General features: G+C 40.2%; 1 protein-coding gene across 1 annotated transcript; it reads left to right on the top strand.

Annotated features, from left to right (window-relative positions):
- Positions 1-63,333: 63,333 nt before the first annotated feature.
- On the top strand, positions 63,334-133,089 carry LOC132628621 (uncharacterized). Its single transcript, XM_060344388.1, has 4 exons — positions 63,334-63,669; positions 64,062-64,342; positions 132,663-132,757; positions 132,812-133,089. The coding sequence occupies exons 1-4, from the start codon at positions 63,334-63,336 to the stop codon at positions 133,087-133,089; spliced, it is 990 nt and encodes a 329-aa protein (XP_060200371.1).
- Positions 133,090-144,179: the final 11,090 nt, after the last annotated feature.

Below are 144,179 nucleotides of genomic sequence, written 5' to 3'. Positions count from 1 at the left end.
CCTCATAAGAGACTCCATAAAGTTTATTACACATAATTTGTGCCCGCCACCTCGGTTGACCCGAGGCGGGCCCACTATTTCCGAATCCACTTCTATTGTGCTATTGAATTGTTTCCGAACGATATCTAAAGCAAATGCTTGGCTGCTCTTCTAATTCCTAAACGACAACTGTTTGAAATATTCCATTAAGTCCTATGAAATGTTTTGATATGTACCACGAATCCGGAAGTTCTGTTCTGACATAATCCACCGTGACATCCGAAAGGTATGCACTACGATTATCATCTGACGTCTTTCTAATGATCTGTTGTTTGGGTTCTTCGATTGAGTCTGTGTAAATGTTTTTATACTTTACCCTGCATTTGGTTCCTCACTACTCTGCTCGTGGATGTCTCAATGCTTCTTTCACTGAGCCCGGGCCAGGATTTGTCATCAAGCGTATTCCACTGCATTGTTCGCCGTGCCTCGATGTGAGGGGGCCGGTATGACATGTACATGGGTCCGGAGTATGATGTGCCATGTACATCTATGTTCTGATGTTGGTGATATGATATGATATGATATGATATGATATGATATGATATGATATGGCCATCTGGTATGTTATGATATGTTACGGAGTTATTCCCTACTCTGAAGTATGATGTGTTGTGGCGCCAGTGATGGGGTGGCGCCACGTTCTGTTCACCGAGTCCCGTATTGGGGCCGGATTTGATATATGTTTCTGCATACACTATTTATGTTTTGTAAGTATGAATTTTGATATTCTGGACTTTGCACTCATTTTCTGTACTTTCTGTTCCGGTTATGATTTTGTTTACTGTACTTCATGCTTTACATACTCAGTACATATTCCGTACTGACCCCCTTTCTTCGGGGCTGCGTTTTCATGCCGCGCAGGTACAGATACCCACTTCAGAGATCCGCCCACTTAGGATATCTTCTCTGCTATTTTGGAGTGCTCCTTTGTCCGGAGCCATATTTTGGTATAGACTTTTCTATCACATATGTATATGTTTATTCAGGGGTATGACGGGGCCCTGTCCCGTCTTATGTTTCTGTTAGTAATGTTTGTAGAGGTCTGTAGACTCATACGTGGGTTGTGTATATATGTTCTGAGAATATGTATTTTGTGACGGCCTTATCGGCTTTCGTGCGCTACATATGCTTATGTACCATAGCTTGCGACTCCGTTTGGCTTTTATATATGAGTATCTAATTTATATGTTGGTTTGGGGTTATTGGGTACGTAAGGTGTCCTGCTCGGACATGAGTCGCGGCCTACGGGGTTGGGTCGTGACAGTGTCACACCCCGACCTTACTAGGGTGTGATGGGCACCCGACCCTTACTTAGGGCCGAGCGAACCCTCCGACTCCTATTAAATACATAATATTTTGCACCTCTAAATCAATTAAACATGAAATACATAATAAAGATTTCCGAAATATTCTTTTTGTTGCTTTCAAATCAAATAAAATCTGTAACCATGTAGAACTGATATCATTATACAACAGACGTATCGGCTGATGGAGCCGCTGGCAGACTGACTCCCAATACCCACGACTCTGTCTGCAAAGTCTCTAGCATCAATCCGGAAATCCTAGCATACATGCTCTGACTCGGCGATACTCCAGGGAAAATGGAGCTTGCCAACTCCGCTGCAACATCTTCAAAAATAACTTCAACTCATTTGGGTGTACCTGCGCGGCATGAAACGCAGCCCCCGAAGAAAGAGGGGTCAGTACGAGTAATGTACTGACTATGTAAGGCATAAATAATAACATGTTAATATGAAGAGAACATGAACAACAATATAATAAGGAAATCTGAAAGATAAAAGAAAAGATATAACTGTGACTGCTTGCCACTTAAGGCGGAATCATGCATGCTCACTTTTACTCTCGTGTATACATAACCTGTCTGAATCACATAACATTATTAGCCCGCGTCCAGGCCTCCCGCGTCCGGGGTAATCATCTCGTGCCGCCCACTAGTGGTGATCATGCCCGGCCCTCTCGGCTCGGTGTAAACATAGCAGCCCGCATTAGCGGTGACATGCCCGGCCATATAGGCACGGTGGAAACACAGCAGCCCGCATTAGCGGTGACATGCCCGGCCTTATAGGCGCGGTGTAATCATCACAACTCAAGCATGCATAAGAGCCCAATCAAAAGCTATAACTTCACCGGCGTGACGTAAGGTCGGTAACCTCCGATTATATTATGAAATAATCTAGATCGTCATGTCTCACCTTGAAGGAACTAATATTATAAGGCGAGACTATCAATGAAGGATATCATTAAGAGAAAACATGGAACAAGATCGTAAACCTCGTAAAACATTACCTCATGTACTTTGAAGTCTTTAGAAAATAGAGTCATGACAAAGGAATAGAACTGGACTCAAGAACTAGTTCATTATTCTTATATTCATATTGAATCCTTAACTTAAGACTTTTAGACATACAATCATTCTTGTCATAATCATTCTAGACAATTCTTTTCTTTAACTTCATCGTTATCATTACAAAAGCATATTCATCATCGTAGTCATAGAAGCTTACAAATTCATACACCTTTTCTTTGGAAAGATATAGACATTTTGGAAACCATTATAGGCTATTAGGAAGGACATCATTTTTTGGAACCCTAGACTTTTAGCTTTGGATGACAAGGAAGGTTTAGAAGTAACTACGAAATTATAGCATTGGAATAATAACACCTAACTTTCGAGATCAAAGAGATGTAAAAATAAATGTGAAATCTTAACGTCGGGATCATGCCTTGAAGGAAAAGGACGAGCCTCTCATACCTTGTTCGATTCCTTAGTCAATCCGACTTAACTCTTGGCCTTCCCAAAATCTATAACAATGTTAATGAATACAACATTAGCTTTGGACATCCAAGAATCTCATCCCAAACTAACATTTTGTCTACCAAAATTTCGGCAGCACTTCCCCTGTAAATACACCATCCCTAAGAATATAACTTGGCCAATTTTAATCAACAACAATCCGGGAAATCAACCCGGCCAACCTATCAACAACAATGTCAAGAATCATGCTAACAACTTCAACAATCAACCAAAGATACACTATAACATTAGCAACCTTCGTCACACAATTCAACAACACTTCATTCATATTTAATTCGATTCGCATAACATTCAAATGACTCCATTAATACACTACTCCACCCGACACATTAGCAATATCATTACTACAATAATAAGAAACCCTACTAATGTCATTCTAACTTTTTCCATAATCCCCAAACAACCACAACTTCATTAGAATCATCCAATTTTCATTATCAACATAACACCCACAACAACAACAACAACCAAATACTAGATAAAATAATTAAATCATCACTCCTACATACACACATAGGTGCACGGCCACAACATGTTTTCACTCTTCCATGAATTTCATCCACTTTTACATACTACAACATACAAAATCAGCCTTAACATAAAAAAGAAGAATGAATTCTTACTTGAATTCTCACTTAGCTAAGACTTGTAACTTGCAAGAATATGGGTTTTTCTTTCTCCAAGGACCACTCCACCTTGCTAGGAACCCTTCAATTGGTAGAAAATAATTTTTGAGGAAATGTTTTGCCAAGGTTCTTGTTGGTTTATGGGTGGCCGAATGGTCCTTTTAGTTTTTCTCCTTCTTTTCTTGTTCTTTAACTTCTTGAAATTTCTAGAGAATTATATGAATATTTTGAAGACTTGGTCTTCTTTTAAATTGTTCATTAAACTTTTATGTGGGCTTAAGCCCACACCAATTTGGACGGCCAACTTGGCCCAAAACTCAAGTCCACTCTTCTTCTTTTTTTTTTGTTCTACAATTCATGAAAAATTATTTTTCCAAATTCCAAATTTTCCCTTCGTCTTCCCCCACATTTCCATGGGTCATATTACGAATTTCCCTTTTTGCCCCTAGCCTTCCTTAATATTTTCACTTCAAGATTTTCATAAGCAACTTGTATGCCAAACAAAATAAAAATAAAAATATGGCCTTGCTTGTTAACTTCCCGCGATTATCGTGAATTATCCGAATGCACAAAATGTGGGATATAACATCCTCCCCCCCTTTAGAACATTCGTCCTCGAATGTTCAACTGATCTTGTGGGGTGTCATAATACTTCGGGAGGGTCCCTTTTATTGTCGTTCTTCTCTTCGTACTCGTTCCTTGTCCTTCACCCTACTTTTTTATGGTCGAAATCCTCGGTCTTTACATGAGTCCTCATTCCGTGTCATAGGTTTTCCAATCTACTGCTCCCTCTCGTTTCTACTTCTTTCATGTGTCCTCTTGGTGGGCTGATATCTTTGAACTCTGGCTCCAGGCTAATAAATTTCCTTTCTTTAGATTTGAAGCCTATAACATGTTCTCCCCCGCCCCCTTTAAGGGGTTCCTTATATGCCAACAGTCCTTTTTTTGAAGTCTTCGTCTATACCTTATTCCCCACATGCATTCCAACTCTATGCCTAACATATAGAGAACTTCTTATCCTAAGTTCTTCTTTTACTTTCTGTTTATGTTATCCCTTTGTCCACGTTTCCATACCTTCCATCCACTATTCATCCTCTCACTTGCTTAGCTCACTTGCTCATAATTCTTCTTTAACTACGTGTTCGTGTTGTAGCTGTGCGTCCATTTTCCTTAAGCATTTCTCTACTTTGCTCTTAACACAGAATCCTTACAAATTTTCACTCTCCCTATCCTTGTTCATCGAACCTCTAACTATATTAATATAGCTACGCATCTATTTCTATGTACTCCTTCCAAGGACCTAAGTCTCTTAATACCGTCGCAAAGCCTAAACATTCCTTCTCTTACCTCATATTCCCCTAACCTAGTCACTATTCCTTTAACCCCACTTATCGAAATCGGTTCTCGAACCTCATACACTCCCCTTCTGTTTCCTTTTACCACACTCTATCCCTTTTCAAATGCCTACCTTGAGTTCTTACCCAAATAGTCTCGTGCTTAGCCGGTAGTTCCTCTCGGGAGCTTCCTTTACTGAGGTTGCCTTACTTTTCACCTCCTTCTGACACTTTGATCTCTTCGTTTTCCATCTACTCACCCCTTTTCTTTTCCAAATATCGTTATACTAGAACTTCCAAGCTTAACCTATAGTAAAAATAATAGCAGTTTACCTGGCAACGCTTGTACCATTTATTCTTGCTGTCACCCGATCTTCGGTACCCTTACTTGTTTAATACCTTCTATATCATAGCTTCGGTTACTGGGATTCATATGTCCACCGATACAATCATATGTGGGATATCCTATGCCTCCATATATATATATATATATATATATATATATTTACTATCAACTAGCCCACAAAATATCTCCAACCACTGTTCAAGCCTATCCTAATTCCAAAGCTGTGATGCACTTTCTGTCTCTTCACCAATCTAGTCTGCCTCGTCCTACGCGTCTTCTTATGGTCTCCAACCATCCCATGTGCTCTAGTTTCCCTTAGGGTACCCTAACTTCTCATTTGTCTCATATGTCCAAATATGTAGAATTTCTTGTAAACTTCCCATGGGATCACCCATCCTAGAATTGCTCCCACCTGAGCACGCTTAACCTCGAAACTTTACTGGAATCCGATGCCTTAATGCTGATTTTTCGCGTCCGCTTCCCTACATGACCTTTATTACATGCTCTGGAGCAAATCGAAGTCTTACAGCTTCCGAGGCATTTTCGTAACGCGTTCTTCTTTGTACAATTACTGTTTTGCCCTTTTCAATTCCCAGGGTTTATTTTTTTCACTCACGTGCATAACTATCCTTCGTCCTGGATTCTCAGATTCCCGACGGTAGCGATCACACCTTCATCGTCACGCCAAATTCATAACCTTTCTGAAACAACACATCTCACTTATTACCTTATTCAGAGTATTTCCTTCCCACGCTTCTTCCTATTAGACGTATCTATTCTGGCAGAATCTCCTTTACCATCTTTACTTTTCAAAGTCTGTACGCGGAAAATATCGACAGTACCTTACAAAACATATGGCTATATGACATATTCCAGCCGTCCAGAACTTCCAGTTCCAAGTAACAAAACAAATACCCAGGCTTACCTCCGTGACTTGCCATAGCGTCACTCGCCTTCTTCTGTCGCTACTAGACGTCTGCGGAAATCAACGATTAGCATAAGGAATCTTATTTCCTATGACTTGGCTCTATCACACGATCTAGGACAGAAAGAAGGTCAACAATTCCTAAATGCCCCGCAGCCTCCTGTTTATAAATGTGGCCGGCTTCACACCCATAAACAGGACTCTACTGGACACGACTTTGCAGACAACCCTTAGACCGACCTGCTCAGATACCACTTTGTCACACCCCGACCTTACTAGGGTGTGATGGGCACCCGACCCTTACTTAGGGCCGAGCGAACCCTCCGACTCCTATTAAATACATAATCTTTTGAACCTCTAAATCAAATAAACATGAAATACATAATAAAGATTTCCAAAATATTCTTTTTGTTGCTTTCAAATCAAATAAAATCTGTAACCATGTAGAACTGATATCATAATACAACTGACGTATCGGCTGATGGAGTCGCTGGCAGACTGACTCCCAATACCCACGACTCTGTCTGCAAAGTCTCTAGCATCAATCCGGAAATCCTAGCATACATGCTCTGACTCGGCGACACTCCAGGGCAAATGGAGCTTGCCAACTCCGCTGGAACATCTTCAAAAATAACTTCAACTCATCTGGGTGTACCTGCGCGGCATGAAACGCAGCCCCCGAAGAATGAGGGGTCAGTACGAGTGATGTACTGAGTATGTAAGGCATAAATAATAACATGTTAATATGAACAGAACATGAACAACAATATAATAAGGAAATCTGAAAGATAAAAGAAAACATATAACTGTGACTGCTTGCCTCTTAAGGCGGAATCATGCATGCTCACTTTTACTCTCATGTATACATAACCTGTCTGAATCACATAACATCATTAGCCCGCGTCCGGGCCTCCCGCGACCGGGGTAATCATCTCGTGCTGCCCACTAGTGGTGATCATGCCCGGCCCTCTCGGCTCGGTGTAAACATAGCAGCCCGCATTAGCGGTGACATGCCCGACCATATAGGCACGGTGGAAACATAGCAGCCCGCATTAGCGGTGACATGCCCCCGGCCTTATAGGCGCGGTGTAATCATCACAACTCAAGCATGTATAAGAGCCCAATCAAAAGCTATAGCTTCACCGGAGTGACGTAAGGTCGGTAACCTCCGATTATATTATGAAATAATCTAGATCGTCATGTCTCACCTTGAAGGAACTAATATTATAAGGCGAGACTATCAATGAAGGATAGCATTAAGAGAAAACATGGAACAAGATCGTAAACCTCGTAAAATATTACCTCATGTACTTTGGAGTCTTTAGAAAATAGGGTCATGACAAAGGAATAGAACTGGACTCAAGAACTAGTTCATTATTCTTATATTCATATTGAATCCTTAACTTAAGACTTTTAGACATACAATCATTCTTGTCATAATCATTCTAGACAATTCTTTTCTTTATCTTCATCGTTATCATTACAAAAGCATATTTATCATCGTAGTCATAGAAGCTGACAAATTGATACACCTTTGCTTTGGAAAGATATAGACATTTTGGAAACCATTATAGGTTATTAGGAAGGACATCATATTTTGGAACCCTAGACTTTTAGCTTTGGATGACAAGGAAGGTTTAGAAGTAACTACGAAATTATAGCATTGGAATCATAACACCTAACTTTCGAGCTCAAAGAGATGTAAAAATAAATGTGAAATCTTAACGTCGGGATCATGCCTTGAAGGAAAAGGACGAGCCTTACATACCTTGTTCGCTTCCTTAGTCAATCCGACTTAACTCTTGGCCTTCCCAAAATCTATAACAATGTTAATGAATTCAACATTAGCTTTGGACATCCAAGAATCTCATCCCAAACTAACATATTGTCTACCGAAATTTCGGCAGCACTTCCCCTGTAAATACACCATCCCTAAGAATATAACTTGGCCAATTTTAATCAACAACAATCCGGGAAATCAACCCGGCCAAGCTATCAACAACAATGTCAACAATCATGCTAACAACTTCAACAATCAACCCAAGATACACTATAACATTAGCAACCTTCGTCACACAATTCAACAACACTTCATTCATATTTAATTCGATTCGCTTAACATTCAAATGACTCCATTAATACACTACTCCACCCGACACATTAGCAATATCATTACTACAATGATAAGAAACCCTACAAATGTCATTCTAACTTTTTCCATAATCCACAAACAATCACAACTTCATTAGAATCATCCAATTTTCATTATCAACATAACACCCACAACAACAACAACCAAATACTAGATAAAATAATTAAATCATCACTCCTACACACACACATAGGTGCACCGCCACAACATGTTTTCACTCTTCCATGAATTTCATCCACTTTTACATACTACAACATACAAAATCATCCTTAACATAAAAAACAAGAATGAATTCTTACCTTATTCCTTGATTTCTCACTTAGGTAAGACTTGTAACTTGCAAGAATATGGGTTTTTCTTGCTCCAAGGACCACTCCACCTTGCTAGGAACCCTTCAATTGGTAGAAAATAATTTTTGAGGAAATTTTTTGCCAAGGTTCTTGTTGGTTTAGGGATGGCCGAATGTCCCTTTTAGTTTTTCTCCTTCTTTTCTTGTTCTTTAACTTCTTGAAATTTCTAGAGAATTATATGAATATTTTGAAGACTTGGTCTTCTTTTAAATTGTTCATTAAACTTTTATGTGGGCTTAAGCCCACACCAATTTGGATTGCCAACTTGGCCCAAAACTCAAGTCCACTCTTTTTTTTTTTGTTCTACAATTCATGAAAAATTATTTTTCCAAATTCCAAATTTTCCCTTCGTCTTCCCCCACATTTCCATGGGTCATATTACGAATTTCCCTTTTTGCCCCTAGCCTTCCTTAATATTTTCACTTCAAGATTTTCATAAGCAACTTGTATGCCAAAAAAAAATCAAAATAAAAACATGGCCTTGCTTGTTAACTTCCCGCGATTATCGTGAATTTTCCGAACACACAAAATGCGGGATATAACAGGCCGGGTACGGTATATATATATATGATGATATGATGACATGTTATGGTGGCCAGGAGGGCATATGATGACTTTATTCACCGAGTCCCTCACTAGAGGGTCGGGTACGGTATATATGTATATGATATATGATATCGACATGCATGATTTATGTTTCAAAGGCAAGTGTTTTGGTATTCTGAACATTGTACTTGTTCCTGTACTCCTTATTTTAGTTATGATCCATTTACTGCATTTCATGCTTTACATGATCAGTACATATTCCGTACTGACCCCCTTTCTTCGGGGGGCTGCGTTTCATGCCCGCAGGTGCAGATACTCGCTTTGGTGATCCGTCAGCTTAGGATTCCCTTTCTGCTGTCTTGGAGAGCTCCGTCGTTCCGGAGCCTAGATTTTAGTACAGACTTCCTGATATGTATATATATGTATATATGTTTTGTCCAGGGGTACGACCGGGCCCTGTCCCGTCATATGTTACTGTTGGTACTCTTAGAGGTTTGTAGACATATGTGTGGGTTGTGTATGGGTTCTGTTTTGCTGTTTCTATATGAGGTGCTGTGGTATGATGTTCGTCTATAGTGGCAGCCTTGTCGGCTTGCATAAGATATTGATATGTGATGGCAGCCTTGTCGGCTTGCGTATTATTTCATGATATAATAAGTTGTGACTCCTCAGGAGACAGTGTATCTGAATATACATATATGATGACGCTATGAACCTTTAGAGTTCTTTTGTAAAGTTCCCTGTTGTTCGTAGTTTCAGTTTGACTATATCTGATGGGTGTGTATACGGGTGTCCAGGTCAGGCACCAGTCACGGCCTACGGGGTTAGGTCATGGCATCACCTTGCTCAAAAGGTGACAAAAACCACGACCTACAAACCTATAGGATTTCCCCAATAACATCACTACAACAATAAGCCAACATTAAATTAAGTTACAAACTCTGCAACCTAATTCCTACAATAGCCTTGCAACCCAAGCTCTGACTAGCAAGCTATCTACAAGTAGTTAACTTCTAACATGGAGTTACAATTGTTTGTTCTACTTTAATGCTTCTTAATAAGCTGATAAACATACAACCCGATAACAAAATCTAATACACAAATATAAACTTAAGAACTGGGAAACATTATTAAGTAAAATAGCTCCTTCTCTGTGTAATAGGGACACAACCCTGGATTCTTGAATATGCTTGACATATCTTTTGACAGCACAATATTTGAACTCTCTTTTGTGGGTGCGCAAACTTCTTCACAGAATGACCTGGGTATTTATAACATGATGCTCCGCAGTTTGGACAACACAAAACCCTTTCCTAGTCGGTCAATGACACGCGCGTAGGGTTTGTGTAGTAGTTGGATTCTTGTCTGCAAACTCTTTAGCTAAAAAACTTCATCCTTTTGTACCTTGTCTTCGGAGTCTGAGTCACTTCACCTCTTCTCTTCTTCATTATCTCACAACTGCTGGTCATTCATCTACTGTACCTAATGACTCCTTTGTATATAACATGTTGTGATGATTGTTGTGCTTTTACATTGAATTGCACCTTTGACTAAGTGTCACGACCCAAACTCCGTGGGCCGCGACTTGTACCCTAACTGGGTACCCATCCGTACCTACCCGATCGAATACGAATCATACAGATTTGTTTTTTTTAAAAACAGAAGTTACAGAAGTAGGCCGATACAACTACGTCACGCGCGCAAACATATATATATCTGGACATACAGAAACATACAGATAAGGCTAACATACAGACGAAACCCGTAACCCACACATCTATCTACAGGCCTCTACAGACATACAGAATCATATGACGGGATAGGGCCCCGCCGTACCCAAAATATCCATACATACAGAGTATACAGAAGACAGAAGATATATGTACCAAAGGTATACGCTCCGGATCAAAGGAGCTCTTCAAACAGCAGAATTAGAACCCTACGCTGGCGGCGTATCACCTGGTGCGTCGGTACCTGCGGGCATGTGGCGCAGCCCCCGAAGAACGGGGGTCAGTACGAAAAATGTACCGAGTATGTAAAGCAGAACATAACAGATATAAGCATAGTCCGAACCGGAATCACAGAAATATAACGGACAGAACCATAAATCAGACTGACGGACAGAGTCATGATCCAGACAGACATACAGAATCGTGTTCCATACAAATAAACAGAATTATGGTTCGGACAGACAGACCGAATCATAATACGGACAGATGAGCAGAATCAGAATCCATACGGACATACAGAATCAGAAGCCATACGGACATACAGACATAGTCGTAATTCAGACGGACAGACAGAAGTATGTCGGACAGAATTATGCATGCAGAGTAGTACAGAGTCATACAGAATCATACAGAGGCATGTGCTTATATAAATACAGATGGCACACGCATACATTCATACAGATCCCGGCCCTGTCTGGGGGCGCGGTAACAGAACCCGACCCTCTTAGTACGGGACGCGGTGGACAGACAGAATCAGATCAGATCATATGCCATCCTGGCCGCCATCCCCATACACAAATCATAATGTCATACAGACATACAGATCCCGGCCCGTACGCCGAGGGACACGGTGAACAATGCAGAGAAATATGCACGATAACACAACCTGGCCCGGGACGCAGTGAAGGAATGCATTGAGACAGACACGAACCGATAAATGAGAAACTACTTACATACAGACTCAACATACAGACTCAATCAAACTGAAGGGTGCCAAACGGCGAGTCAAAATCAGAGTATCCAGATAGTATGCATAGTACGCGCCTATATCCTACTTGGGAAGGCACGACAGATTATTAGCAGAATCAGATTCTCAGATGTTCAGAAATCATTTTGTAAGAATTGCATAAAAGTAGTTGTATCATAATCAAAATAATAGTTCAATTGTTTTCTGAGAAAATCGGACAAAAGGGAAGTATTTAAAGTATTACAGAAGATATCGGGCCATGTGGGCCCGCCTCGGACCAACTCGAGGCAACATATGTAAATTATCGCTAATAGACCTTATGAGGTCATCCATAATCGTTTGGAAGTGTTCCGACTCCGTTTAGGGAGGTTTTGTACAAAAACTCACTTTAAAGGCAATTTGCAAGAAAATAGCTTCAAATGAATTGAAGGAATTGGAGCGGTTTTCCGTCTCGAATTCCGGGGAACGGAGTCGTACTTAAGGCTCGCGGCCGAGCCTATCACATCCATAACATTCCTAAGAACAAAGGGAAAGGCTCCACATACCTCGATAGCGCCTTACGCTCGCTTGGCGTCAATCCCAATTTCGTCAAAAATCTAGAAATGGTCAAGTTTACCATTTGTTAGTTTCAAACTTTTCAATAATCCAACTTAACACATACTTGCCTACCGAAATTTCGGCAGCATTTCCTCTGTATATTCGACATCCCCGAGACTTAGCTCGGCTCAATTCATCAACACAACAACCCAGAAATGACATCCAAACAACAGCAAACATCAAGACATACACTAAGGCATCATTAGCCATCTTTCGACATAACGAAACATTTTTCGTTTCAAACTTGCATTTCCAAACCAAACTTATTATTTTCATATCCACTATCCATCAAAATCATTACGACATACATCGGAGGCATCTATACCATTTTCACATAATACTCATAAGATACACAAACATTCAAACCTTCCATTAAGTCACTACTTTTCCAATCTTTTCCTAACTTTCAACATACAAGTACATAAACACATTTCCATATTCCAAGTTCATTATCATTAATCATAATTTCAAGAAATCACGCTAAAGCGACATACTTTCCGACAACAACCTAACCAACAAATTCTTCGTTTTAGCTTAACCATTATCCTTCCATCTACTTCACAAAGTCATAACAACACAAATATTGCATTAAATAAATTCAACCCATCCACTTTCATATAAGGCACCACACGGCCAACATGCAATATCCCCCAACTTCCATTAATTCATCCCACTTTCATTCCTAATACAATTTCTTCCATAACTACAACAAGATTTCAACAAAACTTCAACTCATCACAAGTATACAACACACACACACACACGGTCAAAACCTCCCACACGGCCAACACATATTCACACACATAACACACAAGTTTCATACTTCTTACTCAATTCCACACTCTACAACATGCATACATCTTCCATAACATAACAAAGGCATGAACTTCTTACCTTTTCTTCAAATTCTTCACTTGGAGGATGAAATTGTTTTCTTGCCACAATATTTATGTCAACTTGTAGAGGGCCTTGCACTTAGTCATAATCTCACAAGGGATGGATTTTTGAACCAAAGAATTGGCTCCAAATTTTTTTTCTTTCTTTTTCTTTTCTCTTCTTTCTCACCCGAATTGGTCTTTTTTTTTTTTTTTGCCTTGGCTTTTGCTTTGTGTTTCTTGAATGTTCTTAATACTTATCCATGTTATATAATTTCCCATGGAATTTAATTAATCCATGGGCTTGGACATATGGTGGCCGGTTGGGCCCCTTAAGTTGGGCCTCCATTCACTTAATTTTTTTTAGCCCAAAATGATTGGCTAATTATTTTGTAATTCATAAAGCAAGTTTCCAAAATTCTAATTTTGCCCTTGGCCTCCTTCCGTAATTCCACACTATTGAATTCGTAACCTACACATTCATACCAAGTAAGGTCCAATTGTGGCCTTATTCATGACAAGTCAATTTATCTTGAATTTTTCGAATAAGCGAAAAATGTCGGATGTAACACTAAGTCATCATCTCCCCTGCTCTGCATGTGTCTCTGTAATAGAACATGTCTATGGACCTGTTCTACAATCCTGTGACAGCTTGCTTTTTCATGGCTTTCTTATTGTCAATTATATCCTGTTCCTAGACATGGTTTCTTTACCTCGCATGTTCATTTTGTCAATCATCAAACCTTCACACATGGCTTTATACCAATAAATTCTCTCTTTTGGACGAAGAAAAATACCAACTTATCACCTTTTCTAACCATCTCACTTCCCAGTCATTTAGCATTTTCACTTATAACAAACCAGGTTAGCAGTTGAGTGAGAAAACATATATGCACACAGTTAACTCACTTAGCAGTTGAGCAAGAAAAAATATATGCCCACAATTAACTCATTGTTCCCCCTTTTGGCATCATTAAAAAGTTAATGCAGTATGTTTAAGCCTCAAATCGGTTTTGTAATACCTATCTCAAGTTCATAGTAAGACCAGAATCAGTCACTCCAGCAAGTTCATAGTAAGGGTATTGAAATCACGTAATTGAGGCACAATTTTTTTTCAGTAGATAAGCAATTTGTTGTAATTACACTTCATCGAGTACAAATCTAGTTCCTTGATTATAACTGTACAAATATATCACTTTCACAACTTAGATTTTAGACAACTAGAGTACACTGTATAAGGAACAACTTGAGTAACCTGGTCACTTTGCTAGGGACTGTGACTAGGGTGGATTCTATATTCCATTTCAAGTGACTACAAACTCCTAAGGTGAGCTGATAGCAGAGTCTTCTAAAGAAGAGGGGAGGCATAATCTTTGTTGGCTAGCTCCTTCAAGAACCACCATGTTTGTCCGCCTTTTTCCTCAGGAAGACCCACCATCTTTGTGCACCGGTTTTATCCATGAGAGCTAAAATCTAGACTTCTTTTATTTCCCAGATAGTGGAGGGTTCTTCTCTATTTTCTCCATCCTTATTTGGTTACGAACCCTAATATTTCCTTTATTAAGTTTTTCGAATAACTCGCCACTATTAGGTTGGATTGAACTCATAATGACCAAGAACCATTTTCTTGAGAGGTTGTTGTGACATTGATGTTGTTCATATTTACCCCTGTTTTGGGAACGTCAATTTTTATCCCTTTCTATTAGCCCCAACCAATTTTTACGTCAATTTGGACATTGATGTTGTCCAACCAATTTTATATTAGCCCCAACCAATTTTGTTTCTCTTTTTCCTTTTAGATGAGTGGATTCGTCTGGAAGGGAATGATTGATTAATAACTGAGAGATGCGAAGTGAAATTTGGGCTGTTTATGTCATGATAGTGAGTAGGATAACTATGGTTATCGGAGAGGGGCAACGGAGAGAACATCTCTTTTTTGTATTAGATATTGTGATAGAGGAGAGAGAAATAGTGAGGTGGGTAAGATTTTTAAGATTTGTGCACGATTTATGTAGAGGAGAAGAGAACAGAATGGCGGTGTGAGCAGGGGACTTGAACAGTCAATTTTTGGGAAAAATGTGGATTTGATTTGCCAACATCCTTTAAGTGAGATCATCATGACTCTTTTTATCTCTTCTCTTGGCTCTTTTAATGGCATCTAGTTCCTTGTAAGGTTATGTAGAACATATTTTCCAAGTTGCTTCATGATCAGAATATACAATTTTGTTGCATGGGAGAGAATACATACTTGGAGTACTAATGTCTGACCTTGTGCACTCCTGAATTTTCATAATCAAGTTATTGTGACAAAATAATCCATCTAACTATTTTGAGATATGAAATAGTTAATGGTATAGGACATAAAATCAATATGAGATACTCAGTTTATCTAAACCACACTTCTAGCTATATAATTTGAGGAAGATTAGCATCATCATTCCTCTAGCTTAATCTTCAAAATAATTTATCAACTTCTGTCTCAAATTGTAGGCACTTAGTTTTGTGAGATTGAATAAGTTCAATCCCGAGATCATTTTAGAGTTTCTAGCTTCCTTGCACCTGTTCTGACTACATTACTTTGAAGGATCCTTATTCACATGTTCAAACAGGTCCCTCAACCTTTTACTTCTGCAACACTCCTGAACCTCTTTCTTGGCGTTCCTCTCTTTCCGTTGCTGAGCCTTGTTTGCCTCCTGTCTTTGTGCCATCCATGCATCTTTCATTCCCAAAATCCTTATTATTATTCTTACTTTATTTTTCATAGTTAGGCAGACCAATGTGCTCATGAACCGATTTCCTCAGCATGATTCCTCGAAGATTCCCCCTGTTTGGGTGCCAGTATGTTTCATTCCTGTTATCATACGTTTAGTTCATGTCTCCCTCCCTTTTTGAGTAATGTAAGCAAAATAAACTTTTAGTTGAATCGCCTCAGAATCCTAAACAGGCCTTGAATTTTAGTTGTGGGTGCTTGCTCCCTTTCACATCAAGTATTGGATGATCAGAGTTTAGTTTAGGAACCCATACTAATTTAGGTACTTTTCCTTCATCAAAGGGATGAATCAAATCTCTCTTTGTCCATTCAGGCATAACCCTAATGAACCTTTTTGCAAGCTTCCTTGATATTTTCTCTATTGGTCCCGGGGTTTCATAACGAAATGTTACACCTCGAAAAAATTATCGCGCATGTGCGTTGTGAGTAAACTAACGTAATCTCGAAGAGGTCATGGAACCCTTATAAGGTTAATGAATACTCTTACCAAGTGTTACGCAAGCGTCTAAAGTTTCCGGGATCAAGCAAATCGAAGAAAATAAGTTTGTCAAAAATTTGGGAAAAAGTTGACAGAATTCTGAGTCAACTTTGGAGGGGTATATCTCCAAGTATATTGGAGTTTTAAGTTGTTTCAAAAGCCTAAATGAAGTTCATCAAGTCTAGTTTCCAATGCAACAGGTCGCTCGTCGATACGACATCGGAGTAGAGAATTATGAACGTTACAAGTTAGGCTGACATAGCAGAAAATGCACGCTATAGTAGCCGCGCTGCTACAGTTACTGCTACGGTGCCACCGACTTTAACCCCCTATAAAAGGGTCAAGACCCCATTTTTCTGCACCAAAAACAGATCCTAAAGCCCAACATACATATAGGGGCAAATATGTCATAAAAAGTGAGGGTTTGAAGTATTTTTGGCTAATCAAGGCTTGGGTAACGCATAGTTACGGTTATAGAATTGTTTTGCGGTGGATTTTGGGTTTGGATTCAAGGTAGATATTGAAGATATTGCTGTTTTAACAAGAATAAGGTATGAATCTCTCCTTATTAATGTTACTTTTGGTTTATTCACGAAGATAGAGTTAGTAAAGGGTCGTATAATTAAGTTGTGGGTCGAGAAATTGGATAAACATCATGTGGGATGTTTTATGGCATATTTTGATGTTAATGATGATGTTGATGATGTTTGTGTTTGTCACGACACGACTAGGGGCCGTGACGAGCACCCGGCACTAGCCTACCCGGGCACCCCTTAGCGTACCTTTACACTTACGTCTAGGTGAGCCACGTATTTAAACATACATTCCTATTCATCAATCATACGAGTCCCATTGGACAACGATACCTTTATATAATTATTGGCATCTATGCCATACCAATGTACATAAGCCGACAAGGCTACAAAATGATATACAAAATATAGGTCGACAAGGCCAAACATATCTAACCATATACACATGTCTACGAGCTTCTAAGAAGTGTATATCATATCATATAGGCGGGACAGGACCCTGCTATGCCCATAAATATATACATAAAAGAATCAATACCAAAAGCTATTGGTCTGCATGAAATGGAGTTCCGCTACGTAGTCCCTGAAAATGTAGCTATGGATCAATTTTGTCTCCCTGGGCACCTGCGGGCATGACGCAGCGTCCACAAACAAAAGGACGTCAGTACGAAGAATGTACTGAGTATGTAAAGCATAATCAACATCAATATGGAAGCATAAGAAACAATATGAGAAATATCATAGGAGGGGAGATAGCAGTACCAACGTCATAAGCACTTACTTTCCTTTCATAGAGACTTTCCATTTCTAGTACGTAATCGTGTACATACATCTGTATCCGTATCCGTATCCGTACTCATTTACATTACGTCCATAATCGTATTCATATACATAGTCGTACTCATATTCATATCCTTATCATGATCGTATTCATACACATATCTATATCATATACATAACCATCTCATATACATAACATTTACATAGCATGCCCGACCATGAAAGTTCGGTGTTTCATACATACTTGGCCAACTAAGGCAAAAGGTTACACATACCTGGCCCTACCAAGGCTTCAGGGTTATCCGTACCATCTGCAGAGGTGTGCGCACGTTACATAATCATATACATATTCTACCCGGCCTTATAAGCTCGGGGTTCCATAATAGTCATACATAGTTACATATACATAATAGCTCATAAGCATCTATACTATTAACATCACTATCATCATCGCCATCGTTATCGTCATTCATTGCATCTATCTTTATAGGCTTACTCGTCATTTGAGAAACTTAGTACAACCGTAGCATATCAAGAATCGTGAGCTTAATAGCTCGGAAGATCGAGTCATTTGAAGGACAGCATAGACTTACAGAAGATTTAGATGTTTGGCCAAAGAACTATGCCTTATGAAAGAAGGGTTAGCCTTACATACCTTTCCGTTCAACTATTTTACCACTTGCGCGTTCTCTTCCCGCGCTCACGCTTCTACCTTCATTAAAGTCATACTATCATTAGAAATTGATAGCTAGCATACATGACTAAAACTAGAGAAAATCGGACAACATCTCCTTTATTTATACGATATTCCTCCATAGCGTATATCAGCTCCCAAACGTCAATAATACATTCACAATATCATAACAATAGTCTTCATTCATCCACATTATCTATATTTCTCACTTCGCTTCCATTCACCCATATCCATGGTTAAAACACACGACTACGTTCACTCACATACATTGCCTATCCCATGTTCTCAACGTCATTTATGACATATTCATATCACAACACATCAAGAATCATGACTCAATTCAAGCTATTACTTAAAATTGCACTATTCCACATTCATGACCCAGTTTTCTATGCCCTTCTACATCCAAGTATTTCAAATCTCAAATACCTTAACCAACATAGAAATACCATAAATCTTACTTTAGATGTTGTAGGAACAAGCCTTGGTTGGTAATACTTCGCTTGAGCAAAAACCCTAGTTCATCTCCAATGAGATTTCTTGACTTGAATGATCTTTAATGGGTTTTCTTACACTTGTTTCACTTAGGTTAGGTTGTTGATCACTAATACCTCTTGAATTCTTGTGGAATAAATGTAGAGAGATGTTTCAGAGAGAAGGGGTGTGATATGAAAATGAAATGAAATGAAACTTGGATCTTTTATTTAATGAACCAATCTATTCCCGACTAGGTATACGGACCAACATACGATCCGTACATTTTATACGGGCCGTATGTTTGGCCGTATTTTTGGTCTAGAGAAGTATGTCATTCTTGGCTGATTATACGGTCCTAACATACGGACCGTATAATTTATACGGCCAGTATGTTTGGCCGTATAATCCCCAGTGTTCCGAAACTCGTTTTCGTCGACTCGTTTGATCTTCAATCCTTATGGAACCTTCTTAGCACTTGCTTGACACCTCAATACCAACCTAAGGGACGTTATCACTCTTCTCCAAGACATCATTAACTCGTTACTCGTAATTCCTTTCCGATACCTATCGTATGCCTTGCCTTCTCTTGGCCAACTTTGTTCTCCTATCTCTAACATCTTTGAAATCTTAACTAGGGTCACCGAATGTCATTTCTTACCTGTTGAAATACCGTATGATCGTACTCTTCACTAGTCTATCCACTTGTTCATCAACAAAAAATTTTTCGCGGTGTAACATTCTTCCCCCCTTAAAAACATTCGTCCTCGAATGTTAAGTCCTCGGGGATTCTATAAAAAACATTCGCTAGAGTTTCCCCTATAATATGGCACTACCATCCTGTCACAACAACCCATAAAAACAATGCCTCACAGGGCCACAACATAATAGCAATAGAATTTGGCCACACACGACCCAAAAGTATAAAAAGGAAAACATACATACCTTAGGATCTTGATATCTCATCTTGGATTTCTTCTAAGGGCTGAAATAAATGCGGGTACTTGGATCGCATAATTTCTTCCGCTTCCCATGTCATTTCTTCTCGTTTACTGCTTCTCCATAAGACCTTAACTGAGGCAACCTCTTTGTTTCTAAGCCTCCGTACTTGCCTATCTAGTATGGCAATGGGTACCTTTTCATAAGTCAACTTCTCTGTTACTTGAACATCATTCATTGGCACCATCCGAGTACGATCTCCAACACATTTTCGAAGCATCGAGACATGGAAAACTGGATGAACTGACTCCAAATCAAGAGGTAGATCTAACTCATAGGCCACTTTGCCTACTTTGCGCATAATCTCATAAGGCTCAATATATCGGGGACTAGGCTTCCCCTTTTTGCCAAATCACATTGCACCCTTCATTGGTGACACCTTCAAGAATACCCAATCCTTCACTTGGAACTCTAAGTGTCTTCGACGATTATCCGCATAGGACTTTTGACGACATTGAGCTGCCAATAATCAATCTTCTATTAGCTTGACTTTTTCTATGGCTTGCTGGACCAAGTCTGGCCCTATCAACTTAGTCTCTCTTGCCTGAAACCACCCAATTGGAGATCTACACTTTTGCCCATATAAACCTCATACGGTGCCATTTGAATGATAGAATGATAACTATTGTTATAAGCAAATTCAATGAGTGGAAAGGGATCATCCCAATTTCCTCCAAAATCTATCATACATGCCCGCAACATATCTTCAAGAGTCTGAATGGTATGCTTAGCTTGTCCATCAGTTTGCGGGTGAAATGCCGTGCTAAGGCTCACTCGGGTTCCTAAACCCTCTTGGAAGGACTTCCAAAAATTGGCTGTAAACTGAGTCCCTCTATCAGAGATAATAGATGCTGGAACACCATGGAGTCGCACTATCTCCTTAACATAAAGCTTTGCGTAATATTCCGCCACATATGTCGTTTTGACTGGCAAGAAATGAGCTGACTTTGTGAGTCTATCCACAATCACCCATATAGAATCATACTTGTGTCGAGAATGGGGTAAGCCTGTAATGAAGTCCATGCTAATTACTTCCCATTTCCAAGTTGGAATTTCTATAGCATGCAACAATCCACCCGGCTTTTGGTGCTCGATTTTCACTTGTTGACTGTTGGGACATTGAGCTACGAATTCCGCTATATCTTTATTCATCCCATTCCACCAATATATAAACTTAAGATCATGATACATTTTCGTTGCTCCGGGGTGAACAGAATAACGGGAACAATGAGCTTCTCTCAATATCTGGTTGCGTAAACCTGCCACGTCGGGAACACATAATCTGCCTCTACATCGAAGAACTCTGTCATCTGAAATGTCAAATGATGACTCCTCTTTCTGAAGGAGTGTATCTCGGTAATGCATTAGCATGGAATCTTCGTATTGTCGCTCTTTCACTTCCGCTACTAGCGACGAGACTTCTGAATTCTGAATTGTAGTTCCCCTGCTACCTGAGTCCACTACTCGAACTCCTAGGCTATCTAACTGCTGGAGCTTATGAGCCATTTCTCTCTTCTCTGGTCGTACATCACACCAACTTCCCATAGATATGCAGTTAAGAGCATCAACCACAACGTTTGCCTTTCCGGGGTGATATAGGATATCAACATCATAATCTTTTAGCAATTCCAACCATCGTCGTTGCCGCAAATTCAACTCTTTCTGCTTGAAGATATACTGAAGACTCTTATGATCTGTATAAATATCCATATGGGCACCATATAGATAATGTCTCCATATCTTTAATGCATGAACCACTGCGGCCAATTCTAGATCATGGGTTGGATAATTCTTCTCATGTTTTCGCAATTGCCTTGAAGCATACGTAATCACCTTACCATGTTGCATCAACACACAACCTAGCCCAATGCATGAAGCATGGCAATAAACAACATATCCTTCCAATCCCTCTGGAAGTGTCAGGACTGGGGCAGAAGTCTATCTACCTTTTAACTCCTGGAAGCTACGTTTATAAGCATCTGTCTATTGAAACTTTGCTGATTTCTAGGTCAACTTAGAAGAAAACCCTTCAACAAATCTCCTGTAATAACTTGCTAAGCCCAGAAAACTACGAACCTCTGTAGGAGTTGTGGGCCTTAGCCAAGTCTTCACGGCCCCAATCTTTTGGCTCTCCACCCGAATACCATCGGCTGCAACAATGTGCCCCAGAAATGTCACTGAGTTCAACCAAAACTCACACTTAAAAAATTCTGCAAACAACTCTCGTGTTCGAAGAACTCTAAGAACAGTACGCAAATGATCCTCATGTTCTCCCTCGGATCTAGAATACACCAAGATATCGTCGATGAATACGATCACAAATAAATCTAGGAAGGGCCTGAACACATTATTCATCAAATCCATAAATACTGTCGGCGCATTAGTTAGCCCAAATGACATTACCTGGAACTCAAAATGACCATATCTTATTCTGAAGGCTGTCTTAGGGATATCTTTCTCCCTAACTCTCACTTGGTGATACCCGCACCTCAAATCAATTTTTGAAAACCATTTGGCACCTTGTAATTGATCAAATAAGTCATCAATCCTCGGAAGAGGATATTTGTTCTTAATCATCACCGTATTCAATTGCCGATAATCAATGCACATTCTCAAGGAGCCATCTCTCTTTTGGACAAACAATATGGGTGCTCCCCATGGGGATGAACTAGGCCTAATAAAGCCTTCTCAAGCAAGTCATTCAACTGCTCCTTCAACTCTTTCAATTCTGCGGGGGCCATTCTATAAGGAGGAATAGATATAGGATTAGTGTCCGGCAACACATCAATAGCAAAATCAATCTCCCGCTCAGGAGGGAGGACTGGAAGCTCTTCCGGGAACACATCCAGAAATTCATTTACCACAGGAACTGACTGAAGAGTTGGCGATTCAGCTTCTACATCTTGAACCCGAACTAGATGATAAATACATCCTTTCTTGATCATTTTCCTTGCCTTTAGATAGGAAATAAACCTACCTTTTGGTGACGCAGTGTTCCCTTTCCATTCTAAAACTGGTTTTCCCGGAAATTTGAAACGAACCACTTTCATTCTACAATCAACATTGGCATAGCAAGAAGCCAACCAATCCATGCCCATAATGACATCAAAATCTACCATTTTTAACTCATGCAAGTCAATCATAGTACGACGATCACAAATCACAACTATAAAGTTTTTATATACTCGGTTAGCTATCTCCGATTCACCAACGAGTGTAGACACCTCAAAAGGTTTGATCGACTCCGGTTCGACTCTAAATCGACCCGCAATATATGGAGTAACATATGACAATGTGGAGCCCGGATCAATCAAAGCATATACATCATAAGAGAATACCGATAATATACCTGTGACCACATCAGGAGAAAACTCAAGATCTTGGCATCCAGCCAAAGCATAAATACGGTGCTGAGGACCGCTAGAACTGGGAACTCTCCCTCTACCTCTACCATAGCCGACTGACGCATGTGAACCTGGCCCCATAGGGCGTACAAATGCTGAAGATCCAGCTACCGACCCTGATGGTTGGGTCCTACCTCTACCATGAACTGAGGGGCAATGATGCATAATATGGCCTGGTCGACCACATGAATAACAAGCCTCTGCACCCAATCGGCATGGAGCCAAATGTAACTTCCCACACTGGGAGCATCGTGGCACGTGTGACCTCGCCTAACCCTAATCACATCTAAACTGAGATCCCGAAAAGCTCTTACTCGGCCCAGAATAAATAGATCTATCAAATCTCTGGCCTGAAAAGAGTAGAGGCACACTAGTCATAGAAGGGCCTGAATGCCTAGAAAGCTGTTGTCTGTGCCCACCACTGAACTCGTTCATCGGACCCGAAGATCCGGCCTTCTTTCCATGTCCCCTATCATGCTCGTGTTCACTTCTTTGCTGTTGTAGACTTTCTTCCAAATTCTGAGCATGGGGTTGAATGCGTGAAATATCCATATTGTCCTGAAGGGATGCAGTCAAGCACCTATCCATCAAATGTGGCCCTAGGCCTTTCACAAATCGATGCACTCGGTCACCCATATCCGCTACCATGGCCGAAGCATACCTAGCCAAAGAATTTAAGTGGAGACTATACTCTAGAGCACTCATGATACCTTGCTTCAAGTTCAAGATTTTATCGGCTCTAGCTCGCCGAACTTCTGGAGGAATATAGTGTCGGAGGAAAGCATCAACAAAACTCTTGCCATACTGAGCGAGGTGCATTGGCTCCCCGTGAAGCTATCCAAACCGTGTACCAATGGATCGAGACATCTCTCAATCTATATGACGCTAGCTCCACCGATTCGATGTCCGAAACATGTATCAATCGAAGCGTCCTCAACATACCATCTATAAAATTTTGAGGGTCCTCATCCGGCTTTGATCCAAAGAATTCCGGAGGATTTAAGCTAATGAAGTCACGGGCCCTTGCACTAACAGCCCTATCACCTTGCCCTGCACTTTGCCGCTGAGTCTAAGCAGCAACCAATTGAGTAAGCAAATGAATGGCCTCTTTTACATCATGGCCTGAAGCATCCGGTGGAGGAGCCGGAGGTGCTGGAGCTGGGGCTGAGGCTCTCTCACGCTCCTAAGAAATAGGGACTGTCTGGGAGGACTGAGATTGAGCCGCATTATAGGACTCACTTTCCTCTACAGCTGTTGGCGGTACTTTTTAAGCCCGCTTTTCTGCCACTCTCTTGCCCTTTTGGGCTGCTGTAGCCTTTCTTTTTATAGGCATCTCTGAAATACACAATACACGGTTAAGGAAAAGAAAATCCTTATATCATAGCTCTATCGCACGATGTTATGAAGAAAAAAGGTAAATCATTCCTAAAATGCCCGCAGCCTCTTGTTTATAAGTGTGGCATGCAACACACCCATAACCAAGACTCTACTGGACACGGCTCGTAGACATACCCTAGGACAGAACTGCTCTGATACCACTTTTGTCACGACCCGACTAGGGGCCGCGACGAGCACCCGGCGCTAGCCCACTCGGGCACCCCTTAGCGTACCTTTACACTTATGTCTAGGTGAGCCATGTATTTAAACATACATTCCTATTCATCAATCATACGAGTCCCATTGAATAACGATACCTTTATATCATCATTGGCATATATGCCATACCAATGTACATAAGCCGACAAGGCCAAACATATCTAACCATATACACATGTCTACGAGCCTCTAAGAAGAGTATATCATATCATATAGGCGGGGAAGGACCCCACTATGCCCATAAATATATACACAAAAGAATCAATACCAAAATCTATAGCTCCGAATGAAATGGAGCTCCGCTATATAGTCCCTGAAAATGTAGCAATGGATCAAGTCTGTCTCCCTAGGCACCTGCGGGCATGACGCAGCATCCACAAACAAAAGGACGTCAGTACGAAGAATGTAATGAGTATGTAAAGCATGATATATTTCAATATAGAAGCATCATAAGCAATATGAGAAATAGCATAGGAGGGGAGATAGCAGTACCAACGTCATAAGCACTTACTTGCCTTTCATAGAGACTTTCCATTTCTAGTACGTAATCGTGTACATACATCCGTATCCGTATCCGTCCTCATATCCGTACTCATTTACATTACGTCCATAATCGTATTCATATACATAGTCTTACTCATATTCATATCCTTATCATGATCGTATTCATACTCATATCTATATCATATACATAACCATCTCATATACATAACATTTACATAGCATGCCCGACCATGAAGGTTCGGTGTTTCATACATACTTGGCCAACCAAGGCTCAAGGTTACACATACCTGGCCCTACCAAGGCTTCAGGGTTATCCGTACCATCTGCAGAGGTGTGCGCGCGTTACATAATCATATACATATTCTACCCGGCCTTATAAGCTCGGGGTTCCATAATAGTCATACATAGTTACATATACATAATAGCTCATAAGCATCTATACTATTAACATCACTATCATCATCGTCATCGTTATCGTCATTCATTACATCGATCTTTATAGGCTTACTCGTCATATAAGGAACTTAGTACAATCGTAGCATATCAAGAATCGTGAGCTTAATAGCTCGGAGAATCGAATCATTTGAAGGACGTGATAGACTTATAGAAGATTTAGATATTTTGCCAAAGAACTATGCCTTATGAAAGAAGGGTTAGCCTTATATAACTTTCCGTTCAACTATTTTACCACTTGCGCGTTCTCCTCCTGCGCTCACGTTTCTACCTTCATTAAAGTCATACTATCATTAGAAATCGATAGCTAGCATACATGACTAACACTAGAGAAAATAGGACAGCATCTCTTTTACTTATACGACATTCCTCCATAGAGTATATCAACTCCCAAACGTCAATAATACATTCACAATATCATAACAATAGTCTTCATTCATCCACATTATTTATATTTCTCACTTCGCTTCCATTCACCCATATCCATGGTTATAACACACGACTACGTTCATTCACATACATTTCCTATCCTATGTTCTCAACGTACTTTATAACATATTCATATCACAACACATCAAGAATCATGACTCAATTCAAGCTATTACTTAAAATGGCACTATTCCACATTCGTGACCTATTTTTCTATACCCTTCTACAATCCAAGTATTTCAACTCTCAAATACCTTAAAAAATATATAAATACCATAAATCTTACCTTTGATATTGTAGGAACAAGCCTTGGTTGGTAATTCTTCGGTTGAGCAAAAACCCTAGTTCATCTCCAATGAGATTTCTTGACTTGAATGATCTTTAATGGGTTTTCTTACACTTGATTCACTTAGTTTATGTTGTTGATCACTAATACCTCTTGAATTCTTGTGGAATAAATGTAGAGAGATGTTTTAGAGAGAAGGGGTGTTATATCTCGTATTTTGCACGATCGGATAAGTTGGGGTAATCAAGACAAGTAAAGGATAAGGCTACAATTTCATCTTGTTTAATATATGAGTTGTTCATGAAATTATTGACGCGGAAATATTGAGGAAGGCTAAGGGCAAAATTGGAAGTTTGGGGAATACGTTTCATAAATTGCAAATTGTCATGAAATAAAAGTGGGCTTGGAATAAAAGAAGAAGAAGAGATTTTTGGGCTTGGAATTGGCCAAAGGGGTGGCCAACCATATGGCAAAATGGCCTAAGGCCCATAAAATTTTAATTCAAGAAATAAATAAAGAGATGGTCCATGTATTAATTCATCTTATCCCTTAGAATGTTCAAGAAAATAGAAGAAGAAAAAGAAGACAACAATATTAAAGGCCATTCGGCCATGGAGGATTGGGCAAGAACCTTGAAAAAAAATTGTTCAAAAATTATTTCCTACTAATTGGAAGGTCCTTAGCAAGATGAAGTGGTTATTGGAGCAAGAAAAACATATATTCATGCAAGTTGTAGATTCTGGCCAAGTGGAGAAGCTAGGAAGAAAAGGTAAGATTCAATCTTTTTTTTATGTTATGAAGGGTTTGTTTATGTTGTAGTATGTAGAAATGGATAGAAATCATGAAAATATGGAAGTCTGTATGGTGGTTGTATGTATATACATGTGGTCGTGTGTGTGTGTGTGTGTGAAGGTGGGATGTTAGTTGATGTAGTTATGTATTTTGTGATGGAAATGAGAATTTGATAACTTAAATTGATGTTGGAATTGTTATGGGCTGACTTGGAAGCCAATATGATGTTAGTGTCGTTTCTTTAATTGTGAGAACAATGTTGTTAGAATGTGTGTTGTTGGGATAGTTCATGAATTTGGAAGCAAGAAATGCATTAAAATTGTTCCTAGGGAAGTTGGGGAGCTTTCGGGTGAAGTATGGTTTTGGTGGAAATGTTGGAATATTGTGTAGATTGTTTAAAATATTCTTGAATCATGTTTGAACGATCTTGAATTAGTAAATGAATATGTAAGCATTGATATTGATTTGAATGTACGTAGTCGTATTGAAAGTTGATGTACTATGTAGAAAAGAAGATTACTTATGTTAGAATGCATTTTGAATGGATGGTTGATGTTTTTAGTATGGTCCTTGGTATGGTTGTTGATATTTTTGCCGAGTTAAATTCTCGGGGACGTTGAATGTATAGGGGAGATGCTGCCTAAATTTCTGTAGACAAGTAATACTTAAGATTGAATACCTGAATGCATATGGTTAATGTTTGGTATTGGTGACCAATTGTAGATTTTAGGAAGTTCAGAACTTGAGTGTGGAGTAGCTTAAGAGGTGAATAAGGTATGTAAAGATTTACCTTTCCTTTTTTTTTTTGGTATGTCCTAGACATAATAGGTTATGATACGAGCCTCGGGGGAAACTCTATTCCTAGAAATCCGAGCCTAATTTTGACCCTTATTTATTCAATGCAATTGAATTAGATATTTTATGCTTTGATAGAAAAATAGTTTAAACATCCGTAACTTTCACAAACATGACCGGATTGCCCTAAAATTTTTGTAGATGACTTCATAAAGTCTAATGTTCGTAATTTATGTACACCACCTCGACTTGACCCGACGTGGGCCCACAATTTCCGAGACCCTTTTTGTATCATTCTATTTGACTTATTTCCGTACGGTAATTAAAGAAAACTTTTGGCTAATCTTCCGGCTACTAATCGATAGTTGTTTTAACTATTCCTTTGAGTCCCGTGATGAAGTTTGACAGGTACAAACGATCTCAGAAGTTTTGTTTAAACATAATCCATCATAACATCCGAAAGGTACGTACTACGACTATCGTCTGATTCTTTTTCTAAATGACCTATCGTTCGGATTACTTTGTCGAATCTTTTTAAATGATTTATGATGCATATAGTTTCTCACTACTGTACTCGTGGATGCCTCAATGCTTCCTTCACTGAGCCCGGGCCAGGATATGTTATCACGCGTATTCCATTGCATTCTTCGCAGACCCCTTTTCTTCGGGGGCTGCGTTTCATGCCGCGCAGGTACACCCAGGTGATGTGAAGTTATTATAGAGGATGTTCCAGCAGAGTTGGCAAGCTCCGTTTGCTCTTGGAGTGCTGCTGGGTCATAGTTTGTGTGTATGCTTTCTGTGGATCGATGTTAGAGACTTTGCAGACAGAGTCGTGGGTATAGTATGTCAGTTGTGTAAGCGGCTTCATCAGCCAATATGTCATTCTGTAGTATGTGTTAAATTCTATATAAACACAGATTCTGTTGATTTGGAAAGCATCGAAAAAGAATACTTTGAGAGCATATTATGTATTCTACCCTTATTTGATTTAAAAAGTCTAATAAGGTTATGTGTGTCCTAAAGGTCTGAGGGTTCGCTCGACTCTGGATGTGGGGTCGGGTGCCCATCACACCCTAGTGGAATTAGGGTGTGACAAAGTGGTATCAAAGCAGGTTTGTCCTAGGGGTTGTCTGCAAAGTCGTGTCCGGTAGAGTCCTGTTTATGGTGTGAAGCGCGCCACATCTATAAACAGGATGCTACGGGGCATCTAGGGATTGTTGACCTTCTTGATATCTTAGATCGTGCGATAGAGCTGAGTTATAGGAAAATAAAATTCCTTATATGAGCTTTACATACGACGGGAGAAGGTAAGGGATGGCATGGAAAGTCATAAAGGTAAGTTTGATGTACTTGTTTTGTTATCTGAAATGGGAAGTTCTGGATGGCTGGAATGTGTTATATGGATATATGATCTGTAAGGTATTGTTGATATTTGTGGCGTATGGATTTTGAATAGTAAGGGGTGGTAAAAGAGACTCGGTCAAATTTTCAAAATGTGGTCATTCAACTAGGTATACCCAACAGGAAGAAGCATGGAAAGGAAACATCGTAAATAGAGGATAAGTGGGATGTGACATTTTAGAGAAGCTACAGATTTGGGCACGACGTGAAGAACGATTGTAAGAGGATGATTAACAGTCTGAAGGGTTAAAGGGGATGACATTGAGATTAGTAAGAACAAGGTCTGTTAGATGATTCAGAGGGAGTTAATAATCGGTTTTGTTGTAGATTATTGGGTAAGGATGGCGAGTAGAAGTCCGGACCGGCTAATGATCGAGTATGCATAGGTAACTGCGACGAAGGTACGTTCGCTGCCATCGGGAATCCGAAAGTCCAGGACAGGAAATAATCATACATACAGGTGAAAGGTGGACATTGGGAATTGAAAAGGGTAAAATAGTAATTGTACCAAGAAGGGTGTATTACAAAAATGCCTCGGGACTTGTAAGACCTCGACTGGTCTCAAATCATGTAATAAAGGTCATATGAGAAAGCGGACACGATTATATCAGTAATAAGGCACCGAATTCCACCAAAGTTTCGAGGTTAAGCGTGCTAAGGTGAGAGCAATTTCAGGATGGGTGACCCCCTGGGAAGTATGTAAGGAAATCCAAAGATTTGGCCATAAGAGACAAATGAAAAGCTAGGATAGTCTGAGGGAAATTAGAGTATACGGGATGGTTGGAGACCATTAAAGGCCACACAGCACGCGACAGGCTAGACCAGATGAGAGACAGGAAGTACGCTACAGCTTGGAATTAGGATAGGCTTGAATGACGTTTGGAAGTATTTTGTGGGCTAGTTGATAATAATTATATGTATATATATGAATGCGTACGATATTTCATCTGTGATTGTATCAGTGGACACATGTGTCTAGCGACCGGTGCTACGATATGGAAGACCCCAAATTGAATAAGGATACCGAACTCCAAGTAACAACAAAGGTAAATGGTACGAGTTCTACGAGATGAGCTGCTATTATTTTTACCACAGGTTAAGATTGGAAATTTTAATGCAACAATATTGGGAAAGGAAAATGTGAGTAAGTGGAAGGCAAGAAGATCAGATGTCGGGAAAAGATGAGAGTTAAGAAAACCTTAGTGAGTGAAAACCTCGAGAGAAATTATCGGTATGGTACGAGACTATTTGGATAAGAAATTAAAGATAGGCACGTGAAAAGGGCGAAGTGTGATAATATGGAACAACAGAAAAGTGTGTGAGGTTCAAAACCAATTTCAATAAGTGGGACTAAAGAAATAGTGACTACGACAAGGAATGTGAAGTAAGAAAAAGAACGATAAAGCCTTGTGTCGACGACAAGAGATTTGGCATATAAAGGGACAATATGCAGTCGTGTTAATGTGATTACATCGGACGTAAAAGTGTTCTCCTGAAAGGATGGTCTAGAAATGAAACAAATTTGCGAGCTTAAAGTGGAAAGTTTGTAAACCTCAGAGTCGATGCCACAAATGGCAAAAGCAGAAAAGTGTTCGAGGAAGAATGGAACGTGTGAGAGCAAAATAATTAAAAACCTCTAGCGATAGAAGTAAGGGAGGTGCCTTAACAATTAGCAATAGAAACCCGATCACGCACCAAGGAAAGAATAAGGATAATGGGTCGACATCGTTGATTGGGAAATTAGTGGTATGGAATGAAAATTCATATGAGGTTTGAGAGATTCGGTCTTGAAGGAATTAGGATAAAAAGGTTTAAAGAATATGTATGAAAGGCCGCTCGGTTATAGTGTCATAAGTATGGTTAGAGGCTCAATGAGCAAGGATAGAGAGAGTACAAATCGTAAGGATTTTGTATTAAGAGCAAAAGTAGCAGGACACTCAAGACAACATGGATGCACAATTGTGGCACTAATGCATAGTTAAGAAGACTTACGAGTATGTGAATTAGATGGGTGAAAGGATTAATATTAGGTGAAAAAGGACGGAAATATGGACAGAATGACGATATAGACAGGAATTAAAAGGAAAATTTAAGATAAGGAGTTTTGATATGTTATGTACGAAATTAGAAACAAGGACGAGGAATGAGGTAATTATCGTAGCCGAAGGTACTCGAGGACTGTTGACACACAAGGAGCCCCTTAGAGGGGGGGGGGGGGGGGAGAACGTATTATATTAGACTTAGAACAGAATCACAATATCTTCAAGCGTTAAGAAAGGAAATCTATTAGCTCGAGGCCGGAGCTTAAATGTATCGGCGTACCAAGAGAATACATGAAAGGAGTAGAAATGAATTAATAATGAGTGTGCCGAGAGGCCAACATAAAGGGAAAGAATAAAAGATACCTTAAGGGAATGCTTCTTGCCAACATGAATTATGACATGTTTATGTCATGATTTGAATCCCTCCTATCAGGTAAACTGGCATCGTACCTAAGTACGCAGTAATATGTTTTAAAGAATAGTAAAGAAATCAAGAAAATGGCTACGAGCTAAGTTCCTAAAGAATAACGGAGAGAATTATAAGACTCAAAGGATATTTCGGATAATAACTATTATTGTAATAGGGATACCAGCGCTGGGTAGTTTGGAAATTTTTGAAAGAAAGAAATGACGTAATGCCTATGAATGAAATAAAAGGGTTCGTTAGATACTAGAAAATAGTTCGTGGACCATTAATTATATGAAACATGAGAAGATACGCCATGAAATTATATGGATCATCGGTGAGAAGTGGTGTTCGATCATATTTGTAAGGAATCCGCACTGGAGGGCCAACAAGGAATAACGATGGACGGAACGGGATGTGTAAAACAGAATAAACCAGGAGATGGAAAGAATATGTCTGAGATCGAATATCTTCTATACGAATATGCAAGAATGGTTATGCAACTTATGAATGTTTGTACGTTAAGCAAGCTAAGTGAGTGAGTACCTGATAAGGAGAAGTAAGGATTCAATAATAACAATATAGTTATGATATTTTGGATATGATATAGAAAAATGCGGAGACGGTTTAAACCAAGTTACCAAGATAGAGTCGGTACTAAGGGCAAGTAGAAATTAATCAGGGTTGAATCAAAGACCCCTCCCGATACCGATTGTAAGATAATTGAGAGAAGTCAAGGAAAAACGTAGAGATTGGTGAAGTGTCGCGAAGGTATTTCTTGAGCTAACGTGCGTATTTTCATATGTCCTCATGAAGATTGTGACCTAATGAGGGACGGAAAGTTAAGAGCAAACCGCGGATAAAGTGCAATAGAAGAATTTGAATTAAAGGCAAAAGAGTGACACGAGGTAATATGTCTAAGGTATGACAAGTCAAATTAAGGAAATTATGGAATGATTTAAGCAGGACGATCAGGACTAGGTAAAGTTATACCTCAAGGAATTAGTGAGATTTCACAAGGTTTTCACATCTATTATATCAGACAGAGGGCATAGTGTATAGTAATTTCTGGAAATCTTTTCGGAAGAAATTGAGGACACAAATAATTCTTACCACAGCATTAGCTTTTACTTGACGAACAGGCTAAGCGTGTTATCCAGACACTAGAAGATACGTTGTGCGCCCGTGTCATTGCTTTCAGAGGCAGCAAGAATGGACACCTGCCATTTGTTGAGTTTACTGGTAATAATAGCTGTCATTTTAACATTCAGAAGACACCGTATAAGGCTCTGTATGGCAAGAGGTGTGCGCCAACACTTGGCTGGTTTAATAGTGACAAGGCTAAGTTACTGGGCACGGATATAATTCAACGGACAGTTGGTAAGGTGAAACTCATTCGGGAACGGCTATTAGCAACTCGGAGTCGACAGAAACCATACGTAGACGATCGACATCGACATTTAGAGTCCAAGTCGGTGATTGGGTACTTCCAAAGGTGTCACATATGAAGGGCGTTATGAGATTCGGCGGAAAAAGAAGGCTCAGCCGAGATATATGGGACCTTATCAAATTGTTCGTAACGTAGGCAAGATTGCCTATGAATTAGACCTACCATCTAACTTAGAGGCGGTACATCCAGTGCTCCACGTATCTATTCTTTGCAAATGCATTAGTGACCCATCCAGAATATTTCCCGTGGAAGACATCCGGGTGACAAAGAAATTGTCCTACGAGGTACAGCCAATAACCATACCGGATCGTCAGGTGAGGAGATTGCATAACAAAGACGTGGCATCCGTTAAAGTATTATGACAGAATAATAATAGGAAGGAATTGAAGAAGAGACGAAGAAGAAATAACCCACCTATTTCCTATACCCACAGGTACTCAAAAATTTCTTATTTGGCTGCGTTAGTGAATGAATGAATTGTATGTGATAACCATAAAAAGAAGCTCCCCCAAAATGCTCATAAGTCCCGATAAGGCTAGTTTAACATTCGATGATGAATGTTTTAAAGGGGGGAGGATGTTATATCCCGTATTTTGCACGTTCGGATAAGTTGGGGTAATAAAGACAAGTAAAGGATAAGGCTACAATTTCATCTTGTTTAATATATGAGTTGTACATGAAAATATTGACGCGGAAATATTGAGGAAGGCTAAGGGCAAAATTGGAAGTTTGGGGAATAAGTTTCATAAATTGCAAATTGTCATGAAATAAAAGTGGGCTTGGAATAAAAGAAGAAGAAGAGATTTTTGGGCTTAGAATTGGCCAAGGGGGTAGCCGGCCATATGGAAAAATTTCCCAAGGCCCATAAAATTTTAATTCAAGAAATAAATAAAGAGATGGTCCATGTATTAATTGATCTTATCCCTTAGAATGTTCAAGAAAATAGAAGAAGAAAAAGAGGACAACAATATTAAAGGCCATTCGGCCATGGAGGATTGGGCAAGAACCTTGAAAAAAATTGTTCAAAAATTATTTCCTACTAATTGGAAGGTCCTTAGCAAGATGAAGTGGTTATTGGAGCAAGAAAAACATATATTCATGTAAGTTGTAGATTCTGGCCAAGTGGAGAAGCTAGGAAGAAAAGGTAAGATTCAATCTTTTTTTTATGTTATGAAGGGTTTGTTTATGTTGTAGTATGTAGAAATGGATAGAAATCATGAAAATATGGAAGTCTGTATGGTGGTTGTATGTATATACATGTGGTCGTGTGTGTGTGTGTGAAGGTGGAATGTTAGTTGATGTGGTTATGTATTTTGTGATGGAAATGAGAATTTGATAACTTAAATTGATGTTGGAATTGTTATGGGCTGACTTGGAAGAAAATATGATGTTAGTGTCGTTTCTTTAATTGTGAGAACAATGTTGTTAGAATGTGTGTTGTTGGGATAGTTCATGAATTTGGAAGCAAGAAATGCATTAAAATTGTTCCTAGGGAAGTTGGGGAGCTTTCAGGTGAAGTATGGTTTTGGTGGAAATGTTGGAATATTGTGTAGATTGTTTAAAATATTCTTGAATCATGTTTGAACGATCTTGAATTAGTAAATGAATATGTAAGCATTGATATTGATTTGAATGTACGTAGTCGTATTTAAAGTTGATGTACTATGTAGAAAAGAAGATTACTTATGTTAGAATGCATTTTGAATGGATGGTTGATGTTGTTAGTATGGTCCTTGGTATTGTTGTTGATGTTTTGGCCTAGTTAAATTCTCGGGGACGTTGAATGTATAGGGGAGATGCTGCCCAAATTTCTGTAGACAAGTTATACTTAAGATTGAATACCTGAATGCTTATGGTTAATGTTTGGTATTGGTGACCAATTGTAGATTTTGGGAAGTTCAGAACTTGAGTGTGGAGTAGCTTAAGAGGTGAATAAGGTATGTAAAGCTTTACCTTTCCTTTTTTTTTGGCATGTCCTAGACATAATAGGTTATGATACGAGCCTCGGGGGAAACTCTATTCCTAGAAATCCGAGACTAATTTTGACCCTTATTCATTCAATGCAATTAAATTGTCACGACCCAGCCCCGTGGGCCGCGACTGGCACCCTACCTGGGTACCCAGACCGAATCGCACACGCATTATCAAACCCAAACTCGTTTCCGAATTTTGCAAAATCATATCAAACATAGTTTATGTCAAAATACGTCTTAAGCGGTCGTACAAATCAGATTTTCATATGAGATCCAAACAAAGCGGCGGAATAGACCTCGCCGGTCAAAATGTAAACATAAGCATAAGGGCCATTTGGGGCCATCATAACAAGCGGACCGCTTTAAGACCAGAAAACAAAATCAGACAAACATACATAGGACCCTTATCCCACATACATGACTACAGGCCTCTACGAACTCAAAACAAAGGCATATGGCGAGACAGGGCCCCGCCGTACCCAATTAATCAAATGTACACAGTGTATGCATAACAGAGAATGTCTATACCAAAGTGGACTTCGGATCAGAAGGAGTACTCCAAAATAGTAGAATGAGTAGCCTAAACCGGAGGATCACCCCAAACGAGCTTCTGTACCTGCGGGCATAAAACGCAGCCCCCCGAAGAAAAGGGGGTCAGTACGAAATATGTACTGAGTATGTAAAGCACGGAGTACAGAAATATGGATCAAGCCGAAAGCAAATCAAAAGACAAGTGGAGTACAAACCAGAGTATCGGAGTCTGTATCAAATCATATACATATACATAATGCAGGCGAAAATCATGCAACGCTTAAGAACGTGGTCGTCACTCCGACGCTGACGCCACACACAGCATAACACCAGAAGGTTTCAAATCTCCGTACATCCCCAAACACAAACATAATCATAGGTGAGCGTATCGCATCACGAGCCATATCACAGCATAACTCCAAACGGAACCCGGCCCTATGGCGAAGCCTCGGGAACCGTAACACAGCATACGGCCGAATTTGTCATAAGGCGCACGAATCAAAACCGGCCCGGGAACCGGTGGAAGAAGTCATAATAAGGCACGAGCGGAGTCGTGAGCAAACAAATGCAAATTATACTTCAAAATAGTCTTTCAAAACAGAGTAATCCCAAAAAGTCATTTCATAATACAAAATAATCGATCACTTAGTCGATATAAGGTTTCATTTCGCAAAACGTTTCCAAAATGGTACCTATGGCTCAAAACGTAACTTAGAGTATCATAGAATTCAAAACGTATCCCGTAGGAGGAAGTTTCAAAATCGAAAGCGTCATATCAAACTTTATTCAGAAAGACAGCCCACTAAGACAAATAGGGCGTCTCGGGGTTAACGGGCCCACCTCGAGTCAAATTGAGGCGGCGAACATATTTTTGAACATTTATAGGCCAGAGGGTCATACATAATCATTTCTAGGTTACCCGACCACATTTCGATAGGTTTCGAACGAATGGTGGCATTCTAGCCAAAATGGAGCCCTTAGGCTTCAATTGAATTGAATGAATAGTAACTTTTCTGTGGATCGGGTTTCGAGGAGCATAAATGCTCCGAAAGTCCTCATATTCGCCTAGTATCCTAAGACATGCCAAATGAAGGAGTAGGAAGCTTTACATACCTCACAGATGTCGTAAGCTCTTCCGAAAGTCCAGTCCCGTTTCGTCAAAAATCTGCAAATGGTCAAAGTTACCCATTGAGATTCTTAGGCTTAAAATTGCCTTTAACTTCAATTTTTTTTTGCCTACCGAAATTTCGGCAGCATTTCCCCTAAAATTCTAACATCCCCGAGACTTGGCTCGGCTCAAAATACATTAATAACAACAGCCCACACACCATCAAACAACACAATTCAAAATCAAAGCACTCTAGCTTCAAAGTTCTACTTTATTACTTAAGTTGGCAACTTCTCATTCAAACTTCCAAGACTCAAATTCTACATCCACATCATTATATTCATTTACTCATTCAAGATTATTCAATCACATCCCAAACACATTCTAATCCATATACAAAAGTCCCCGAAGTTCATTATTTTCCATATTTCATTCAAAACATCGAAAGTCACGACGAACATTCTAACTTGCGTCGTTTCATTCCGAATTCATTAACATCAACCATAAGTCATATTTAGGGCCTTAAGCATCAAAGATATACAATGATATACGCAAATATACAAAAGGTATATACTTTCCGATAATGTTCCGAAATCCTTTTCCAACGCCACTTCAATTCACTAATCATTCATTTACGTTATAAAGGCCATCACGACACAACTAAACAAACCAAATAAGATCGAATTCATCTTCTTTCTTCCTCCTAGGCACACGGCCACAACACCAATTATACATACACCCACGGTTTCGCACACACATTAAAACTACGAAATTCTCGTTTATTCCCAATCCTTACCACATCCATACCAATTCTATAACATTAAAGGGGCAAAATTCTTACCTTTTCTTGAAAATCCGACTTGTCGCAAACGAGGTTCTTGTGCCAAACTAATTATACCCCGTTGAAGAGGGCCTTGAGTACTTCATAACTATGTAAAAATTAAGATTTTTGGATTGAACACCAAGCTAGGAAATTTTTTTCTTTCCCTTTCCTTTAGGTTCGGCCGAATGCCCCTTGTTGGTGGTGTTCTTGAACTTTCTTTGATGATCTTGATAATTGCTAAGCTAAGGTGATATATATCCACATAAGTCATGTGTACATCACATGGCTTTTAAAATAATGGGCTTGGACCCTTGCTAGGGCCGGCCACCCCACTCTTTGGGCCTCAATTTTTGTATTCAATTTTTCTTGGCCCAATTCAATAAAAGTCCCGTTTTGTAATTCCCGAAACAAATTTCCGAAATTCCAAATTTATCCTCGGCCTTCCCCGAGGTCTTAACTTAATAATTCCATAACCATCATGGTCATATTCACAAAAATTGAAATATTTCCTTATAGCATACAAGTCGTAATTATTTCTCGGTTTCCAATTATATGAAAAACACGGGACATAACATTCTCCCCCCCTTAAGAACATTCGTCCCCGAATGTTAAATAAATCTTATGAAGGCTCACAAACATAATGGGAAAACCATTTTTATATATAAATAGTACATATGGTCCATCCGTTCTTTGGTACAACCAATACAAAAGTCTAGATTACAAGAGGCGTAGGGGATAAATGGGGGAATCTCTTCTTCATCTCATCCTCCGCCTCCCAAGTCATCCCTTCCCGGTTCTTATTGCGCCACAGAACTTTGACAGAAGGCACTTTCTTAGTGCGCAATCTCCTTACCTGACGATCCAGAATAATCATGGATTGTTCCTCATCGGACAATTCTTCCGTCACTTGAACCTCTTCTGCTGGAAATATTTTGGGAGGGCCACCGATGCATTCGCGAAGCGTAGACACACGAAATGCCCGATGTACCACCTCCGGATCAAATGGTAAATCTAACCCATAAGCGACATTCTTAATTCTTTAAATCACCTGATAAAGTCCGATATATTGCGGACTGAGATTACCCTTTTCGCCGAATCACATCACACCTTTCATAGTTGATACTTTCAGAACACCCAATCTCTGAGCTGAAATTCTACGGGTCGACGTCGTATATCAGCACACGACTTCTGCCGACACTGAGCAGCTAACAGTCGCTCCCGAATAAGCTCTACCTTATCTACAGCCTCCTGGATCACGTCTGGCCCCATCAACTTAGTCTCGCCCACGTCAAACCAACCAATAGGGGATCTGCATCTCCTGTCATAAACAGCCTCGTACGGGGCCATCTGAATGCTGAAGTGATAACTGCTATTGTAGGCAAACTTTATAAGCGGCAAATGATCATCCCAGCTGCCGCGGAATTCAATAACGCAGGCCCGCAACATATCCTCGAGCGTCCGAATAGTGCGCTCGGCCTGCCCGTCGGTCTGAGGGTGGAAAGCTGTCCAGAGGCTCACCTGAGTCCCTAATCCCATCTGAATGACCTCTAGAAATTAGCTGTAAACTGGGCACCTCGGTTAGTAATAATAGATACAGGGACCCCGTGAAGTCTGACTATCTCTCTAATATATAATCTGGCATAATCCTCAGCCGAATAAGTAATCCAAACCGGAAGGAAATGGGCTGATTTCGTCAGCCTGTCCACGATAACCCAAATAGAGTCGTACCTGCGTAGAGTACGCGGCAACCCAACAATGAAGTCCATAGTAATCATCTCCTATTCCCAGGCTGGAATCTCCATCTCCTGCAACAATCCACAGGGCTTCTGGTGCTCGATTTTTGACTTGCTGGCATTTTGGGCACTGACTAACAAACTCGGCAACATCTTCCTTCATGCCGTCCCAACAATACAAACACCTGTGATCCCGATACATCTTAGTGGAACCAGGACGAATAGAATACCGTGCATGATGTGCGTTGCCCAAAATCTGCCGTCGTAAGCCCGCAATGCCCGGTACACGGAATCTGTCGTCGTATAATAATACTCCTTCAGGAGAGATCTCAAACTGAGCCCTTGTTCTATTAAGGGCCACACGCTATATTTTGTAACGGACAAACGCTTTCCAGACATCGTAGCCAATATCATTCCTTCTTACACTACTGAGTTCCCTACCACGTTATCGAAATCTCAATTCATACCAGACACTCACACCAACGGATTCAAAATCACGTCATACCGAACAGTTCACACCAACGAATTCAGAATCATACCAAACACTTCACTTCAACGGATTCAGAACTAAGACCGGACGCCTAACACATATCGACGAATTCGTAATCGGAGGCAGACATACTAGACAATGGCAGACGGGCTCATAGTCAAAATCAGAGGTACAGAAGTATGTCAGACAAATCTGAGGTCGGAGTCAGACGTACAAAGAGGTGTCAAATGGATTCGCAATCCGAGCTAATCATGCAGAGGTATTCCAACCAAAATCAGATTCAGAACCGGATGTACCAAGGTTTATCAATTGGGAACACAATCGAGGTCAGAAGCATAAAAGCGTAATAGACAGAGCCTTATCAACCTCGGGAGTGCAGAAGTATAGCCGATAGAATCCGAATTAGAATCAGATCACTCTTATTAAGGCTCCAATGATTCGTGAAAATTTTCCCCTTTATTTGGAAACTTATTCGCCAAGCTGTCACACAAATTGTCGTGCATGTCGCGTATCGACTCCTTCAAAAATTCAGCCTATTCACACTGCTCATCTTTCATCTTTCCTACCCTCCATGGTCATTCCCTCTTTCAGACACCGTCATTCCCAACTAAGTTATAGTATAATTGGGACTTTTCTATCCCTTTACGACATTCGGATCGTCGCCCCCCACTTCGTTTCATGAATTTGGTTTAATACAACCTTTCGTCTATCACAACTTTGTTTGTCGGAACTCGGCTCTTATCCCACATGGGCACCAAACGAAAATCATACACACATACACATACACCCATACGAATATATTTACCCATACCTTACTGACGAACGTCTCTGATTGTCATTCAAATTCTCTCAATTTCCCGAGCGGTGTTGTACCCTTTTCTTTTTGCCCATTTAGTCCGCCTCGTTTTTGCGCGACTCCCGCAAGGGGCACTAATTTCTCCACACATTCTCTTTTCCTTTAGATTACCCCAAATTTTCATTTAAACCAAGCACACCTACACTTGGGCAAAAAATCTTGCATTACTTCCCAGGGGGTCACCCATCCAGGATTGCTCTGGCTTGAGCACGCTTAACTCCGAAACTTTCGCACATTTTGACACGTTAGGGCTAATATAATTTCGTCGATCGTCACGCACGACCTTTGTCACGTAATTTAAGACAAATTGGGGTCTTAACAACTTTTCAAAACGTCCCCGTAGCGGGTCCCACCCCGGCCTACGAGAATTCTGTTACTTTTCTGACTTGGTAATTACCGTGTCGTCACTTGTAAATCCTCAACATTTACCTTCATGCATACATACGTACTTTCAGATAGCCCACAAGTCCAAATTCGTATTCTACAAATTTCATCTCCAAATAATCGAGGGGAAGCTGACAGAATATTACAGTAAGGTATCTTCCAACCATCAGCAAAAGGGGACTAGAGCCCGACGAACTTCGCGAAATCATCAAATGCCTAATTCACATAATTACCCCCACGGTTATACATATCTATATACTTAGGCCGAGAGCGAACCGCCAAATTCTCAACTGCTTATCATACGTTTTGTATTCTTTCGGTTAAGGGGGCCTTGACCGTCGGACATTCTTGCCCTTCACCTGGGTTGTACTAAAACAAATTGGGATTAAATCACCTTTCTGGTCCCTCCACATAAATTGCGAATCTACTACTCGTATGTATATTTTCTCGAGATAAGATTTTCCCCGCTAAGGGTAATGCTCCTTACAATTAACATGGAGGGTACCCTTTTAATCCGCCATAATGGGTTTATCATAATGGTATCGACCTTCAAGACAGGTTAAGGACTTATATCCCATTTCCCTTTTCGTATTTCTAGAAAAATTTGGGCAGAGGTTCCTCTATATTTCGTACTATCCCAAAACCTGTGCACAGAAAATACCAACCAGGCCTCACAGGGCCACCACATATGCGTACATACATATCACATCCTATCATCGCATAGCCACACGGCTAACAATTTCAAACAAAAATATAAACATACCGAGGCTTACCTCACATGCCCAACTCAACTGTACCTGCTACACTTTTCATATTTTAGTTTTCCTTCCAATGTCCGGCTTATATTCCAATCGTATTTCAAGCACCTTACCCAACATACATCTTCCATATCATCACTAACATGGGCACTGTGTAGCTTCCAATATCAACAATCACTGTCTCACGTCGATACCGTTCTCCAGCTGCAATCAAAGGTTAGGAAAAGGAATTCATTCCCTACAGCTGGCTCTATCGCACGATCTAAGATTCCAAAGAAAGTAACATCCTAAATGTCTTGTAGTTTCCTGTTTATAGATGTGGTGCACAACACATCGATAAACAAGACTCTACGAGACACGGCCTGTAGACATTCCGAGGACAAACTGCTCTGATACCACTTTTGTCACGACCCAGCCCCGTGGGCCGCGACTGGCACCCTACCTGGGTACCCAGACCGAATCGCACACGCATTATCAAACCCAAACTCGTTTCCGAATTTTGCAAAATCATATCAAACATAGTTTATGTCAAAATACGTCTTAAGCGGTCGTACAAATCAGATTTTCATATCAGATCCAAACAAAGCGGCGGAATAGACCTCGCCGGTCAAAATGTAAACATAAGCATAAGGGCCATTTGGGGCCATCATAACAAGCGGACCGCTTTAAGACCAGAAAACAAAATCAGACAAACATACATAGGACCCTTATCCCACATACATGACTACAGGCCTCTACGAACTCAAAACAAAGGCATATGGCGAGACAGGGCCCCTCCGTACCCAATTAATCAAATGTACACTGTGTATGCATAACAGAGAATGTCTATACCAAAGTGGACTTCGGATCAGAAGGAGTACTCCAAAATAGTAGAATGAGTAGCCTAAACCGGAGGATCACCCCAAACGAGCTTCTGTACCTGCGGGCATAAAACGCAGCCCCCCGAAGAAAAGGGGGTCAGTACGAAATATGTACTGAGTATGTAAAGCACGGAGTACAGAAATATGGATCAAGCCGAAAGCAAATCAAAAGACAAGTGGAGTACAAACCAGAGTATCGGAGTCTGTATCAAATCATATACATATACATAATGCAGGCGAAAATCATGCAACGCTTAAGAACGTGGTCGTCACTCCGACGCTGACGCCACACACAGCATAACACCAGAAGGTTTCAAATCTCCGTACATCCCCAAACACAAACATAATCATAGGTGAGCGTATCGCATCACGAGCCATATCACAGCATAACTCCAAACGGAACCCGGCCCTATGGCGAAGCCTCGGGAACCGTAACACAGCATACGGCCGAATTTGTCATAAGGCGCACGAATCAAAACCGGCCCGGGAACCGGTGGAAGAAGTCATAATAAGGCACGAGCGGAGTCGTGAGCAAACAAATGCAAATTATACTTCAAAATAGTCTTTCAAAACAGAGTAATCCCAAAAAGTCATTTCATAATACAAAATAATCGATCACTTAGTCGATATAAGGTTTCATTTCGCAAAACGTTTCCAAAATGGTACCTATGGCTCAAAACGTAACTTAGAGTATCATAGAATTCAAAACGTATCCCGTAGGAGGAAGTTTCAAAATCGAAAGCGTCATATCAAACTTTATTCAGAAAGACAGCCCACTAAGACAAATAGGGCGTCTCGGGGTTAACGGGCCCACCTCGAGTCAAATTGAGGCGGCGAACATATTTTTGAACATTTATAGGCCAGAGGGTCATACATAATCATTTCTAGGTTACCCGACCACATTTCGATAGGTTTCGAACGAATGGTGGCATTCTAGCCAAAATGGAGCCCTTAGGCTTCAATTGAATTGAATGAATAGTAACTTTTCTGTGGATCGGGTTTCGAGGAGCATAAATGCTCCGAAAGTCCTCATATTCGCCTAGTATCCTAAGACATGCCAAATGAAGGAGTAGGAAGCTTTACATACCTCACAGATGTCGTAAGCTCTTCCGAAAGTCCAGTCCCGTTTCGTCAAAAATCTGCAAATGGTCAAAGTTACCCATTGAGATTCTTAGGCTTAAAATTGCCTTTAACTTCAATTTTTTTTTGCCTACCGAAATTTCGGCAGCATTTCCCCTAAAATTCTAACATCCCCGAGACTTGGCTCGGCTCAAAATACATTAATAACAACAGCCCACACACCATCAAACAACACAATTCAAAATCAAAGCACTCTAGCTTCAAAGTTCTACTTTATTACTTAAGTTGGCAACTTCTCATTCAAACTTCCAAGACTCAAATTCTACATCCACATCATTATATTCATTTACTCATTCAAGATTATTCAATCACATCCCAAACACATTCTAATCCATATACAAAAGTCCCCGAAGTTCATTATTTTCCATATTTCATTCAAAACATCGAAAGTCACGACGAACATTCTAACTTGCGTCGTTTCATTCCGAATTCATTAACATCAACCATAAGTCATATTTAGGGCCTTAAGCATCAAAGATATACAATGATATACGCAAATATACAAAAGGTATATACTTTCCGATAATGTTCCGAAATCCTTTTCCAACGCCACTTCAATTCACTAATCATTCATTTACGTTATAAAGGCCATCACGACACAACTAAACAAACCAAATAAGATCGAATTCATCTTCTTTCTTCCTCCTAGGCACACGGCCACAACACCAATTATACATACACCCACGGTTTCGCACACACATTAAAACTACGAAATTCTCGTTTATTCCCAATCCTTACCACATCCATACCAATTCTATAACATTAAAGGGGCAAAATTCTTACCTTTTCTTGAAAATCCGACTTGTCGCAAACGAGGTTCTTGTGCCAAACTAATTATACCCCGTTGAAGAGGGCCTTGAGTACTTCATAACTATGTAAAAATTAAGATTTTTGGATTGAACACCAAGCTAGGAATTTTTTTTCTTTCCCTTTCCTTTAGGTTCGGCCGAATGCCCCTTGTTGGTGGTGTTCTTGAACTTTCTTTGATGATCTTGATAATTGCTAAGCTAAGGTGATATATATCCACATAAGTCATGTGTACATCACATGGCTTTTAAAATAATGGGCTTGGACCCTTGCTAGGGCCGGCCACCCCACTCTTTGGGCCTCAATTTTTGTATTCAATTTTTCTTGGCCCAATTCAATAAAAGTCCCGTTTTGTAATTCCCGAAACAAATTTCCGAAATTCCAAATTTATCCTCGGCCTTCCCCGAGGTCTTAACTTAATAATTCCATAACCATCATGGTCATATTCACAAAAATTGAAATATTTCCTTATAGCATACAAGTCGTAATTATTTCTCGGTTTCCAATTATATGAAAAACACGGGACATAACATAAATTAGACATTTTATGCTTCGATAAAAAAATAGTTTAAACATCCGTAACTTTCACAAACTTGACCGGATTGCCCTAAAAGTTTTGTAGATGACTCCATAAAGTCTAATGTTCGTAATTTATGTATACCACCTCGACTTGACCCGAGTCCCTTTTTGTATCAGTCTATTTGACTTATTTCCGTACGGTAATTAAAGAAAACTTTTGGCTAATCTTCCGGCTACTAATCGATAGTTTTTTTAACTATTCCTTTGTGTCCCGTGATGAAGTTTGACATGTACAAACGATCCCAGATGTTTTGTTTAAACATAATCCATCATAACATCCGAAAGGTACATACTACGACTATTGTCTGATTCTTTTTCTAAATGACCTATCGTTCGGATTACTTTGTCGAATCTTTTTAAATGTTTTATGATGCATATAGTTTCTCACTACTGTACTCGTGGATGCCTCAATGCTTCCTTCACTGAGCCCGGGCCAGGATATGTTATCACGCGTATTCCATTGCATTGTTCGTCGTGACTCGATGTGAGGGGGCAGGTATACATGTACATGGGTTGTGGAGTATGCTGTGCCATGTACACATATATTCTGATATTTGATGATATGATATGATATGGCCATCTGATATGTTATGATATGATATGATGTGTGTTATATCCTGCATTTTCGAACGTCGAATTATTTGTAAGCTGAGGTGGGGCCCACACGTCAAGATTTTTTTTGGGACATGTGACAAATTATATAACTCACATATGTGAAGTTAAACACAACTCAAGAAGGACACTTGGGCCAAATCAAAGTGGAAGCCCTCCAAAAGGACAATTTAAGGAAGCATTTTCGGATGATCTGACTTCTAGGGCACAAACGGTATTATAAGTTTGGAATTTGGGAAAACGCCCAGAAATAAAAGTTGTAGATAATTGAATTATCTTTCCATCCATAGGTCGTGGGCCCTCATACGATATCGGGATCAAGGGTTATGACCGTTTTACTGAACGAACATCCAGTCAGAAATTTTAACCCTGCGCGAACGCGCCCAGAGGGGGCGCGAACGCGCAGAAGGAAATCATTTACTCTACGCGATCGCGCCAGAAGGCAGCGCGATCGCGATGAGCACTTTTCTAGCTGCTTCTGGCAGCTTCCAAAACAATTATAAAGAGGGGGAGACCCCCTCATTTTCAGTCCAAAACCACGAACACCACCCCAAAAATCCCAGAAAATTTCCCAACTTTCCACCACCAAATTTTAGCCCAAACCAGGTATAATTTCCCAATTTCAGTCCGGATAGCGTATAATTTTCACTGCAGAATCGTATGGCGGTGTGTTGTGGCATAAAAATAAGGTGAAAAAGGGAAGATACAACAATATTAAAAGGAGAAAGGTATGAATCTCTTCCTATTTGTGTTAATACTAGTTTATTTACGAAGAAGACGCGATTAAATAATTGTATACTGAGTTAATTAGTTAGGAAAGTTGGAAAACAGCGTGTGGGCTGTTTTATGGAATATGTTGATATGAAAAAAGGATATTATTGATGTTGGTATTGTTGTTGTGTTGTTGACTGCTGAATTAAAAATTCGGGCTAGGCATATAAGCAGGGGAGATGCTACCCAAATTTCTGTAGACAAATAGTGAATTAAAGAATGCTAAAAGTCTTACTATTGACAATTGGTAAATGTGACCATTTGTAGATTTTGAGCGAAACGGGAATTGAATTTGGACAAGCGTAAGACGCAGCTAAGGTCTGTAAGGTCTTTCCCTTCATTCTTAGGCATGTTCTGAACATAATAGGCTCGGCCGCGAGCCTTAAATACGACTCTGTTCCTCGGAATTCGATATGGAAATCTGCTCCAATTCCTTCAGTAAGATTGAAACCATGTCCTTATAAAATATCTTTAAAGTATGCTTTTGTACGAAACCTTCCTAAACGGAGTCGGAATACTTCCGAATGATTATGGGTGACCTCATAAAGTCTTTTATCAGTAATTTATGTATCTTGCCTCGAGTTGGTCCGAGGTGGGCCCACGGAGCCCCGATACCCCGTGAATGATCTAAATTGCCTCATTTCCGTCCGTTTTTCACAGGCAACATCTGAACTATCATTTTGAACATAATATGACTTTTTTTTATATAAATCTCACAATATGGTTTTGATATCTGAAAATCTAGTTCGGTTTATGATCTGTCGTGCCTCCCCAAGTGACGTGTAGGTGCGTAGTTTGAAAACTATCTGAATACTTTGATTCGATCTGCCAGTTGGCCTATTTTTGTTCCGTTGAATCTGTACGACGATCTGTACGTATGTGGTTTTTCATTAATCAGTTCGTGCATGTGTTATGATTCCTTTCACCGGATCCCGGGCCGGTATGTATATCGTGAGGATGGGCCGCCGAGCCCCAAATGTGAATTCTGAAGTATGATGTGTCCGTTTCCGGGGTACTGTGTTATATGTCCGTCCCCGGTCACCGAGGATAAATTACGAAGTATGATGTGTCCGGGCTCGGGGTGTTGTGTTATCTGTCCGCCCCCGGGTACCGTGGTTATGTTATGATGTGTGACGGAGATCGGAGAAGAATTTCTGATATCTGACATATTGTTGTGCCAATGGCAGGAGTGGCGACCACGTTCCTGTACCCTATGTGTGATTCTGTCTGTCTGTATGATTTACGCTTCTGTCTGTCCGTCTGGATTATCTGACCGACGGGTTACGATTCTGTCTGTCCGTCCGGATCATCTGTCCGACTGGTTATGATTCTGTCTGTCCGTCCGGATCATCTGTCCGACTGGTTACGATTCTGTCTGTCCGTCCGGATCATCTGTCCGACTGGTTATGATTCTGTCTGTCCGTCCAGATCATCTGTCCAACTGGTTATGATTCTGTCTGTCCGTCCGGACCATCTGTCCGACTGGTTATGATTCTGTCTGTCCGTATGGATTCCGATTCTGTATGTCCGTAGGGATTCTGATTTTGTCTGTCTGGACCATGATTCTGTCCGTCTGTCGGGACTATGACTCTGTCTGTCCGGCTTATGAGCCTGTCTATTATATTTTTGTGCTTCCGGTCCAGATCATGATTTTGTTTGATATATTTCTGCTTTACATACTTGGTACATTTTTGTACTGACCCCCGGTTCTTCGGGGGCTTCGCTACATGCCCGCAGGTACAGACGCACCAGGTGATACGCCGCCAGCGTAGGTTTCTGACTCTGCTGTTTGAAGAGCTCCTTCGATCCGGAGCATATACTTTTGGTATATATCTTCTGTTCTTCCGTATGTTCTGTATGTATGGAAATTCTGGGTACGGCGGGGCCCTGTCCCGTCATATGATTCGGTATGTCTGTAGAGGCCTGTAGATAGATGTGTGGGTTACGGGTTTTGTCTGTATGTTAGCCTTATCGGCTTATCTGTAAATGTATGCATGTTCAGGTATATACATATATATATGTTGTGCGCCTGTCGTATCTGTATCGGCCTACTTCTGTAACATCTGTTTTAAAAAAACAAATATGTATGATATGAGATTCTGCCAGGTAGGTATGTACGGGTACCCAGTTAGGGTACCAGTCGCGGCCCACGGGGTTGGGTCGTGACAATGTGTTACGGAGCTATTCCCTACTCTGGAGTATGCTGTGTTGTGGCGCCAGTGACGGGGTGGCGACCACGTTCTGTTCACCGAGTCCCATAATGGGGCCGGATATGGCATATGTTTGACATGCATTATCTATGTTTTTATGAGTAAGCATTTTGATATTCTGGTTATTGCATTCATTTCTGCACTTCCTGTTTATTATACTTCATGCTTTACATACTCAGTACCTATTCCGTACTGACCCCCTTTCTTCGGGGGCTGCGTTTCATGCCGCGTAGGTACACCCAGGTGATGTGAAGTTATTATAGAGGATGTTCCAGCAGAGTTGGCAAGCTCCGTTTGCTCTTGGAGTGCTGCTGGGTCAGAGTTTGTGTGTATGCTTTCTCTGGATCGATGTTAGAGACTTTGCAGACAGAGTCGTAGGTATAGTATGTCAGTTGTGTAAGCGGCTTCATCAGCCAATATGTCATTCTGTAGTATGTGTTAAATTCTATATAAACACAGATTCTGTTGATTTGGAAAGCATCGAAAAAGAATATTTTGAGAGCATATTATGTATTCTACCCTTATTTGATTTAAAAAGTCTAAAAGGTTATGTGTGTCCTAAAGGTCTGAGGGTTCGCTCGACTCCGGATGTGGGGCCGGGTGCCCATCACACCCTAGTGGAATTAGGGTATGACAAGGGGTGTGATATGGAAATGAAATGAAATGAAACTTAAATCTCTTATTTAATGAACCAATCTGTTCCTGGCCAGGTATACGGACCAACATACGGTTCGTAAATTTAATACGGGCCGTATGTTTGGTCCAGAGAATTATGTCATTCTTGGCTGATTATACGGTCCAAACATATGGACCGTATAATTTATACGGCCAGTATGTTTGGCCGTATAATCCCCAGTGTTCCGAAACTCGTTTTCGTCGACTCGTTTGATCTCCAATCCTTATGGAACCTTCTTAGCACTTGCTTGACACCTCAATACCAACCTAAGGGACGTTATCACTCTTCTCCAAGACATCATTATATCCTCATTAACCCGTTACTCGTAATTCCTTTCTGCTACCTACCGTATGCCTTGCCTTCTCTTGGCCAACTTTCTTCCCCTATCTCTAACATCTTTGAAATCTTAACTAGGGTCACCGAATGTCATTTCTTACCTATTGAAATACCGTATGCTGGTACTCTTCACTAGTCTATCCACTTGTTCATAAATGGAAAATTTTTCGAGGTGTAACAGTATTGTTATTGTTGGTATTGTGATTTCGGGCTAGAGATATAAACAGGGGAGATGCTGCCCGAATTTCGACAAATTTTAAGGGATTTACTTTGAAGGCTTGAGGAAACACATGACGATAAGCCTAATAATAGTATTGATGATTTTATATGTAGATTACAAGACTACGAATGATCTTATATAGATTGCAAGACAAAAAGTAAGTTGGAAAGTCGAGAAGTAAGCTTCCAGGTATGTTAAGGCTTTCCCTTTCTTTCTTTTTGGCATGATCCTATGATACAACGAGTAAACGAGCTTCCATATTACTCTACTCTTAGAAGCACTAGAAGTACTTCAGTCTTTGATGTTCCTGTACCCCTCTTATGATTGTCCCTTCTGTTCATGGGTCCTGAGTTTATATCATGATAATGTTAGCTCATATTTATGCATTGCATTCATTCACATACATGCATATTGACCCGTGACCAGAAGGAGTTATATATATATATATATATATAGATGGGGTGTGGGAAAAGGGCGAGGCGTTATATACGCATTACCACCTGATCAGCTGGTGCACAGTGATGATGATTATTATGCCCGAAGGGGCTTCCCGAAGGAGCCATTATGCTATTATGCCCGAATGGGCCTATATGGGTTATGGATCAGGCCGTACATTCCTCGGCACTATGACCTATGCATATCATACACCCGCAGGGGGCATTTTCAGTAAGCAGAGATATACAGATATGTTCAGATAGTTAGATATATAGATGCATGCATACAGATATGTTCAGAAGTGAGACATAAAGATATATTCAGTCAGTCAGTTTAGTTTATGATTCTCATATTTTCTTCATGACTCCTATGTGTATGCTACTTTCTACCTTACATACTCAGTACATGATCCGTACAGACTCCCCTATTGCTCGGGGGGCTGTGTTCATGCCCGCAGGTTCAGATAGCAGGAAGATAGATTGCCTCCTTAGGCTGCTTCTTCAGCTGGATAGCGGAGCACTCCTCTCTTGTCGGAGTTGCCGTATAGACCGGGTATGTGTCCAGATGTTATGGGTAGGACGGAGGCCCTTTGCCGTCCATGGCATATCCAGTATATCAGTAGAGGCTCATAGACGCTTATATTCAGCCAGACAGTGTGGCTCGCTCAGCACATGTTTGGATACATAGTTTTATCGGGTAGCCTTGGTGTTACACCTCGGAATTTTTTTTTCGTTGATGCACATTGAATAGACTAACGAGGAGCATGAAGTATATGGTATTTCAATAAGTAAGGAATGACAATTGATGACCCTAATTATGATTTCAAAGATGTTCGAGGTAGGGGGAGAAAGTTTGCCAAGAGAGGGCAAGGAATATGATATGTATCGGAAAGGATTTACGAGTAACAAGTTAATGATGACTTAATGATATTTTGGAGAAGAGTTATAACGTCCCTTAGATTGTTAATGAGGTGATAAACAAGTGTTAACAAGGTTCTATGAGGATTGGAGATCGAACGAAATGACGGAAACCATTTCAGAAAAGTGAAGTTATACGACCACTTATACGGTCCGTATAACTCCCAGCAGGGAGATGATTATCTGATTGATGAGGCACAACCATGTATACGGACCGTATAAGTGTCCGTGGAAGACCCGACGGGCTGATTTTTAGTTTTGGTATAAATAGATGCCTTGGGTTCTTTTACTTTATTTTTCATCTTCAACAAGTATTGAGAGCTCAAAAACCCTTCTCTAAGAATATTCCATTCATATTCAAGACAACACAAAGATCAAAGACTAGAATCAAGTGTTCATGTGTTAGAAAACTTCCAAGGGTTAGAAGACCACTAAAGATTCCATTGGAGGTGAACTAGGGTTTTGGTTCAAGTGAAGTATTTCCATTCAAGGTTCATTACTACACCATCTAAGGTAATCTTTATCGTATTTTCATGTTTTTTAAGGTATTGATAAGTTGAAACACTTGGATTGTAGAAGGATATAGAAAAAGGGTCTTGAAAGTGAGAATAGTGATGTTTGTGAGTAGTAGCTTGGGTTGAGTAATGATTCTTGATATGTTATGATTACAATCATGTTATAAATGATATTGAGAACATGGGATAAATGTTGTATATGATTGAATGTAATAGTGTGCTATGACCATGGATATGGATGACTCGAAGTGAATTGAGGAATATCGATAATGTAGGTGAATAGAGACCATTGTTATGATGTTGTGAATGTTATTATTGATGTTTGGGAGTTGATATATGATATGGAGGAAGTCATATAAATAAAGGAGATTCTATCAAATTTTCTCTAGCTTTAGTCATGTATGCTAAGTTATCAATTTTCTAACGATAGTATAACTCTAATGAAGGTAGAAAGGTGAGCATTGAAGGGGAACATGCAAGTGGTTGAATAGTTGAATGAAAAGGTATGTAAGGCTAACCCTTCTCGCATAAAGCATGGTTGTTTGGATAAATATCTAATCTTCTATGAGCCTATGATGTCCTCCAAATGATTCTATCTCTAAAAGCTACTAAGCTCATGGTCCTTGATATGTTACGATTGTACTAAATTCCTTATATGATGAGTAATCCCCTAGGGATAGATGTAATGAACGACGATAGAAATGATTCTAAAGATTCTTATGAGCTTTTATGTATATGTGCCTATGTATGGCTATTATGAAACCCCGAGCTTATATGGCCGGGTAGAATATATATATATATTGCGCGTGCACCACTGCAGTTGGGTACGGATAACCCTGAGCCTTGGTAGGGCCAAGTATGTGTAACCCTGAGCCTTGGTAGGGCCAGGTATGTATAATCACCGAACCTAGCCATGGTCGGGTACGTGAAACACCGAACCTTCGTGGTCGGGTATGCTATGTAAATGATACGTATATGAATATGAATATTTATATGAATATGAATATGTAGATGTAAATGAGTACGGATATGAATACGAATACGGATATGGATGTAAGTACATAGTCACACATTAGAAATGGAAAGTCCCTATGAAAAGCAAGTAAGTGTTTATGACGATGATACTACCAGCTCCCATCCTATGCTATTTCTTATGTTGTCTATTATGCTTTCATAATGATGTTAATCATGCTTTACATACTCAGTACATTCTTTGTACTGACGTCCTTTTGTTTGTTGAAGCTGCGTCATGCCCGCAGGTGGCCAGGGTGATAGGCTTGATCCATAGCTTTATTACTCAGGGACTACATGGCGGAGCTCCATTTCATTCGGAGCTACAACTTTTGGTATTCATTCTTTTGTGTACATACTTAGGGGCATAGTGGGGTCCTGTCCCGCCTATATGATATGACATACTCTCTTTAAAGGCTCGTAGACATGTGTATATGGTTAGATGTATTTGGCCTTGTCAGCCTATATTTTGGATATCATTTCGTTAGCCTCGTCGGCTGATGTACATTGATATGGTCATAGTTGCTAATGATGATATAAATGTGTTGATAGCCCAATGGGATTAGTATGATTTGAAGGATAGAAAGTATGATTTAGCTATGTGGCTCACCTAGATGTAAATGGGAATGTATGATAAGTGGTGCCCGGGTGGATTAGCATCGGGTGGCCGTCGCTGCACTCCGATTGGGTCGTAACAAAAGTGGTATCAGAACAGTTCAGTCCTAGGAAGTGTCTACGAGCCGTGTCTAGTAGAGTCTTGGTTATGGGTGTGTTGCGCGCCACACTTATAAACAAGAGGCTTCGGGCATTTTAGGAATGAATGACCTTCTTTCTTCATAAGATCGTCCGATAGTGTAAGAACTTCCTTCTCCTTAACCGTGTGCTATGTATTTCAGAAATGACTGTAAAGAGAGAGGCTACGGCAGCCCAAAAGGGAAAGACAGCGGCGGAAAAATGGGCTGAAATAGCACCGCCAACGGCTGTAGAGGAAAGTGAGTCCCAAAATGTGGCTCAATCTCAGTCCTCTCATTCAGTGCCTATTTCTAAGGAGCGTAAGGGAGCTTCAGTCCCAACTCCAGCATCTCCGGCTCCTCCACCGGATGCTTCAGGCCAAGATGTGAAAGAGGCCATTCATTTGCTTACTCAATTGGCTGCCGCCAAGACTTAGCGGCAAAGTATAAGGCAAGGTGATAGGGCTGTTAGTGCAAGGGCCCATGATTTTATTAGCTTGAACCTCCGAAATTCTTTGGATCAAAGCCGGATGAGGACCCTCAGAATTTTATTAATGGTATGTTGAGGACACTTTGGTTGATACATTCTTCGGACACCGAATCAGTGGAGTTAGCATCCTATAGATTGAGGGATGTGCAGTTCATTGGTACACGATTTTGATGGTTTCAAGGGGAGCCAATTCGCCTCCCCCGGTATGGCAAGAATTTGTAGATACTTTCCTCCGACATTATTTACCTCCAGAATTTCAGCGAGCTAAGGCCGATAAGTTATTGAATTTGAGGCAAGGAAGCATGAGTGCTTTAGAGTATAGTCTTCGCTTTAGTTCATTTGCTAGGTATGCTTCGGCCATGGTAACGAATATGGGTGACCGAGTGCACCGATTTGTGCAAGGCCTAGGGCCACATTTGAGGGATAGGTGTTTGACTGTGTTCCTTCAAGACAATATGGACTCAAAATTTAGAAGAAATCCTACAGCAACAAAGAAGTGAGCGTGAGCATGATAGAGGGTATAACAAGAGGGCTAGATCTTCGGGTCTGATGAGTGAGTATAGAGGCGGGCACAGGCAGCAGTTTTCGAGGCATTCAGGCCATTCTATAACTAGTGCACCTCCACGGTTTTTAGGCCAGAGATTTGATAGGTCTACTCATTCCGGGCAGAGTAAGAGCTTTTCGGGATCTCAGTTCATGGGTGATTCGGGTTAGGAGAGGCCACCCATACCATGATGTTCCCAGTGTGGGAAGTTAAATTGTGGTCAATGCCGATTAGGTTCAGAGGTTTGCTATTCATGTGGTCGACCAGGCCATATTATGTGTGATTGCCCCTCAGTTGGTGGTAGAGGTAGGACCCAACCTTCAGGGTCAGTAGCCGGATCTTCGTCATCTATACGTCCTATAGGGCCAGGTTCACATGCGCCAGTCGGCCATGGTAGAGGCAGAGGGAAAGTCCCCAGTTCTAGCTGTCCTCAGCACCGTATATATGCTTTGGCTGGACGCCATGATCTTGAGTCTTCTCCTGATGTGGTCACAGGCATATTATCGGTATTTTCTCATGATGTATATATGCTTTGATAGATCCGGGCTCCATATTGTCATATGTTACTTCGTATATTTTGGGTCGGTTTAGAGTCAAACCAGAATCGATCAAACCTTTTGAGGTGTCTACACCCACTGGTGAATCGGTAATAGCTAGTCGAGTATATAGAAACTGCATAGTTGTGATTTGTGACGTCGTACTATGATTGACTTGCATGAGTTAAAAATGGTGGATTTTGATGTTATTATGGGCATGGATTGGTTGTCTTCTTGCTATGCCAATGTTGATTGTAGAATGAAAATGGTTCGTTTCCGATTTTCGGGAGAACCAGTTTTAGAATGGAAAGGGAATACTGCGTCACCAAAAGGTCAGTTTATTTCCTATCTTAAAGCAAGGAAAATGATCACAAAGGGTTGCATTTATCATTTAGTGCGGGTTCGAGATGTAGAAGCCGAACCGCCAACTCTTCAGTCAGTTCCCGTAGTGAACGAGTTTCCGAATGTATTCCCGGAGGAGCTTCCAGGTCTCCATCTCTAGCGGGATATTGATTTTTCTATTGATGTGTTGTCAGACACCAAGCTTATATCTATTGCTCCGTATAGAATGGCCCCCACATAATTGAAAGAGTTAAAGGAGCAATTGAAAGACTTGCTTGAGAAAGGCTTTATTAGGCCTAGTTCATCCCCGTGGGGAGCACCCATATTGTTTGTCTGAAAGAAAGATGGCTCCTTGAGAATCTGCAATGACTAACGGCAACTAAATAAGGTGACGATTAAGAATAATATCCACTTCCAAGGATTGATGACTTATTTGACCAATTATATAGCGCCAAATGGTTTTCGAAGATAGATTTGAGATCCGGGTATCATCAAGTGAGAGTTAGGGAGAATGATATCCCTAAGACAGCCTTCAGAACAAGATATGGCCATTTTGAGTTCCGGGTAATGTCGTTCGGGCTAACTAATGCACCGGCAGTATTTATGGATTTGATGAACAATTTGTTCAGGCCCTTCCTAGATCTATTTGTGACTGTATTCATCGATGATATCTTGGTGTATTCTAGATCCGAGGCACAACACGCGGATCATTTGCGTACTGTCCTTAGGGTGCTTCAAACTCAAGAGTTATTCGCCAAATTTTCTAAGTGTGAGTTTTGGTTGAACTCAGTGACATTTTTGGGGCACATTGTTTCAGCCGATGGTATTCGGGTAGATAGCCAAAGGATTGAGGCCGTGAAGACTTGGCCAAGGCCCACAACTCCTACAGAGGTTCGTAGTTTTTTGGGCTTAGTAGGTTATTACAGGAAGTTTGTAGAAGGCTTTTCTTCTATTTCTGCACCACTTAAAAAGCTGACACAGAAATCGGCTAAGTTTCTATTGATAGATGCTTGTGAACGTAGTTTCCAAGAGCTAAAAGATAGATTGACTTCTGCCCCAGTCCTGACACTTCCAGAGGGATTGGAAGGTTATGTTGTTTATTGCGATGCTTCAGACATTGGGCTAGGCTGTGTGTTGATGAAACATGGTAAGGTGATTGCGTATGCTTCAAGGCAATTACGGAAACATGAGAAAAATTATCCAACCCATGACCTTGTATTGGCTGCAGTGATTCATGCATTAAAGATGTGCAGGCATTACTTGTATGGTGTTCATGTGGATATTTGCACAGATCATAAGAGCCTTCAGTATATCTTAAATCAAAAAGAGTTGAATTTGCGGCAACGACAATGGTTGGAAATGCTAAAAGATTATGATGTTGATATCCTATATCACCCCGGAAAGGCAAATGTTGTGGCTGATGCTCTTAGCCGTAGATCTATGGGAAGTTTGTGTGACGTACAACCAGAGAAAAGAGAAATGGCTAGTGAGCTCCAGCAGTTAGCTAGCGTAGGAATTCGTGTAGCGGACTCAGGTAGCAGGGGAACTACCATTCAGAATTCAGCAGTCTCGTCGCTAGTAGTGGAAGTGAAAGAGCGACAATACGAAGATCCCATGCTAATGCATTATAGAGATACACTCCCTCAGAAGGAGAAGTCATCATTTGAGATTACAGGAGATGGAGTTCTTTGATGCCAAGGCAGATTATGTGTTCCTAATGTGGCAGGATTACGCCACCAGATATTGAGAGAAGCTCATTGCTCCCGTTATTTTATCCACCCCGGAGCAACGAAAATGTATCATGATCTTAAATCTATATATATTGGTGGAATGGGATGAAGAATGATATAGCTGAATTTGTAGCTCAATGTCCCAATTGTCAACAAGTGAAAATCGAGCACCAAAAGCCGGGTGGATTGTTGAAATCTATAGATGTTTCAACTTGGAAGTGGGAAGTAATTAACATGGACTTCATTACAGGCTTACCCCGTTCTCGACGTAAGTATGATTCTATATGGGTGATTGTGGATAGATGCACAAATTCAGCTCATTTCCTACCAGTCAGAACTACATATGTGGCAGAAGATTATGCAAAGCTTTATGTTAAAGAGATAGTGCGACTTTACGGTGTTCCGGTATCTATTATCTCTGATAGAGGAACTCAGTTTACAACTAATTTTTGGAAGTCCTTCCAATCGGGTTCGGGGAGTCATGTTAGCCTTAGCACAACATTTCATTCGCAGACTGATGGACAAGCTAAACGTACTATTCAGACTCTTGAGCATATGTTACGGGCATGTATGTTAGATTTTGGAGGAACTTGGGATGATCACTTACCCCTTATTAAATTTGCTTATAATAATAGTTATCATTCTAGCATTCAAATGGCACCATATGGGGCTTTATATGGGTGAAAGTGTAGAACCCCAATTGGGTGGTTTGAAGCAGGAGAGACTAAATTGATAGGGCCAGACTTGGTCCAGCAAGCCATAGAAAAGGTTAGGCAAAGTGGCTTACAAGTTATGCGCAAGGTAGGCAAAGTGGCTTACAAGTTAGATCTACCTCCTGATTTGGAGTCACTTCACCTAGTTTTCCATGTCTCGATGCTTTGTAAATGGGTCGGAGATCCTACTAGGATCGTGCTAGTAAATGATGTTCAAGTGACAGAAAATTGACTTATGAAGAGGTACCCATTGCCCTATTAGATAGGCAAGTACAGAGGCTTAGAAACGAAGAAGTGGCCTCAGTTAAGGTTTTATGGAGAAACAATAACGGAGAAGAGATGACATGGGAAGCAAAAGAAATTATGAAATCCAAGTACCCGCACTTATTTCAGCTCTCGGAAGAGATCCAAGACGAGACATCAAGATCACAAGGTGTGTATGCTTTCCTTTCTACGCATTTGGGTCGTGTGTGGCCAAACTGTATTGCTATTATGTTGTGGCCCTATGAGTCATATTTATTATGGGCTGTTGTGACAGGATGGTAATTCCATATTAAAGGGAAACTCTAGCGAAATTTGTATAGAATCCCCGAGGCCTTAACATTTGAGGACGAATGTTCTTAAGGGGGGAAGAATGTTACACCTCAGAAAAATTTTTTGTTGATACACAGTGAATATACTAACGAAGAGCACGAATTATATGGTATTTCAATAAGTAAGGAATGACATTTGATGACCCTAATTAAGATTTCAAAGACGTTCGAGGTAGGGGGAGAAAGTTTGCCAAGAGAGGGCAAGGCATACGATATGTATCGGAAATGATTTACGAGTAACAAGTTAATGATGACTTAATGATGTTTCGGAGAAGATTTATAACATCCCTTAGATTGTTAATGAGGTGATAAACAAGTGTTAAGTAGGTTCCATGAGGATTGGACATCGAACGAAACGACGAAAACCATTTCAGAAAAGTGGAGTTATACGACCACTTATACGGTTCGTATAACTTCATACGGTTCGTATAAGGGGTCCGTATAAATCCCAGCAGGGAGATGATTTTCTGGTCGGTGAACCACAACCACTTATACAGACCGTACAATACTACACGGACTGTATAAGTGTCAGTGGAAGTCTTGACGGGCTTATTTTTAGTTTTGGTATAAATGGATTCCTTGGGTTCTTTTACTTCATTTTCATCTTCTACAAGTATTGAGAGCTCAATAACCCTTCTCTAAGAATATTCCATTCAAGTTCAAGAGAACACAAAGATCAAAGACTAGAATCAAGTGTTCATGTGTCAGAAAACTTCCAAGGGTTAGAGGACCACTAAAGATTCCATTGGAGGTGAACTAGGGTTTTGGTTCAAGTGAAGTATTTCCATTCAAGTTTAATTCCTACATCATATAAGGTAATCTTTATGGTATTTTCATGTTATTTAAGGTATTGAGAAGTTGAAACACTTGGACTGTAGAAGGATATAAAAAAAGGGTCTTGAATGTGAGAATAGTGATATTTGTGAGTAGTAGCTTGGGTTCAGTAATGATTCTTGATATGTTATGATTATAATCATGTTCTAAATTATATTGAGAACATGGGATAAATGTTGTATATGAGTGAATGTAATAGTGTGCTATGACTATGGATATGGATGACTTGAAGTGAATTGAGGAATATGGATAATGTAGGTGAATAGTGATGTTGTGAATGTTATTATTGATGTTTGGGAGTTGATATATGATATGGAGGAAGTCGTGTAAATAAAGGAGATGCTGTCCAATTTTGTCTAGCTTTAGTCAGGTATGCTAAGCTATCGATTTTCTAATGATAGTACAACTCTAATGAAGGTAGAAACGTGAGCATTGAAAGGGAACATGCAAGTGGTAGAATAGTTGAACGGAAAGGTATGTAAGGCTAACCCTTCTTTAATAAGGCATGGTTCTTTGGCAAAATATCTAATCTTCTATGAGCCTATGATGTCCTCCAAATGATTCTATCTCTAAAAGCTACTAAGCTCATGGTCCTCGATATATTACGATTGTACTAAATTCCTTATATGATAAGTAATCCCCTAGGGATAGATGTAATGAACAACGATAGTAATGATGCTAAAGATGCTTATGAGCTTTTATGTATATGTGCCTATGTATGGCTATTATGAAACCCCGAGCTTATATAGCCGGGTAGAATATATATATATTGCACGCGCACCACTGCAGTTGGATACAGATAACCCTGAGCCTTGGTAAGGCCAGGTATGTGTAACCCTGAGCCTTGGTAGGGCCAGGTATGTATAATCACCGAACCTAGCCATGGTCGGGTACGTGAAACACCGAACCTTCGTGGTTGGGTATGCTATGTAAATGATACATATATGAATATTAATATGTAGATGTAAATGAGTACTGATATGAATACGAATACGGATATGGATATATGTATAGTCACGCATTAGAAATGGAAAGTTCCTATGAAAAGCAAGTAAGTGTTTATGACGATGATACTACCAGCTCCCATCCTATGCTATTTCTTATGTTGTCTATTATGCTTTCATAATGATGTTGATCATGCTTTACATACTCAGTACATTCTTCGTACTGACGTCTTTTTGTTTGTGGACGCTGCGTCATGCCCGCAGGTGGCCAGGGAGACAGGCTTGATCCATAGCTTTATTACTCAGGGACTACATAGCGGAGCTCCATTTCATTCGGAGCTACAACTTTTAGTATTAATTCTTTTGTGTACATACTTAAGGGCATAGCCGAGTCCTGTCCCGCCTATATGATATGACATACTCTCCTTAGAGGCTCGTAGACATGTGTATATGGTTTGATGTATTTGGCCTTGTCGGCCTATATTTTGGATATCATTTCGTTAGCCTCGTCGGCTTATGTACATTGACATGGGCATAGGTGCTAATGATGATATAAACGTATTGATTGCCTAATGGGATTAGTATCATTTGATGGATAGAAAGTATGATTTAGATATGTGGATCACCTAGATGTAAATGGGAATGTATGATACGAGGTGCCCGGGTGGATTAGCACCGGGTGCCCGTCGCGGCCCTCCGGTTGGGTCGTGACTGTTATCTATACCCAACAGCAGTGGTACGCGCGCGATAGACATGATTCCCGGCCATATAAGCTCGGTGTTCTTAACAATCATACTTGGATATATATATATATATATATATATATATATATATATATATATATGTGTGTGTGTGTGTGTGTGTGTGTGTGTGTGTGTACATAAGTATCATCAACATCGTCATCATTTCCATTATACCTTTCCTTAAAGGATTAACTACCATATATTGAAGGTAATGGTATTGTGAGAATACCAAGAATCACGAGCTTTAGTAATAATAGGGATAAAGTCATTTTGGAAGACATGATGAAACTAATGTGAAGGTATATGGCAATAGGATCATGCCTTAATGAAAGAAGGGTTAGCCTTACATACCTCTTCGTCTTTTTAACTACTTAACGTTCACCGCCAAAGCTTAAGAAATCTACATTTGAAAGGATTCATACCATGGTTAAGCCTTAAAGACACTCTTAAATTCAAACTAGAATAATTCATCATCTAACAAAAATTGGGCAGTATTTCCCCTATTTTATCGACTTCTACCATATTGCAAAAAAACTTCCAAACAACTATAACAACTTCCACAATATCATAATCAAGTAGTCATATTCCACTAAGTCCCAAAATTCATTCTCGTGCTCAACTTATACTAACAACTTCACACCAACCCTTTGCACATTTTCATACAACGCTTCCTTGTCACCATTACGACCTTTCATAACAAGATTATATACACATCATACTAAGAATCATGACTTAAGTTAGCTTACTACTCAAAAACATCATGAAAACTACATTTACACCTCATCTTCTACTTTCTCCTTCTACCCAAGTTGTTCAACAACTAAGCATTCATGATAACATGAAATAAGCATGAAAAATAACCTTTTATCCCGTAAGAATGATCTTTGGAGCAATCTATCAACTTATACGGAAACCCTAGCTTCAATACACAAGTTATTCTTGAAGTCTACTAACCCTAGTAAGCCTTCCAACACATGAACACCTTAATTCCTACTATTTGATCTTTGTTTTCTCTTGGGTTTAAGTGGAGTATGCTTGGAGAAGGGTTTTGGAGTTCTCAAGACTTGGGGGAAATGTGGGAAATGAAATAATGAACAAGGGTGGCCATATATAACAAAAATGAATTCTGGCCCGACCCGGAGATACAGCCAATTATACGGGCCATATAATTTATACTGTCCGTATAATTAGACCATATAGTCTCACCAAGGAGTCACCCTTCTCTGGAAGCATTCTATGGACCATTATATGGACCGTATAATTTTTACGATCCGTACAAATGGCCGTACAAACTAGAAATTACCGAAATTCATTCCCGTCGACTCGTTTGACTTCCAATCCTTGTGGAACCTTCTTGGCACTCATATAACTCTTCATTAACCATATAATAGGCCCTATAGCATCCCCTCAAGACATTTCTAAATACACATTGAATCAACTATTGCGAAAACCTTTCCAAACACGTCTTGCATCTCACTTCCTTTGACGAACTTAGCTTCACATATTCATATGACTTCGAAATATTATGGTATGCTCTTCAAACTATTAGTTACTCTCCTTAATAAAATAAGAACTTCATGTTCATCTTAATCTCTCATTGGTCTACTCACAAGACAATAATCTGAAAATCTCCGAGATGTAACAGATGGTATGAAGAAATATATTGCTAACTTCGTGGCTCAATGCCCCACTTGCCAATAGGTAAAGATCGAACATCAGAAACCTAGTGGCTTATTACAAGAAATATAGATCCCCGTGTGGAAGTGGAAAGTGATTAATATGGATTTTATCACGGGATTGCCCCGTTCTCGCCGCAAATTCGATTCTATTTGGGTGATTGTTGATAGGTTAACTAAATCGGCCCATTTCTTGCCAGTAAGAACTACTTATGCCGCTGAAGACTACGCTAACCTATATCTTAAGGAGATTGTGCACCTTCATGGCATTCCGGTATCAATTATTTTGGACAGAGGCGCTCAGTTTACGGCAAAGTTCTGGATATATTTTCAGGAAAGCCTTAGGACTCGAGTAAATCTTGGTTCTGCTTTCCATCCACAGTTAGACGGGCAGGCTGAGCAGACTATTCGGACTTTGGAAGATATGTTACGAGCCTGTGTACTTGATTTCCAATGGATTTGGGATGATCATTTGCCTATGATAGAGTTTGTTTATAACAATAGCTATCATGCCAGTATCAAAATGGCTCCGTGTGAGGCTTTATATGGTAGGAAGTGTAGGTCTCCAGCCGGATGGTTTGAAGTCGGAGAAGCAAACTTATTCGGGCCACACCTTGTTTATCAACATATTGAAAAGGTAAAGCTTATTGAGGAACGGTTACGCATAGCTCAGAGTCATCAGAAATCTTATGCCGATGTATGATGACGAGCATTGGAGTTTTAGGTAGGTGATTGGGTGTTTCTAAAAATATCACCTATGAAGGGCGTGATACGATTTGGTAAGAAAGGGAAGCTCAGTTATATCGGACCTTATAAGATATTGTCCGAAAGGTAGGCCAGGTGGCTTATGAATTGGAGCTGCCATCAGAACTGCAAGCGGTCCACCCAGTTTTTCATGTGTCCATGCTGAGGAAATGTATTAGAGATCCCTCCAGAATCGTACCTGTTGATGATATAGAAGTTACAGAAAATCTGACGTATAAGGAAGAACCAATTGCTATTCTAGATCGACAAGTCAGCAGACTTAGAAACAAAGATGTGGCTTCAGTAAAGGTTCTATGGAAGAGTAAAGACAGGGAAGAGATGATGTGGGAAGCTGAAGAAGAGATGAAGTCCAAGTATCCCCATTTATTCCCTGCCACAGATGACACTATTCCGGAGGAATCCTTGCAAGATTCTGCTTTACCCGTAATTCACTAACAAGGTAAAAGTCATATTTAATCCCGGGAAATATCATTCTAATTACTGCATGTTATGTGTCGTCGAGTACGGTATCCTACAAGATATATAAATTGGAATTGTGGTAAGAAGGAAATTAGCAGTTCTCCAATTGTAAAAGATACTTTATTAAAGTTCCGTAAAATTTGAAAAACATGATTATCCCTTAAGTATTCCAACATTCGAGGACGAATGTTTTTAAAGGGGAGGAGAATGTTACACCCCGTAGCTTTGTACATGGGAAATTTGTAGGTGTTGGCTATCGTAAGTATGTACATTGGATTTAACTTCAAGGATACATGAGATTTGATGCGCTTGTCCTATGTTTATGAGGGTTTAAGTTCATATAATAAGCGGCGGAAGGATTGAAGGGCAAGTGGATTAAGGAAATTAAGTTGTTGGATTTTGGAGGAAATAGGAGGGGTAATTTTGGCCCTACTTGAGGGAGGAATATATTACTGTATACGAGGAGCTTTGAGGTGAAATAAAAGCCTAAAGTGAAGTTCAGGAAGTCTAGTTTCCAACGCAACAAACCATGTGTCGATCCGATATCGAAATAGAGAATTACGAGCATTTTAAGATAGGCTGCCAGGGCAGGAACTAGCTCTGCGCGAATGCGCCTGTGGGTGGAGCGAACGCATAGAGGAGACAAGGGACAACTTAGCACGAATGCGCCCCAAGGTGGCGCGAACGCGCTAAGTAATTTTCAAATCGGTTAAGGCAGAATCTGGAATGTTATAAAAGGGGGGCTTACCCCTCATTTTTCGTTCCAACACCCCAAAAAGTCTCTCAATTATTTTGGAAAATTCTCTCAACTTCCATACACCAAATTTTAGCCCAAATCAATTTTTAATCTCCGGATTCGGTTCGGACAGCGTATAGCCGCGATTATAGTTTCGTTTTGCGTTAGAGATGGCTTGGATCCAAAGTAGATATTGAAGATCTTCCAATTATAGTGAAGGTAAGGTGTGAATAATTTCTCTTTATTAATGTTGATTTAGGAATATTTATAAGAGTAAGAGTTATAATTATTGTGTTGGTGTTATTGGTTTATGGATTGAAGTCCGAAGGATGTTTTGGGATGAGATGATACATATTTATCTTGTAGAATATTGAGGATGTTTTTCTTGATGTTGTTGGTATTGGTTGGGAGTTGTTTTGATATTTGGAGGAAGTAAAGATTATTGGGGAAATGCTGCCCAAATTTTCGTAACCCAAACTAGTCTTCGATAACTAGTATGAATAAGTTGGTGGGAAAAGATGACTAAAGATGTATTTCTCGTTATATATAGGTTTGGGTGAAGGGCAGGCACCGAAGTAAAGGATTCCTTATGTCACGACCCAACCCCGTGGGCCATGACTAGTGCCCGAGCTGGGCACCCACATGTACCTGCTAGACATAATCAGACTGACACTATAGACATCATGGGAATCGGCACAGACCTAAAAGTTCTCAACGTCACATATCAAGATAATATGTCCCCTGCGGAGTCTTAATCAATCACAACGAAATCAAATACGCAAACCGACGGGGCTGCCACCACATATCATAACATATGCAAGCCGGCAAGGCTGCCACAACCAACAGAAACATCCACAACAACTATATAGGCACAACTGATCATAATCTATTTACAACCCACACACATGTCTACAAACCTCTTAGAGTACTAACAGTGAAATATGACGGGACAGGGCCCCGTCGTACCCCTGGACAACCATATATAAATACATCAGAAGATCTGTGCTAGGCTCTGGAACAACGGAGCTCTCCAAGACAGCTGACTGGAAATCCTAAGCTGGGGGATCACCGAATCGAGCGTCTGTACCTGCAGGCATGAAACGCAGCTCCCCGAAGAAAGGGGGTCGGTACGAAATATGTACTGAGTATATAAAGCATAAGAACATCAAGTAAGATGAATCATAAAAACCAGTCTCAATAATTGAATGCATCTGTGGCGAATATCTGCGTAACCCTATATGACTGAAACTGACTCTACGGCGTATGATAGGCATAGATTACAATATAACTGATAGTGTTGTGGAACGTACAGCCCGATCCATATATAATATAATAGTGCCGAGGAACGTACGGCCCGATCCATAAATATAATATGTTAGTGCCGAGGAACGTACGACCCGATCCATAAATATAATATGTTAGTGTCGAGGAACGTACGGCCCGATCCATAAATATAATATGTTAGTGCCGAGGAACGTACGACCCGATCCATAAATATAATATGTATAAATGCATGTAGAACTCGGAAAAGGATACTCTGAACCCTTCTGGTGACATAAGAAGCTAGTATGAAAAGTATCTGGGAGTTATGGACATAAAACATAGGAGGCCAACGATACAAATATCTCTACACTCTCTAAGAACAGAGTCTTTGGAACTTGCTTACTCACTGTGTTCATTCATATGATAAGGATCATGCCAAAAAGAAAGGAAGGATAACTTTACATACCTGTTGTAGATCAACCGTAACCAAGCTCGCTTCGTCGCCCCTTTAGCCTATTAATATGAGAGTAACACTATTGTTAATAAACTACGACTTCCTAAGCTTATAAATCTACAACCAATCACTTATGGGAGTCATTTCTTAGTTCATACTTCTTGATTAAGATTTTGATTAGCTAAGAACTTGACGGAAATCGGGCAGCATTTCCTCTATGTATCTTGCCTAACCCGAACTTCCAATTAATCTCCGATTATCATCACAACACCAACAAAAACGATCAAAACTCAATAACATCTCCTAATCCTTTTTCAATTCAAATCATTAACATCTAAAATTTTGCACCAAGCAGACCGACATGTGTTTCTTTTACGATATCTTATATGTTTGTTTTCTTCCAAATTTACGAGTCATCTTAACAACAACATGTCAACAACATCAATCACCATCCGTGTGCAATAAAACTACTTTAATGTCATTAATAACAAGCTCGAAACAGCCCACCAAAACTACGATATCCAAATACGATTTATGGCACACTTTTCGTATTTCTCATCCCACGATATAATTATAACCTGGATGAATTTAAATATACCTAGGAGAGGAGAATTATTACCTTATATGCCACGAAATAATCTTCTTCCTCTTTACTTTGCTTCGAAGAAATCTCGGATTCAACAACAAGATAAGATGGAACAACGAGATTGAAGCGATGTGCCAAACCCGAAAAAAAATCAAATAACGTTATTGCTTAAACTTCCAAGAACTGAATGTATTAGTACGTTGCTTCCCACATTAAGAATCATGGTGCAGCTATAAAAATTTAGTTGCAGCCCTTATGCTTCTTCTCAAGATAAAATCCATCAATTAACAAGGTATATATGTATAAGTCACCATATAAACTACTATAATATTTTTCCCTTCTTTTACACGTGTATACCTTAAGTCTATCTCTAACCTTTCTTTAATTTTGTGAATGCCACATTGCTAATAAAGGTACATAGTCACCAATTTTTGCTGCCTTACGTGACATGTGGATGCTATCCACTTCTCCATTTAATTCAATTAATACCAAAATCAACTCCTTATTCTCCCACTTTATTCCAATGTTTAACCAATTAATCATATAATTAATTCCTTGATCATGATTTACTTAAACATGAACCACTTTTAACACACTTCATATACTCATTATCATAATAATGTGGTAGAACTCTAGTCCATAGCCTTTTTATACATACACCAAATATTATTCTCAATCACCGTCGTCACACTTGTTAAGTCCTAAATTGTTTTAGGACCTCATCTTAATATACACCGATCTCGTTATTTGCATACTTGAATATGATCAAAAATCTCCGGTGCGAGCGGTTCAAACCATTGTCCGAAGGTACCGGTATAGTATTGATAAAACTTATACTATTCAATTTGTGTAACCTCTAACCTTCACGACCCTACTTATCCCTTGTTAAGCACCGCATGAATACTTATAACCTCAAAAATAATCTTGTCCTTGAACTTATGTCGATAAGCTTATGAACAATCCAACGCACGACAATATGGGGTATAACACCTTGAGTGGGAGCTTAGTGAATAAGGTATGTAAGGTGTTCGTTTCTCTCTTTCTTTGGCACGAATCCAACTAGAATATGAACATGAGCGTTCCATATGGGGTATAACACCTTGAGTGGGAGCTTAGTGAATAAGGTATTTCAAATCTTAATGCCTTAATTATTTGATTGATCCCTACCATATTATCATGTTTAACATCATTAAGTTATTTCCTTGGACTTGATACAAGCTCCATAATTCATTCGGAGGTCACGACCTTATGTCACTCCGAAATCCCGTTGTTACTTCATTGGCTTATTATGGATTGTATATATATATATATATGTATGCACTATTTTACTACACCGACCTGCGCTATAGTCGGCTGGGTACGACACCTATTGTGCAACCACTGATAAGCTGGTATTATACACATCGAGTCCCGAAAGAGTCGGGTACTTACACACCGAGTACCGAAAGGTCCGGGTACGTTATACACTGAGTCCTGAAAAGGCCGGATAAGTTATGATGATGATTCTATTTATATATGCACGTACTTGCATATGATTTTAAACTCATGCATCACATATTGTACACTCTCAGATGGCAGGTTACTTCTATTCTCTTTTATCCCCGTTTTACTTATGTTATTGATTCCAGCCTTACACACTCAGTACTTTTATCCGTACGGACGTCCCATTGCACGGGACGCTATATTTCGTGCGGTAGGCGCTGACAGGGTTATTGAGGAGCGACCACAGTAGTATTTTCCAGCTTCAACAGTGTTAGCAAGTGCCACTTCTCCGGACTTGCTGTCTTTTGGTATCTTTCTGCTAGTGTAATTCATGTTCACATGTACACTCTTAGAGGATGATGGACATAGTGGAGTATGTAAGTATTGTATATGGTCACGTTGGCATTGTTTTGGTCTGTGATACTTTACTGTTAGCCTTGCCGTCTTTATGATACTTGTGATGTAGTAGCAACCTTGCCGGTTCGCATATGTATAGAGATGTTGGATTATTGGATGTTTCTATGTTGGGCCTTTTCTGCGTGCAGGTGTTCTTTGAATTATGGTATATGATTTTCAAAGTAACTGTTAAGTCAGGTGGTCTCCGGCCCACGGGGCGGAGCCCGTCATACTCCTCGTCGGGGTGTGATAATAACATAGGAATCATGCCTTTTGAAAGAAAGGGACTAGCTTTAACATACCTTTTCGGTCGCCTTAACTTTAACTATTTAACGCTTATCCTCCCAAGCTCATAAATCTACATTCAAGAGAATTCACAGTATTGTTAGGCTTATCGTCATATGATTGTCTTAAGCCTTCAAATTAAGCACCTTTAGAATCGGTCAAAATTCGGGCACCATCTCCCCTGTTTACATCCCTAGCCCGCAATCACTATACCAACAACCAACGTAACAACAATAACACTAACATAAATAGCATCATCATCAATACCAAAATATTCCATAAAACATCCCACAAGATGTTTATCAACATACAACAACAATATACACTTCCTTTCTTCCGAATCAAGGAGCATAATCTCATCAACACACCAACAACATTAAATACTATCCATATACATTGAAATCAGCCCAACAACATGATCAAAGCAGTCAACAAATTCAACTATAACACAACACTTTATGACCTTTCCTCCATAACTATTTTCACTTTTAAGACTTGCTAAACCTTCAAATCAACTCAACATAAGAGATAATATGAAGAAAATTCCTTATACTTGAAGAAATTTAGCCACACCAACTTTCTTCCAGACCAAACTCACCACAACATCAAGTAGAAACAAGAACAATCACTTTCCACGAACTAGTTTGCTGTCATTTTATCAAATTCTTGCTTTAATAGAATATAAATGTTTAGGGGATGTGTTAGGAGGTTTCCAGAACTCATGAGAGGGTAGAATGATGAAAAAAATGGGGTTTATGGGGGGTTTCTATACCCATTGAAAGTCGGTTCCACCGACTTTTCAAGTGGGACCCGCGGAGGACATTTGGCAGCTTTGAGACTTATATTAAAATGCCCATAACTCGCTACTCCGATGTCGTTTTGACGAGAAGTTTGTTACGTTGGAAACTAGACTCCCTGGACTTAAATTTAGGCTTTGGAAACACTTCAAAACTACTGATATACCTGGAGATATACTTCTTTTAATTTGACCCAAAATTTCTGTCCAAAATCCAGCCAAGTTTTTTCTAATTTTCGACAAACTTATTTTCTTCGATTTGCTTGGTCCCGGATTTTTTTTGAAACTCTCCATACATGATATTTATCATTAATCATACTTGATAACGGTCATGTCCTTTGGTTCCGAGATTGTTCTTCCCGGTTACGACTTATGAAATCGTAATTCATCCTTTACTTTATTGTTACGTACTTCCCATGGCTTGTACTTTCCAAAATTTCATGGGACGTATCTGATACTCCATTAATATGGTGAAGTACGTGACATGCTCATAATCTGAATGTGCGAGGTGTAACACTTTCCTAGGGATCATTATTTTAGCTGATAGTGTTCAGGTGGATACCCAGAAAATTGATGCTGTAAAGACTTGGTCGAGACCTACAACACCTACAGAACTTTATAGTTTTCTGGGTTTGACAGGTTATTACAAAATATTTATAGAAGGTTTTTCACCTATCTCTGCACCACTGACGAAGCTGACTCAGAAATCAGCTAAGTTTCAATGGACGGAAACTTGTGAACGCAGTTTTCAGAAGTTGAAGAATAAATTGACTTCAGCCTCGGTTCTGAAACTTCCGGAAGGATCAGAGGGCTACGTCATTTATTGTGCTACTTCAGGTGTTAGACTAGGTTGCGTGTTTATGCAGTATGGCAAGGTTATAGCTTATGCTTCAAGACAGTTGCGAAAACACGACCAGAACTACCCAACCCATGATCTAGAGTTTGTTGCGGTGATTCATGCATTGAAGATGTGGAGCACTATTTGTATGGTATTCATGTTGATATCTATACAGACCACAAGATTCTGCAGTATATTTTCAAGTAGAAAGACTTAAATTTGCATCAAAGGCGATGGTTGGAGCTATTGAAATATTATGACGTTAGCATTTTGTACCATCTTAGAAAAGCGAACGTAGTAGCCAATGCCTTTAGCCGTAGATCCACGGGTAGCTGATGTGATGTCTAGCCAGAGAAAAGGGATTTATCTCATGAATTTCAGCAGTTAGCTAGCCTAGGAGCTCAATTATTGGATTCGGGCGTTATGTGAGTTATTATTTAGTATTCAGTAGTCTCTTCTTTAGTAGTTGAGGTGAAAGAGCGCCAGTATGAGGATCCCATGTTAGTTTATTATTGAGACACATCCCCTCAGAAGAAAAATTCACCATTCAAGATTTTTGTAGATGGGGTTCTTAGATACTGACGCAGGCTATGTGTTCCTGATGTTGCAGGGTTACGCCGCCAGATTTTGGGGGAGGCTCATTGTTCCCGTTATTCTATTCATCCGGGGACGATGAAGATGTATCATGATATTATGATAGTTTATTGGTGGAATGGAATGAAGAAAGACATAGCAGAGTTTGTAGCTTAATGTCCTAACTATCAGCATGTAAAGATTGAGCATAAGAAGCCCGGTGGATTGTTGCAAGCTAGTGAGATTTCGACTTAGAAATGGGAAGTAATTAATATGGATTTCATTACAGGCTTACCTCATTCTCAGCATAAGTTTTATTCCATATGGGTGATTGTCGATAGACTTACAAAATCAACTCATTTTCTACCTGTCAGGACTACGTACTAAGCTGAAGATTATGCAAAGCTTTATATCAAGGAGATAGTTCGACTTCATGGTGTGCCAGTGTCCATAATTTCTGAGAGGGGTGCGCAGTTTACAACTAACTTCTTGAAGTCCTTCTAGAAGGGTCTGGGAGCTCAGGCGAGTCTTAGCACAGCCTTTCATCCCCAGACTGATAGACAGGCCGAGCGTACTATCCAGACTCTCGAGGATATACTACGGGCATGTGTGTTAGACTTTGGAGGTAGTTGGGATGATCACTTACCGCTTATTGAGTTTGCGTATAATAATAGTTTTCATTCCAGTATTCATATGGCCCCGTATGAGGCTTTATATTGGTGGAAGTTTAGATCACCAATTGGATGGTTCGAAGTAGGGGAGACTAAGTTAGTAGGGCCAGATTTGAACCAGTAAGCAGTGGAGAAGGTCAAGCTTATTCAGGATCGATTATTGGCAGCCCAGAGTCGTCAGAAGTCTTATGTAGATAATCACTGACGAGACTTGGAGTTCCAAGTGACTGGGTATTCTTGAAGGTGTCACCTATGAAAGGCGTTATGAGATTTGGTAAGACGGGTAAACTTAGTCCCCGATACATTGGACCTTACAGAATAGTACGCAAAGTGGGCCAAGTGGCCTATGAGTTAGATCTTCCTTCAGACTTGGAGTCAGTCCATCTGGTTTTCCGTGTGTCAATGCTTCGCAATTGTATTAAAGACCCTTCCAAATTTGTACCCATAGATGATTTTCAAGTTACAAAGCAACTATCTTACGAAGAGGTCCCCATTGTTATCCTACATAGGCAGGTTCAGAGATTGAGGACTAAGGATGTAGCTTCAGTGAAGGTCCTTTGGAGGAATAGGAATATCGAGGAAATGACTTGGGAAGATGAAGAAGATATGAGATCCAGATATCCACACTTATTTCCACTTCCAGAGGAGATTCAGATAAAGACATCATTATCTTCAGGTCCGTAATGTTTTCCTTTTATAATTTCTTGGTCGTGAGAGGCCACTATTGTTATTGTTGCTGTGGCCCTGTGAGGCGTTGTATATTTTGGGTTGTTGTGATAGGATGATAGTGGTATAGTTACAGGGGAAACTCTGCCGAAATTTCTGTAAAACGTCTAAGAGTCTAACATTCGAGGATAAATGTTCCTAAGGGGGGAAGGATGTTACACCTTGGAAAATGTTGTGTCGTTTGCATTATATGTTAAATAACATAATCCCAAAGTGGTAATGAATCCCTTAAAATTTTAAGGAGGATATCTAACCATTTTAAGTAAATACCTTAAGGTTTCCGAGCTAAATGAATTGACGGAAGCAAGTTCGTTGAAGGTTAGAATTGGTGTTATGTTTTTGGGAAGATTTCGCATCATTTGTGCTATATATTGTTTAGCATTAGTTTGATAGGGATTTATAGGGCTCCTTATATGGTTAATGAAGGCTTACATAAGTTTCAAGAAGGTATCATAAGGATTGGAGGTCAAACAAATCAAAAAGAACGCATTTTCGCGAAAATTAGAGTCTATGGGCAGTTTGCGGCTGCATACTGAGTTTGATGTGCTGCACACTGGCCGAAAACTTGCCATTTTGGCTGTGCTTACTGCCCAGCATCACCCCATGTCGTGGAAGGAGTATGCGTCCGCAAGTCCAACTTGTTGGGCCGCATCTCCCCCGCAATACGAAGCGGTGGGGCGGTTTTAAGCCCTTTTTAAACTCAGTAAGATCATATTTTTCATATCCACTTTCCACAGTTCTCTCGCCATATTATTAGAGTGTTCTTGAAGGTTCTCTAACATTCCAATACCTTCTACACCATCAAAAGAGAAGATCAAACTCCAAAACCCCAAGCTAACTCATGGAAGATGATTGTTCTTACTTCTATTTGAGATTGTGCAAACTTTGGTCTTGGAGTAAGTTGGGTGAGGTGAAGTTCATCTAGTAAACGGTATGTTATTCATCTTATTTCTTATGATTGAGTTGACTTAAAGGATTAACCAGTCTTGAAAACGAAAGGAATCATGATAGAGAGGTCACAAGGTATAAAGTCGAAGATGATGGCTATGAGTTGAATTTGAAAGGGAATTTTGGATTAATTTAAGTTTAGTTTGAATGAAATATTTTTGTTATAGTATTTTTGAAGTTCTTATTGTTTTTTAGGGGTTGATTTGGAATGTGGTAGAAGTAGATAAAATAGGGAAGTGCTGCCCAAATTCCGCTAGCTCACTAATTACTCTAGTTTGAAATTATGAGTATTTTCAAGACTTAACTCTAGTAGAAATCCTCTTGAACGTAGATTTGTGAGCTTGGGTGGAAAAATGTTGAGTAGTTAAGGCGATGTAAAGCTATGTTAAGTCTAACCCTTTCCTTCTTATGGCATCACTTCGATACGAACATATATACAAATGTCCTCCATGATGACTCCATTTCTAGAACTACTTAAGCTTATAGTTCTTGATGTTCTTATGGTATTATTGAACTTTGTTTCATGATTATTGATCTTGTTCATTGTTGTTGATCTCATCTTATGGTAATTGTTCCTTCAAGGTGAGATATAGCGATGACGATGATTCCATAATGACAATCGGAGGTTTACTGACCTTACGTCACTCTGATAGAATTATCTTTCATTTGGGGTCTCATGAATGCTTTATATATATATATATATATATATATATATATACCCGTCGCGCTATAACCAGCCAGGCAGGTACGTAGATGTGCACACCACTGCAGTGGGTATGTTATGATGTTCGCTCGGACGCAGGATGATGATATGATGATAACACCGAGCCTATATGGCCGGGCACAATATTATTTATGTATGTATGAAAATGTTTTTGTAAAAAGCTAAGCATGCATAACATCTGCCTCAAAAGGCCTTCAGAGGTACAGTTTGATCTCTTTATCTTATGTAATCTTCATACCTTCATTGTTTTGTAATTCATGCATTACATACTCAGTACATTATTCATACTGACCTCCTTTTGTTTGTGAACACTGCGTCCAGGCTCGCAGGTAGATAGGGAGATGGACTAGATCTCTAGGCTACTTCATCAGCTATTATACAGGAGCGCTCTATTTGTTCTAGAGCTGCGGTTCAACTGGTATTATTCTTCTGTGTACATAAATGGGCATGGCGGGGTCCTGTCCCATCTTTATGATGTTATGCACTCCATGTAGAGGCTCGTAGACAGATTTGTATGGTTAGATGTTCTGTGACCTTTTTGGTCCATATTTTGTCATATCATTTTGGCAGCCTTGTCGGCTTGTGTATGCATATATGTATATGGGAATAGTTGATGGAAAGTGAGTAGATGTGCATTTATCTCTTGGACTTATGCCCTTACAGATTATGATATTTATGAGTTAGCTTTGTGGCCCATCTAAATATTATTATGAGATGTATGTCATGAGGTGCTTGAAAGGTTAGCTCTGAGTGTCACACCCTAACCTTATTAGGGTGTGATGGGCACCCGACCCCACATATGGAGCCGAGCGAACCCTCAGACTCTGATTTCATACATACTCTTTCCAAATTTCCAGAATCTGATCACACGAAACGTACAGTAGACCATATAACAGAAATTGTAAACAGACAGTGTCTTAAGCGGCCACGTATATCAAACATATCAGACATATCGTATCAGATCCAGAAGGAAGGCGGAATGGACATCGCCTGAACATATACACATATATGAACATATAGGCCGTTTAGGCCATCATAGCAAACAGGGCCGCTTAGAACACAGATTTCAGACCAGACCAAACAGAATCTGTAGACATATGCAGCTGCTTAAGGACTGACTCTTTGAACCCACAACTCTGTCTACAAAGTCTCTAATACAACTCAGAAAACACAACATATCTATACTCTGACACGGCGACACTCCGATGGGAAGTGGAGCTCGCCAATCCCGCCGGAATCTCCTAGCCAATTCTCCAGATCAACTGAGTGTACCTGCGTGGCATGAAACGCAGCCCCCGAAGAAGAGGGGTCAGTACGGAATATGTACTGAGTATGTAAGGCAAGAAATACAATAAATAGAATCACAATCAGAATAAAAAAATACGGAGATATAATAGACAAAATCAGAATCAGACCCAAAAGTACAGGAGTATAACAGACGGGATCATAATCAGACTCAGATACACAGATCGTATGTACAATACACAAAGTAGCAGAACCAACTTACTGAACACCGACCATGCATGCCAAGAACGATATCCAGTCCTTTGCAGGACCCGGGGAAAGCGTGGCGCCGCCCTGCCCTCGGCGCCAACCATATCATACTTAAGAAGATTTGCTCCTGTCTCCGACACACATCATAATATCCGGATGTACAAATATATATAGGCGGTTCAGCGAACCAAACACATCATACTTCGTAACACATCATACTTCGGAATTCATATATGGTGCCCGGCCCTCAGGCGAGGAACTCGGGAACCGTGCGCACGATATAAACCGTCCCGGGACTCGGTGAAGGAAGTAGACTCTATGCACGAGCAGAAAATGAGAAACTAAATGCACATAACCAAGACTCAATGAATTAATCTAACGTACTATCCGAATATCCGTAACAGATTACTTATATCAGAAGGATTATGTCAGAATACTTATCTCAGCGTATTTATGTCAGAATACTTACTTCAGAATACTTATTTGTATCAGAACTTTTCATATCAGAACGCTTATGCCATATACTTACATCAGAATATTTATGTCAGAATTCTCAGACCAGAATACTTATGTCAAAATACGGATGTCAGCATACTTAAGTCAGAATCCGTCTATCAGGATTATTAGATAATTAAACTAGGGAGGACATACAAATCATAAACAGACTCGGAATCACAGAAAGGAATAGCCCCAATATATCAATATCACACCTTACTTGGCTCTAAGACATGCCAAAAGAAAGAAAAGGGTAAGCCTTACATACCTGCGCCGCAACCAACTAGTTACGCTTGTGCCTCCAACTCGTTTGTCTACATGCAAGAGAGTTCATCCATTCATTAGTTTCATTATCAAATACTCGCTTTAACCCTTCAAGCACATCCCCTTATATCCTGCCAGAATTTCGGCAGCACCTCCCCTGTAAATGTACCAACCCTGAGAATACGGCTCGACTCCAAATCAACAACAACAATCCGGGAATTTGACCCGGCCACAATATCAATAGCAACGACAACAAACACTCTAACATTAAGCGCTCCTACACAATTCAACAACATAACTCATATTCAATTCCACTACTTACATTCAAACCAACATCAACGTTCATACATTCAATTACCAATCTGAAACCATTCAAAACAATATTCAAAACCCTTTAAACCATTCACACAATATTTCAAGCAACCCAACCAACACTCCAATATACCCGAATTCTTCTCCAAACCCGAGAACAACACCACACATTCTTTCCTTCCAAGTTCACACATTATGTCACAATACATACATTTACAACTTCATTTCATAAATTCAAGAAACCATATCATGAATACATTTCCTTCCAATTCGGCCCATACGATTATAATCTCAACTTGGATTATTAAAACTTCATTTCTCAACTACGAAAAAGGGGAACCATACGGCCAACATCACAATACACCCATTCCATGATTTTTATTCATTTTCCATACATTACAACACTACATAATCATGTTGCATACACTTAATTCATCACTTACACACAACACAACCAATACACACGGCCACACTTCAACACACACATATATTTCATAACTTTCATTCATTTCCACATACTCCACAACATACACAATCATCTTTAACATATAAAAATAAGGAGTAACCTTACCTTAATACTAGTCCCCTTTCTCGGCTAGAACTTTATTCTTGCGAAACGAATACTTCCCTTGTTCCAACGACTACTCCACGTCGACGAGGGCCTTCCAACTAGTGGGAGAAACATGAAGAAAGAATTTTCCGTGATCAACTTATGGGGCTGGTTCGGCCAGCCCCTATTGCCGCCCCTTTTTTGTTTTTCTTTCCTCTCCCTTTCTCTTAAATTTCCTACAACTAAATGATAAATTGTCTTGTTTTTCTTTCAAGACTTATACATATATATATATATATATATATATATATATATATATATATATATAATTAGTGGCATGTGAGGGGCACATGCCCCTCTCTAGATTTTTCTTGATTTTTCTCCCTTTTTCTTGAATTCTTTTTCTAAGCAAAAGATGACTTATTTTTTCATCTTCTTTTTCCCTTTTTTTTTTTTTTTTTTTAAATTCGGCCACATGGCCATTCCATGGAATTCTCAAGACTTTGTGTAGAATTCCCGTTTTACCCTTAGCCTTTCCACAAAATTACCATGACGCCCTTTTGCAAATTTTCCTTTTTGCCCTTAGTCTTTTCTCAATATTCCCACACTAATAATATTCATGAATAATATTCACCACCAACTTGCATTTAAAATAAACTTGAAAGCTAGTCACCTTCTTAACTTCCCACGATTACCTCGAATTTTCAGAATGTTCGAAATGCGGGCTATAACATCCTCCCCCCTTTAGAACATTCGTCCCCGAATGTTCAACTGACCTTACAGGGGCTTATAACACTTCGGGAGGGGGTTCCTCTACGGTTGTCCTTTCTTTCCATGCCCGTTCTATATAATCGAGCCTCTCCGTCCTTATATGGGTCCTTATTCTGTGTCATGGGTTTTCTAATCTGCTGGGCCGACATATAATCCTTTTCTTTCTTAGGTCATCTCTTTTCTGTTACTGTTTCGTGACCATATCTTAACAAAAGTCACACTCTTAGATTCTTACTATAACTCTTCTTTTAGTTCCTTCTCTCATATCCTTCGATACAGATATACTTGTCTTTGACCTCATGTGTTGGTGCTCATTTCGCTCCTCGTTCTTCCTTGTAAGCCTAATATGGCCTCCCCCCCTTTAAGGGGGTTCCTCACACACCACGATCTTCAAGTACTCTTATCTTTAATTATTCTTCATCCCTCGTCTCTCTCTCTCTAACTTTATACAGAACGTATCGAAACCTTTCAACTTAAGTTTTTACCTTTCACTTCGCACTTATATCGTCGTTTTGCCCACCTTTTCATTCCCTTTCATCTCTGCTCCTCGAATCTCACACACTCCTTGTTCCATATTATCGTACTTTATTCTCGCCTCATGCCTGTATTTAAACTATTATCTGATAATCTCGTATCTCGCCGGAAATTTCCTCTCAGGGGTTCCATCCACCGAGGTTTTCTTGTCTCTCACCTTTTTCCCGATATCTTGATTTCCTTACTCCTCAGTTACTCACTCACTTCTTTTTCTTGTTTTAATATCGTAGTATTAAGACTTTCCTATCCTTAACCTGTGGCGAAGATAGCGGCTTATCTTATAGTACTTACATCATTTGTTTTCTTACAACCGCTCAGGTTTCGGTACCCTTTACCCGATTGAGGCCTCCTTTACCGTAGCATAGGTTGTTGGGGCACACGTGCCCACTGATACCGTCACAAATAAACCATCATACATATTCATATACATACACATAATTATTATCAAGTATCCCACAAAATGCTTCCAAACGTTATTCAAGCCTATCCTAATTCTCAAGCTGTGACACACCATTTGTCCCTTCTCCGAGCTAATCTACCTCGTTCTATGCGTCTTCTTATGGTCTCCAGCCATCCCATATACCATAGTTTCACTTAGGTTACTCTAGGCTTCCATTTGTTCCTTTAAATTTTAATTTTGCAAAATCTACCCAATTACTTCCCAGGGGGGTCACCCATCCTGAAATTGCTCCCACCTGAGCACGCTTAACCTCGAATCTTTAGTGGAATCCGATGCCTTAATGCTGATATTCTCGGGTCCACTTTCTCGCATGACCTTTACTACATGATTCGGGACTAATCAAGGTCTTACAGATCCCGGGGCACCCTCGTGGCACGTCTTTTTCTTCCACAATTACCATTTTACCCTTTTCGGTCCCCAGTGCTCACCTTTCACTTCCGTGTGTAATTACTTTTCATCTTAGGTTCCCAGACTCCTTATGATAACAGATACACCTTCGTTGCCCTTACTTCATAAATGTCCGGATATCAGTCCGTTCGAATTTCCTACTCACCGCTTTTACATAATAATCTGTAACAAAATCTATTGTCAACTTTCTGAATCCTCCATCAGACCTTGTTTCCTCTTATATAACCCCCTGTACACAGCAAATATCAATAACGCCTTACAAAACATATGGCTATATAACATTCTGGCCCTCCGGAACTGCCAATTCCAGGTACCAGGTCAAATACGTCAATACTTACCCTCATGACTCTCCGTGTCACCACCTACCTGTTCCGCCATATGTAAGGCTTACATAAGGAATTTCATTTCCTATAGCTTGGCTCTATCGCACGATCTAGGACAGAAGGAAGGTCGACAATCCCTAGATGCCCTGTAGCCTCCTGTTTATAAATGTGGCCGGCTTCACACCATAAACAAGACTCTACTGGACACGACTTTGCAGACAACCCCACGGACAGACCTCGCTCTGATACCACTTTGTCACACCCTAACCTTATTAGGGTGTGATGGGCACCCGACCCCACATACGGAGCCGAGCGAACCCTCAGACTCTGATTTCATACATACTCTTTCCAAATTTCCAGAATCTGATCACACAAAACGTATAGTAGACCATATAACAGAAATTGTAAACAGACAGTGTCTTAAGCGGCCACGTGTATCAAACATATCAGACATATCGTATCAGATCCAGAAGGCAGGCGGAATGTACATCGCCTGAACATATACACATATACGAACATATAGGCCGTTTAGGCCATCATAGCAAACAGGGCCGCTTAGAACACAGATTTCAGACCAGACCAAACAGAATCTGTAGACATATGCAGCTTACGGACTGACTCTCTGAACCCACAACTCTGTCTGCAAAGTCTCTAATACAACTCAGAAAACACAACATATGTATACTCTGACTCGGCGACACTCCGATGGGAAGTGGAGCTCGCCAATCCCGCCGGAATCTCCTAGCCAATTCTTGTCACGACCCAACTCCGTAGGCCGCGACTAGTATCCGTGCTGGACACTCAAACGTACCCAATAACCCTAAATGAGCAAACGACAGAATATTTTTAAATATGGAAGCCGCTTAACGTTGGTAATAACCATAGATGAACCGACACCGTACATGGAAGCCGATGAGGCTGTCACAAATCATATCATACCCAAACATATACAGAACCCACACAAGTATGTCTACAGACCTCTACAGATCATAACAAAATCATAAGACGGGACAGGGCCCCGTCATACCCCTGAATAGCATACATATATATAATAGCGACGGACTATACCAACATATAGGCTCTGGACAAAAGAGCACTCCCATCATAGCAGAATAGATGTCCTAGGTAGGCGGTCAGCAAATCTGTCTTCTGTACCTGCGCGGCATGAAAACGCAGCCCCCGAAGAAAGGGGGTCAGTACGAAATATGTACTGAGTATGTAAAGCACAGAACGGAGTAAACAAAGGCATAATCAGAACAGAAGGTACAGAAAATGGGCAGAATATCCAGATTAGCAAAATATTGATCATAAAGCATAAATAGTATTTGTTGAAAACATATGTCGTACCTGGTCCCAATACGGAACAAGATCATAACCGAAACAGGACTTACAGAGAAGTGAGGGTGACCTCTGAAGTATCTAATGCACATTTTCAAAACATGAGGAGTGTGTTCAGAAACATATATAATATCATATCCGGCCCCTGCCAAGGGGCTCGGCAAAACAGAACGTGGCCACCCCCCGACGCTGGTGCCACCATACATAAGGAACAGAGTAGGGGGTAACCCCGTAACATAACATATCATATCATATCAGATGGCCATATCAGATCATATCATATCAGAATGTGTGTACATGGCACAACATACTCCAAAACCCATGTACATATATACCTGCCCCCTCACATCGAGGCACGGCGAACAATGCAATGGAATACGCTTGACAACATATCCTTGCCCGGGCTCAGTGTGGGAAACATTGAGGCATCCACGAATGGAGTAGTGAGAGACTAAATGCAATAAAAATATCATAGATTTCCAGAGACTCAATGAGGCATATCGAATGACAAATCAAATCAATGAAGTCGGACGGAATAATAGTAAACGTATGTCATATGCCATGATGAATCACAGAAAAGTAGTACTCCTGAAATCCTTTTCATATTCCAAAATGGTTTACCAGACTCGAGGGAATCATTAAAATAATTTTCCTTCAGTAGTTAGAAGGTTAGTCAAAACACTTCATTTTATATTGATAGAAAATAAGGCAATAGTATAATAAAAGAGCAAAGCGGGAATAGTAGGAAACTAATTGTAATACGAAATATCGTACTTCTACAGAGACTCAATATAGTATTCAGAATAAGTATCATTAGTAGTTGGAAAAGTAGTTAGGACGTTTTCTTAAAAATCACTTGAAATCAAGTTGCAACTCATCATAAGGGTAAAATCGGAAATAGTGGGCCCACCTCGGACAAGCAAGGCGGTGGGCTCCAATCACGCATTTTAAGCTTATGGGGTCACCTACGAAGGTTCTACGGACATTCTATAGCTTTCCAAATAGTTTAGGGAAAGTTTGCATAATTTTCAAGAAAGCATACAAAAAGGGTTCAATTCTATTGAACGAAAATGTAACGATTTCCGACGCGGATTCCGATGAGCAGAATATTCTCCGAGGCGTGAATCCGATCCTAGTACTTCTAGGACATGCCAAAAGAAGAATCGGGATAGCTTTACATACCTTTCAAGCTCCTTACGCCTTTCCAATCTCACTTCCCGTTTCGTCAAAAATCTGCAAATGGTCACATTTACCAATTGTGAGTTATAGGTTCTACGAATTCAACTTAACTCATATTTGTCTACCGAAATTTCGGCAGCACCTCCCCTATACATATAGCACCCCCGAGAATTCAACTCGGCCAAATCAATCAACAACAGCCCAACAACAATATCAACAACAACAACAACAATCACTATATGACACAATATAACACAACTAGTATCCTTCCAACATAATATGGCAACCTTCATCCCAACTTCGCATTTCCAATCAATATCAACATTCTCATTTTAATTAGTAATCAAGATCATTACAACACAATTTGGAAGCATTTCATATCATGTCCACAAGGTATTCACAAGATATACATAATATACAAACTTCCCGATAAAGTCATAATTCATCCAAAGCTTCTAACCTTTGGCATACATATTCATAACATGTTTCAATCTTCCAAATCTATCAATGATCATCATAATTTGCAACCCAACAACTTCATTTTTCATAATGTCATAAAATCGTACCGAAACGACATAAGCTCCTACATTCCATTTCAATGCAAACTCATATCATTTTACTTTCATTTACATTGCAAGAGTCACAATAACACAACTAACATGTTAATCAAATTAAATCATTCCCATTCCACTAAGGTACCACACGGCTACATCCCTATATTTCCAACTTCTATTAAATTCATTCAACTTTCATTTCCAATGTGCATTTCACCACAACCACAACTAGAATACAACATACCTTCAATTCACCATAAACACACATTGTAGGCACACACACGGCCATAAACCATATTCCATACCCACTTTGAAATCTTCCATTTTTCCATACTTTCAACTCATTTCTACATACTACAACACAAACAAACCTTCATAACATCATAAAAATGAATGAATTCTTACCTTTTTTCCTAATCTTCTTCACTTGAATATGAGGTCAACTTGAAGGAATAAGTGCTTCTTCTTCCAAAACAATTGCACCATGTTGTAGAGGACCCTTAAATTAGTGGTAAAACCACAAGAGAATAATTTTTGGATCATAATTTTTGGGAGGTGAAAATGGGGCAAGAGGGCCGAATGCCCTCAATTCTCTTGCTCTTGTTTGTCTTGTTTTTCTCCTTGTTAACTTCTTGAAGTATCTATATGCTAATGATCCTTATATAATTTGCACATGGAAAATTAATTAAAGTGGTGGGTTGGGCCCTAGTTGGCCGGCCACCCCTCTCTTGTTGGGCCAAAATTTTCATCCTTTATTTTGAGCCCAATTAATGATAATTCTCGGTTTATAATTCCCGAAATTAATTCCCGAAATTTCAATTTTTGCCTTTGGCTTCCCTCTGTGTTTCCACATCCATATTTTCATAAACAACCCACACATATATTAATTCAATTCAACATATGGCCTTATTCCTTATAAATCAAAATTATCTCGAATTTTTCCCGAATACGCGAAAGTACGGGATATAACATCCTCCCCCCCTTTAGAACATTCGTCCTCGAATGTTGGATTAGTCTTATAGGGTCCGTAAAAAAGTTCGGGAGAGTTTCATTTTTATGGTCAACACAATCGATACACATCCGTCCTTGAAATAAGGAATTTAGATTACTGGTGGGCATAAGAAACAAGTGAGGACACTTTTTCTTCATTCCGTCCTCTACTTCCAAGGTCGTTGCTTCCCCATTACTGTTGTGCCACAAGACCTTAATAGGGGGTATATTTTTAGCGCGTAGTCTCTGCACCTGGCGATCCCGACTAATTATAGATTGTTCTTAGTTAGACGACTCTTCCGTCACTGGAATATCTTTTGGTGGAAGTATTCTGGGAGAATTACTGACACATTTGCGGAGCGTGGATACATGAAGTACCAGATGTACCGCTTCCAAATCAGATGGTAGGTCTAGCCCGTAAACGACATTCTCAGTTCTTCGAACAATCTGGTAAGGTCAGATATATCACGGATTGAACTTACTCTTTTTACCGAATCGCATTATGCCTTTCATAGGCGATACTTCAAAAATACCCAATCACTAACCTGGGATTTCAACGGTCGACGCCGTTTATCAGAATATGACTTCTGTCGACCCCAAGCTGCTAATTGTCTCTGTCGAATAAGTTTCACCTTATCAACTGCCTATTGGATCATATCTGGGCCTATTAATTCTGTTTCGCCAATATCAAACTAGCTGATGGGTGACCTGCATTTTCTGCCATACAAAGCCTCGTATTAAGCGAGAATGGTAGCGGTTATTATAAGCAAACTCGATCAACGGCAGATGATCATCTCGGCTACCTCCGAAATCAATAATACAGGCCCGCAACATATCTTCTAGCGTCTGTATAGTGCTCGGCCTGTCCGTTGCTCTGAGGGTGGAACACTGTGCTCAGACTTACTTGAGCCTCTAATCCTTTCTGAAAACAACTCTCCGGAGATTAATCGTAAACTGAGCATATCTGTCGGTGACAATTGATATAGAAACTCCGTGGAGTCTCACTATTCCTTTAATACATATAGTCTGGTACAATCCTCAACTGAATAAGTGGTTCTGAAGGGGAGAAAATGGGCTGATTTTTTTTTTTTTTTTTTTTTGCCAATTTATCAACCATACCACATATGGAAATCATACTTCCGTGGAGTACAAGGAAAACTCGTAACGAGATCCATAATAATTATCTCCCACTTCCAAGTCAGAATTTCCATTTCCTGAAACAGTCCACCCGGTTTCTGATTCTCAATTTTAACTTGCTGACAATTTGGGCACTGGTCAACGGGCCTTACGATGCCGGGCACACATAATCTGCCTCGGTATAACAATACTCATCCGGTAAAACCTCGAGCGGGATCCTTTCCTTGTCAAAGGTCGTATCTCTGTACGATAATAGAATAGAATCCCCAAACTGACACTGTTTTACCTTTCCTATAATTGATGATTCAGCCATTCTTCGGACAAAATTCAATATCTTCAGAACCGAGCAAACGGACTCCAAGGCTATCTGATTAAAGAGTTTTACAGACAAGTTCTTTATCGCTTCAATCTTCTGTATATCAGTTGTTTTCGTTCATGCTTAATTTATTTTACTTTCATCCGCTCCCCCTCCTTGGAGTTATACTTACACCATATTCGAATCTTTTCTTTCTAACCTACAACTTGATTATCTTCGTACGAAACCTTAACAGAATCATAATTACATAGTACACAATCTTATCCGATAGTTGGCACTCAAGTGATATAGTTAAGGTAGTTGCTTATCTCATAATAATCACATACTCCCTTCATACCCATTCCTTGTCTGTCGTTCTATTTTCTCGGTAATCGAATTATTCGATGTTCACGTGATTCATCATTTCATGCCATAAGTTTTCCTTTTCCCTACGCTATTTCATTTTAGTTTGCTTTCGCAATTAACTTCGCGCTTTGCCCGTCGACTCTTTTAGAGGCTCTGCTTAATTACGTTTCTTACGGTTCGTCATTCCTCATTTTTTTTCCTTCCTTTTTGACATTTTGATCTCCTTCCTTTCTACTCAATTATTCTCTCTTCTTTCCAAACATCACTGCACTAGAATCTTCCAATCTCAACCGGTAGCAAAATAAGTATCAATCTATTTCGTAACATTGGTACCACACCTTTCCCTTTTTCTCGTAAATTCTATCCAATTAATGTTTTCCGTATATTGCAACACTGGCTATTAGGGTTCACCAATCAATGGACATGGTCATAAAATGGGGGCCCTACACATACGTATATATCTCACTGCCATTTCCTTTTTCAACACATCTTCAATCACTTGTTCGAATTTACTCTAATTTCAGGGCTGCGCTGCCTTCTCTTTCTTTTTAACAATCTAATGCGTCTCAGCTCGTGTGACCCCTATAAAGTTTCTAACCATTCCACATATCCTAATTCCATTTAGGTTACCCCGAGATTCCTATTCGTCTCTCATATCTATGTTGCGAAAATTGTTGTACATTTCCCAGGGGGTCACCCATCCCAGAATTGCTCTGGCCCTGGCACGCTTAACCTTACAACTTTAATGCATTTAAGCACGTTAAGGCCGGTATAAGTACGCCAATTGTCCCGCACGTCCTTTGTCACGTAATTTAAGACAAGTCGGGGTCTTGACAACTTTTCAAAATGTTCTCGTAGCGGGCCCCACCCCGACCTAGCGAGAATTCTTTTACCTTTCTGACTATATGGTTACCGCGTCGCCCCCTGTAAACCCTCAATATTTACCGTCATGTATTCCACGAATTCCATCTCCCATCAGTCGACGAAACTGATAAAATGTTACTGTAAGGCATTTTCCGACCACCAGCAAAAGAAGCTAGAGTCCGACGAACTTCGCGGAATCTTTTAGGACTTAATTCACCTAATTACCTCCACGTTTATATATATATATATATATAAGTCGTGAGCGAACCGCTCAATTCTCGACTGCTTGTCATACACTTTGTATTCTTCCAATTAGAGGAAACTTGATCGTCGGACATTTTTGCCCTTCCGCATATTTTTGCTCTTCACAAGGGCTATGCTAAAACAAAATGGGGTTAAAACATATTTCTGGTCCCTCCAAATAAATTGCGAATTTGCTACTCGTATATGCTTTCTCGAGATAACATTTTTCCGATAAGGGTAATTCTTCTCACAAATGACATGGAGGGTACCTCTTAAACTTTTAACCCAACATAAGGGACTTACCCTGTCGGTATCGACCTTTAAGATATGTTAAGAATTTATATCTCATTTTCCTTGTCGTATTGCTAGGAAAATTTGGGCAGAGGTTCCTCTGTATTTCTTACTATCCCAAAACCTGTACACAGGAAATACCAACCATGCCTCACAGGGCAAACACATATACGTATATACATATCATATCATATCGCATCATAGCCACACGGGGCTAACAATTTCAAATAAAAGTATAAAAATGCCGAGGCTTATCTCACATGCCCAACTCAAACTGCACCTGTTACACTTTCCTGTTTATTTTTCTTTTCAATCTTCAACCTTATGTTTCAATCGTACTTCAAATACCTTACCCAGCATACGTCTTTCCTACCATTGCTTACCGGAGTGCTATGTAGCTTCCAATATCAGCAGTCGCTGTCTTACGTCGATACCGTTCTCTAGCTGCAATCAAGGGTTAGTAAAGAAAGAAACTCATTCCCTACAGCTGGCTCTATCGCACGATCTAAGAATCAAAGAAAGGTAACACCTAAATGTCCTGTAGCCTCCTGTTTATAGATGTGGTGCACAACACACCGATAAACAGGACTCTACTAGACACGGTCTGTAGACATTCCGAGGACGAACCGCTCTGATACCACTTCTGTCACGACCCAACTCCGTAGGCTGCGACTAGCGTCCGTGCTGGACACTCAAACGTACCCAATAACCCTAAATGAGCAAACGACAGAATATTTTTAAATATGGAAGCCGCTTAACGTTGGTAATAACCATAGATGAACCGACACCGTACATGGAAGCCGATGAGGCTGTCACAGATCATATCATACCCAAACATATACAGAACCCACACAAGTATGTCTACAGACCTCTACAGATCATAACAAAATCATATGACGGGACAGGGCCCCGTCATACCCCTGAATAGCATACATATATATAATAGCGACGGACTCTACCAACATATAGGCTCTGGACAAAAGAGCACTCCCATCATAGCAGAATAGATGTCCTAGGTAGGCGGTCAGCAAATCTGTCTTCTGTACCTGCGCGGCATGAAAACGCAGCCCCCGAAGAAAGGGGGTCAGTACGAAATATGTACTGACTATGTAAAGCACAGAACGGAGTAAACAAAGTCATAATCAGAACAGAAGGTACAGAAAATGGGCAGAATATCCAGATTAGCAAAATATTGATCATAAAGCATAAATAGTATTTGTTGAAAACATATGTCGTACCTGGTCCCAATACGGAACAAGATCATAACCGAAACAGGACTTACAGAGAAGTGAGGGTGACCTCTGAAGTATCTAATGCATATTTTCAAAACATGAGGAGTGTGTTCAGAAACATATATAATATCATATCCGGCCCCTGCCAAGGGGCTCGGCAAAACAGAACGTGGCCACCCCCCGACGCTGGTGCCACCATACTGTCACGACCCGACCAGGGGCCGTGACGAGTACCCGATACTTGTACCGAGCACCCCTTAGCTATCCTGTATAAGCAGTGCCATATTTTTTTTTTTTCTAAACATTAACATTTGCAGTAAACTTTCTAATATCGCGTTACACCAGAACGCGGACCATTCGGAATAAAATACATTAAACTGTACATAGCTGACTGTGTATATCTGTCTACGAGCCTCTAGACATAGTACATTTATACAGGGAAAGGGCCGAGTACTGTCGCGCCCGAAAATGCATACACAAAATAGTACCGGTGAAATAAGGCTCCGGAACAACTGGAGCGCTGTCGAATGCTGCTGATAGGGCACTAGGAATCTGGTCCGTATACCTGCTGACCTGCGCGGCATGAAACGCAGCGTCCACAAGAAGGGACGTCAGTACGAATAATGTACCGAGTATGTAAGGCATGGAAAACAGTTCAAGCAGTAACATAAAGTACGATCAATAATAATATCACAGAGTCATAGCGCGTATAACGAGGCAAGAACGTAACCTGTAAGTAGGGAGGCCCCTTTTCGGGCCGGCTGTCATGTAGACTTGCCTTTCCATCCTTGAACCGTTTCTTTTCATAGGCATAGGACTCAACATTTTCATATTACTTATTCTCGTGTACAGAAATAAAACAGTACGTTTCAGTAACGGTATCTTTTGCTTACATTTACAGACGCCGAATACAATCGGCTCCCCCAATCCCCTCCCCAACGATAACCCAACATATTACATCACACATGTATCACACATTATATATATATATATATATATATACAGACGCCGCGTACGGCTCATCCCATATCCCGCGTCCGGGCATCCCGCGTCCAGGATGGAATCCAGCTGAATCAGGTGGTGATATAGCAGTGGCCCTTCCCTTTTTCCCCATATACACATACATATACGCTTACTCCTCTTTTATGCATATACATGTCTCATATACAATTTCTTTATCTAATATACATACATATCCATACACGTTTACTCGCTTTATATACATATATCCTATAAGCACACAAGAGAGCCAAGGAAAATCATGTGTCCATCGGAGTGACGTAAGGTCGGTAACCTCCGATTACAGTACGAAATGCTAGTGATAGCTTTGTCTCACCTAGAAGGAACAAGTATTTTAAAGTGAGATTATTAACGGAGAATAGTGTTATAGTAACCAAAAATGAAATCGCAGGCATTTTAGGTGACAGTCATAGGTTTTGGAATCTTAGAAAATAAGATTATAACTAGAAGGTATAAATACGATTTAGAAAATTAGTTTATCAATTTAATGTTTACATAAGGTACTTGGCTTAGTCATAGGGTCGTTCCGGTCGTATTTATCATAGCTACATTCTCTTGCCCGACATTGTCATTATCATTATCATCATAGGGGCACTCCCGTTGGGGTAGTCATAGCACTTATTACTTGGTGACGGAATCGGGATCAAAGGCCCCCTTTATATTCACTTCATGTACGTTAACCAAGACTATAGGAAAATCCGAGAGTATCGGGCCCACCTCGGGCCGGACGAGGTAGCGTATACAATTTACCCATATTACGTGTCATAGAGTTACTTGTATGAGTCTTAGGGTAATCGGGTCCCACTTAGGCAAGTTATAGGGGTCTAGGAGGTCTTTTCATCATTTTGCACACTTTCTACTTCAATTCAATTGAACGAAAAGTTGAAAACTTTAGGTACGGATTCCGGGGAACCGGGTTGTCCCCGAGGCTCGTGCCCGACTCATTATATCTAAGACATGCCATAGAAAGAAGGGCGAAGCCTTACATACCTCTTTCCGCTCCTTTAGCTACTCCAAATTCACATCACAATCTCGTCGAAATCTGCGAATTGGTCATTTTTACCAAAACTTTCATTAGTACATTTTGAGTTAGAATCTTAAGGAAGCACTTTGCTACCGAAATTTCGGCAGCATTTCCTCTGTAAATATACCATCCTCAACATTCAATTTCGTCAAATTCTCATCAAACACAACCCGGGAATTCAAACCCGGCCAAACGGTTAACATAATTCGACAATTACACTAGCGCTTCACATATTCCAATCAAGGCACATAATATCGATTTGCTACCTCCCTCAAAACTTTACAACTTCAATGAATACAATATCAACCTCATAATATACATTCCGATAACACCATATTAACGTTATTGTCATTCATACATACAAAGAGACATCCCGTTCCATTCACATAGCTCCTAAACAAGTCCCTAATTACAACAACTTCACTAGAGTCATTATGCATTCATTAACAACACAGAACCCGCAACATAACCACAACCAATACGCTACATAAAATTGACTCATTCCCTTCCATACCCTACCACAAGCTCACGGCCACACCTTACACACACATGCACGGTCATACACACACTTACAACACACGGCCAACATGCATGTATACCACAATTTTTTCCAAATTCATTCAACTTTCATTTTCCACATCTCAATATAGTATTCACAACAACAACAACCAACTACTAGGCAAAATAATTGAAACATAACCCCTACAACTATATACATGCACACGGCTATATATTATATTCCTCTACTTCATGGATTTCATCTATTTAAGCATACTACAACACATATAAACCATATAGAACCCATAAACAAGATTGAAACTCACCTTTCTTCCTCAACTTCTTCACTTGTCTACTCTTGGCAACTTGTATGATTTTGAACTTTCCTTGCTCCAACAACAACTCCACTTTGTTGTGTACCCTCTAATTAGTTGAATACAATTTTTGGAGGAATTTTACAATTTTTTTCTTGGAATTTTCCTTATGGCCGAATGCCTTGGGGTTTTTGCCCTTCCTTTCTATTGTTCTTCTTTTCTTGAAAGTTCTAGAGAGTAAGGTGATAAAGATGACTTATTCATCTTATTTATTTCACAATATATTCAATTTTTGGGCCTAGCCCATCAATATGGACGGTTGGGCTTATGATTTTCCCTTAAAAAAAATGTCAAGCCCACTTTGTCTTTTGGCTAATTCTTGCAATTCTTGAAAACAATTTTTCCGACTTCCAATTTGCCCTACGTCTTCCTTCGTATTTCCACGAGTCATGTCGCGAATTCCCCTTTATGCTCTTAACCATTCTCATTGTATTCACTTCTAAATTTTTCATAACCAACTCATGTGCCAAGAAATCATAAAATGGGGCCTTGCTTGTCGTCTTCCCGCGATTGTCTTGAATTATCCAATTGCATAAAATGCGGGATATAACACATACATAAGGAACAGAGTAGGGGGTAACCCCGTAACATAACATATCATATCATATCAGATGGCCATATCAGATCATATCATATCAGAATGTGTGTACATGGCACAACATACTCCAAAACCCATGTACATATATACCTGCCCCCTCACATCGAGGCACGGCGAACAATGCAATGGAATACGCTTGACAACATATCCTTGCCCGGGCTCAGTGTGGGAAACATTGAGGCATCCACGAATGGAGTAGTGAGAGACTAAATGCAATAAAAATATCATAGATTTCCAGAGACTCAATGAGGCATATCGAATGACAAATCAAATCAATGAAGTCGGACGGAATAATAGTAAACGTATGTCATATGTCATGATGAATCACAGAAAAGTAGTACTCCTGAAATCCTTTTCATATTCCAAAATGGTTTACCAGACTCGAGGGAATCATTAAAATAATTTTCCTTCAGTAGTTAGAAGGATAGTAAAAACACTTCATTTTATATTGTTAGAAAATAAGGCAATAGTATAATAAAAGAGCAAAGCGGGAATAGTAGGAAACTAATTGTAATACGAAATATCGTACTTCTACAGAGACTCAATATAGTATTCAGAATAAGTATCATTAGTAGTTGGAAAAATAGTTAGGACGTTTTCTTAAAAATCACTTGAAATCAAGTTGCAACTCATCATAAGGGTAAAATCGGAAATAGTGGGCCCACCTCGGACAAGCAAGGCGGTGTGCTCCAATCACGCATTTTAAGCTTATGGGGTCACCTACGAAGGTTCTATGGACATTCTATAGCTTTCCAAATAGTTTAGGGAAAGTTTGCATAATTTTCAAGAAAGCATACAAAAAGGGTTCAATTCTATTGAACGAAAATGTAACGATTTCCGACGCGGATTCCGATGAGCAGAATATTCTCCGAGGCGTGAATCCGATCCTAGTACTTCTAGGACATGCCAAAAGAAGAATCGGGATAGCTTTACATACCTTTCAAGCTCCTTACGCCTTTCCAATCTCACTTCCCGTTTCGTCAAAAATCTGCAAATGGTCACATTTACCAATTGTGAGTTATAGGTTCTACGAATTCAACTTAACTCATATTTGTCTACCGAAATTTCGGCAGCACCTCCCCTATACATATAGCACCCCCGAGAATTCAACTCGGCCAAATCAATCAACAACAGCCCAACAACAATATCAACAACAACAACAACAATCACTATATGACACAATATAACACAACTAGTATCCTTCCAACATAATATGGCAACCTTCATCCCAACTTCGCATTTCCAATCAATATCAACATTCTCATATTCATTAGTAATCAAGATCATTACAACACAATTTGGAAGCATTTCATATCATGTCCACAAGGTATTCACAAGATATACATAATATACAAACTTCCCGATAAAGTCATAATTCATCCAAAGCTTCTAACCTTTGGCATACATATTCATAACATGTTTCCATCTTCCAAATCTATCAATGATCATCATAATTTGCAACCCAACAACTTCATTTTTCATAATGTCATAAAATCGTACCGAAACGACATAAGCTCCTACATTCCATTTCAATGCAAACTCATATCATTTTACTTTCATTTACATTGCAAGATTTACAATAACACAACTAACATGTTAATCAAATTAAATCATTCCCATTCCACTAAGGTACCACACGGCTACATCCCTATATTTCCAACTTCTATTAAATTCATTCAACTTTCATTTCCAATGTGCATTTCACCACAACCACAACTAGAATACAACATACCTTCAATTCACCATAAATACACATTGTATGCACACACACGGCCATAAACCATATTCCATACCCACTTTGAAATCTTCCATTTTTCCATACTTTCAACTCATTTCTACATACGACAACACAAACAAACCTTCATAACATCATAAAAATGAATGAATTCTTACCTTTTTCCCTAATCTTCTTCACTTGAATATGAGGTCAACTTGAAGGAATAAGTGCTTCTTCTTCCAAAACAATTGCACCATGTTGTAGAGGACCCTTAAATTAGTGGTAAAACCACAAGAGAATAATTTTTGGATCATAATTTTTGGGAGGTGAAAATGGGGCAAGAGGGCCGAATGCCCTCAATTCTCTTGCTCTTGTTTGTCTTGTTTTTCTCCTTGTTAACTTCTTGAAGTTTCTATATGATAATGATCCTTATATAATTTGCACATGGAAAATTAATTAAAGTGGTGGGTTGGGCCCTAGTTGGCCGGCCACCCCTCTCTTGTTGGGCCAAAATTTTCATCCTTTATTTTGAGCCCAATTAATGATAATTCTCGTTTTGTAATTCCCGAAATTTCAATTTTTGCCCTTGGCTTCCCTCCGTGTTTCCACATCCATATTTTCATAAACAATCCACACATATATTAATTCAATTCAACATATGGCCTTATTCCTTATAAATCAAAATTATCTCGAATTTTTCCCGAATACGCGAAAGTACGGGATATAACAATTCTCCAGATCAACTGAGTGTACCTGCGTGGCATGAAACGCAGCCCCCGAAGAAGAGGGGTCAGTACGGAATATGTACTGAGTATGTAAGGCAAGAAATACAATAAATAGAATCACAATCAGAATAAAAAATACGGAGATATAACAGACAAAATCAGAATCAGACCTAAAAGTACAGGAGTATAACAGACGGGATCATAATCAGACTCAGATACACAGATCGTATGTACAATATACAAAGTAGCAGAACCAACTTACTGAACACCGACCATGCATGCCAAGAACGGTATCCAGTCCTTTGCAGGACCCGGGGAAAGCATGGCGCCGCCCTGCCCTCGGCGCCAACCACATCATCCTTCAGAAGATTTGCTCCTGTCTCCGACACACATCATAATATCCGGATGTACAAATACATATAGGCGGGTCAGCGAACCAAACACATCATACTTCGTAACACATCATACTTCGGAATTCATATACGGCGCCCGGCCCTCAGGCGAGGAACTCGGGAACCGTGCGCACGATATAAACCGGCCCGGGACTCGGTGAAGGAAGTAGACTCTATGCACGAGCAGAAAATGAGAAACTAAATGCACATAACCAAGACTCAATGAATTAATCTAACGTACTATCCGAATATCCGTAACAGATTACTTATATCAGAAGGATTATGTCAGAATACTTATCTCAGCGTATTTATGTCAGAATACTTACTTCAGAATACTTATTTGTATCAGAACTTTTCATATCAGAACGCTTATGCCATATACTTACATCAGAATATTTATGTTAGAATTCTCAGACCAGAATACTTATGTCAAAATACGGATGTCAGCAAACTTAAGTCAGAATCCGTCTATCAGGATTATTAGATAATTAAACTAGGGAGGACATACAAATCATAAACAGACTCGGAATCACAGAATGGAATAGCCCCAATATATCAATATCACACCTTACTTGGCTCTAAGACATGCCAAAAGAAAGAAAAGGGTAAGCCTTACATACCTGCGCCGCGACCAACTAGTTACGCTTGTGCCTCCAACTCGTTTGTCTACATGCAAGAGAGTTCATCCATTCATTAGTTTCATTATCAAATACTCGCTTTAACCCTTCAAGCACATCCCTTTATATCCTGCTGGAATTTCGGCAGCACCTCCCCTGTAAATGTACCAACCCCGAGAATACGGCTCGGCTCCAAATCAACAACAACAATCCGGGAATTTGACCCGGCCACAATATCAATAGCAACGACAACAAACATTCTAACATTAAGCGCTCCTACATAATTCAACAACATAACTCATATTCAATTCCACTACTTACATTCAAACCAACATCAACGTTCATACATTCAATTACCAATCCGAAACCATTCAAAACAATATTCAAAACCCTTTAAACCATTCACACAATATTTCAAGCAACCCAACCAACACTCCAATATACCCGAATTCTTCTCCAAACCCGAGAACAACACCACACATTCTTTCCTTCCAAGTTCACACATTACGTCACAATACATACATTTACAACTTCATTTCATAAATTCAAGAAACCATTTCATGACTACATTTCCTTCCAATTCGGCCCATACGATTATAATCTCAACTTGGATTATTAATACTTCATTTCCCAACTACGAAAAACGGGAACCATACGGCCAACATCACAATACACCCATTCCATGATTATTATTCATTTTCCATACATTACAACACTACATAATCATGTTGCATACACTTAATTCATCACTTACACACAACACAACCTATACACACGGCCACACTTCAACACACACATATATTTCATAACTTTCATTCATTTCCACATACTCCACAACATACACAATCATCTTTAACATATAAAAATAAGGAGTAACCTTACCTTAATACTAGTCCCCTTTCTCGGCTAGAACTTTATTCTTGCGAAACGAATACTTCCCTTGTTCCAACGACTACTCCACGTCGACGAGGGCCTTCCAACTAGTGGGAGAAACATGAAGAAAGAATTTTCTGTGATCAACTTATGGGGCTGGTTCGGCCAGCCCCTATTGCCGCCCCTTTTTTATTTTTTTTTCTTTCCTCTCCCTCTCTCTTAAATTTCCTAGAACTAAATGATAAATTGTCTTGTTTTTCTTTCAAGACTTATATATATATATATATATATAATTAGTGGCATGTGAGGGGCACATGCCCCTCTCTAGATTTTTCTTGATTTTTCTCCCTTTTTCTTGAATTCTTTTTCTAAGCAAAAGATGACTTATTTTGTCATCTTCTTTTTCCCTTTCTTCTTCTTCTTTTTTTTTTTTTTTTTTTTTTTAAATTCGGCCACATGGCCATTCCATGGAATTCTCAAGACTTTGTGTAGAATTCCCGTTTACCCTTAGCCTTTCCACAAAATTACCATGACGCCTTTTTGCAAATTTTCTTTTTTGCCCTTAGTCTTTTCTCAATATTCCCACACTAATAATATTCATGAATAGTATTCACCACCAACTTGCATTTAAAATAACCTTGAAAGCTAGTCACCTTCTTAACTTCCCACGATTACCTCGAATTTTCAGAACGTTCGAAATGCGGGCTATAACACCGAGTGCCCGTCATGGCCATCCGGTTGGGTGGTGACATATAACTCGTGAAATATTTGAACTCTGTCACACGTTTGTACACCCTTACTAAATGGTAGTGTTTGTCTAATTAGTCATGTGCCCGATGGAATGCAATCAATCAATAAACAAAGTATCTCAACCGTGTAAACACATGCTAAATGGTATCGTTTTGGCCAAATAGTCATGGTCTGCAGGGGACCTATGGTGTCCATGTACCACTCACTCCGGAACTAACCTCGGATCATGTGCCCTTAGCTAGGCCACATCCTAACCCCCTGTCAAATATGCCTTTTCATATTTATGAATTCTTTCTCGTTTCAATACATTCCATTCCACAATCAATTATGGAATGTGAACAATTAATAAATCAATTATCAAGGAACATAAGTCACCAAGTCACAAGTCAATTCAATACTCAACAATCAATTCATCAATATCATGAATAAGGGATTATTCCATGTCGACAAGAAGAGCATTTATTAACTCCTTCTTTAGCATATCATAATAGTTCATCCCATAATAAATCCGTTAATAACAAGTTTAGGGATTTCCAAGCACACTTTATGTGTCACGACCCAACCCCGTAGGCCGTAACTAGTGCCCGAGCTGGACACTCGTATACACCTGTTAACTATAATCATCTACAACTAGCATAACAAGAACTTATATATATGTTTAAAGGCAAGACGTTACTTTAAAGTTGTCGCATATATGCATATCATAGCCACCTGTTTCCTGAGGAGTTACAACTTTCAACAGATTATATCGCACATAAGCCGGCAAGGCTGTCATATATAAGGGAATGTCCCAATAACACATAAGCCAACAAGGCTACCATAATATATAGCTTCTACAACAAGTATATATATATCTACGCAAGCCGACAAGGCTGCCACTACACACATCATCCCAAACATATATATATACACAAGCCGACAAGGCTGCCACTACGAATGGGTACGCCCCAAACATAAGTCATGTCCACACAATGAAACAGCAACTATATACAGACCCACACATATGTCTACAGACCTCTAAGAGTAACGACAGTATCATATGACGGGACAGGGCCCCGCCGTACCCTGAACAAACACATATATATACAATAAGGAGGATCTATACCACAAGCTAGGCTCCGGAACAAAGGAGCACTCCAAAATAGCTAAATATATATCCTATGCTGGCGGATCTCCGAAACGAGCGTCTGTACCTGCGGGCATGAAACGCAGCCCCCCTAAGAAAGGGGGTCAGTACGGAATATGTACTGAGCATGTAAAGCATGAAATATAGTAAATAAGATCATACTAAGACAAGGAGTGTAGGACCCAGTGCAACAACCAGAAAACCATACGACTTACCTTTGAACATAAATCATATGTGTCAACATCATACCCACATCATTATAGGATTTAACAATCATAACTAGATAATCATACTGTATATAAGCATATATAACGTGTCCCGGCCCTCTAGTGAGGGGCTCGGTAAATAAAATCATCATATACATGTACATATAACGTGTCCCGGCCCTCTAGTGAGGGACTCGGTGAATAAATGATCATATGCCATCCTGGCCACCATCCCCATATCATCATGTCATCATATCATCATATACATACATATATATATAACATGTCCCGGCCCTCTAGTGAGGGACTCGGTGAATAATGCAGTGGATCTGCGCACGAAAACATGTCCTGGCCCGGGACTCAGTGAAGGATGTAACGGTAAGCACGAGCAGAGTGATAAGCAACCATATACATACAAATCATCTTTTGAGACTCAATAGATAAGTAAACTAATCAGCTCTCAAGTATCAGGATAACAATCATATTAAGTTCTTTCTAAATGTCATTACGAACTATAACAAGGAACGTTTCAGGGATCATATACATGTATCAAATTAACATGAGATAGCTTATGAAAGTCAAGTACACCTCTAATTATGGAATTCTTTAAGAATAGGAATTTCTATACATCATATATTAGTCAATCATATAATAGACTAGAGGCAATAACTCGACTATCCTGAAAATTCTAACATCAAGAAACGAATAAAAATCATGAGTCATGCTTGGAACTAGAGAGTAGAATTACCCCAAGGCTCATATTATATCTTACTTACATCTAGGACATGCCAAAAGAAAGAATGGATAGGCTTTACATACCTTTAGCGTTTAGTCGGAGGACAACCCGTATATGCTGCTGAATAGTACCTTATCCTATATTAAGATATTAAGAACTACGATTAGGCTTATGAGAGAATTCAATACGTATTCTTACGTTAATAATCCATTTGCAAACAATTAGACGACGTTTCGTTCGTATTCAAACCAACTACTACTGTTAAGCCAATATCACTAGCCATGCATTCAAGTATCAACCTGAGAATATTTAAACATGACTCGATGGAAATCCGGACAGCCCTTTCAATATTCAAACAGCCCGACCAACATACCATACCACTCGTAATTTTTCAGACTTCATCTAAAACAACAACACGTTTATACACATTCACGACGCATCCAATTCACTATAACGTCCATAACAACAACAACTAAAGCATCAAATAAATCAATCCGCCAATTCTCCTAAACCAGCCCCTACACGGCCTCAACATAATCACACACAAATTCATGGTTTTCATTCATTTATACACACTACAACACATTCAAACCATCCTCAATACATGTACAAAAAGATTAAACATTACTTCATGTAAGCATATCACACGGTTCACTTTAAATTTCAACAACAACAATCCAATACCAACATGCAAAATTTTTATACATTCAATTCACCATAAAATACATGAAAAACAACCAACTCTTACCTTGAATACTTGGTCTTTCAACTTGTCCTCAATTTGTACCTTGACTTTTAACAATTGTTCTTGCTATTCCAATGGATGCTCCACGACATTATACACCTCCTAAAGAGTTGAATTGCTTGAGAAACTTGTTTTTTTTTTTTGGATCAAAGTCACAAACTTGCAAAAATCTTAGCTATGGCCGAGAGCCATGCTCTCTTTCTATCTCCATTCCCATCTCCTTTCCTTTGCCTTAGAACTTTCACCAAGCTACAAAAATCAAACTTTTTCTTTCAACCTTCAAGCTGGCCGAACACAGCCATGAGCATATTTTTCTTGCTCTTGAGTTTTATTTGCAACAAATGACTTGAAAATGGTCATTTGCACTATACTCAATCATATATATATGATTCCCAATATTGTTACACGTACTCCCTCCTTTGTTGACTTACCATAGCACCTTTTATTATTTTTTTTCTGATTTTATTACTATTATTATTATTATTATTATTATTATTATTATTATTATTATTATTATTATTATTATGAATCGGGTGGGGCCCACACGCCTAATAAGGCTAATTAGTGAAGTAATTAAATTTTTAATCCCACATAATATTCTAGTCATTGTTAGTTAATCCCTAGTCTCCAATAATATTTTTATACCAAATAAAATTTATAGGCAACTTGTGCCTTGAACAAAACCGGGAGTTAAAAGTCTCTACCTCGTACCCTAAAATAGTCTTGTCTTTAACTTGTCGCGTTTAGCCTAAAATATCCCAATGTATAAAAATACGGGATATAACATCCTTCCCCCCTTTAGAACATTTGTCCTCAAATGTTAAATTAATCCCGTCGGGTTCTATAAGAGTCTTGGGAAAGGTTCTCTTTATCGCCAACATATAGATTGATCAGACAATTAACACAACTAAGCAAGGGGGTTTAGGTTACCTGTAGGCGTAGGAAAAAAGTGAGGATATTTCTTCCTCATCTCCTCTTCAGCTTCCCAAATCATCTCCTCCCTGTTATTGTTTTGCCACAATACTTTAACAGAAGCCACGTCTTTGGTTCGCAACCTCCTGATCTGTCGATCAAGTATGGCTATAGGCTGCTCTTCGTAGGATAACTCCTCTGTTACCTGGATATAATTTGCAGGGAACACCCTGGAAGGATCGCCTATGTATTTGCGGAGCATTGACACATGGAAGACCGGATGTAGTGCTTCCAAATCAGCTGGTAGGTCTAACTCGTAGGCAACTTGGCCTACCTTACGGATAAGCTGATAAGGACCAATGTATCTCGGGCTTAACTTCCCTTTCTTGCCGAAACTCATAACACCCTTCATGGGTGACACCTTCAAGAACACCCAGTCACCAACCTGAAATTCCAAGTGTCGACGTCGATTATCTGCATATGATTTTTGTCGACTCTGGGCTGCCAGTAAGCTCTCCTGAATAAGTTTTACCTTATCGATAGCTTGCTGAATCATATCTGGGCCTATCAACTTAGTCTCACCAACATCAAAGCAGCCTATCGGTGATCTGCACCTTTTGCCATACAGAGCCTCATACGGTGCCATCTGGATGCTAGAATGGTATCTATTATTATAAGCAAACTCGATAAGTGGCAAGTGATCTGTTATATCCCGTATTTTTGAACGTCAGATTATTAACTGAGGTGGGGCCCACACGTCAATATTTTTTTTTGGGACACGTGACAAGTTATATGAATCGCATATGTAAAGTAAAACACAACTTGTGAAGGGACTTGGGGCCAAATCAAAGTGGAAGCTCTCCAAACGAATTTTTTAAGAAAACGTTTTCGGATGACCTGACTTGGAGGGGCAAAAACGGCATTATAAGTCTGGAATTTGGGAAAACGCCCAGAAATAAAAGTTGTAGATAATTGAAATAGCTTTCCAACGGTAGGTCCTGGGCCTATAGGTGACATCGGGATAAGGAGATATGAACATTTTAAGGCGGAAAGGTCAAGCTGGGCAGTGAAATGGGCCCAATCCGATTCCAATCCGGGTCAGGCCCATTTCCTTGTAATTTAAGGGAGGTTTCAGCCTCCTCCTCCACATTTTCAGATCAGAAAAGATCAAGAAAATTCTATAGAGAGAGAGGGAGGAAAGACTTAGAGAGATAAATAAAGTTTGATCAAAATCTGAGCCCCGAATCCCGAAGCCCATGAAGAGAAAAGTGTTCTACGTCGCGTTGCCTTCGATTTGAGCTAAAAATCACCTAAAAATAAGAGGGTGGACGTGGTAGCTGTGCACTTAAGGTATGATTAAGGCTCTTTTTCATTGCCAACAAGTTTATTTAAAGTTTCAACGGAATAGAACGGGAAAATAGCGATATAAATTCGTCCGTTGGCATTGAAATTGATTGTAGAAGATTATGTCATTTTAATATGATTTTATGATATTATGGAAATGAAGTTGTTAATATGTGAATTATGATTATGGTTGATGAAATTGGAAGGTGGAAATATGTTATGAATATGTATGTTGAAGATTTGACGTTTTGGATGGATTATGGTTTGGTGGAAAATTTGTATATTTTGTATATCATGTGAATATTGTATAGCAATGATATGAAATACTTCCAAATCACATTGTAATGGTCTTGATTAATGATGAATATGGAAATGTTGATACTAGTTTGGGTTTGTGAAGTTGAAGTGGAAGTTGTTGGACCATGTGGAAAACAAGGCTAGTTATGCCATACTATGTGTTTTGTAATGCTTGTTGTTGTTAGTGATGTTGTTGTTGGGTTGCTGTGTTGATATATTAAGCCGAGCTAAGTCTCGGGGATGTCATATATATAGGGGAAATGCTGCCGAAATTTCGGTAGACAATTATGTGATTAAGCTTAGATTCTCGAAAAGCTTGAAATTGACAATTGGTAAACATGACCATTTGTAGATTCTGGACGAAATTGGAATTGAAGCCAAGCGAGCGTAAGGCGCAATCGAGGTATGTAAAGTCTTCCCCTTTGTTCTTTGGCATGTCCTAGATGTACTAGGTCAAGATCGGAGCCTCGGGGGCGATTCTGCTCATAGAAACTCAAGATTGATTTTTGGTACTATTCATTCAATTCAATTGAATTTCAAAAGGCGCATTTTGCTAGAAAAGTGGTTAAACCTCCATAACTTGTACAAATGTAACCCGATCACTATGAAACCTTCCTGGATGACTCCGTAGAGTCTAATGGGCGTGATTCTTGTCCGCCGCCTCGACTTGGCCCGAGGTGGGCCCGCTATTCCCTGATGCCTCTCTTATTGTTCTGTCTGTCTTATTCCCATACGAAAAGTCGAGGAAACTTATGGCTATTGTTCCGACTACTAAACGGGAGTTATTTTAACGAACCTGAATTGATTTAATGTTCATGGAAACAATTACGGGGACAGAAACCCTGATATAAATTCTGTATGGCTTTAGCCAATGTACTCGTGTCCGGAGCTCGCAGGTAGCTCCTGGTTATTATGTTGTTTACTATACGATAGGTGCTATGACCACCTTTATGAGCTTTATAAAATATGTTTTTTTTGACATCTAAAACGTTTTATGAAAATATTACCCTGATATATTGGATAAACTACTTACCTCCCGTACTTACTGATATACGATTTTGGTATACCTGGATCTTGTGTGATGTATGATCCTGGCGTGTGTGATTATGTTGGGAAAGTGATAATTTGGCATTATGTATGGTTGTTTTCGTTTTACCGAGTCCCGGGCCGGTTATGTGAATATGCGCATATGTAATATTGGCCGCTGGACCCTCGACCGCGGCGTGTCCGACATTGACAGCTGGACCCTTGACCGCGTCATGCCGGACGTGTGGCATTGACTGCTGGACCCTTGACCGCGTCTGCCGCACTTGTGATTGTGCCTGACATAGACCGCTGGACCCTTGACCGCGGTATGTCAAATGTGTGATTGTGACCGCTGGACCCTCGACCGCGGTATGTGTGATTATAACCGCTGGACCCTTGGCCGCGGTACGTGTGATAGTGACCGCTGGGTACATGGCCGCGGTATGCGTGGTAGCGACCGCTGGACATATGGCCGCGGAAATTGTGCGTTGATTCTTTTATATGTGTGAAACAAAAAAATTTTCAAAAGAAAGTAAAGCATTTTGACATTCTAACTGCCGTATTTGCCTGCTGGAACCTCTTGGGTATGACTTGTGCACTAGAGGCGACCCTGTGGCGACCTGGTTATTCGTGCACACCCCAGTGCACTGTCCATTGCGCCCCTCACTAAAGGGCCGAAACCTGAGGTAAATGTATACTACCTGTGCTTGTGTAAGTTTATGATTCCGCATGCATGGTTCTTCCTGTTACATTTCTGGACAGCGGATTCGGAGAATGATTCTGTTGGTGTTGCTTCTGCATGATTGAGCCGGACTATGCTTCAGTCGGCTATAGTTCTACACCCCTAGCTTCGGTTGCGGGTATGTCAGTCGCACTCTGTGCTCCGATCCGCACGATGATCTTGCCAGTTAGGCTTTGTACCTCTGTTTCATATCACGATTCAGACGGCTACACCCCGTGCTTATGATATATATCGTGGTCCTGGCCACACACTCTGTATTTCCGTTTCGGACTTGGATCCGATACTACCTGTTCTATTTCTATACTTCTGGCTCGGTTTTGCTTATATTGTTATATTTCCGCTTTACATACTCGGTACATTTCCGTACTGACCCCCTGTTCTTCGGGGGCTGCGTTTCATGCCGCACAGGTACTCCCAGTTGAGTTGAGGACAGATGGAAGATGTTCCAGTGCAGATGGCAAGCTCCATTTGTTCCCGGAGTGCTGCCGAGTCAGATTCTGTATGTTATGCTTTTGGGATCTTATTAGAGACTTTGTAGACAGTGTCGTGGGTATTGGTTGTCGGTCTGTGTACGTAATGAATTTTGTATGATCACAAATTTGTTCGGCTTGAAAGCCACGAGAAAGAATATTTCTGAAAGAAAAGTTTTGCTATGTACTTTATTATTTGTTTTAAAGAAAAAAAAGGTTGACGTGATTTTATGTGCAGCGAGAGTCTGAGGGTTCGCTCGGCCCTAAGTAAAGGTCGGGTGCCCATCACACCCCAGCGAGGTCGGGGTGTGACAGAGTGGTATCAGAGCAGGTCTGTCCTAGGGGTTGTCTGCAAAGTCGTGTCCGGTTGAGTCCTGTTTATGGTATGTTGCGCGCCACATCTATAAACAAGAGACTACGGGGCATCTAGGGATTATTGATCTTCTTTGAATCCTGGACCGTGCGATAGAGCCAGCTGTACGAAAGGAATTTCCTTTTTACTAACCCTTAATTTCAGCTGGAGAACAGTATCGACGTAAGGCAACAACTGATGATATTAGAGGCTACACAGTATACCGGTAAGCAATGGTGTGAAAGACGTATGTCGGACCAGGTGTTTGAAGTATGATTGATACGGAAGGGTAAAAATTGAAGAGGAGAGTAAACAGGAATGTGTCACCGGTGCCGTTTGAGTTGGGCACGCAAGGTAAGTCTCGACCTCTTTATACTTTCATTTGAAATTGTTAGCCCTGTGTGGCTATGATGCGATATGATGTGATGTATATATACGTATATGTGTTGGCCCTGTGAGGCGTGGTTGGTATTTCCTGTGTACAGGTTTTGCGATAGTGAGAAATACAGAGGAACTTCTACCCAAATTTTTCTAAAAATACGAGGAGGAAAATGAGATATAAATTCTTAACAAGTCTTGAAGGTCGATATCGATAGGGCAAAAAAATGCCTAACGATCAAGTTTCCTCTAATTGGAAGAATGCAAAGTGTATGACGGGCCGTCGAGAATGGAGCAGTTTGCTCACGCCTCAGAATTATATATGTATGCATAGAGGTAAACATTGAGGATTTACGGGGGCGGCCCGGTAACCAGAAAAGTAAAAGAATCTTCTCTAGATCGGGGTGAGACCCGCTACGAGAACGTTTTGAAAGTTGCTAAGACCCCGAGTTGCCTTAAATTATGTGACAAAGGTCGTGCGGGACCGTCGACGCAATTATATCAGCATTAACGTGTCAAAATGTGTGAAGGTTACGAAGTTAAGTGTGCTAGGGCCAGAGCAATTTTGGGATGGGTGACCCCCTGGGAAGTATACCAAAATTTTCATGAATGTAGAAGTGAAAGACAGATAGGAAATCTGGGGTAACCCCAAAGGAAAGTAGAAGGCACTGAGCGATTGAAAACCCTAAATAGGTCGGGTAGGCCAAGGCAGACTCGGCTGGTGAAAGAGAAAGCAAACGCAATACAGCCCTTGGATCAGAGTAAGTTTGAAAAAGCATTTGAAAATATTTTGTGAGTAAAATGGCAGTAAATGCATAGATATGCATATGATATCTCGTTCATGACTGTACCAATCTGTAGTGGGCCCCAGCGGCCAGTGTTACGATATTTGAAGAATGTTAGCTAAACAAAATTCGGGAGACAAGTAAAAGGTGGGATGTAGAGATGTCATGAAGTAAACGAATACTGAACTCGTCACAATAAGAGTGGAAGTTTTTGATGCGACAATATTAATGAAAAGGAGAAAAGTAGGTAAGCGGAGGAAAAAGAGATAGCGATTGCAACTTTTGGAAATCTTCGAAGGAAAGATAGGTACCTCCCCGGATGTATCAGGAGACCCCATAAGGTCAGTTTAACATTCGAGGACGAATGTTCTAAAGGGGGGGAGGATGTTATATCCCGTATTTTTGAACGTCAGATTATTAACTGAGGTAGGGCCCACACGTCAATATTTTTTTTGGGACACGTGACAAGTTATATGAATCGCATATGTAAAGTATAACACAACTTGTGAAGGGCCTTGGGGCCAAATCAAAGTGGAAGCCCTCCAAACGAATTTTTTAAGAAAACGTTTTCGGATGACCTGACTTGGAGGGGCAAAAACGGCATTATAAGTCTGGAATTTGGGAAAACGCCCAGAAATAAAAGTTGTAGATAATTGAAATAGCTTTCCAACGGTAGGTCGTGGGCCTATAGGTGACATCGAGATAAGGAGATATGAACATTTTAAGGCGGAAAGGTCAAGCTGGGCAGTGAAATGGGCCCAACCCGATTCCAATCCGGGTCAGGCCCATTTCCTTGTTATTTAAGGGAGGTTTCAGGCTCCTCCTCCACATTTTCAGATCAGAAAAGATCCAGAAAATTCTATAGAGAGAGAGGGAGGAAAGACTTAGAGAGATAAATAAAGTTTGATCAAAATCTGAGCCCCGAATCCCGAAGCCCATGAAGAGAAAAGTGTTCTACGTCGCGTTGCCTTCGATTTGAGCTAAAAATCAACTAAAAATAAGAGGGTGGACGTGGTAGCTGTGCACTTAAGGTATGATTAAGGCTCTTTTTCATTGCCAACAAGTTTATTTAAAGTTTCAACGGAATAGAACGGGAAAATAGCGATATAAATTCGTCCGTTGGCATTGAAATTGATTGTAGAAGATTATGTCATTTTAATATGATTTTATGATATTATGGAAATGAAGTTGTTAATATGTGAATTATGATTATGGTTGATGAAATTGGAAGGTGGAAATATGTTATGAATATGTATGTTGAAGATTTGACGTTTTGGATGGATTATGGTTTGGTGAAAAATTTGTATATTTTGTATATCATGTGAATATTGTATAGCAATGATATGAAATACTTCCAAATCACATTGTAATGGTCTTGATTAATGATGAATATGGAAATGTTGATACTAGTTTGGGTTTGTGAAGTTGAAGTGGAAGTTGTTGGACCATGTGGAAAACAAGGCTAGTTATGCCATACTATGTGTTTTGTAATGCTTGTTGTTGTTAGTGATGTTGTTGTTGGGTTGCTGTGTTGATATATTAAGCCGAGCTAAGTCTCGGGGATGTCATATATATAGGGGAAATGCTGCCGAAATTTCGGTAGGCAATTATGTGATTAAGCTTAGATTCTCGAAAAGCTTGAAATTGACAATTGGTAAACATGACCATTTGTAGATTCTGGACGAAATTGGAATTGAAGCCAAGCGAGCGTAAGGCGCAATCGAGGTATGTAAAGTCTTCCCCTTTGTTCTTTGGCATGTCCTAGATGTACTAGGTCAAGATCGGAGCCTCGGGGGCGATTCTGCTCATAGAAACTCAAGATTGATTTTTGGTACTATTCATTCAATTCAATTGAATTTCAAAAGGCGCATTTTGCTAGAAAAGTGGTTAAACCTCCATAACTTGTACAAATGTAACCCGATCACTATGGAACCTTCCTGGATGACTCCGTAGAGTCTAATGGGCGTGATTCTTGTCCGCCGCCTCGACTTGGCCCGAGGTGGGCCCGCTATTCCCTGATGCCTCTCTTATTGTTCTGTCTGTCTTATTCCCATACGAAAAGTCGAGGAAACTTATGGCTATTGTTCCGACTACTAAACGGGAGTTATTTTAACGAACCTGAATTGATTTAATGTTCATGGAAACAATTACGGGGACAGAAACCCTGATATAAATTCTGTATGGCTTTAGCCAATGTACTCGTGTCCGGAGCTCGCAGGTAGCTCCTGGTTATTATGTTGTTTACTATACGATAGGTGCTATGACCACCTTTATGAGCTTTATAAAATATGTTTTTTTTGACATCTAAAACGTTTTATGAAAATATTACCCTGATATTTTGGATAAACTACTTACCTTCCGTACTTACTGATATACGATTTTGGTATACCTGGATCTTGTGTGATGTATGATCCTGGCGTGTGTGATTATGTTGGGAAAGTGATAATTTGGCATTATGTATGGTTGTTTTCGTTTTACCGAGTCCCGGGCCGGTTATGTGAATATGCGCATATGTAATATTGGCCGCTGGACCATCGACCGCGGCGTGTCCGACATTGACAGCTGGACCCTTGACCGCGTCATGCCGGACGTGTGGCATTGACTGCTGGACCCTTGACCGCGTCTGCCGCACTTGTGATTGTGCCTGACATAGACCGCTGGACCCTTGACCGCGGTATGTCAAATGTGTGATTGTGACCGCTGGACCCTCGACCGCGGTATGTGTGATTATAACCGCTGGACCCTTGGCCGCGGTACGTGTGATAGTGACCGCTGGGTACTTGGCCGCGGTATGCGTGGTAGCGACCGCTGGACATATGGCCGCGGAAATTGTGCGTTGATTCTTTTATATGTGTGAAACAAAAATTTTTTCAAAAGAAAGTAAAGCATTTTGACATTCTAACTGCCGTATTTGCCTGCTGGAACCTCTTGGGTATGACTTGTGCACTAGAGGCGACCCTGTGGCGACCTGGTTATTCGTGCACACCCCAGTGCACTGTCCATTGCGCCCCTCACTAAAGGGCCGAAACCTGAGGTAAATGTATACTACCTGTGCTTGTGTAAGTTTATGATTCCGCATGCATGGTTCTTCCTGTTACATTTCTGGACAGCGGATTCGGAGAATGATTCTGTTGGTGTTGCTTCTGCATGATTGAGCCGGACTATGCTTCAGTCGGCTATAGTTCTACACCCCTAGCTTCGGTTGCGGTTATGTCAGTCGCACTCTGTGCCCCGATCCGCACGATGATCCTGCCAGTTAGGCTTTGTACCTCTGTTTCATATCACGATTCAGACGGGTACACCCCGTGCTTATGATATATATCGTGGTCCTGGCCACACACTCTGTATTTCCGTTTCGGACTTGGATCCGATACTACCTGTTCTATTTCTATACTTCTGGCTCGGTTTTGCTTATATTGTTATATTTTTGCTTTACATACTCGGTACATTTCCGTACTGACCCCCTGTTCTTCGGGGGCTGCGTTTCATGCCGCACAGGTACTCCCAGTTGAGTTGAGGACAGATGGAAGATGTTCCAGTGCAGATGGCAAGCTCCATTTGTTCCCGGAGTGCTGCCGAGTCAGATTCTGTATGTTATGCTTTTGGGATCTTATTAGAGACTTTGCAGACAGTGTCGTGGGTATTGGTTGTCGGTCTGTGTACGTAATGAATTTTGTATGATCACAAATTTGTTCGGCTTGAAAGCCACGAGAAAGAATATTTCTGAAAGAAAAGTTTTGCTATGTACTTTATTATTTGTTTTAAAGAAAAAAAAGGTTGACGTGATTTTATGTGCAGCGAGAGTCTGAGGGTTCGCTCGGCCCTAAGTAAAGGTCGGGTGCCCATCACACCCCAGCGAGGTCGGGGTGTGACAGAGTGGTATCAGAGCAGGTCTGTCCTAGGGGTTGTCTGCAAAGTCGTGTCCGGTAGAGTCCTGTTTATGGTATGTTGCGCGCCACATCTATAAACAAGAGACTACGGGGCATCTAGGGATTGTTGATCTTCTTTGAATCCTGGACCGTGCGATAGAGCCAGCTGTACGAAAGGAATTTCCTTTTTACTAACCCTTAATTTCAGCTGGAGAACAGTATCGACGTAAGGCAACAACTGATGATATTAGAGGCTACACAGTATACCGGTAAGCAATGGTGTGAAAGACGTATGTCGGACCAGGTGTTTGAAGTATGATTGATACGGAAGGGTAAAAATTGAAGAGGAGAGTAAACAGGAATGTGTCACCGGTGCCGTTTGAGTTGGGCACGCAAGGTAAGTCTCGACCTCTTTATACTTTCATTTGAAATTGTTAGCCCTGTGTGGCTATGATGCGATATGATGTGATGTATATATACGTATATGTGTTGGCCCTGTGAGGCGTGGTTGGTATTTCCTGTGTACAGGTTTTGCGATAGTGAGAAATACAGAGGAACTTCTACCCAAATTTTTCTAAAAATACGAGGAGGAAAATGAGATATAAATTCTTAACAAGTCTTGAAGGTCGATATCGATAGGGCAAAAAAATGCCTAACGATCAAGTTTCCTCTAATTGGAAGAATGCAAAGTGTATGACGGGCCGTCGAGAATTGAGCAGTTTGCTCACGCCTCAGAATTATATATGTATGCATAGAGGTAAACATTGAGGATTTACGGGGGCGGCCCGGTAACCAGAAAAGTAAAAGAATCTTCTCTAGATCGGGGTGAGACCCGCTACGAGAACGTTTTGAAAGTTGCTAAGACCCCGAGTTGCCTTAAATTATGTGACAAAGGTCGTGCGGGACCGTCGACGCAATTATATCAGCATTAACGTGTCAAAATGTGTGAAGGTTACGAAGTTAAGTGTGCTAGGGCCAGAGCAATTTTGGGATGGGTGACCCCCTGGGAAGTATACCAAAATTTTCATGAATGTAGAAGTGAAAGACAGATAGGAAATCTGGGGTAACCCCAAAGGAAAGTAGAAGGCACTGAGCGATTGAAAACCCTAAATAGGTCGGGTAGGCCAAGGCAGACTCGGCTGGTGAAAGAGAAAGCAAACACAATACAGCCCTTGGATCAGAGTAAGTTTGAAAAAGCATTTGAAAATATTTTGTGAGTAAAATGGCAGTAAATGCATAGATATGCATATGATATCTCGTTCATGACTGTACCACTCTGTAGTGGGCCCCAGCGGCCAGTGTTACGATATTTGAAGAATGTTAGCTAAACAAAATTCGGGAGACAAGTAAAAGGTGGGATGTAGAGATGTCATGAAGTAAACGAATACTGAACTCGTTACAATAAGAGTGGAAGTTTCTGATGCGACAATATTAATGAAAAGGAGAAAAGTAGGTAAGCGGAGGAAAAAGAGATAGCGATTGCAACTTTTGGAAATCTTCGAAGGAAAGATAGGTACCTCCCCGGATGTATCAGGAGACCCCATAAGGTCAGTTTAACATTCGAGGACGAATGTTCTAAAGGGGGGGAGGATGTTATATCCCGTATTTTTGAACGTCAGATTATTAACTGAGGTAGGGCCCACACGTCAATATTTTTTTTGGGACACGTGACAAGTTATATGAATCGCATATGTAAAGTAAAACACAACTTGTGAAGGGCCTTGGGGCCAAATCAAAGTGGAAGCCCTCCAAACGAATTTTTTAAGAAAACGTTTTCGGATGACCTGACTTGGAGGGGCAAAAACGGCATTATAAGTCTGGAATTTGGGAAAACGCCCAGAAATAAAAGTTGTAGATAATTGAAATAGCTTTCCAACGGTAGGTCGTGGGCCTATAGGTGACATCGAGATAAGGAGATATGAACATTTTAAGGCGGAAAGGTCAAGCTGGGCAGTGAAATGGGCCCAACCCGATTCCAATCCGGGTCAGGCCCATTTCCTTGTTATTTAAGGGAGGTTTCAGGCTCCTCCTCCACATTTTCAGATCAGAAAAGATCCAGAAAATTCTATAGAGAGAGAGGGAGGAAAGACTTAGAGAGAAATAAAGTTTGATCAAAATCTGAGCCCCGAATCCCGAAGCCCATGAAGAGAAAAGTGTTCTACGTCGCGTTGCCTTCGATTTGAGCTAAAAATCAACTAAAAATAAGAGGGTGGACGTGGTAGCTGTGCACTTAAGGTATGATTAAGGCTCTTTTTCATTGCCAACAAGTTTATTTAAAGTTTCAACGGAATAGAACGGGAAAATAGCGATATAAATTCGTCCGTTGGCATTGAAATTGATTGTAGAAGATTATGTCATTTTAATATGATTTTATGATATTATGGAAATGAAGTTTTTAAGATGTGAATTATGATTATGGTTGATGAAATTGGAAGGTGGAAATATGTTATGAATATGTATGTTGAAGATTTGAAGTTTTGGATGGATTATGGTTTGGTGGAAAATTTGTATATTTTGTATATCATGTGAATATTGTATAGAAATGATATGAAATACTTCCAAATCACATTGTAATGGTCTTGATTAATGATGAATATGGAAATGTTGATACTAGTTTGGGTTTGTGAAGTTGAAGTGGAAGTTGTTGGACCATGTGGAAAACAAGGCTAGTTATGCCATACTATGTGTTTTGTAATGCTTGTTGTTGTTAGTGATGTTGTTGTTGGGTTGCTGTGTTGATATATTAAGCCGAGCTAAGTCTCGGGGATGTCATATATATAGGGGAAATGCTGCCGAAATTTCGGTAGGCAATTATGTGATTAAGCTTAGATTCTCGAAAAGCTTGAAATTGACAATTGGTAAACATGACCATTTGTAGATTCTGGACGAAATTGGAATTGAAGCCAAGCGAGCGTAAGGCGCAATCGAGGTATGTAAAGTCTTCCCCTTTGTTCTTTGGCATGTCCTAGATGTACTAGGTCAAGATCGGAGCCTCGGGGGCGATTCTGCTCATAGAAACTCAAGATTGATTTTTGGTACTATTCATTCAATTCAATTGAATTTCAAAAGGCGCATTTTGCTAGAAAAGTGGTTAAACCTCCATAACTTGTACAAATGTAACCCGATCACTATGAAACCTTCCTGGATGACTCTGTAGAGTCTAATGGGCGTGATTCTTGTCTGCCGCCTCGACTTGGCCAGAGGTGGGCCCGCTATTCCCTGATGCCTCTGTTATTGTTCTGTTTGTCTTATTCCCATACGATAAGTCGAGGAAACTTATGGCTATTGTTCCGACTACTAAACGGGAGTTATTTTAAAGAACCTGAATTGATTTAATGTTCATGGAAACAATTACGGGGACAGACACCCTGATATAAATTCTGTATGGCTTTAGCCAATGTACTCGTGTCCGGAGCTCGCTGGTAGCTCCTGGTTATTATGTTGTTTACTATACGATAGGTGCTATGACCACCTTTATGAGCTTTATAAAATATTTTTTTTTGACATCTAAAACGTTTTGAAAATATTTCCCTGATATTTTGGATAAACTACTTACCTCCCGTACTTACTGATATACGATTTTGGTATACCTGAATCTTGTGTGATGTATGATCCTGGCGTGTGTGATTATGTTGGGAAAGTGATAATTTGGCATTCTGTATGGTTGTTTTCTGTTTTACCGAGTCCCGGGCCGGTTATGTGAATATGCGCATATGTAATATTGGCCGCTGGACCCTCGACCGCGGCGTGTCCGACATTGACAGCTGGACCCTTGACCGCGTCATGCCGGACGTGTGGCATTGACTGCTGGACCCTTGACCGCGTCTGCCGCACTTGTGATTGTGCCTGACATAGACCGCTGGACCCTTGACCGCGGTATGTCAAATGTGTGATTGTGACCGCTGGACCCTCGACCGCGGTATGTGTGATTATAACCGCTGGACCCTTGGCCGCGGTACGTGTGATAGTGACCGCTGGGTACTTGGCCGCGGTATGCGTGGTAGCGACCGCTGGACATATGGCCGCGGAAATTGTGCGTTGATTCTTTTATATGTGTGAAACAAAAATGTTTTTCAAAAGAAAGTAAAGCATTTTGACATTCTAACTGCCGTATTTGCCTGCTGGAACCTCTTGGGTATGACTTGTGCACTAGCGGCGACCTTGTGGCGACCTAGTTATTCGTGCACACCCCAGTGCACTGTCCATTGCGCCCCTCACTAAAGGGTCGAAACCTGAGGTAAATGTATACTACCTGTGCTTGTGTAAGTTTATGATTCTGCATGCATGGTTCTGCCTGTTACATTTCTGGACAGCGGATTCGGAGAATGATTCTGTTGGTGTTGCTTCTGCATGATTGAGCCGGACTATGCTTCAGTCGGCTATAGTTCTACACCCCTAGCTTCGGTTGCGGGTATGTCAGTCGCACTCTGTGCCCCGATCCGCACGATGATCCTGCCAGTTAAGCTTTGTACCTCTGTTTCATATCACGATTCAGACGGCTACACCCCGTGCTTATGATATATATCGTAGTCCTGGCCACACACTCTGTATTTCCGTTTCGGACTTGGATCCGATACTACCTGTTCTATTTCTATACTTCTGGCTCGGTTTTGCTTATATTGTTATATTTCCGCTTTACATACTCGGTACATTTCCGTACTGACCCCCTGTTCTTCGGGGGCTGCGTTTCATGCCGCGCAGGTACTCCCAGTTGAGTTGGGGACAGATGGAAGATGTTCCAGTGCAGATCGCAAGCTCCATTTGTTCCCGGAGTGCTGCCGAGTCAGATTTTGTATGTTATGCTTTTGGGATCTTATTAGAGACTTTGCAGACAGTGTCGTGGGTATTGGTTGTCGGTCTGTGTACGTAATGAATTTTGTATGATCACAAATTTGTTCGGCTTGAAAGCCACGAGAAAGAATATTTCTGAAAGAAAAGTTTTGCTATGTACTTTATTATTTGTTTTAAAGAAAAAAAAAGTTGACGTGATTTTATGTGCAGCGAGAGTCTGAGGGTTCGCTCGGCCCTAAGTAAGGGTCGGGTGCCCATCACACCCCAGCGAGGTCGGGGTGTGACATGATCATCCCAGCTACCCTTGAAATCAATAACACAGGCCTGTAACATATTTTGTAGTGTCTGGATGGTACGCTCGGCCTGTCCGTAAGTCTGAGGGTGAAATGCTGTGCTGAGACTCACTTGTGTTCCCAATCTCTCTTGGAAGGATCTCCAGAAGTTAGCTGTAAACTGGGCTCCCCTATCAGAGATAATAGCTGTGGGAACTCCATGAAGTTTCACTATCTCCTTAAGATACAACCTGGCATAATCCTCAGCTGAATATGTAGTCCTGACTGGAAGGAAGTGGGCTGATTTTGTCAATCTATCAATGATGACCCAGACCGAGTCATATTTCCACGGAGTGCGAGGTAAACCTGTGACGAAGTCCATATTGATTACGTCCCATTTCCAGGTCGGAAACAACATCTCCTGTAACAGTCCCCCAGGCTTCTGGTGTTCGATCTTCACCTGTTGACAATTCGGACACTGGGCAACGAACTCTGCTATGTCCTTCTTCATACCATCCCACCAATACAAACATCTAAGGTCATGATATATCTTTGTTGATCCTGGATGAACAGAATAACGAGCATAGTGTGCCTCCCCCATAACCTGTCGCCGTAACCCTGCAGCCTCAGGTACACATAATCAGCCTCTGTAACGTAGTACTCCGTCAGATGCAATCTCGAATGGGGTCTCATCCTTCTGAGTGTTGTATCTCTGTAATGTACAAGAATAGGATCCTCATACTGGCGTCTCTTTACCTCTTCTATAATAGAGGACTCAGGAACACCTCGCACAAAAATTCTACCATTATCAGAATCAGCCAAACGGACTCCTAAACTATCTAACTGAAAAACCTCATGGACTATCTCTTTCTGCCCTGGTGGTACATCTGCCAAACTACCCATAGATTTACGGCTGAGTGCATCTGCTACAACATTGGCCTTTCGTGGGTGATATAGAATATCAACATCATAGTCTTTCAACAACTCTAGCAATCTGCTTTGCCGCAAGTTCAGCTCCTTCTGCTTAAAGATATACTGAAGACTCTTATGATCTGTATAAATATCAACATGTACGCCATATAGATAATGTCTCCATATCTTCAAAGCATGAATCACCGCTGCCAACTCCAGATCATGGGTGGGATAATTTCTTTCGTGCTTCCTGAGCTGCCGGGAGGCATAGGCTATAACTCTGCGATGCTGCATCAATACGCAACCTAACCCAACGCCGGAAGCATCACAATAAAAACATAGTCATCTGGCCCCTCAGGAAGAGTTAGGACTGGAGCTGTAGTCAACCTGTCGTTCAATAATTGGAAGCTTCGTTCACAAGCGTCGGTCCACTGGAACTTAGTTGCCTTCTGAATCAGCCCTTTTAAAGGCGCTGAAATTGAAGCAAACTTCTCCACAAATCTCCTGTAGTACCCTGCTAGCCCCAGAAAACTACGTACCTCAGTAGGTGTCGTAGGTCTAGGCCAAGTCTTTACGGCCTCAATCTTCTGCGATTCTACCCGAATACCGTCAGCTCCAACAATATGCCCCAGAAATGCTACTGAAGTCAACCAGAATTCACATTTAGAGAACTTAACATATAATTTCTGGTGCTGGAGGACCCTAAGTACCGTCCTCAAGTGATCTGCATGCTCTTCTTCTGATCGTGAATAGAACAAAATGTCATCAATGAAAACAATCACGAACAGGTCAAGGAATGGCTTAAACACTCGGTTCATCAAATCCATAAATACTGCTGGAGCATTGGTCAATCCAAAGGACATCAGTTTAAACTCGTAATGCCCATATCGGGTCCTGAATGCAGTCTTTGGAATGTCTGCCTCCTTTACCCGCACCTGGTGATAACCTGACCGCAAGTCTATCTTCGAGAAACACTTAGCATCCTGCAACTGGTCAAATAAATCGTCGATCCTGGGGAGGGGATATCTGTTCTTTATTTTTACTTTGTTCAGCTGCCTATAATCAATACACATACGCAGCGACCCATCTTTCGTCCTTACAAATAATACCGGTGCTCCCCAAGGTGATGTACTGGGCCTGATGAAGCCTTTCGCTAATAAATCTCTCAGTTGCTCCTTCAATTCCTTCAATTCTGCAGGTGCCATTCTATAAGGAGGAATAGATATGGGCTGAGTGTCTGGCAATATGTCTATAGTGAACTGTATCTCACGCTCAGGAGGAAGGCCTGGAAGTTCATCTGGAAATTCATTAACTATCGGGACTGACTGAAGAGTCGGTACTTCTGCTTTCAAGTCATGCACACGAACCAGATGATAAATATATCCCTTTCTAACCATCTTCCTTGCCTTGAGGTATGATATACACTTACCCCTCGGCGATGCTGTGTTCCCCCTCCATTCTATAATTGGCTTCCCTGGGAACTGAAATCGAACTACTTTGCCTCGGCAATCCACGTTAGCATAACAAGAAGCTAACCAATCCATCCCCATAATAACATCAAACTCGGTCATATCTAGCTCTATCAAATCTGCCTTGGTGCAGCGATTATATATGATCACCGAACAATTTCTATACACTTGTTTTGCTATAACAGAATCCCCTACTGGTGTAGCTACCTCGAATGGTTCTATAAAGTCAGGTTTTATCCCAATTTTACTAGCAACAAAGGGAGAAATATATGATAATGTGGAGCCTGGGTCTAATACATCTCGGGAGAAAATCGATAGAATACCTGTGACCACATTTGGCAACGCCTCCTGATCCTGTTTGCTAGCTAAAGCATATATGCGTTTCGAAGGACCGCTAGAACTGGAAACTCCGCCACGGCCTCTGCCACGACCTGCTGGTGTCGGAATACCTTGCCCCGTAGGGTGCATAACCATAGAAGAAGAGGAACCAGCAACTGATCCAGTAGGCTGAGCTGCACCACCTGAACCACCCCCAAATCGACACTCCCTCATAGAATGGCCTTGACGTCCGCAAGAGAAACAAGCACCAGTAATGCGATGGCATTCCCCCGGATGGCGCCTGCCACATCGAGAGCACTGAGGTATGGATGGCCTCGTCTGGCCTGAATTCCTGTGCATCTAGAAACCTGAAGTCATGGAGCTTTGACCAGCACCTGAATACCCCGTGCTATCAAACCTCCTACCAGTGAATCGTGGAGGTGCACTCTGTGCCGGCTGGGAAGGATATCTACTATGCTGCCATTGGGGTTGCCCGCCTCGAAACTCAACAGAATACCCAGCTGATCTAGCTCTCTTATGCTGACCCCTGTCATGCTATCTATCAGGTCGACGCCCTCTATGTCGGTCCTCAACTCCCTGTGCATATGCCTACACTCGAGCGATGTCCATACCGGGCTGAGAAGCCATTTCCATACAACTATCAATCAAGTAATGATCCAGCCCCATCACGTAACGATGCACCCTATCAGCCATGTCAGCTACAATAGTGGGCGCGTACCTAGCCAGCGAATCAAATTCGATACTATAATCTCGAACACTCCAGCCATTCTGCCTCAGGTGTAGAAATCTATCAACTCTGGCTCGCCTCATCTCCGGAGGCAGAAAATGGCCAAGAAAGGCCTCCACGAATTCGTCCCGTACTGCTGGAGGGGCATCCTCACCCCTAGACAACTGCCAGGACTCATACCAATTAACCGCTACATCACGCAACCGATATGAAACCAATTCAACAGACTCAGTCTCGGAAGCTCTAATTATCCTCAACGTATGCAACATCTGTTGAATAAAATCCTATGGATCCTCTGCGGGCTTTGACCCATAGAACTCTGGGGGATTACAAGTCAAGAAATCAAGGACCCTCAAATTATCATGTCTGTGCGCATAGTCGCCTCCAAATCCGTGCTTGCGAGCCTGCCCCGACACTAACATGGTCAATAACTGAACTGCGTCCCTCATAGCTCTATCCTCCGCCCCTGGCTGGGGAGCTGGAGGCTCGGGTGCTGGAATCCCAGAAGCTGGCGGTGGAGCCGTCCCCTGATCTGCAGCTGCTGCTGCCCTAGGCTCCTTTGGTAATGGTGGCATAGCGGAGCTCGCTGACTGGAGCCTAATCTCAGGCACAGATTGGGCATAAGCCCAAGTAATCCTCCAGTTCTGACTGGTCTCCCCAGCTACTGACTTGCCCTTCTGGGCGGCTGTCACCTTCTTTGGAGGCATCGGTGTAAACATAACAATCCGTTAGGGAGCAATTATCCTGATAATACAGCTCTATCGTACGATCTAGAGTAAGAAGGAAAGATAACACCCTAAATGTCCCGTAGCTTCCTGTTTATAGATGTGGTGCACAACACACCGATAAACAAGACTCTACTAGACACGGTCTGTAGACACTCCGAGGATGAACCGCTCTGATACCACTTTTGTCACGACCCAACCCCGTAGGCCGTAACTAGTGCCCGAGCTGGACACTCGTATACACCTGTTAACTATAATCATCTACAGCTAGCATAACAAGAACTTATATATATGTTTAAAGGCAAGACGTTACTTTAAAGTTGTCGCATATATGCATATCATAGCCACCTGTTTCCTGAGGAGTTACAACTTTCAACAGATTATATCGCACATAAGCCGGCAAGGCTGTCATATATAGGGGAACGTCCCAGTAACACATAAGCCAACAAGGCTACCATAATATATAGCTTCTACAACAAGTATATATATATATATCTACGCAAGCCGACAAGGCTGCCACTACACACATCATCCCAAACATATATATATACACAAGCCGACAAGGCTGCCACTACGAATGGGTACGCCCCAAACATAAGTCATGTCCACACAACGAAACAACAACTATATACAGACCCACACATATGTCTATAGATCTCTAAGAGTAACGACAGTATCATATGACGGGACAGGGCCCCACCGTACCCTGAACAAACACATATATATACAACAAGGAGGATCTATACCACAAGCTAGGCTCCGGAACAAAGAAGCACTCCAAAATAGCTGAATACATATCTTATGCTAGCGGATCTCCGAAACGAGCGTCTGTACCTGCGGGCATGAAACGCAGCCCTCCGAAGAAAGGGGGTCAGTACGGAATATGTACTGAGCATGTAAAGCATGAAATATAGTAAATAGGATAATACTGAGACAAGGAGTGTAGGACCCATTGCAACAACCAGAAAACCATAAGACTAGATAATCATATTGTATATAAGCTTATATAACGTTTCCCGGCCCTCTAGTGAGGGGCTCGGTAAATAAAATCATCATATACATGTACATATAACGTGTCCCGGCCCTCTAGTGAGGGACTCGGTGGATAAATGATCATATGCCATCCTGGCCGCCATCCCCATATCATCATGTCATCATATCATCATATACACACACACACACACACACACACATATATATATATATATATATATATATATATAACGTGTCCCGGCCCTCTAGTGAGGGACTCGGTGAATAATGCAGTGGATCTACGAACGAAAACATGTCCTGGCCCGGGACTCAGTGAAGGATGTAACGGTAAGCACGAGCAGAGTGATAAGCAACCATATACATACAAATCATCTTTTGAGACTCAATAGATAAGTAAACTAATCAGCTCTCAAGTATCAGGATAACAATCATATTAAATTCTTTCTAAATGTCATTACGAACTATAACAAGGAACGTTTCAGGAATCATATACATGTATCAAATTAACATGAGATAGCTTATGAAAGTCAAGTACACCTCTAATTATGGAATTCTTTAAGAATAGGAATTTCTATACATCATATATTAGTCAATCATATAATAGACTTGAGGCAATAGCTCGACTATCCTGAAAGTTCTAACATCAAGAAACGAATAAAAATCATGAGTCATGCTTGGAACTAGAGAGTAGAATTACCCCAAGGCTCATATTATATCTTACTTACATATAGGACATGCCAAAAGAAAGAATGGATAGGCTTTACATACCTTTAGCGTTTAGTCGCAAGACAACCCGTATATGCTGCTCAGTAGTACCTTATCCTATATTAAGATATTAAGAACCACGATTAGGCTTATGAGAGAATTCAATACGTATTCATACGTTAATAATCCCTTTCCAAACAATTAGACGACTTTTCGTTCGTATTCAAACCAATTAATACTGCTAAGCAAATATCACTAGCCATGCATTCAAGTATCAACCCGAGATTATTTAAACATGACTCGATGGAAATCCGGACAGCCCGTTCAATATTCAAACAGCCCGACCAACATACCATACCACTCGTAATTTTTCAGACTTCATCCAAAACAACAACAACACGTTTATACACATTCACGACGCATCAAATTCACTATAACGTCCATAACAACAACAACTAAAGAATCAAATAAACCAATCCGCCAATTCTCCTAAACCAGCCCCTACACGGCCTCAACATAATCACACACAACTTCATGGTTTTCATTCATTTATACACACTACAACACATTCAAACCATCCTCAATACATGTACAAGAAGATTAAACATTACTTCATGTAAGCATATCACACGGTTCTCTTTAAATTTCAACAACAACAATCCAATACCAACATGCAAAATTTTTATACATTCAATTCACCATAAAATACATGAAAAACGACCAACTCTTACCTTGAATACTTGACCTTTCAACTTGTCCTCAATTTGTACCTTGACTTTTAACAATTTTTCTTGCTATTCCAATGGATGCTCCACGACATTATACACCTCCTAAAAAGTTGAATTTCTTGAGAAACTTGTTTTTTTTTTTTTGGATCAAAGTCACAAACTTGCAAAAATCTTAGCTATGGCCGAGAGCCATGCTCTCTTTCTATCTCCATTCCCATCTCCTTTCCTTTGCCTTAGAAGTTTCACCAAGCTATAAAAATCAAACTTTTTCTTTCAACCTTCAAGCTGGCCGAACACAGCCATGAGCATATTTTTCTTGCTCTTGAGTTTTATTTGCAACAAATGACTTGAAAATGGTCATTTGCACTATACTCAATCATATATATATGATTCCTAATATTGTTACACATACTCCCTCCTTTGTTGACTCAGCATAGCACCTTTTATTATTTTTTTCTGTTTTTTTTTTATTATTATTATTATGAATCGGGTGGGGCCCACACGCCTAATTAGGCTAATTAGTGAAGTAATTAAATTTTTAATCCCACTTAATAATCTAGTCATGGTTAGTTAATCCCTAGTCTCAAATAATGTTTTTATACCAAATAAAATTTATAGGCAACTTGTGCCTTGAACAAAACCGGGAGTTAAAAGTCTCTACCTCGTACCCTAAAATAGTCTTGTCTTTAACTTGTCTCGTTTAGCCTAAAATATCCCAATGTATCAAAATACGGGATATAACATTATGTCTGAAGCCCTAATCATGCTTCTCCTATCAATTTCATAACATGTACAATCAACTAATCAAAGTCTAACTCAAGTAGACTGTAATCCACCTCAAAGCACAACTAGGACAATGCAATCACTCCGCGATAGCCTTTCCCTTTTGTAAAGCTTCCGAACATTCAAAGTCTAGAAATATAGCGCTATATGAGTATTCAATTCATCAACTCACACAATACAACAATTGGAGAAATGAACCTAACTACTCCTACCTCTTTCCAAATGGGTGAACTATCACTAAGCGTGAAGTCATACTAATATTGATCCCAGTAATAATATTCTATCCATTTATGGAGTTTCTAGTCATTTCAACCTTTTACAAGCAGTTTTTATGCTAAAGTTACAATCTTTATGAAACCCTAAGTCTCAATACACCATTCCTCTCATGTAATAATTAAGTTCTCATCCTATGAAGTGATAACCTCTGCTCCTAGATGATCAAACGGCAATAAAATTAATAACCCATTACTTTATTTGAGGGTTTGCAGTTTCTAGGGTTCTATCATTTCATTCACCATTAGAGACCCTTTAACTAATCATGGAATCTAACACTATGACGGAATGAACAAAGTGAAGGGTTGAGACTTACCTTTCAAGAGAGTGTTAGCCCTAGCCTTAGAATATAAAACACGAATTTTTCCTCGTGTCCATCGATGCGGTGGTCTCGCTATTGCGAGAAGCCTCCTACTATGGCGGAACTCATTAAATCCCCTGCTCCCCATGGCAGCGGGCCTAGAACCGCTACGATGGACCCACCACAACGGTCCCTTTTGACTAGTAGCTCGATTTTTCCACCAATTTTCCACCCAAATATCCCAACACCAAACCGAGGTCCTCAAGACGCAACAAACATGCACATATACATAAAAACACGCTACAGACTCACCCACGGCCTCGAAAGTCCCAACGAAGGTCTAAGTTCTAAGTCACCCCTCAAAACGACCTAGTGGGTCGTTGCAACTTGTCTTGAAGGGATTAGTATTTCCATATCTTGATGTGAATTCTTTCTTTTGGCTACAAATATAAGTTGTATTCTTCTCTCTCCATAGAGTAGATGCATAAGATAATCAGTTCTTGTTACCTGTTCCAATTATTTTAGGAGTGTCACGACCCAATCGGAGGGCCATGGCGGGCACTCAGAGCTAATCTACCGAGCACCTCTTATCAAACTCACCTAATTATATATAGGTGAGCCACATGGATATCTTATAATCTCCACGAAATCAAAAGACACAGGTTCCATCGAACATAAGCACATCTATATGAATATCTTTAACTATGCCCATATATACTAGCCGACAAGGCTACCAAAAATGATATAAAAAATATAAGCCGATAAGGCTATGGAATATCTAACTATGTACATCTGTCTACGAACCTCTACAAGGAGTATGCAATATCATAAAGACGGGACAGGACCCCACCATGCCCAAGTATGTACACAAAAAGTATAATACCAACTATTGCAGCTCCGGATCAAATGAAGCCATTCTATGCAATTACTGACGGAGCAGCCTAAGGGACTGGTCTGTCTCCCTATCTACCTGTGGGCATAAATGCAGCGTCCACAAACAAAAAGACATTAGTACGAATAATGTACTGAGTATGTAAGGCATGAATAGTAACATGATAAATGCATGAAGAATAATGTAGGATAAAAAGAACCATTTATATCTCATAATACTTCTTAAGATGACTGTCTTACATACTTAACCTTTATCTAGAGGAAACATTTCATACATATACATATCATCATACCATACCTGACCATGTAGGTTTGGTGTCATCCATACCCGGCCATAAAAACGCTCGATATTGTCCATACCCAACTGTAGTGGTGCGTACGAAATAGATATCATACCTGGACATATAAGCTCAGTGTCACAAAATAGCTATAGACATATATGACCTTTAGAAGTATCCAAAGGAAACATTACAACTCTATCGGGGTGACATAAAGTCGGTAGAGCCCTGATTTCTATTATGGAATCACCATCATCATCATCATCATCATCATCATCACTATGAAGAGCATTTATCAATAATATCATAAGAATCTTGAAAGTCATGAGCTTCTAACATTTTCTAAGAATAGGACATTACGGATATCTTAGATGGTATCTTAGATGGATTCACAATAAGGAAATAATGCCTTTGGGAAGAAAGGGTTTTCCTTAACATACCTTTACATCTCCTTATTTACTTAACGTTCTTCTCCAAAGTCCGTAAAATCTACATTCAAGAGGATTCATGCTAAGGTTAGGTCTTAAGAACACTCTTAAGTTCAAACTAGTATAATTAACGAGCTAACAAAATTTGGGCAGCACTTCTCCTATTTTGTCGACTTCCACCATATTACATAACACCTCCCAAAAAACCATAACAACATCCACAATATCATAATCAAGAAGTTATATACAATTTATCTCAAATTTGTCCAAAATCCCTTTTCAAGTTCATCTCATAGTCATCTTCTTCACTTCAACACTTTATGACTTCTCCACTTTAATTTTTTTCCTTTCCAAGAGTTACTAAACCTTTACATTAACTCAAGCATGTAAATAAGATGGAGAACGTACCTTACAGTAGAAAAAATTCACCTCACTTAACTCCTTCTAGGACCAAGTTCATCACAACTTTGGGGAGAAACAAGAACAATCACCTTCCATGGATTATCTTGAGGTTTTGAAGTTTGATCTTCTCTCTTGATGATATGGAAAGGTTTAGAATGTTGTGGAACCCTCAAGAACTTTCAGGAACTCTCTAGTAATGTGGGTAAATATGTGTTAGAGTTTGATATGAAAATGGGATCTTTTGGAATTTAAAAATGTGCCTAGTCGCCCCCCCCCCCCCCACCCCCGCATCAATTTGCAGTGGAGATGCGTCTCTGCATATGGGATATGCGGCTGCATCTCCCCTCCTCTCCAAGGCGTTGAGTTTGGGTAGAAACCTCAGCAAAAATGGCGAGTTTTCTGCCAATATTCGGCCTAGCATACTGAGTATGTGGCCGCATATGTCCCCATTTTCCCCGATTTCGCGAAAATGCGTCCATTTCGATTCTTTTGATCTCCAATCCTTATGGAACCTTCTTGGCACTTATATAAAACTTTATTAACCATATAAGGGGACATATAGTTTCTCCTCCAGGAAATTCTAAGGAATGTATATGTTACACCTCAAAAAATCTTCACTTAGTTTCCGTTGTAGGTAATCTAAAGTAAGCTCGGAGAGGTCATGGAACCCTTATAAGGCTAATCAATACTCTTAAAAAGTGTTAAACAAGTGCCTAAAGGTTCCGGGACCAAGAAAATCGAAGAAAATAAATTTGTTGGAAAATTTGCAAAAAAAGTTGGCAAAATTTGGGCAGATTTTTTAGTCAACTTTGGAAGGATATATCTCCTAGTATATTAGGAGTTTTAAGGTGTTTCAAAATCTTAAAATGAAGTTCGTCGACTCTAGTTTCCAACGAAACAAACCGTTCGTCAATACGACATTGGAGTAGAGAATCATGGACATTACAAGTTAGGCTGACGGAGTAAAAACGCACTGCTACAGTACCAGAATTGCTACAGTACCCGGCCCGAACCACACCTATAAATACCCCTCTAACCCATTAATTTTAATTATTTCTCACCATTTCCTCATCCTCCACTCTTATAAAGAGTTCTTGAAGAACTATTGAGAGTTCTATAATTTTCCATAACTCTCCATAACTTTCTATAATTTTCCCTAATCTTCCATAATACTCCATAATCTTCCATAACCTTTCCAAATCACCAAGAGAGAATATTAACATCAAAACCTCAAAAACATTTATGGAAGATAATTGTTATTCTTTCTCTTCAAGGTGGTGATGAAGTTGATCTTGGAAATGGATGAATAAAGTGAAGTTCTTCTACTAGAAGGTATGTTCTTTCTATTATTTACATGATTAAGATGATGTAAAGGTTTAGCAATTCTTAGGGAGGAAAGAATCATAGGAGAAAAATCATAAAGATTTGAATTGAAGTTGGTGGCCATGAGGTGAGTTTGAAAAGGAATTTTGGATTAATTTGAGATAAAATTAAATATAATTCTTTGATTTTTGTATTATGGATGTTGTTATGGTTGGTTGAGAAATTGGAAAAACGTCGTGTAGGATATTTTATGGTACATATTGGTGTTGGAAATGGTGTTATTGTTGTTGGTATTGATGATGTTGTTGTTGGTTGTTGAATTATGAATTCGGGCTAGGCATATAAACAGGGGAGATGCTGCCCGAATTTCAGCAGACTTTAAGAAGATTAAATTTGAAGGCTTAGGATAAGTATATAGCAATGGGACTAACCATAGTATGAATGATCTTATATGTAGATTGAGAGACCAAAAATAGGTGGGAAAGCCGAGACGTGAAATTCCAGGTATGTTAAGGCTAGACCCTTCTTTCTAAAGGCATGATTCCTTTCTTATGAATCCAATATATGTTTTCTATAGCATTCTTATTCCCAAAAGTTAGAAGTTCATTATTTTTACAAGCTTTTTATAATTCTAAAGATGAGATGTTTTCTATGATGATGATGATTCCATTTCTAGAAATTCCAAAGCTTATGATTTTAATGCTATTATGAGATTATTTAGTTTATTTCATGAGTTTCATGAATTGATCATTGTTGTTGATCTCACCTTATGAATTGTTCCTTCGAGGTAAGATATAGCGATGATGATTATTCCACAATATAAATCGGAGGTTACCAACCTTACGTCACTCCGATAGAGTTGTAGCTTTTGATTGGGCTCTCGTGCATGCTTATGTTATCTATGATTACACCGGGCCTAGTTTGCCGGGCGTGACACCACTTCGGTGGGCTACTGATGGATAATGATAACACTGAACCTAGTCGGCTGGGCATGACACCACTAGTGGGCGGCGAGTGATGTTTACCTCGGACGCGGGCTAATGTTTATGCTACGTATATGTATATGAAAATTATTTCTTAAAGTTAAGCATGCATGGTATCCGCCTTATGAGGCAATTAGATGTACAAGTTATTCCCTTATCTCATGTTATGCTATATATTTTTCATGTTCGGTATTTTCCTGCTATGTTACTATTCATGCCTTACATACTCAGTACATTGTTCGTACTGACGTCCTTTCTTGTGGACGCTGCGTTCATAACCGCAGGTTCAGGTAGCCAGCTGAGTGAGCCAGACCTGTAGGACCTCTCCTCCGTCTCAGCCAGCGATCTCTATTTGGATCGGAGCTTCAGCCTCTTTTTGGTATGCTATCTTGCTGTGTGCATATATAGGTATGGCAGGGCCTTGTCCTGTCCTTTCTACAGTTTGTATTCCATAGAGGTCTGTTGACAGTTGTGTATAGTGGGGATGTCATACGGCTTTGGTTGTTTCTCACTTTTGAGGTACAGTGTAAATATTGACCGAGTCGGTCTGCGTCGCCATCTTTGTTCGTATGCTTATATATATGTATATTCACATGCATGATTTATGAGATTCTAAGGTAATGTTTATCGTATAAATGTTATAGCAGATGGTATCGATCGAATATCAGTTGAAATGGGCCACCACGTTACCTTGTATAGAGTAAGAACGAGTTTAGGGGTGCTTGATCCGTAGTGGTCGGGCACTCGTCACGGTCCATGGGTTTGGGTAGTGACAGTATAACTCAAATGATACGAAATCTTCCTAAAACATGACTCAAATTCCAATTCCTTCCACGAACTTACTTCCATCGATTCCTTTAACTTCGAAACCTTAAGGTACACACTTAAAGTTATCAAGTACCCTCCGTAACATTATAAGGGCTTCATTCCCACTTTAGGCTTGTGTTAGTTCACTCATGATGCAAACGACACGAAATTTCCAAGGTGTAACAAAGAGATCGCTTTTTGGTATAGACTGCTCCAAATCCTCTCTTTGTACTATATGGATGAGTCATTTCTCTTGTTGTCCCTTTTCATGGCACTTGAGAGGACTTAATTTTCCATTTTTGTTCTATTTATGTTTCTCATACTGCCACTTGTGCTGGCAACCTTCAAATTATGCTATATATGTCTTAATTTCACGGGGCACTTGCTTATGGAGTGTCCAGGTTTTCCACAAACTGTGCACCATTCCCATTCAGTAGTTTCTTTGTTTGCTGGTGTCTTGTGGCACCCTAGGCCAGTGGTTGCACTACGTGTTTGACTCGTAAGTTTTTAGGGCATTTGTGACGAATGTGTCCAGCGACTAACACTTTCGAGATCTTTCCTCATTCTTTCTAGGTCTAAACATAATTTCATAGATTTCTCTCTCTTCGAATGTACATCATTTTTCATTCTTTTGTACCCGCTCCCACCTCCAATTTCTCTTCACTCTCTGCAGGCGCTCCAGCTTTATGTCTTTTTGCTTATGAAGTTCTAACTTAAGATATGTGACCAACAGACCAAGTTCACTAACCTGTTCTTTTGGTGATTCGACTTTCTTTTCAGCTTTTATTTTGCTAGCTTCCAGCTAAATGGATTCATATTTCAGGCTGGTGTAGGCATTAAGTAGCTGGACCCTTTTTGTGTTCATATCTTGATAATCATTTATTAGGGTACTCATTGGGGCGGTGAGTTTTTTCTTTGAGAATATGTCAAGCTTGTCTTTTAGATCAAGAGCGTTGACATCAAAGTCTTCATCTGTATTTGATTCAGAGTCCCCAATAGCCATGAGAGCCACATAATTTAAAACTCTATCGGGGAGACATAGAGTCTGTAAACCCTGGATTTCTATTATGGAATCACCATAATCATCATTATCATCATCACTATGAAGAGTATTTATCAATAATATCTTAAGAATCTTCAAAGTTATGAGCTTCTAACATTTTCTAGGAATAGGACATTACGGATATCTTAGATGGATTCACAATAAGGAAATCATGCCATAGGAAAGAAAGGGTTAGCCTTAGCATACCTTTTACGTCTCCTTATTTACTTAAAATTCTTCTGCAAAGTCCGCAATATGTACATTCAAGAGGATTCATACTAAGGTTAGGTCTTAAGAACACTCTTAAGTTCAAACTAGTATAATTAACGAGATAATGAAATTTAGGCAACACTTCCCCTATTTTGTCGACTTCCACCATATTACAAAAAAAACTCCCAAAAAACCATAACAACATCCACAATATCATAATCAAGAATTTATATTCAATTTATCTCAAATTTGTCCAAAATCCCTTTTCAAGTTCATCTCATAGTCATCTTCTTCACTTCAACACTTTATTACTTCTCCACTTTCATCCTTTTCCTTTACAAGAGTTGCTAAAACTTTACATCAAATCAAGCATGTAAATAAGATGGAGAATGTACCTTACATTAGAAAAACTTCACCTCACTCAAATCCTTCCAAGACCAAGTTCATCACAACTTTGGGGAGAAACAAGAAAAATCACCTTCCATGGATTATCTTGATATTTTAATGCTTGATATTCTCTCTTGATGGTATGGAATAGTTTGGAATTTTGTGGAACCCTCAAGAAATCTCTAGAAATGTGGTGAAATAAGTGTGGGAGTTTGATATGAAAATGGGATCTTTGGGGTTTTAAAAAAGTACCAAAGTTGCCCCCCTGCATCAATTTGCGGTGGAGATGTGGCTCAGCATATTGGATATGCGGCCGCATCTCCCCTCCTCTCCATAGAGTGGAGATTGGGAAGAAATATCTTCCAAAATGGTGAGTTTTCTGCCAATATGCGGCCAAGCATACTGAGTATGCGGCCGCATATGGCCCCATTTTCCCCGATTTCGCTTAAATGCGTCCTTTTCGATTCGTTTGACCTCCAATCCTTATGGAACCTTCTTGGTACTTGTATAAAACATAATTAAACATCTAAGTGGCCCTAGAGTTTCTCCTCAAAGCAATTCTATGCAATGTCTAACTCAAATGATACGAAACCTTCCCCAAACATGACTCAAATTCCAATTCGTTCCACGAATTTACTTCCACCGATTCCATTAAATTCGAAACCTTAAGGTACATACTTAAAGTTTTAAAGTAACATCCTTACACTTTTAAGGGCTTTATGTCCACTTTAGGCTTGTGTTAGTTCACTCATGATGCAAACGACACAAAATTTCCAATGTGTAACATTCCTCCGCCCTTAAGAACATTCGTCCTCAAATGTTAGACTCTTTGGGATTCTACAAACATTTCACCAGAGTTTCCCCTGTTATATCCGACTACCATCCTATCACTACCACCCAAAATATACAATGTCTCTCAAGGCTACAATAACCACAACAATAGTGGCCACACACGACCAAGGAATCAAAAAAAGGAAGTGTTACACCTCATAGTTATGTATGTTAAAGATTTGATATATGTAAGTCATTCTAGTCATGGACTAGGATTACCTTTGAAGTTATATGACCCTAAACACGTTCATGTTATATATGTGAAGGGTTAAGTTTATTCTTAGTAAGTATTGGAAGGATTAGAGATTAAAACAAATCAAAGAGAGCAAATTATCGGAAGGGCATTTGACGATCCATTTGACAGAACGTAGGGTGTTTGACGGCTCGTCAAATAGTAGAGCCTCCACAGTGAAATGGTCATAGTGAGATCTGTCTGATTGGGCATATTTGATGGTCCATTTGACGGACCGCAGGATGTTTGACGGTCCATCAAAATGGCCGTCAAAGTTGTGCGCACACCACTCCTGTTGGGTACGGACAACACCGATCCTTGATATGGCCAGGTATGGATTTCACCGAACCTACATGGTCGGGTATGGTATTATTATATGTATATGTATATGTATGAAAGGTTTTTTTAGAGAAATTTTAAGTAAGTATGATGAACGTCTCAATAGGTATAAATGGTTCTTCTACCTTATGTTATCTTTTATGTTTTTATCACATTACTGCTTATGCCTTACATACTCAGTACATTGGTCGTACTGACGTCCTTTTGCTTATGGACGTTGTGTTCATTCCCGCAGTTGGATAGGGAGACAGACTTGACCATTAGGCTGCTTCATCAGAGATTGCCTAGAAAAGCTCCATTTGATTCGGAGTTGCTGCAGTTGGTACTATTCTTTTGTGTACATATATGGGCATGGCGGGGTCCTGTCCCGTCTTTATGATGTCGCATACTCTTTGTAGAAGCTTGTAGACAAATATGTATAGATAGATATCCCTGAGGCTTATCGGCTCATATTTTGTACATTATTTTGATAGCCTTGCCGACTTATGTATATATATGGGCATAGTTAATGATGATTATATAAAGGTTCCTACGTCCGATGGAAATTGTGTCATTGGTGCATGGTAATTTTGAGTTAGTCATCTGGCTCACCTAGATATGATTATGGGAGTATGGTGAGAGGTGCCCGGTGGGTTTGATCTGGGTGCCCGTCATGGCCCTCCGGTTGGGTCGTGACAAAAGTGGTATTAGACCAGTTCGTCCTAGGGTGTGTCTACGAGCCGTGTCCAGTAGAGTTTTGTTTATGAGTGTGAAGCGCGCCACACTTATAAATAGAAGGATGCGAGCATTTAGGATTGAATGACCTTCTTTATCCTCGTAGATCGTGCAATAAAGCCATGATATAAAAATTTCCCTTTTTGTTAAACGTGTGTTATGTTTTTAGTGATGCATGTAAAGAGAAAAACTACAGAGCCCAAAAGGGCAAGATAGTGGCAGGTAGGAGAACCGAACGGGTACCGCCAACAGATATAGAAGAGGGTGAGTACCAGAATGAGGTTCCATCTCGGTCCTCACACTCATTGCCTATTTCAGAGGAGCATGAGGGAGCCTCAGCCCCAGCTCCGACACCACCAGTTCCTCTAACAGAATCCTCAGGCCAAAAGGTGAAAGAGGCCATCTATTTACTGACTCAGTTAGTCACCGCTCAGGCCCAGCGGCAAGGTGCGGGTCATGGTGATAGAGCTGCCAGCAGCAGAGCCCGTGATTTAATTAGGTTGAACCCTCCAGAATTCTTTGGATCAAATTTTGATAAGGATCCGCAGGGCTTGATAGATGGAATGTTGAGAACATTGCGGTTAATGCATTCTTAAGATATTGAGTCGGTAGAATTGGCCTCCTATAGATCACGAGATGTTGCGGTTTATTCGTATACAATTTGGATGTCTTCGAGAGGAGTCAATGCGCCTCCACGGGTATGGCAAGAGTTTGTAGATGCTTTCCTCTCACACTATTTTCCCCCAGAGATTCGACGGGCTAGAGCTAATAGGTTCCTGAATCTTAGACCGGGAAATATGAGTGCCCTAAAGTATAGCCTCCGCTTCAATTCTTTCGCTTGGTATGGTCCATCCATAGTAGCTGATATGAGAGATCGTGTTCATTAGTTTGTGAATGTCTTAGGGCCACATTTGATGGATAAGTGCTTAACAACCTCACTTCAGGAAGGTATGGATATTTCTCACATTCAGACCCATGCCCATAATTTGGAAGAACGGCAACAACAACAAAGAAGTGAGCGTGAGCATGATAGGGGTCATAGTAAGAGGGCTAGATCCTCGAGTCCAGCTATTGAGCTTAGAGGAGGACAGAGGCAGCAGTATTCAAGGCGCTCGGGCCATTCAGAGATTAGTGCACCTCCACTATTTGCGGGCTAGAGATTTTGTAGACCTATTCACTTCGGATGGGGTTAGAGTTTTAGAGCTTCGGGTTTTCAGTACAGGGGTGACTCAGGGCAAGCAAGACCACCCTTACCACAATGTACTCAGTGCAGGAAGCTACATCGGGAACAGTGTCAATTAGGTTTAGATGTTGGCTATTCTTACGGTAAGCTAGGCCATATGATGCGTGACTGTCCCTGGAGAGGTAGTGGAGGTACGGTTTAGCACACAGGATCAATAGCTGGGTCTTCATCATCTATACCCCCTCCGGGGCAAGGCTCACAGACACTAGTTAGTCGTGGTTGAGGTAGAGGAGGAGCGCTTAGTTCGAGTGGTCCTCAGCACCGTATCTATGCACTGGCTGGGCGACATGGTCTTGCGTCCTCCCCTGATGTTGTCACAGATGTATTATCGGTATTCTCACGTGACGTATATACATTGATTGATCCAGGCTCTACATTGTCATATGTTACTCCTTATATAGCTGGTCGATTTGGGGTGAAATCTGAGTCAATTAAACCTTTCGAAGTGTCTACACCCATTGGTGATCCAATGATATCTAGTAGAGTATATAGAAACTGTGTAGTCGTGATTTGTGATCATCATACTATGGCCGATCTACATGAATTTAAAATGGTAGATTTTGATATCATTATGGGTATAGATTGGTTGGCTTCTTGCTATGCCAATGTTAATTGTAGAAAAGAAATGGTTCATTTTCAGTTTCCAAAAGAACCAGTTTGAGAGTAGAAGGGTAATACAGCGTCTCCGACAGGTAGGTTTATTTTCTATCTCAAGGCAAGAAAGATGATTGCTAAAGGCTGTATTTTTCATTTAGTTCGGGTTCAAGCTATAAAAGCCAAATCTCCGATTCTTCAATCTATTCCAGCAGTGAATTTGTTTTCGGCTGTGTTCCCGGATGAGCTTCCAGGTCTTCCACCCGAGCGGGTGGTTGACTTCGCTATTGATGTGCTGCCGGATACTATGCCCATATCTATTCCTCCTTATAGAATGGATCCTGCAGAATTGAAAGATTTGAAAGGGAAATTAAAGGACTTGCTTAAGAAAGGCTTTATTAGGCCTAGTTCATCGCCGTGGGGAGCACCAGTGTTGTTTGTAAGGAAGAAAGATGGCTTCTTGAGAATGAGTATTGATTACAGACAACTGAATAAGGAGACGATCAAGAATAAATATCCACTTCCAAGCATCGATGATTTATTTGATCAATTGCAGGGTACCAAAGGGTTCTCAAAGATAGATTTAAGATCCGGGTATCATCAGGTGAGAGTTCAGGAGAAGGACATTCCCAAGACAACCTTCAGAACTAGATATGATCATTTTGAGTTTTGGGTAATGTCATTTGGATAAACTAATGCACCAGCAGTGTTCATGGAATTGATGAATAATGTGTTTAGGCCTTTTCTAGATTCATTTTTAGTGTGTTTATCAACGATATCCTGGTATACTCTCGATCTGAGGTAGAGAATGCGGATAATTGACGTGCGGTCCTTAGAGTTCTTCAGACTCGGGAGCTATATTCAAAATTTTCAAAATGTGAGTTTTGGTTAAATTCTGTGACTTTTCTGGGGCATATTATTTCGACTGATGGCATTCAGGTGGATATCTAGAAGATTGAAGCTGTAAGGACTTGGCCGAGACCTACAACACCTACGGAGGTTCCTAGTTTTCTGGGTCTTCCTGGTTATTATCGAAGATTTGTAGAAGGCTTTTCTTCCATCTCAGCACCACTAGCAAAGCTGACTCAGAAAGTAGCTAAATTTTAATGGACGGATATTTGTGAACGTAGTTTTCGAGAGCTGAAGAATAGATTGACTTCGGTCCCAATTGTGACACTTCCAGAAGGACCGAAAGTCTATGTGATGTATTGTGATGCTTCAAGCGTGGGGTTAGGTTGTGTGTTGATGCACCATGATAAAGTTATTGCTTATGCTTCAAGGCTGTTGCGAAGATACGAGAAAAACTATCCAACCCATGATCTAGAGTTAGCTGGTGTGATTCATGCATTGAAAATGTGGAAGTATTATTTGTATGGTGTTCATGTTGATATTTATATAGATCACAAGAGTCTTTAGTATATTTTCTAGCAGAAAGAGTAGAACTTGCGGCAGAGGCGATGGATAGAGTTGTTGAAAGATTATGATGTTAGCATCCTATATCATCCAGGGAAAGTGAACGTCGCAGCTGATGCTCTATCGGTAGCTTCTGTGAAGTTCAGCCAGATATGAGTGAGTTAGCTCGTGAGCTTTAACAGTTATCTATCCTAGGAGTATGGACTAGGGCAATAGGGGAGTTACCATTCAGAATTCAGTTGTTTCGTCATTGGTGGTTGAAGTAAAAGAATACCAGTACGAGGATCCCATATTAGTTCATTATAGAAACACACTTCCTCAAAAGAAAATGTCATCCTTGGAGATTTCTGCAGATGCAGTTCGCCGATGTCGAGGCAGATTGTGCGTTCTTGATGTTGCAAGATTACGTCATCAGATTCTGGAGGAAGCCTATTGTTCACGTTATTTTGTTCATCCCGGAGTGATGGAAATGTATCATGATCTTAAATCCATATATTAGTGGGATGGAATGAAGAAAGGCATACCAAAATTCGTAGTTCAATGTACAAACTGTTAGCAAGTAAATATTGAACATCAAAAGCCCGGTGGATTGTTGCAAGCTATGGAAATTCCGACTTGGAAATAGGAAGTTATTAACATGGATTTTATTGCTGACTTGCCTCATTCTCGGTGAAAGTGTGATTCTATATGGGTAATTGTGGATAGACTTATAAAGTCAGCTCATTTCTTGCCTGTCAGAACTAAATACGTAGCTGAGGATTATGCAAAGCTTTATATCAAAGAAATAGTACAACTCTATGGTGTTCCAGTATCTATTATTTCTGATAGAGGAACCCAGTTCACAGCTAATTTCTGGAAGTCATTCCAAGAAGGTTTAGGGACTTAAGTGAGTCTTAGCATAGCATTTCACCCGCATACTGATGGACAAGCTGAGCATACCATTCAGACTCTCGAAGATATGCTACGGGCATATGTGTTAGACTTCGGAGGTAGTTGGGATGATCACTTATCGCTCATTGAATTTGCTTATAGCAATAGTTATCATTCCAGTATCCAAATGGCCCTGTATGAGGCTTTATATGGGCACAAGTGTCAGTCACCAGTTGGGTGGTTTAAAGTGGGAGAAACTAAGTTAATAAGGTCAGACATTGTCCAGCAAGCCATGGAAAAGGTCAAGCTTATTTAGGATCGATTATTGGCAGCTCAGAGTCGTGAGAAATCCTATGCAGATAATCGCCAACGAGACTTAGAATTCTAACTTAATGATTGGGTATTCTTAAAGGTGTAACCTATGAATGGTGTGATGAGATTTGGTAGGAGGGGCAAGCTTAGTCCTTGGTATATTGGGCCCTACAAGATTGTACCCAAGGCACGCCAGGTGGCTTATGAGTTAGATCTACCTCCGGACTTGGAGTTAGTTCACCCGATTTTCTATTTGTCGATGCTTCGCAAGTGCATTGGAGATCCCTCCAAAATTGTACCTACAGATGACGTCTAGGTCACTGAGCAACTATCCTATGAGTAAGTCCCCATTGCTATTCTAGATAGGCTAGTTCGGAGGACCACAACAAAAGATGTAGCCTCAGTTAAAGTTCTATGGAGAAACAATAATTGAGAGGAAATGACTTGGGAACTTGAGGAGGATATGAAATTCAGATATCCACATTTGTTTCCACCCCTAGAGGAGGTTCAGACAGAGCCACCATTATCTTCAGGCACGTAACACTCCCTTTTTACGATTTCTCGGTCGTGTGTGGCCATTATTGCTGTGGTTGTTATAGCCCTATGATGCATTGTATATTTTGGGTTTTTGTGACAGGATGGCAATGGTATAGTTATAAGGGAAACTGTGGCGAAATATTTATAGAATTCCTATGAGTTCAACATTCGAGGACGAATGTTTCTAAGGGGAGAAAAATATTACACCTCGTAGTTCCGTATGTTAAAGATTTGTCGTATGTTAGTCATTCTGGTCTTGGATTTGGATTACCTTTGAGGTTATATGACACTAAGCATGTTCATGTTATGTATGAAAAGGGTTAATTTTATGCTTAGTAAGTATTGGAAGGATTAGAGGTTAAAACAAATCAAAGAGAGCAAGTTATCGGAAGGGCATTTTGACGATCCATTTGTCACACCCCAACCTTGGTAAGGCGTGACCGGCACTCAGCACCCTACGGCAACCGAGCGAACAAACTGTAACTCACGTTTTCTGTATCTCGAAAGGCAACATAAGACCAAGGTACTATAAGCCATAGGGGCACAAGCCCAAAAGATAACATACTTACGTCTTCAAACTAATCTCGAGTGCATGTGCCAGTAAGGCTATCAATAATAATGATACAACATAGTACAAGTCGAGATAATTATAAGATATCTAACTGTGCATATCTATCTACGAGCCTCTAAAGGAGTACATGACATAAAGTGGTCGGAACAGGGCCCCGCCATACCCATGCAAATACATATGCAGCCATGCTGACTCACAGGGTAACTACAAAGCAAGTAGAGCGCCACGACTCAGACTGCTGAGCTGGTATCCTTACCGAAAGATCCGTAAAGCTGTATCTCAAAACCTGCGGGCATGAAATGCAGCGCCCCCAGCAAAGGGACGTCAGTACGAGCAATATACTGAGTATGCAAGGCGGAAAGTGCAACAAAATAGCCATATACTAAAGATGAGAAGAATAAGGATCAACGTGGCATTTCTGAACTACGATGAAAATCTAGCATATGTATACATACCTCTTTATCTTCTTGCTATCTTTACTTGGTCCGTATACCCTACCATTGTCCTGGTTACCTTATCACCAAACGCTATCTGAACATATGTTGCGGCGAGCAACCCGATCTATATATGATACATGTCTCTCTATACTCTCGCATACTTAACCATATCTATGTACAGTACTGTGCCTTTATCTTACTAATCATCCTATACTAACTGCCCAACTGATCAGTGGTAACTGCCCGACCGGCTGCAGTCCGGTGGTAATCGCCCGTCCGATTATCGCCCGACGGTAGAGCGTAACTGCCCGACTGATCAGCGGTAACTGCCTGACCGGCCGTAGCACGGTGGTAACTGCCCAACTGGCTGCAGTCCAGTGGTAAATATATATATATCTGCCGAACCGGCCGTAGCACGGTGGTAATAACTGCCCAACCAGTCGTAGCCTGGTGGTAAACACATATCTGCCCAACCGGCCATAGCCCGGTGGTAACATCTGCCCGAATAGTCGTAGACCAGTGGTAATTAAAATCAACATCATAACTAAACATCTACTAGTAATCTCTATGCCCTTTTCGTGGTCACCACTTAACCGTAGGGTCTACATAATCACATAAAACTTATAATCACAAATCAGGTCATTAGTACTTCTTCCCGCTTGACTAAATATTAACCAAGTCCTAAGATACAACATAACCCTTTCTTCGAACATTAAATACTTCATTAGGGACCCTCTACTAGCACCCTATTCATGTCCCACAAAACATTCCTTAAGACACCTTCCTAAACTCGTTTGATTATTAGAACTATCGTCATCGCTATATCTCACCGTGAAGGAACAAGTATCATAAGGTGAGATCATTCACAATGAATAATTCCAAAGGTCAAGAATAAGCTCAGTAATATCATAAGGATCATGAGATTCATAGGCTTCTAGAATTTGTGGAAGCAACTATTTCATGGATATAGTACAAAGGTTTACAACAAGGAATCATGCCTTTAGAAAGAAAGGTTTAGCCTTAACATACCTGGAATCTTGCTCCTTGACCTTCCCACTTATCTCCTGACTTGTAATCTACATATAAAATCGTTCATACTATTATTAGGCTCACCATCATACACTTGTCTAGTCCTTCAAATAAATCTTTCTAGAATCTACCGAAATTTCGGCAGCATCTCCCCTATATATGCCTAGCCCGAAATTATAATTCAGCAACCAACAACAACAACGACAATCACATCATTTCCAACACCAATATTTACCATAAAACATCCCACACGATGTTTTCCAATTTCCACAACCAACCAACTCGCTATACAATTATTTAACTACTTTGTCTCCGTAAATAAACAAAAATTAACATTAATAATAGGAGTTTTGTACCTTATTCTTGTTAAAACAGTGATATCTTCAATATCGACCTTGAATCCACCGCAAAACCATACTAGAATCACATCCATGCATTTATCCGAGCTTCGATTAATACTCCGTTTGCTTGAAAATTGCTTACTTTGTGATCTCCTCTCTCTCTCTTCAATTTTCTGGAATTTTCTGGGCAAATCTTGTGAAAAAAAGGGGTTTCTTACCCTTTTTATAAGGGTCAAACTCGGGTCAAATTGGGGGGGGGGGGGGTACTGTAGCATTTTACTGTAGTAGCACGCGTTTCTCCTCTATCAGCGGAACTCGTAACGTCCATAATTCTCTACTCCGATGTTCTATCGACTATCAGTTTGTTGCGTTGGAAACTAGACTCGATGAACTTCAGTTTAGGATTTTGTTTTGCTTCAAAACTCCTCATCTACTAAAAGATATTCTTTCTCCAATTTGGGCCAAAATTGCCCCTCATATTTTCTTCCAAGTTCCAACAAATTTAATTTCCTTAATTCACTTGCCCTTCAATCCTTTCATAGCTTACTATATGAACATAAATCCTTATAACCATAAGTTAAACACATATAAGCTCACATATTTCCTGAAAGGTAGCTCGAATCTCAACACATGAAACTACGGGGTGTATCACCATTTGACGGAATGTAGGATGTTTGACGGCCCGTAAAATGGTAGAGCCTCCACCTTGAAATGGTCACAGTAAGGTCTGTCTGGTTGGGTATATTTGATGGTCCATTTAACAGACTGCATGATGTTTGACGGTCCGTCAAAGTTGCCGGCGGGATTTTAAGTGAAGCTTTATATATTTCGTTTTTCGCCATTTGGACTCATTATTTCCCCATTTCAGACCCTAGAGCTCTCCAAAACCCTCTCCCCAAGTTTATGTGCTAATCCCGGCTAAACCCAAGAGGATCAAGAGATTCAAGTGCTAGAAAGCTTACTAGGGTTTGTGGAGCTCAAGAATTCCTCTGGTGTTGAAGTTGGAGGTTTCACTCTAGTGAAGTAATTTGATCCAAGGATTGTTCTTGTGTGATTAAGGTAAGCTTTTACATCCATTGCATGTAGTTAAGGTTGTTTGATTGCTATACAACTTGGTTGAAGGAGGAAAATGAAAAGAGAGTTCAAATATGAATTTGAGGATATTTTGAGTTATAAATTAACTTGAGTTATAATTTTTGGCATGTTATGAGTATAATCTTGATGTGGGTGGTAATAATGATAACGAGGAAGTGTTGTGTACAAGTGTATATGGAGTTGTGCTGAAATTATTATTATGGGTGATTATGAAAGGGAGTTTTGGGGATGGAATGGAGCATAACTTGAATGAAGTCTCTTAATTATGGTATTGTTGATAATGTCATTGCTGATTGGGAGTTGTTTTGGAATTTGGTAAAAGTAGATGAAATAGGGGAAATGCTGCTCAACTTTCGCTAGCTCAAAAATTATACTAGTTTGAACTTAAGAGTGTTTTTGAGTCCTAACCTTGGTATGAATCCTCTTGAATGTAGATTTTTCGGACTTTGGAGGAGAACATTAAGTAATTAAGAAGACGAAAAGATATGTAAGGCTAGCCCTTCTTTCTAAACACATGATTTCCTTATTGTGAATCCATTAAAGATATCCGAAATGTTCTATTCCTAGAAACACTGGAAGCTCATGATTCTAAAAGTTCTCATGATTTTGTTGACCTTGTGTATTGTCGTCAATCTTGTCTAATGACAAGTTGACCCTCTAAGGAAAGAGATAGTGATGATGATGATAATGTTGCTCTTACTTATGTATTCCTATATATAGATATATATATATATATAAAGTTGTGGTGTGACACCAAGCCTAAATGGCCGGGTATGATATCTATTGCGCGCACACCACTGTAGCTAGGTACGGACAAAACTGAGCCATGATATGACCGGGTACGGAAGACACCGAACCTACATGGTCGGGTATGGTATTATTATATGTAAATGTATATGTATGGAAGGCTTTCTTTAGAGAAAGGTTAAGTAAGTATGATCAATTTCTCAAGAGGTATAAATGGTTCTTCTACCTTATGTTATCATTCATGTTTTTATCATGTTACTACTTATGCCTCACATACTCAGTACATTGTTTGTACCGACGTCCTTTTATTTATGGATGTTGTGTTCATGACCGTAGGTGGACAGGGAAACAGACTAGACCCTTATGCTGCTTCATCAGAGATTTCCTAGAAGAGCTCCAATTTGATTCAGAGTTGTTGTAGTTGGTACTATTCTTTTTTTAACATATATGGGCATGGCGGGGTCCTGTCCCGTCTTTATGATGTCACATACTATTTGTAGAGGCTAGTAGACAGATGTGTATAGCTAGATATCCCTCAGCCTTGTTGGCTCATTTTTTGTACATCATTTTGATAGCCTTGCCAGCTTGTGTATATATATGGGCATAGTTAGTGATGATTATATAAGGGCGCCTTCGTCTGATGGAAATTGTGACATTGGTGCATGGTAATTATGAATTAGTCATGTGGCTCACCTAGACATGATTATGAGAGTATGGTGAGAGGTTCCTAGTGGATTTGCTCCGGGTGCCCATCATGGCTATCAGGTTGGGTCGTGACAGAAAGCATTACGTACTTGAAGATAATGGTGGCTCTATCTGAACCTCCTTTGGGAGTGAAAACAAATGTGGATACCTGAACTTCATATCTTCCTTAGCTTCCCAAGTCATTTCCTCTCTATTATTGTTTCTCCATAGAACTTTAACTGAGGCTACATCTTTAGTTCTGAGTCTCCGAACTTGTCTATCTAGAATAGCAGTGGAAACTTCTTCGTAGGACAATTGCTCGGTAACCTGAACATCGTCCACGGGTACAATTCTGGAAGGGTATCCAATATACTTGTGAAGCACTTGTTACACCCCGTAAGAGTCTGTGCTATTTTAATTAAGACAAGAAAAAAATGAGTTAAGAAAGTTCAAGGAAAGTTAATCGAGTTAGTAAGAATATCGTTATATATATATGGTTGCCTTAAGTATCCCGAGGTGACATCGTAACCTAAAGGATTTGAAATCGCGTTATGAGCGTATATGAGGTAATGTGAGTGCCCTTTTAAAGTATTTGAGATTATTAGTAATGTTATAGAAGATGGATAAAAGATATGAATATATTTTTGCGATTGGAGTTTCGTCGAAGCTTCGTAAGTTCTCCAGTTACGTTTAAGGTTATTGTGATTCTCCGGACCCTTCGAGATGTGTATGGATTGTTATGTATGTATATGACTATGTATATGCATGTATAAGAGGTTACACGAGGGTCGGAAGAGGATTAGAAGTTAAACGAATCTGAACGAAATGAATCCGAACAACTTCAGAAAAATCTCGGACCAGATTTTTAGCCCATATTGTTGGAGGCATATCTCCTAGTATATGAGGAGTTTTAAGGTGATTTAAAAGCCTAAAATTAAGTTCATCGAGTCTAGTTTCCAACGCAACAAACCGCTCGTCAAAAAGATATCTGGATAAGCAAATATGGACGATGCAAGTTGGGCTGGCGGGGCAGAAAATGGTGACCCGATCCAACATTCACATTCGGCCCATGAGGCCCATTAACGTCATAAATATAAGGAAAAATTATGTGAGGGATGATCATTTTCAGATAATATCTTCCAAGAACATTAGAGAGAGAGAGAGAGAAAACTTCAAGGCTAAGGAAGCCATTTTGATCAAAATCCGAGCTCCGAATCCCGAAGCTCATGAAGAGAAAAACGTTGTACGTTGCGTTGCCTTCAATTTGAGATAAATATTGGTCTTGGGGGATGAAATTTTCGTGGTGGATCTTCTGATAAGGTATTTATAAAATTCCTTTTATGTTATTAAAGTGTTTATTTAGAGTTTTAACGAATTAGAACGGAGAAAACAGCATTATAAACCCGTTTGTTGTTTTGTTGAAATTTATGGGTGAGGGGCTGTTTTAATTGAAATTGATGGACTGATTTGAATTAATATTTTGGTTGTGTTAATCATGGACTATGTGAGGAGAGTGAAGGAACTTAATGGTTATTAAGTTGTTGTAGGAAAACATACAACTTTGTTATGGTTTATGTAAAAATGGAGATGAAAGTATCAAGAGGAAAATTATGATTTTGATGGATGATGAATATGATAATGTTGATGTTGGTTTGACCTTGTAAAGTTTGTATGAAAATTTTCATTTTATGTAGAAAGAAGATCATTGATGTTAAAACCTATTTCGTTGTGAACTTTGACGTCGTTTGGTGTTGTTGGGTTATTGTTGTTGAATGTTTTGAGCCGAGCTAAGTCTCGGGGGTGTTAGATTTAT

The sequence above is a fragment of the Lycium barbarum genome, chromosome 2 (assembly GCF_019175385.1).
Source record: "Lycium barbarum isolate Lr01 chromosome 2, ASM1917538v2, whole genome shotgun sequence".
Classification (NCBI taxonomy): domain Eukaryota; kingdom Viridiplantae; phylum Streptophyta; class Magnoliopsida; order Solanales; family Solanaceae; genus Lycium; species Lycium barbarum.
The sequence above is the reverse complement of the archived record's forward strand: the minus strand, read 5'-3'. Positions and strand labels throughout refer to the sequence as shown.

Coding starts and splice junctions, on each gene's coding strand:
- LOC132628621 (XM_060344388.1), top strand. CDS start 63,334: ATGGATTTTATCACGGGATTGCCCCGTTCTCGCCGCAAATTCGATTCT. Junction 63,670..64,061: donor AAGATATGTTACGAGCCTGT/GTACTTGATTTC, acceptor ATTGTCCGAAAG/GTAGGCCAGGTGGCTTATGA. Junction 132,758..132,811: donor GCCAACAGATATAGAAGAGG/GTGAGTACCAGA, acceptor TGCCTATTTCAG/AGGAGCATGAGGGAGCCTCA.